At 54.6% G+C, this 119,862-nt stretch overlaps 2 protein-coding genes, 1 non-coding gene and 1 pseudogene across 6 annotated transcripts; 3 read left to right on the top strand and 1 right to left on the bottom strand.

The window, feature by feature from the left end:
- The first annotated feature begins 28,412 nt into the window (after positions 1-28,412).
- ACTB (actin beta) lies at positions 28,413-31,982 on the top strand. Its single transcript, XM_030796883.1, has 6 exons — positions 28,413-28,598; positions 29,458-29,586; positions 29,721-29,960; positions 30,406-30,844; positions 30,942-31,123; positions 31,236-31,982. Exons 2-6 carry the CDS (start codon positions 29,464-29,466, stop codon positions 31,377-31,379), a joined length of 1,128 nt encoding a protein of 375 aa, XP_030652743.1. The 5' UTR covers positions 28,413-28,598; positions 29,458-29,463; the 3' UTR covers positions 31,380-31,982.
- Positions 31,983-45,352: 13,370 nt separating this feature from the next.
- Positions 45,353-119,625, top strand: FBXL18 (F-box and leucine rich repeat protein 18). 3 transcript variants are annotated; one of them, XR_004026488.1, is made up of 6 exons: positions 45,353-45,494; positions 58,673-58,891; positions 61,405-62,948; positions 73,827-74,045; positions 117,895-118,024; positions 118,964-119,625. XR_004026488.1 is itself a non-coding variant. In XM_030796878.1 (5 exons), exons 1-5 carry the CDS (start codon positions 45,477-45,479, stop codon positions 117,911-117,913), a joined length of 2,019 nt encoding a protein of 672 aa, XP_030652738.1. In that variant the 5' UTR covers positions 45,353-45,476; the 3' UTR covers positions 117,914-118,073. The 3 variants fall into 3 exon arrangements, 2 of the variants coding, with proteins under 2 accessions (XP_030652738.1, XP_030652737.1); XM_030796878.1 differs by lacking the exon at positions 118,964-119,625 and having other exon boundaries at positions 117,895-118,073; XM_030796877.1 differs by lacking the exons at positions 117,895-118,024; positions 118,964-119,625 and adding an exon at positions 82,828-84,209.
- On the bottom strand, positions 80,284-80,383 carry LOC115831087. Its single transcript, XR_004026628.1, has one exon. It is a non-coding gene; the product is annotated as a small nucleolar RNA U13 (small nucleolar RNA).
- Positions 84,235-87,194, top strand: LOC115830945 (annotated as a pseudogene). Its single transcript, XR_004026489.1, has one exon. The product of XR_004026489.1 is annotated as an uncharacterized LOC115830945 (transcript).
- Positions 119,626-119,862: the final 237 nt, after the last annotated feature.

Raw genomic sequence — 119,862 nt, 5'->3', positions numbered from 1 at the left:
CCCTGACTGCCCTTCTCAGCTGGTCACCTTGGTCAAGTTGCTTGATCGTGCTGTATTTGGGAGTCTTCTTTTTTTGGAGACGGGGTCTCACTGTGTTGCCCGGGTTGGAAGTGCGGTGGCACAATCACCGCTCACTGTAGCCTTGACCTCCTGGACTCAAGTGATCCTCCTGTTTTAGCCTCCCTAGTGGCTGGGACTACAGATGTGCACCACTATGCTTGGCTAATTTTTAAATTTTTTTGTAGAGATGGGGTCTTGCTACATTACCAAGGCTGGTCTCAAACTCCCAGCTTCAAGCAATCCTCCTGCCTTGACCTCCCAAAGTATTGAGATTACAGGCACACGCCTAGCCTTGGGGTCTTAATTCCCCAATCACGGTCATGGGGGACTTTTCTCAGAGAGCCTGGGTGCAGGGCTCAATACCCACGGGTGTTCAAAAATAACATCAGGAAAAGTAGCTGTTCTCCTTTTACTTTCTCTTTTCTCTTCCTTCCCCTAACCCCACCCCCTCCTGCCCTCCTCCCAGGCCGGCTCTGGCCGCCCACAGCCCTCTGGGGCTCTCTGGGCTAAGATCCCGCAACAGTGCTCCCGCCAGGGCTCCAGGCCTGACCGGCTGGCACCTGCCACCCCAGTGTCCTCACTGCCCAGACAGGCTTCCTGAAGATCCAGCCGCCTGGAATCAGGTCTGGTGACCTGCCTGCCTGTGTCCCGTTGGGTACACTGGCCCTGAGTCTCACCCGGAGTGATCCTGGCTCCGGGGACAAGACAGGACAGGATGGAACAGCACAGGCAGGGCCTGGGATTGGCTGGCCCCATTTGTCAGAAACACAAGCCTTCCCAACCAGGCCAGGTCAGGCCAGGCAAGAGCTGGGTGCAGAGAGCTGTGGGCCGAGGACCTTCCCATCCAGGACCCTCACCCCAGCAAGTCCTCCCTTCCCCCAGGGGAGAAAGGGCAGCCCCTCACCAGACCCCTTTGTTGAGCACCTACTCTATACCTAAGCCTCATACTTGGCACTTTGCATGCATTATCGCATATCATTTTAATTACCCCCAAAGAGATTACTGCCCCATGGTATAGAAGAAGAAACTGAGGGTCAAAGTGGTTGACCACCATGTCCAACTCTGAGCCTTCGTCCTTTCGCTTTCTTCCCTTTTTTCAAAAGTGTGAAATCTTTTTTTTTTTTTGAGACGGAGTTTTGCTGATTGCCCAGGCGGGAGTGCAATGGCCTGTTTTCGGCTCACCACAACCTCTGCCTCCCAGGTTCAAGCAATTCTCCTGCCTCAGCCTCCGAGTAGCTGGGATTACAGGCATGCGCCACCACGCCCGGCTAATTTTGTATTTTTAGTACAGATGAGGTTTCTCCATGTCAGTCAGGCTGGTCTCGAACTCTCGACCTCAGGTGATCCGCTCACCTTGGCCTCCCAAAGTGCTGGGATTACAGGCAGGAGCCACCGCGCCAGGCCGAAATATTTCAAAGATACAGAAAAGTACAGAAGGTACTATAATACAGCCCCGAATCCAGCAATTATTATTTTGCTATGTTTTATTCAGTTGTTTTCTCAAAGAAATATAGGATCTCAGAATCAGTGGATGCCCTCCTCCACTCTCTAGCTCATGCTCTTCTCTCTTCCCCCTCCCATAAATACCTGCTCCTACATCTATAAATAATGCCACCTGTTTGCTGTCACCAGAAAACGTGGGGCTTGTTCTAGAACTTCACATAAGTGGGGCCAGACAGTAGTAACCCGTCTGTGTCTGGGGAACACTGAGGTAGAGCCCCGTCGTCCACCATAGCGCTACTCCCTGCCTTGGCGCAGTGACTGATCCCCTGTTAGTCCCACCCACCCTCCTCCCTGCAGGAACGGATTCTGGGTGGTTTCGGCCTGGGCGTTTTTCACATTTTACAGACTGGACGTCACCGCCTTGCACTTTTCTCCCAAGGAGGCCTCGCTGAGATTTCTCGGAGCAGGCACTTGGGCCTCCATCGCCGGCGTCTTCCGGGAGGCCACTCCCTGCTGGACCCAGGGACCCTCGCCCTGCCCCCCCGAGCCCGGCCGGAGCCCAGCCCCTTCCCCCCCGGCAGCTCAGGGATTAAGGAGCCGCGGGCTCATTCCGGAGGGTGGGGCAGGGCGGGGGCGATCCCCTCCCCCACCCGGCCGATACCCCCTTCCCCTCATGGCTCCGAGGGCGCCCCCTCCGCCGCCCCTTCGGAGAAGCCGCCGGGCATTTCGAAAGTCGCGGCCACACCTCGGACCCCCTCCGGGCCCCGCTCCGAAAACGGGAAGCCCGTGGAGGAAGTCGCTGCGGCTGCCGGCGGGCCGGATGACTAAGTTTGGCAGAGCGACCCGCGCCGTTTGCCTTTTATGGCGGACTCGTGGGCCGCGGACGTGGCCGGCTCAGGGCCCACCCTGCCTCGGAGCCACAGCGGCCACGGGCCGGGGGCGGGAGGGGGCGCGCTCCGCCGAGGGCCCCCCAGACTCCCCCTTGCCCGGCTCCTCACCTCCCTCCGCCCCCTAGGGGGTCAGGCCCGGCCCTGGCCTGCAGCAGGCAGAGGGGAAACTGAGGCCCAGAGAGAGGCGAGACCTGCCCCGGCCCCAGAGCCAGGCGGGTGGAGCCAGATGAGAGCCAAGGCTCGGCTTCCCAGCCTCGCCTGGACCGAGCTGACTCACGCTCCCCAGTGGGGTGGGGCGGGAGGGCGCAGCTGCATTTATGGAGCACCCGGTGTTTGCTTGATGGTGTGCCTTATGTCTAAGTCTCACTGCAGTCTTGTTGGGGCGGGCTTAGGTCCGATCCGTCTCACCTCAAATGCAGGTTCTTCTGAGAGGGGTGTATGCGGCAGGGCGGGGGCTAGGGGTGCGCCGGACCCCGCCCTTGCCCCATTCCTCCTGTCCCCCTGTACTGACCCTGGGCTGGGTGTTGTACTTTGCACAGCCCGTTGTGCAAACCCGGCAGATGCAAACCTCCCATTTAACAGACAGGGAAACTGAGGCTGTGAGTAAAAGTATCGTGTGCCCAGGGTCACGTAAGAGCTAAGTGGCAGCATTGGGGGGGCGGGGTTCTAGTCTACGTGCGGGGGAGGCCCCCCATCCCTGAGGCCCCCAATCCCTACAGGTGTAAAAATACACATGCACCCCACTTGCAGAAGGGTTCGTGTGCGCCTATGAGGAGCTGGCTTGCCACCTGGAGGCACGTGTGGAGTTTCCGGCCGTTCAGTCCCCAACCCCGTGTCCCCAGCCGGGCCAGGCTGCGGGCCTCAGTTTCTTCAATCGCAAAATGGGGACAGAGAGCGCGGGACTCGCGGGGACCGGGGGGGTGCTGTGGGCCCGATCCGGAGTGGGACTGGGGTCATGGTCGTGGTCTAGGGGCCCGGGGTGGGGGTCGCGGCAGGGGGACTGGGCTGCACCCCCTGGCCCGGCGAGGGCTCGCAGTGGGGGAGGGGAACACGGTGGGCGGGGGCGGCCCGTGGACCCAACGCCCCCTCCCCGGGCGCTCCCAAACCTCGCCTTTTATGGAGAGGAACTCGGGCCAAGTGGGCCGGGCCGGCCGAGGGGCGGGGTGGGGGCCGGCGAGGGGCGGGCTGGGGGCCGGCCCGGTCCGCTCTGGACTCGCACCCTGCCTGGCTTATCTCCCGGAGCGCCTCGCGGCTCTGGGACGCGGGAGGCGCCGCGAGCTGCGGCCCACGTGAGGCGCGCGGGCCTGGGAGCGCCCGATAACAACTATCCACTCAGCCCGGGCAGAGGCCGTCCCTGCACCCCTAGCTGAGACTCTAGCCCTGGCCCCGCGGTTCGAAGCCCGACCATGCCAGAAAGCCCGTCTGGGGAATGGGGCGGATCAGCCTCTTCTTGGGCAGCAGAGAGATCTGAGGGATCACCGACTTGGGGCAGATGGGGCCAACACCTCTAATTAGCTCTGAACGAGCACCCTCCCCAGTGCACTTTTGTGTACACACACACACACACACACACACAGCTCTGGGATTCCAGAAGGACCCTTGTCTGGGGCCAGGGACTCCCAGTAGGGAAATCTTGCTCCAAATGCCACCCACTCTGCCCCACCCGGGTTGTCCAGCGTCCACCTAGGGCCCTAGGAGGCCATTGGCTCCATTATACAGATGGGAATTTTGAGGCCAGACACGGCAGGGCTAACCCTGGGATGAGGCAAAGGTTCTGATCTGCTGCTGGGCCGTAAGGACTGATTAGGCAGCTCCAGACACCAGGAATGTTGTTCTAGATATTCCCAAGGAGGGTCCCCATGAGCCGCCTGACAGGCTGTGATTTATTGGTTTTCTTTTCTTTCTTTTTTTTTCTTTTGAAACAGGGTCTCACTCTCTCACCCAGGCTGGAGTGCAGTGGTCTGATCATGGCTCCTCGTAGCCTTCACCTCCCAGGCTCAAATGATCCTCCCACCTCAGCCTCCCTAGTAGCTGGGACCACAGGCGAGTGCCACCACACCCAGCTAATTTTTAGTAGAGAGAGGGTCTCACTTTGTGGCCAAGGCTGGTTTCAAACTCTTGGGCTCAAGTGATCCTCCTACCTTGACCTCCCAAAGTGCTGGGATTATAGGTGTGAGCCACCACATGCATCTGATTTTCAATGTTTTTTTTGGTAGAGATGGGGTCTCGCTATATTGCCTAGGCTGGTCTTAAACTCCTGGGTTCAAGTGATCTTCCCACCTTAGCCTCCTGAGTAGCTGGGACTACAGGCATGTGCTACCACACCCCGCTAATTTTTGTATTTTTTTTGTAGAGATGGGGTCTAACCATGTTGCCCAGGTTGGTCTCAAACTCCTGGGTTCAAGTGACCCTCCTGCCTCACCTTCCCAAAGTGCTGGGATTACAGGCCTGAGCCACCGTGCCTGGCCTCAGGCTGTGACTTCTTACAACCCACCCAGAAATGTCCAGTGTCAGAGTGTCAGGGCTGTGGCTGGGCGTGGCCTCTGGTTCAGCTCCCCCAGGAAGGAATGCACTGTGGCATTTTGACACTCACCTCCCTCTTCTGGGAGCCTCTGGGCCTCCATTTCTGGACGGTAACATATCTGCTCCCTGCCCCAAGGCAGAGGGTGATGGTTCAGTGGGCAGGTGGGGGCAGAGGGGGCCTGCTTGCAAAAGCTCAGAGATAGAGGGCCCGCACCCCACCTGGTGCACCCTTAGGGAAGGATGGCTGTCATGATTAAGCCTAGATAGGCCAGGCGCGGTGGCTCACGCCTGTAATCCCACCACTTTGGGAGGCGGAGGCGGGCAGATCACGAGGTCAGGAGATCAAGACCATCCTGGCTAACATGGTGAAACCCCGTCTCTACTAAAAATACAAAAAAGTAGCTGGGCGAGGTGGCGGGCGCCTGTAGTCCCAGCTACTCCAGAGGCTGAGGCAGGAGTATGGCATGAACCTGAGAGGCAGAGCTTACAGTGAGCCGAGATCGCGCCACTGTACTCCAGCCTGGGCACCAGAGCGAGACTTCACCTCAAAAAAAAAAAAGCCTAGATAATGCCCGGAGTGGCCCCTGGATGACAGGGAGAGGCCGGACTCCAGACCCTGCCTTTTGCCCTTTGTCCTCTGCGCTGGACTCAGGTCCCTGGGTGTGAGCTAAGGCATGGCCAGGAAGCTCAGCCTCCATCCGATCCTTGAACACCGTGCTCCTCCCCTCTGTACCTCCCCTGCCCTCCTTCCCTAGAACCCACAGAGAGGCCAGTGGCTCCTGATTCCTCCCTGGGTGCGTAAGCAGTAATGACAGCTAACGTTTTACTAGCACAGGAGCTGCGGGCAGCGCTGGTCTGATTCCTGGACACCTTGGCATTGTCCTCCCAGGAACTCCATACAGCAGATTTCCACCCCATTTTATTTTATTTTATTTTATTTTATTTTATTTTATTTTATTTTTTGAGACAGAGTCTCATTCTGTCGCCCAGGCTGCAGTCCAGTGGTGTGATCTCGGCTCACTGCAACCTCCGCCTCCTGGGTTCAAGCGATTCTCCTGTCTCAGCCTTCCAAGTAGCTGGGATTACAGGTGTGTGCCACCATGCCCGGCTAATTTTTTTGTATTTTTAGTAGAGACAAGATTTCGCCATGTTGACCAGGCTGGTCTTGAACTCCTGAACTCAAGTGATCCACCCGCCTCGGCCTCCCAAAATGCTGGGATTACAGGCATGAGCCACTGTGCTCGGCCCACCCCATTTTACAGATGAGGAAACGGGGGCCTGTGCCTCTGTTGGGGATTGACAGGGACAGAGCAGTACAGGGTCTGGCTCCTGATGACCTCTGAAGGACATCTGGGCCAGAAGGGACAGGGGGTCTTAGCCAGGGGTTCACCACCTCCCCTCACCCAGGTGAGCAACGCCCTGATGGAAGGTGTGGGAGCTGCACACACCAACCGCAACTACTGGCCCAAGGACCTGCAGCTATAAAATGGTGTGATGACTTTGGGAGGCTGAGGTGGGAGGATTGCTTGGGGCCAGGAGTTCGAGACCAGCCTGGCCAACATAGTGAGACTCCCCCCAGCCATCTCTATAAAAATAGAATAAAATAAAATATAAAATAAACTGGTGAGATGACAGCTGCCCTGCCTACATCTCGGAGTTGCCATGGGGGCAAAATCAAATTAGAAAGCATCAAAAAACGGAAAAAGCAACACAGACACACAGGTTGTTACTAGTATTATTATTATTATTATTATTATTTTTTGAGATGGAGTTTCACTCTTGTTGCCCAGGCTGGAGTGCAATGGCGCCATCTCGGCTCACCATAACCTCTGCCTCCCGGGTTCAAGCGATTCTCCTGCCTCAGCCTCTGGAGTAGCTAGGATTACAGGCATATGCCATCGCCCCTGGCTAATTTTGTATTTTTAGTAGAGATGGGGTTTTGCCATGTTGGCCAGGCTGGTCTTGAACTCCTGACCTCAAGTGATCTGTCCTCCTCGGCCACCCAAAGTGCTGGGATTACAGGCGTGAGCCACTGTACCCAACCCATTATTACAACGTCTTTTTTTTTTTTGAGACGGAGTCTCACTCTACTTACTGGCAGGCTGGAGTGCAGTGGCGCAATCTCAGCTCATTGCAACCTCCACCTCCCGGATTCAAGCAATTCTCCTGCCTCAGCCTCCTGAGTAACTGGGACTACAGGTACGTGCCATCATGCCTGGCTAATTTTTATATTTTTAGTAGAGATGGGGTTTCACCATGTTAGCCAGGATGGTATCTATCTCTTGACCTCGTGATCCACATGCCTTGGCCTCCCAAAGTGCTGGGATTATAGGCATGAGCCACCACGCCCGGCCCATTATTACAACTTCTAACACAAACTTTTACTTGGCCAGAGGCGGAGAGAAATCTGAAATCCAAGGTCACAGGGTCTGTGTTGGACTCCTCTTGGGTCCTTTATAATGTAGAGCCACCTCCTGAAACATCTTTTGCTTCTCTCCTGCTCTCATACCCTCCATGGCTCCCCATTGCCCTTAGGGAACAAAGCCGCAGCTCCTGAGCCCATGCCCAGCCCTGCGGTCCTCCTCTGAGGACACTCCTGCCCCACGCATTCCAGACACCAGCTAATCTCTAGATTCCAAGGCCCTCTCCCACCTCTTAGCTGAGTTCCAGTGCCACATTCTTGCTGTGTGACCTTGCAAGCTCTGTTTTCTTCTCTGGGCCAGGGCTGAGGGGGAGGAAAAGGTCACCTTCCCCCAGCTTTGGGGGAAGGAAGCCCAGAGGTTCCGCGGCTGTTAGCTGGGAGGCCTGATCCAGAGTTCTAGTGCCTACTTTCTGCTAAGTTTTTTGGCAGGTCTCCCAGTGCCCCCAGCGCTGGGAAACTGAGACAAAAATTAGCCGGGCCTAGTGGTGCGCGCCTCTGTGTGGAGCCTAACTCCAGGGAAGCCTGTCTCTTGCCTTCATGGGCTCCAGAACCCAAACTCAGCTCAGGTGTGTAAGCGTGGGCTCTGTCCCTGCTCACCTCGGTCTTCCCATCTGTACAATGGGTCCAGTCCATTGCTTCGAGCACCCAGGGTCCCCTCTGACTTCCTGTCCCACGCTGTGTCTTGGGATGGATCAGGGCAGAGAGAAAGGGGTAGGCAGTGCTAAGAGGGCTCACCCAGGGCCCATGCCACAAGCCTCCTCATCCAACTAGACTTTCTCAATGGAATTCGTCCAAGTAGACTTTCTCACTCCAGATCTCCCCAACACTTTTCTTTTCTTTTTTTTTTGAGACGGAGTCTCGCTCTGTCACCCAGGCTGGAGTGCAGCGGCGCGATCTCGGCTCACTGCAAGCTCTGCCTCCTGGGTTCACGCCATTCTCCTGCCTCAGCCTCCCAAGGAGCTGGGACTACAGGCGCCCGCCGCCACACCCGGTTAATTTTTTGTATTTTTAGTAGAGACAGGGTTTCACCGTGTTAGCCAGGATGGTCTCGATCTCTTGACCTCATGATCCGCCCATCTCAGCCTCCCAAAGTGCTGGGATTACAGGCGTGAGCCACCGCACCCGGCCTTTTTTTTTTTTTCTTTTTTGAGACAGAGTCTTGCTCTGCTGCCCAGGCTGGAGTGCAGTAGTGTGAACTTGGCTCACTGCAACCTCGGCCTCCTGGGTTGCAGCGATTCTCCTGCCTCAGCCTCCCAAATAGCTGGGATTACAGGCGTGAGCCACCATGCCCAGCTATTTCTTTTTTTCTGTTTTTTAGTAGAGATGGGGTTTCACTGTGTTGGCCAGGCTGGTCTTGAACTTCCGACCTCAGGTGATCCTCCTGCCTCGGCCTCTCAAAGTGCTGAGATTACAGGCATGAGCCACCACGCCCAGCCTCTTCACTTACTTTACTGGGTGCTGGCCAGGAAAGAAATGGTGTCCAGTCCAGACCTCCCCACCAAAGTCTCTCCAGACACTTCCCAAAGGGCCCAGGCACATCAGATACTTGGTTTCCCCAACATCCCCTCCTGTCAAGCCCTCCCTAAATTGTCTCCTTGGTGGACTCCTATTCAGACTTCAAGGCCCAGCCCAAAAGACCCTTCCTCAGGAAAGCCTTGCCAGTTCCTCAAGCTGGGTTAATGGCCTCCTCCAGGTCAGCCTCTCACACACATTCAGGATATCAGACAGTCATTGATTCATTCCCCTGGGGGCCTCTGGAGAACAGGCTGCAGTCTGGCGTCTGAGTATTAATATAATCAGAGTCCCAGTGAGTCAGCCCAGAGACCCAGGCACTTCCTGTGACACACCCTCCTCTCTGACATCCTCGAAAGGTGTGAGCCCCAAGCCGGCCCAGCCCTCTCCTCCCTAGCGCTATTCCTCAACAGCTCTGGCAGTCCCGGGACACCCTTCCTGCCAAGGGTGTGCCCACACCCTCCTGGGACACACTCTTGGGACAGGACGCTCACTCACTTGACAGACACATCCATTCTGGATGTTCCTTCTGTCCCTTCGACATAGAACGAGGTCTGCCCTCTCTCCCTCTCTCCTCTCCTTTCCTTTCCTCTCCTTCCCTCTCCTTCTTCCCTCTCTCCCTCCCTTCCTCCTTCTTCCCTTCCTTCCCTCCCTTCTTCCTTCCCTCCCTCCCTTCCCTCCTTCCTTCCTTTATTCCTTCCTTCCTCCCTCCTTCTTTCCTTCCTTTATTCCTTCCCTCCTCCCTCCTTCCCTTCCTTCCTTCCTTCCCTTCCTCCTTCCTTCCTTTCTTCCTATCTGCAAGTAGGAACTGAGTTTATTGAGTCCTAACTATATGCCATGATCCCAAAGTGATCAAAACAGGTATCAAGGCCAGATGTGGTGGCTTGCACCTGTAATCCCAGACTTTGGGAGGCTGAGGCAGGGGGATTGCTTGAGTCCAGGAGTTTGAGACCAGCCGGGGCAACAAGGGAAAGCCCCATCTCTACAAAAAGTACAAGAAATGTGGCTGGGCACAGTGGCTCACGCCTGTAATCCCAGCACTTTGGGAGGCTGAGGTGGATCACAAGGTCAGGAGTTTGAGACCAGCCTGGCTAACATTGTGAAACCCTGTCTCATAGTTGAGACAAAAATTAGCCGGGCCTAGTGGTGCGCGCCTGTAGTCCCAGCTACTCAGGAGGCTGAGGCAGGAGAATTGCCTGAACCTCGGGGGCGGAGGTTACATCGAGCTGAAGATTACACCACTGCACTCCAGCCTGGGCGACAGGGAAAGACTCCATCTCAAAAAAAAAAAAAAAAAGAAAAGAAATTAGCCAGGTGTGGTGTTGTATACTTGTAGTCCTAGCTACTCGGGAGGCTGAGGTGGGAGGATCACTTGAGCCCCAGAGTTTGAGGCTGCAGTGAGCTATGATCGAGCCACTGCACTCCAGCCTGGGCCAAGAGTGAGACCCTGTCTCAAAAAAGAAACAAACAGATGTCATTCCTGCCTGTGGAGCAGTGAGGCAGAGCATAAACCCATCATCACACAGATACACTTAGTTATCCATTGTGAACAGTGTGACAAAAAATACTATAAGAGTCCTGACCCAGTCTAGGGATCAGGGAGGACTTCCTGTAGGAGGTGATGCTGACACTGAGCCCTGAAGGATAAGTAAGAAAGCTAAAAAAGCTCTGTGTGGTGGAACTGGCAAGGCTTTCCAGAGAGGGAGGGGTCTTTTGGGCTGGGCCTTGAAGTCTGAATAGGAGTCCACCAAGGAGACAATTTAGGGAGAGCCTGACAGGAGGATATGTTCGGGGCACAGCAAGTGCAAAGGCCCTGTGGCAGGCAGGAATTTGGTGCTCCAAGGACTAGAGAAGACCAGGCACAGTGGCTCACGCCTGTAATCCCAGCACTTTGGGAGGCCCAGGCTGGAGTATCACTTGAGACCAGCCTGGACAACACAGCAAGATCCCATCTTTACAAAAAATAAAACAGCCAGACAGGCCGGGCGTGGTGGCTCACCCTTGTAATCCCAGCACTTTGGGAGGCCAAGGCGGGTGGATCACGAGGTCAGGAGATCGAGACGGTGAAACCCTGTCTCTACTAAAAATACAAAAAATTAGCCGGGCGTGGTGGCGGGTACCTGTAGTCCCAGCTACTCGGAGAGGCTGAGGCAGGAGAATGGTGTGAACCCGGGAGGCAGAGCTTGCAGTGAGCCAAGATCGTGCTACTGCACTCCAGCCTGGGCAACAGAGCGAGACTCCGTCTCCAAAAAAAAAAAAAAAAAAAAAAACAGCCAGACATAGTGGCATGTACCTGTAGTCTCAGTGACTTGGGATGCTGAGGCAGCGAGATTGCTTGAACCCAGGAGGTCAAGGCTGAGGTCAAACCCAGGAGGTCAGTGAGCTGAGATCATACCACTGTGCTCCAGCCTGGGCAACACAGCCAGAGAGCCAGACTTTGTCTGGATGGATGGATGGATGGATGGATATAGGCTGGGTGTGGTGACTCATGCCTGCAATCTCAGCACTTTGAGAGGCCAAGGCAGGTGGACTGCTTGAGCCCAGGAGTGCCAGACTAGCCTGGGCAACAGACCCCGATCCATCTCTACTAAAAATACAAAAAATTAGCCGGGCATGGTGTCATGAGCCTGTAATCCCAGCTACTTGGGAGGCTGAGGCAGGAGAATCACTTGCACCCAGGAGGCAGAGGTTGCAGTGAGCCGAGATCATGCCACTGCACTGTAGCCCAGGTGACAGAGCGAGATTCTGTTTCAGAAAAAAAAAAACAAAGAGTAGAACATATATTAAGAAGTGCCGCCGGGCGCGGTGGCTCACGCCTGTAATCCCAGCACTTTGGGAGGCCGAGGCGGGCGGATCACAAGGTCAGGAGATCGAGACCATCCTGGCTAACACAGTGAAACCCCGTCTCTACTAAAAAATACAAAAAATTAGCCAGGCGAGGTGGCAGGCGCCTGTAGTCCCAGCTACTCGGGAGGCTGAGGCAGGAGAATGGCGTGAACCCCAGGGGGCGGAGCCTGCAGTGAGCCGAGATGGCGCCACTGCACTCCAGCCTGGGCGACAGCAACTCTGTCTCAAAAAAAAAAAAAAAAAAAAAAAAAAGAAGTGCCAGCCGGGCGCGGTGGCTCACACCTGTAATCCCAGCACTTTGGGAGGCCGAGGGGGGCGGATCACGAGGTCAGGAGATCGAGACCATCCTGGCTAACACGGTGAAACCCCGTCTCTACTAAAAATACAAAAACTTAGCTGGGCGAGGTGGCAGGCGCCTGTAGTCCCAGCTACGCGGGAGGCTGAGTCAGGAGAATGGCGTGAACCCCGGGGGGCGGAGCCTGCAGTGAGCCGAGATCGCGCCACTGCACTCCAGCCTGGGTGAAAGAGCGAGACTCCATCTCAAAAAAAAAAAAAAAAAAAAAAAAAAGAAGTGCCCTTGGGGCCAACAGAAGTTGAGCTTCAATGCAGGCCCAGGGACACCATGATGGCCAGGGACACCCCGACCCACCCCACAGGAGCTCTGTAGCTGGAAGTCCCTTCAGAAGTGCCTGGCATTGGGCAGAGATGGCCAGGGCTCGCAATCCTGTGGCCAGCAGCTGATGGATGTGGGCTCCCTGCCACCACAGTGACCTTGGGCCAGGTGGCTCTGCAGCTTAGGGCCTGGCAGCAAGTCTTGCATGTATTAGGCATGCCAGTGGCACATCACAGCAGCCATTGCACACCCTCAAAACGCCTCTGACCCTGCCCGACCACCAGTTCTCCCTTGCTGGGCCCCACAGTTTGAATATCCAGAGCGCTGGGCGCTATCATGGAGTTCTGTCACCGCATGGGATGGGTCCTCTCCCGGTGCACATTCAGGAGGTTTTCTTCCCCTTTGGGGTGCCCAGGAATGGGCACAGCAGCCTTGGGAGGTGCAGACCTCAGTGATCAGCCCTAAATGCCGGTGCCCCAGGGCAGATGCCATCAGTGGACTTCCTGGGTTGTGACACCTGTTTCTTCAAATCAGAGAAACCCTGGCTCCGGAGAGAAACTGGGAACAGGGGGATCTTGTCCCTTAACGCTTCCCTCCTTCACCTCCCCAAAGTGGCCCAGGATGGAGGGCACGAACCACCCAAAAGGTGTCTCCAGGACCCATGAGCATCACCCCTCTGTCCCTTCTTGGAGCCCTCAACGGAGGCTCCTCCTCTCCTCTAGCCCCCAACCCCAGCAACCCTGTGACAGTGATGAGGTGTCACTGCCTTTATGTCACAGAAATGCGGTGTGCCCAGCCCAAGATTGCTTCCTGGGGCTGCGCCAGACTTGATCTCTTTTTTTTTTTTGAGATGGAGTCTTGCTTTGTTGCCCCAGGCTGGAGTGCAGTGGCTCGATCTCGGTTCACTGCAACCTCCACCTCCCGGGTTCAAGCAATTCTCCTGCCTCAGCTGGGATTACAGGCGCCTGCCACCATGCTTGGCCAATTTTTGTATTTTTAGTAGAGACGGGGTTTCACCATGATGGCCAGGCTCGTCTCGAACTCCTGACCTCGAGATCTGCCCGGCTCGGCCTCCCAAAGTGCTGGGATTACAGGCGTGAACCACCGCACCCGGCCTTGGACTTGATCTCTTTATCCCTCCCTACAGATCTTCAAGGTGGGCAAGGAACTGGGCCAAGAGGCTCAGTCACTGGGCCCAGGCCGCCAAGGCACGCAGGCCGGGCTGTGTCCTCAGCAGGGGAGATGGCAGGTCTGCTCCTCCTGACTTCCCATGCACGCCTACTATAGCCACGGTGCCTGCTGTGTGCTGGAGCCACAATAACCAAGCCAGAGCCCAGCCTCACGGAGTCCCAGTCTGCAGGGTGGGGGCAGCAGGGGCCTTGGGAGCTGGGAGGGGATCAGGGAGGCCCCCAGCCTCTGAAAGCTCTGTGAGGAAGGAGCTGGGTGGGGCCGGTTCTCCCCTGAGTCCCCTGCACGCAGCCCAGCGCTCTGGAGAGCCCAGCACCCGCAGGGAGGATTTGCAGGTTGAATACCTGACATTGGGGGCTGAGATGATGGAGGGCTTCTCCAAGGAGACGGTGGCAGTTGTCCAGCATCCATGGTGACCTGGGAGCAGTGTGGCAGGGAATGGAATGGAAGGTGCAAATTTGCAGAAGCAAGACGGAGCCTGGCCCTGTGTGGGACCTGCAGGGCCCTCAGACTCAGGGAGGGCTGAGGGATGGGGCTGGGCAGGTTGGCAGGCCAAGGAATGCAGCTCAGGTTGCCTTCATTCATTCATTCATTCATTCATTCAGTTAGTTAAGGGGTCTCCCTCTGTTGCCCAGGCTGGAGTGCAGTGGCACAATCATAGCTCACAGCAGCCTTGACCTCCTGGGCTCAAGCAATCCTCCCACCTCAGCCTCCCGAGTATCTGAGACCACAGGCGTGCACCACCACACCCGGCTTTGGTGTCCTGCACCCGCCCTGGACAGACCAGCCTGGCCCAGCAGAAGACTCAAATTGTGGCCGGGCTTGGTGGCTCACGCCTGTAATCCCAGCCCTTTGGGAGGCCGAGGCGGGCAGATCACCTAAGGTCAGGAGTTCAAGAGCAGCCTGGCCAACATGGTGAAACCCCGTCTCTACTAAAAATACAAAAATTAGCTGGGCATGGTGGCAGGCGCCTGTAGTCCCAGCTACTCAGGAGGCTGAGGCAGGAGAATCAGTTGAACCTGGGAGGCGGAGGTTGCAATGAGCTGAGATGGTCCCACTGCATTCCAGCCTGGGCGACAGAGTGACTCTGTATCAAAAAATAAATGGCCAGGCGCGGTGGCTCACGCCTATAATCCCAGCACTTTGGGAGGCCGAGGCGGGTGAATCACGAGGTCAGGAGATCGAGACCATCCTGGCTAATGCAGTGAAACCCCATCGCTATTAAAAAATACAGAAAATTAGCCAAGCATGGTGGCGGGTGCCCGTAGTCCCAGCTACTCGGGAGGCTGAGGCAGGAGAATGGTGTGAACCCATGAGGCAGAGCTTGCAGTGAGCCAGGACCACGCCACTGCACTCCAGCCTGGGTGACAGAGTGAGACTCCGTCTCAAATAATAATAATAATAATTAATAAATAAATAAAAATTTTAAAAATACTCAAATTGTCCTCACTATCCCAGTGGCATGCAAGGTGCAGCCCCCGCACCGGGCCCCCCAGGCCTGGGCTCTAGCTCGCCACATGTGCTGTGTGATTCTGGCTGAGCCTTCACTCATCTCTGAGCCTGGTTTCCCCCTCTTTTTTTTTTTTTTTTTTTTTTTTTTTTTGAGACAGAGTCTCGCTCTGTCGCCCAGGCTGGAGTGCAGTGGCGAAATCTCGGCTCACTGCAAGCTCCGCCTCCTGGGTTCACACCATTCTCCTGCCTCAGCCTCCTGAGTAGCTGGGGCCACAGGCACATGTTATCACACACAGCTAAATTTTAAAATTTTTTCCTGTAGAGATGGGGTCTCACTACGTTGCCCAGGCTGGTCTCAAATTCCTGGCTTCAAGCGAACCTCCCAACTCAGCCTCCCAAAGGATTGGGATTATAGGCATGAGCCGCTGCACCTGACCCACACAGGGCCTTGCTGAGACTTGTGGGCTTGAAGAGGCTGAGTCACTTTCCAACGACATCCAGTGTGTGAGTGGCATGGCTGAACCCTACTTAATATAAAGCCTGAAAGTGGCTCCGAGAAGGAAAGATCTGGGTCCTCAAAAGACTATTCTGGGGGTCTTGCAGCGTGGGAAGGATGCTACGCCCATTTCTGGAGAGCCCCACCGGATCTGGGGCGCTCTTCACTCTGGCTTTTTTTTTTTTTTTGAGACAGAGTTTCGCTCTTGTTGCCCAGGCTGTAGTGCAATGGTGCGATCTTGGCTCACGGAAACCTCCGCCTCCCGGGTTCAAGTAGTTCTCCTGCCTCAGTCTCTGGAGTAGCTGGGATTACAGGCATGTGCCACCAAGCCCGGCTAATTTTTTTGTATTTTTAGTAGAGACGAGGTTTCTCCATGTTGGTCAGGCTGGTCTTGAACTCCCAATCTCGCGTGATCTGCCTGCCTCAGCCTCCCAAAGCGCTGGGATTACAGACGTGAGCCACCGCGCCCGGCTTCGTTCCAGCTTTGCTGAGCTAAGAGGGCCCGACGCTTAGCACCCTGGCCTGTGCACAGTTGTCTCACTGCTAAGTCCCACCTGAGCCTGGACCAGCCCTCCAGCCTTACATGTCCCGGGTCACAGCCTCAGGGACATCTGTGTGCCTTCCTCCACTGTCACCCCCAATGCTACATGTCTGGGTAGCCCAGGTGGCCCCAGGGACAAAGGTATGGAGGTTCCAACATTGGGCCTTGGTCATCCCTGGCCTTGATGGCCCCTGGCTATCAGACAGCCCACGTGACTTTATCATTATTATTATTAGAGACAGTGTCTCTACTGTTGCCCAGGCTGGAGTGCAGTGGTGTGATCTCAGCTCACTGCAACCTCCGCCTCTCCAGTTCAAGCAATTCTCATGCCTCAGCCTCCTGAGTAGCTGGGATTATAGGCATATGCCACGATGCCCTGCTAATTTTTGTAGTTTTAGTAGAGATGGGATTTCGTCATATTGGCCAGGCTGGTCCCGAACTCCTGGCCTTATGTGAACTGCCCGCCTAGGCCTCCTAAAGTGCTAGGATTACAGGCATGAGCCACCATGCCAGATGAGGTGACTTAAGTAGCAAAAATTACCCCCTAGAGGCTGGGCGCGGTGGCTCACGCCCGTAATCCCAGCACTTTGGGAGGCCGAGGCGGGCGGATCACGAGGTCAGGAGATCGAGACCATCCTGGCTAACATGGTGAAACCCCGCCTCTACTAAAAATACAAAAAAAGGTTAGCCGGGCATGGTGGCGGGTGCCTATAGCCCAGCTACTCGGAAGGCTGAGGCAGGAGAATGGCGTGAACCCGGGAGGCGGAGCTTACAGTGAGCCTAGATCGTGCCACTGCACTCCAGCCTGGACAACAGAGCGAGACTCTGCTTCAAAAAAAAAAAAAAATTACCCGCTAGAGACTTGGGAAACGGAGCGGTGGGGCTTCCTCGGGGAGGTCAGGGAGCCCTGCCTGTGCCCTGTCCCCAGCAGAAGCTGAAGTCCCTAGGGAAACCCCAAACCCCTTCTTGCCTGAGCCGCCAAAATTGAGGACTGGGAGGCCTCTGGGACTCTCCCTGCACTGAGGCTGGGTCTGGGGCTTTCCCTGGGTTTGCACAGGACCAGTCTCATGGGATCAGGGCTGGCCAGCTCTGTGCCCCTGTCCCCAGTAGGCAGTGCATGCCAGGGAGGTCCCCTCCTGTCCCCAGCACCTGGCACAGAGCAGCACATGGAGACACCTCAGGAAGCCCAGACAGCTGGGCCTGTCCCCCACGGGCCGGCTCAGGTTCCTGGCGAGCCCAGCAGTGGCAGAGATTTCTGGCTGAGGAGGGCCTGGTGATGCTGCACGGTGGCTGTGATCGGATTTCCCCTTGGGCAGGCAGGCCCCGGGACTGCAGGAGCCCACGCCAGCTCAGGAGCACCAAGTGAGCCCTGCATGCGCCCCCCGGCAGGGCAGCGTGGCCAACTGCAACCACCGAGCCTGGCTCTGCCTCTTCCCACTGGCCACTCTGAACCTCAGTTTACCCATCTGAAACATGGGGCTGGGAACAGCAACCACACAGAGGCTGAACGACTTGGTGGGCCCTTGGAAGCTCGCCATGAACGGTGGCCCTGGGCCAAGACCTGGACAATCATGTTCCAGAACATCCTGGTAATAGCTGAACCGTGTTAACTACAGGGCCAAGTCTCTCACTTTCCCTGGCCTCGGTTTACTCATCTGAGAAATGGGAGAGTCCCACTTGGCCGACAGGGGAGTGGGGAGCTTTCGATGAGGTGACGTGGGCACCACCCTGACACGCACCCGGCACACAGTAGGCCCTTGGGGCCTCTGTCTTCTCTTCTTCTCTCTGGACTGGGGGCAGCCAGGAGGACAGGCTGAGCCCCAAGGCAGGTGAGCCAGTGGCCTCCTGAGTCAGCAGCCGCCCCGCCCGCCTGCACCTCCCAATACCTCCCTTTTCTCCCCTTCTCCACCCCTCCAAGGGGGCCTCACCCTCCCATACCGCCACTGCCCCACCTCCAAGGGACATTTTTTTTTTTATTTTTAAATAAATAAAATGTGTGTGTGTGTGTGTGTGTGTGTGTGTGTGTGTGTGTGTGTGTGTGTGTGTTTGTGGTGAAGTCTTGCTCTGTTGCCCAGGCTGGAGTGCAATGGTGTGATCTCGGCTCACTGCAACCTCCACCTCCTGGGTTCAAGCGATTCTCTTGCCTCAGCCTCCTGAGTAGCTGGGACTACAGGCGCCCACCACCACGCCCGGCTAATTTTTGTATTTTTAGTAGAGACGGGGTTTCACCATGTTAGCCAGGATGGTCTCGACCTCCTGACCTTGTGATCTGCCTGCCTCGGCCTCCAAAAGTGCTGGGATTACAGGCATGAGCCACCGCGCCCGGCCTATTTTATTTATTTATTTATTTAATTTATTTATTTTTTTATTATTATTTTTTTTTGAGATGGAGTCTCGCTCTGTCACCCAGGCTGGAGTGCAGTGGCGCAATCTCGGCTCACTGCAAGCTCCGCCTCCTGGGTTCACGCCATTCTCCTGCCTCAGCCTCTCCGAGTAGCTGGGACTACAGGCGCCCGCCACCATGCCCGGCTAATTTTTTGTATTTTTTAGTAGAGACGGGGTTTCACCGTGGTCTCGATCTCCTGACCTCGTGATCCGTCCGCCTCGGCCTCCCAAAGTGCTGGGATTACAAGCGTGAGCCACCGCGCCGGGCCTTATTTTAAAATTTATTTTTTAGAGAAAGGGTCTCGCTCTGTCTCCCAGGCTGGTGTGCAGAGGTACGATCATGGCTCACTGCAACCTCGAACTCCTGGGCTCAGGCAATCCTCTCTTTTTTTTTTTTTGAGATGGAGTTTTGCTCTTGTTGCCCAGGCTGGAGTGCAATGGCGCGACGTCAGCTCACTGCAACCTCTGCCTCCTGGGTCCAAGCAAGTCTCCCACCTCAGCCTCCCGAATAGCTGGGATTACAGGCATGTGCCGCCACGCCCAGCTAATTTTTGTATTTAGCCACCTACCTGCTTGCTGGGATTACGGGCGTGAGCCACTGTGCTTCGACCTCCGTTCTTAGTTCTTCAGGCACCCCCGAGGGGCTGAAGGATGTGAGCTCCATCCCAGCCCAATCACGTGTCCCCCACATCAGAACCATGGGTGGGAATCTTCACCCCACCTCAGAACAAGGGAGACTGAGGCTGAGAGGTGCCTGGCCTCCCAAGGGGCCTGCTTGCCTGCCTGCCTTCCTTCCTCGTCTCTCTCTCTCTCTCTTTCTTCTTTTTTTGAGACAGAATTTCGCTCTTTGTCGCCCAGGCTGGAGTGCAATGGCGCGATCTCAGCTCACTGCAACCTCCACCTCCCGGGTTCAAGTGATTCTCCTGCCCCAGCTTCCCGAGTAGCTGCGACTATAGGTGCCCGCCACCACGCCCAGCTAATTTTTGTATTTTTAGTAGAGATGGGGTTTCACCATGCTGGCCAGGCTGGTCTCAAACTCCTGACCTCAGGTGATCCTGCCCACCTCGGCCTCCCAAAGCGCTCGCATTACAGGTGTCAGCCACCGCGCCCAGCCTCTCTTTCTCTCTTTCTCTCTTTGTCTCTTTCTTTCTTTTTCTTTGAGACTGAGTTTTGCTCTTCTCGCCCAGGCTGGAGTGCAATGGTGTGATCTCGATCTCAGCTCGCTGCAACCTCCACATCCTGGGTTCAACTGATTCTCCTGCCTCAGCCTCCCGAGTAGCTGGGATTACAGGTGCTTGCCACCACACCCAGCTAAGTTTTTGTATTTTTGGTAGAGATGGGGTTTCCCCATGTTGCCCAGGCTGGTCTTGAACTCCTGACCTCAGGTGATCTGCCCGCCTCGGCCTTCCAAAGTGCTGGGATTATAGGCATGAGCCACTACGCCCAGCTCCAAGGGGCATTTCTGAGGACCCAGGCCAGGCAGGAGAGTGTCAGGGATAAGCCCACCCAGCCAGGAAGGGGGCGAGTCCCTCATACTGACCCTGGGCCTGGACTGCAGACCCCGCCTCACTGGCTCCTCTCAGGGGCCACCTGGGAGCTAGGTAACCCCCTGCCCCTTTTCACAGCTGAGGGCGGGAGGCCCAGGGCAGCAAAGCCACTGCCTGGGACAGTCCTTAGTATGGGAAGGACCCACCCTTGGCCCGTGCAGCACCCCAAGAGGGTGTCAGAGCCGGGGCCTCGGGAACTCTACTTGACCTGAACTTGAATTTGCTACTGACCCCCATCTCTCCTGGCCCAACTTGTCACCCAGCTTCTGAGGCCCCTCTCGGGACAACCAGAAGGGTCCTGAATCCCGAGGGCTACCTTGGCCGCTAGGAGAGTGATTGTGAGTCCCGGGGAGGATGAGGGTGCCCGAAGCCTCCCCCTCTATCCCCCCACAGCCTAGGCCTTCAGGCCCCAAAGGACCCAGTTCCTCTCGGCACGGGTGGTCTCTGTTTCTCATCTGGAGAATGGGGAGAGCTGGCCCTATAGCAGATGGGTCCAGAGAAAGCAAAAAGGGTTGTGTGTGTGTGTGTGTGTGTGTGTGGTGTGTGTGGGGTGTGTGTGTGGGTGTGTGTGTGGGGTGTGTGTGTGGGGTATGTGTGTGGGGTGTGTGTGTGTGGGGTGTGTGTGGGTGTGTGTGGTGTGTGTGGTGGTGTGTGGGTGTGTGTGGTGGTGTGTGGGGTGTGTGGTGTGTGGTGTGTGTGGGGTGTGTGGGTGTGTGGTGTGTGGGGTGTGTGTGTGGGGTGTGTGGTGTGTGTGGTGTGTGTGGGGTGTGTGTGGTGTGTGGTGTGTGTGGTGTGTGTGAGGTGTGTGTGTGTGGTGTGTGTGTGGTGTGTGTGGTGTGTGGTGTGTGTGTGTGTGTAAGGGGGAAGCCCAGGGAACCGCATTTTCTTTTTCTGAATAATTCAATCAAATAAGCAAGTCCAGGAACTACCTTCGAAGGCTGGAAGGGTTTCTCTGGGTATCCTGAGGGCTGGAGACAGAGGGTGGTTTTTAAGGATTTTTTAAAACTCTCCCAAGAAGTGTTAGAGTTCCCACTTCCTCTGGGGCAGGGATCCCCCTTAGTCTGGTGCCTCTGCCAAGGAGCTGGGGAGGCCCAGGGCAAAGCTACTGAAGGCAGCTAGGTGACCACCCCAAGCTAGGTCTGGAGGCCAGGTGTATGTGGGGACCAAGGCTCTGCTGGTCACCTCCTCTGAGGAGCCCTCCCTGACTGCTTTTTTTTTTTTTTTTTTTTTTTGTAGACGGAGTCTTGCCCTGTTGCCCAGGCTGGAGTGCAATGGCGCCATCTCAACTCACTGCAACCTCCGCCTCCCGGGTTCAAGCCATTCTCCTGCCTCAGCCTCCTGAGTAGCTGGGACTACAGGTGCCCGCCACCACGCCCAGCTAATTTTTTATATTTTTAGTAGAGACAGGGTTTCACCGTGTTAGCCAGGATGGTCTCGATCTCCTGACCTCGTGATCCACTCGCCTCAGCCTCCCAAAGTACTGGGATTACAGGCGTGAGCCACCACGCCCGGCCCCCGACTGCTTTTTAAGTAGCACTCTCTGCTGCATGCAGTGGCTCATGACTGTAATTCCAGCACTTTGGGAGGCCGAGGCAGGTGGATTGTTTGAACCCAGGAGTTGGAGGCCAGCCTGGGCAAATGGCAAAACCTTGTCTCTACAAAACATTACCTGGGCATGGTGGTGCACACCTGCAGTACTAGTAAGTCAGGAGGCTGAGGTAGGAGGATCGATGGAGGCCAAAAGGTTGAGCCTGGAGCGAGCCAAGATTGCACCACTGCACTCCAGCCTGGCGACAGAGTGAGACCCTGACTCAAAAAATTAAAAAAAGCACCTTCCTTTTTTTTTTTTTAAATATAGAGACACGGTCTTGCTATGTTGCCCAGGCTGGTCTCGAACTCCTGGACTCAAGTAATCCTCCTACCTTGGCTTTCCAAAGTGTTGGGATTATGGGCGTGAGCCACCACACTCGGCCCAACACCCTCCTTCTTTTTTTTTTTGAGACAGAGTCTCACTCTGTAGCCCAGGCTGGAGTGCAGTGGCACGATCGTGGCTCACTGAAACCTCCGCTTCCCAGGTTCAAGCGATTCTCCTGCCTCAGCCTCCCGAGTAGCTGGGACTACAGGTGCGTGCCACCATACTCGGCTAATTTTTGTACTTTTAGTAGAGGCGGGCTTTCATCATGTTGGCCAGGCTGGTCTTAAACTCCTGATCTCGTGATCTGCCCACCTCGGCCTCCCAAAGTGCTGGGATTACAGGCGTGAGTCACTGCACCCAGCATCCCCCAATACCCTCATTCTTAAGGAAACCTGTTGCTTTTCCTCCTGACACCATTAAACTTGTTCTCTTGATCTCTCTCTCATTTGAGATCTGTCTTGGGAATTGTGCTTGCTTTCTTCAGGGTGCTTTTCTCATTTCTCAAAATAGTGCCAGTTAACTCTGGAAGCATGTCTGGCTGATCAGTGACAGTGTGCTGCATGCAGAAGCGGTATGATCCAGGAGCTGCTCCAGGCGAAAGGCCCTTCAGCTCCTGGCTGTGCCCTTACTGCGTGATCCTGGCTGGGTCACTGCCCCTTTCTGAGCAGGAAACCTTCTGCTGTTAGAGTAGAAGTGGGAGGGAGTCATGGCAGGCTTCCTGGAGAAGGCAGCCTGAAGCTGGCCCTTAAGGCTGAGAAGGTGGCCAGGAGGCAGAGAGACCCCACTCTGTTTCATTTAAAAAAATAAAATAGGCTGGGCACGGTGGCTCATGCCTGTAATCCCAGCACTTTGGGAGGCTGAGGCGGGAGGATCACGAGGTCAGGAGATGGAGACGGAGACCATCCTGGCCAACATGGTGAAACCCCGTCTCTATTAAAATACAAAAAAAATTAGCTGGGCGTGGTGGCACGCCCCTGTAGTCCCAGCTACTCGGGAGGCTGAGGCAGGGGAATCGCTTGAACTCTGGAGGTGGAGGTTGCAGTGAGCCAAGATGGCACCATTGCACTCCAGCCTGGCGACAGAGGGTGAGACACCATCTCAAAATAAACAAATAAATAAATAACGGCCTGGTGTGGTGGCTCACAGCTGTAATCCCATCACCTTGGGAGGCCAAGGCGGACGGATCACCTGAGGTCGGGAGTTTGAGACCAGCCTGGCCAACATGGTGAAACCCCATCTCTACCAAAAATACAAAATTAGCTGGGTGGGGTGGTGGGTGCCTATAATCCCAGCTACTCAGGAGGCTGAGGCAAGAGAATTGCTTGAACCTGGGAAGCAGAGGTTGCAGTGAGCCAAGATGGCGCCATTGCACTCCAGCCTGGGTGACAGAGCAAGACTCTGTCTCAAAAAAGGAAAAAATAAATAAAAATAAAAATAAACCGTCCAGGCACGGTAGCTCACGCCTATAATCCCAGCACTTTGGGAGGCTAAGGTGGGCAGATCACCTGAAGTCAGGAGTTTGAGACCAGCCTGGCCAACATGGTGAAACTCCATCTCTACTAAAAATACACACACACACACACACACACACACACACACACACACAAATTAACTGGGCATGGTGCTGCGAGCCAGTAGTCCCAGCTACTCAGGAGGCTGAGGCAGGAAAATAGCTTGAACCTGGGAGGCAGAGGTTGCAGTGAGCTGAGACTGTGCCACTGCAGTCCAGCCTGGGCGACAGAGCAAGACTCCATCTCAAAACAACAACTAAAAACAACAACAACAACAAAAAACTGAGGCCAGTTGCGGTGGCTCACACCTCTAATCCCAGCACTTTGGGAGGCTGAGGTGAGAGGATCACTTCAGCTCAGCAGTTCGAGACCAGCCTGGGCAACACAGGGAGAGACATCCTGTTACATTGCAGAGAGACCCCACCTCCACAAAATATAAAAATAAAAATGTTAGTCAGATGTAGTGGCGTCCCTGCCGTCCCAGTTACTCAAGAGGCTGAGACAGGAGGATCGCTTGAGCCCAGGAGGTCAAGGCTCCAGTGAGCTGTGATCATGCCACTGCACTCCAGCCTGGGCCACAGAGCTACACCCTGTCTCTAAAATTTTTAGAGACCTTATCTCTAAAAATAAATTAAATAAATAAACCTGGAGCACCTAATTTTTCTTTTTCTTTTACTTTTTTTTTTTTTTTTTTTTGACACAGGTTCTCTGTCACCCAGGCTGGAGTGCAGTGGCATGATCTTGGTTCACCGCAGCCTTGACCTCTCAGGCTCAGGCAATTCTTCCACCTTAGCCTCCCCAGTAGCTGGGACTATAGGCATATGCCACCATGCCCAGCTAATTTTGTCTTTTTTTTTTTTTGTAGAAACAGGGTCTCACTATGCTGCTCAGATTGGTCTTGAACTCCTGGACTCAAGAGATCCCCCTGCCTCAGCCTCCCAAAATGCTGGGATTACAGTGTGAGCCACTGTGCCCGGCTATTTTATTTTTAAATGAATAAAAGCTGGAGCACCCAACTTTTGTTTTGTTTTGTTTTTGAGACGGAGTTTTGCTCGTCACCCAGGCTGGAGTGCAATGGCGCAATCTCGGCTCACTGCAACCTCTGCCTCCTGGGTTCAAGTGATTCTCCTGCCTCAGCCCCCTGAGTAGCTGGGATTACAGGCATGCGCCACTATGCCCAGATAATATTTTGTATTTTTAGTAGAGACAAGGTTTCATCATGTTGGCCAGGCTGATCTTGAATTCTTGACCTCAGGTGATCCACCCGCCTCGGCCTCCCAAAGTGCAGGGATTACAGGCGTGAGCCACCACGCCCAGCCTGGAGCATCTGATTTTTAAATTTAATTTTCCTTTTTTTTTTTTTGAGACAGGGTCTTCCTCTGTCATCCAAGCTGGAATGCAGTGACTTGATCATAGCTGGCTATAGCCTTGACCTTCCACGCTCAAGCAATCCTCCCGCCCCAGCCTCCCAATTAGCTGGGAGTACAGGCACGTGCCACAGCACCCAGCTGATTTTGTAGAGACAGGATCTCCCATGTTGCCCAAGCTTGTCTCCAACTCCTGGGCTCAAGCGATCCTCCCTCCTCGGCCTCCCAAAATGCTGGGATTACAGGTGCAAGCCATCACACCCCAGTGGGAGACACCCCACTTGCTGCCATGCGACCAGAGGCTGATAGTGTCCTCTCTGGGCCTCAGGTGATAAATGCTGAGGAGGGAGGTAGGGCCGAGGAATTCAGACTTTCAAACAGCCTTTGGACTCAGGCCCTGGGGACATTCCAGGGGACACTTTACCAGGGAGGGGCAGTGTGAGGCCAGAGGCGGGGCTGCCACCTCAGGGGCCCTGAGCCTAGAGTCCTTTCCACCGCATTTGGGGACTTGAGCGCTTCCCCAGTCCTGACTCAGTTTCCTAGTCTGTGAATGGGGGTGTGTCTCCTGGAATGTTGCACCCCCTCATTCATTCACTCATTCATTCACTATCTTCTCACTGAGCACCTACTGTGTTCAGGGTCCCCGTCCTCCTGGAGCTAACAAGTCTAGGAGGGAAGCTCTGTCTCAGTTCCTTCCTCTACAAAATGGAGCTTGAGGACGGGCATGGTGGCTCATGCCTGTAATCCCAGGACTTTGGGAGGCTGAGGCGGGAGGATCGCTTGAGCCCCCCGGAGCTGGAGACCAGCCTGGGCAACATGGTGAGAAGCCATACCTCTACAGATAATTTAAAAATTAGCCAGGCATGGAAGTGTGTGCCTATAGTCCCAGCTACTTGTGAGGGCTTTGAGCCCAGGAGGTCGAGGCTGCAGTGAGCTGTGATTGCACTCCAGCCTGGGCATCAGAGCAAGACCTTGCATCAAAAATAATAATAATAATAAAAAGGAGGTTGGATTCCCTCCTGGCAGGGTAGGGAGGGCGCCGCAGTGCCCAGGGCAAAGTGGCTGGGTGGTTGTTTTGCGGGAGGGCCAAGGAGTGGTCCCTGGGTCTGCGCTGTAAGAGTCAGTTGCCTGGAGGCCTTGCAGGGTGGGGGCGTCACCAAAGCAAAGACTTGGAGGGGAAAAAACAAAAGTCCCAGCCAGGCAGGTGGAGTCCCCTTGGCTGAGTTCAACCGAGGGTTCTCCGGGGGCTGCGTGCGTGCCCCAGTGACAGCTCCGAAAACTCCCTTCCAGGGCAAAGTTCCCAAGCACAGAAGAGAACCTGTTCACTTCTCCCCTGCTCGGCCCGCCCCCTGGCCAGCCAGCTCTACTTCCTCTTTTCCTGCTCCGCTGCTTGCTTTCTCTCTTCAGCTCCTCCCTGCCCCTCACCCCAGGCTGCTCGGCCACCTCCAACCTGCCATCTGAGGACACCCAAGCAGTCACTCATTCAACAGCGAAGAGCCCTGGGGTGGCTGTGGTGGGAAGGAGTGGGGGTGATGGAGACCCTGGGAGGGCTGGCAGCCTGGTGGGTGAGGCCCAGTTCTAAATGCCAGCTGCAAGCCTTGGTCTGAGGTAGGGAGGAAGGCGTGGTTACAGAAGCTAAAAGGCTTCCCCAAAGAGGGGCTTTCTGGGATGGGACTTGAAGGGTGCATAGGAGAGCACCAGGAAGTGGCCGCCGCAGACAGAGAGAACCACAAGCCAGGAGGACAGGCCAGGAATGCTGCAGCCTGAGGCGGGGTGGGGCTGGAGCTCCTGTCTCTTGGCCAGCTGAATGGAGGCCCAGTGGCAACACAGGTCCTGCTTGGGGATCAGGTCTGCTCTGCACCCCACCTTGCTGCCTGGAGCCGCCCACCTGACAGCCTCTCATCCCTGCTCTGCAGATCCGGTCCCATCCCCCCCCCACCGCCCCAGCACTCCACCCAGTTCAACGTTCCACGAACCCCCAGAACCAGCCCTCATCAACAGGCAGCAAGAAAGGCCCCCCGCCCATCACCCCACAACGCCAGCCCGGTGAACTGTAGGGTTGGCAGGTCCTGAGGCAGCTGGCAAGATGCCTGCAGCTGAAAGATACAAGGCCAGGGACAGGACAGTCCCATCCCCAGGAGGCAGGGAGTATACAGGCTGGGAAAGTTTGCCCTTGCGTGGAGTGGTGATACAGGAGGCTCAGCAAGTCTACTGGACTGTGAACCTGTGTCTGCCACTGTGTGCTGAGTGGTGGTCATCTTTCCCACCAGGCTGTGGCCTCTGCAACCTTCAAGGGAGGAGCGGTCCCATTGGCTGAGCACAGCCTTGTACCGTGAACTGGAACAAGCCGCCTCCTTCCTGGCCACAGGTTCCACGTCCTTATATGGACTCATCTTTGCCTGTTGCGACACACACTCAATGAACACCTACTACGCGCTGCAAAGCGCCCCGCAGGCCTGAGGTGCCCCCACTTCACCACTCTTCCTATTTTTGTGTAAATATCCAGCTTCTTGTCACCACCTCCAAGGAGGGGGAGGAGGAGGGCATGTTCCTCTAGGCTGAGCCGAATGCCCCTCTGTGGTCCCACGCCACTGATCACTGCACGCCCACCACCTGGGTACATACAGTCTCTGATTCCCAGAGCAGAACGGACCCTGGCCACCCCGGTCTTGTATGCTACTCAGTGGACAGACCCAAGGCAAGAAAGGGTGATAAGGAGAGGGTCTTCCCAGGCTCGCTTTGAGCTCCTAGCACCGCCCCGCCCCCAATCCTCTCTGGCACATGGAGTCTTGGTCCCCAGAGTACCCCCGCGGCCTCCAGATGGTCTGGAAGGGCAGTTCAGCTGTGGCTGCGCACAGCAGACACACAACGGACGGTGGGCCCAGACGCAGGCTGTGTAGACCCAGCCCCCCGCCCCGCAGTGCCTGCAGCTGCCTAGGTCACCCACTAACGCCCCAGGCCTGGTCTTGGCTGGGCGTGACTGTTACCCTCAGAAGCAGGCAGCTCCAGGGGAAAAGTTTCCGTGACCTGTAGAGCCCACCTTCCCAGGGCTGCGGCTGGGTAGGTTTGCAGCCTTCATCACAGGCCACCTCCAGCCACTGGACCGCTGGCGCCTGCCCTGTCCTGGGGAGTGTGGTCCTGCGACTTCTAAGTGGCCGCAAGCCCCCTGACTCCCCCAACACCACACTCTACCTCTCTAGCCCAGGTCTCTCCCTAGTGACACACCCAGCACATTTAGCTAGCTGAGCCCCACAGCCAGAGGTCCTCGGACCCTGCTTTCAGGGCAGTTGCTCTGAAGTCGGCAAGGGGGAGTGACTGCCTGGCCACTCCATGTCCTCCAAGGGCTCCTTCTGCAGGAGCGTACAGCACCCAGGGCCCTGGCACCCGTGCAAATCCTGGCCCACCCCACCTGGGCGCTCAGTGCCCAAGAGACGTCCACACCTAGGATGTCCCGCGGTGGGTGGGGGGCCCGAGAGACGGGCAGGCCGAGGGCAGGCCTGGCCATGCGGGGCCGAACCGGGCACTGCCCAGCGTGGGGCGCGGGGGCCACGGCGCGCGCCCCCAGCCCCAGCACCCCAAGGCGGCCAACGCCAAAACTCTCCCTCCTCCTCTTCCTCAATCTCGCTCTCGCTCTTTTTTTTTTTTCGCAAAAGGAGGGGAGAGGGGGTAAAAAAATGCTGCACTGTGCGGCGAGGCCGGTGAGTGAGCGGCGCGGGGCCAATCAGCGCGCGCCGTTCCGAAAGTTGCCTTTTATGGCTCGAGCGGCCGCAGCGGCGCCCTATAAAACCCGGCGGCGCGACGCGCCACCACCGCCGAGACCGCGTCCGCCCCGCGAGCATAGAGCCTCGCCTTTGCCGCTCCGCCGCCCGTCCACACCCGCCGCCAGGTAAGCCCGGCCAGCAAACCCGGGCAGGCGGCTCCCGGCCCGGCCGCCTAAGGCCGCGGCCCCTTCGCCCGTGCAGAGCCGCCTGGGCCGCAGCGGGGGGTTTATGCGAGGGAACCGGACCGTCGTGGGGGGCGCGGGAGAAGCCCCTGGGCCTCCGGAGATGGGGGACACCCCGCTCCAGTTCGGAGGCGCAGGGCCGCGCTCGGGAGGCGCGCTCCGGAGGTGCCGCTCTCCGGACGGGGGCAGCCGGCGGGATCTTTGTCTGAGCCGGGCTCTTGCCAGTGGGGATCGCAGGGTGGGCGCGGCGGAGCCCTTGCCCGGCCTGGTAGGGGGCTGGGGCGCCATTGCGCGTGCGCTCTGGTACTTGGAGCGGTAACCGTGCGGGCGCGCTGGGAATTGGCGCTAATTGCGCGTGCGCGCTGGGACTCAAGGCGCTAACCGCGCGTGCGTTCTGGGGCCTGGGGTGCCGCGGCCTGGGCTGGGGCGAAGGCGGGCTCGGCCGGAAGGGGTGGGGTCGCCGCGGCTCCTGGGCGCTTGCGCGCACTTCCTGCCCGAGCCGCCGGCCGCCTGAGGGTGTGGCCGCCGCGTGCGCGCGCGCCGACCCGGCGCTGTTTGAACCGGGTGGAGGCGGGGCTGGCGCCCTGTTGGGAGGGGGTGGGGGCCTGGCTTCCTGCCGCGCGCCGAGGGGACGCCTCCGACCAGTGTTTGCCTTTTATGGTAATAACGCGGCCGGCCTGGCTTCCTTTGTCCCCAATCTGGGCGCGCGCCGGCGCCCCCTGGCGGCCGAAGGCCTCGGCGCGCCGGAAGTGGGCATGGCGGGGGCGACCTCGGCTCACAGCGCGCGCGGCTTTTCTCGCAGCTCACCATGGATGATGATATCGCCGCACTCGTCGTCGACAACGGCTCCGGCATGTGCAAGGCCGGCTTCGCGGGCGACGATGCCCCCCGGGCCGTCTTCCCCTCCATCGTGGGGCGCCCCAGGCACCAGGTAGGGGAGCTATCTGGGTGGGGCAGCCCCGGGATCGGGCGGAAGGCAAGGGTGCTTTCTCTTCACAGGAGCCTCCCGGTTTCCTGGGTGGGGGCCGCGCCCGTGCTCAGGGCGCCTTATTCTTTCCTTCCCAGGGCGTGATGGTGGGCATGGGTCAGAAGGATTCCTATGTGGGCGACGAGGCCCAGAGCAAGAGAGGCATCCTCACCCTGAAGTACCCCATCGAGCACGGCATCGTCACCAACTGGGACGACATGGAGAAGATCTGGCACCACACCTTCTACAATGAGCTGCGTGTGGCTCCCGAGGAGCACCCTGTGCTGCTGACCGAGGCCCCCCTGAACCCCAAGGCCAACCGCGAGAAGATGACCCAGGTGAGTGGCCCGCTACCTCTTCTGGTGGCCGCCTCCCTGCTTCCTGGCCTCCCGCAGCTGCGCCCTTTCTCACTGGTTCTTTCTTCTGCCGTTCTCCATAGGACTCTCTTCTCTGACCTGAGTCTCCTTTGGAACTCTACAGGTTCTATTTGCTTTTTCCCAGATGAGCTCTTTTTCTGGTGTTTGCCTCTCTGACTAGGTGTCTAAAACAGACAGTGCTGTGGGTGTAGGTACTAACACTGGCTTGTGTGACAAGCCCATGAGGCTGGTGTAAAGCGGCCTTGGAGTGTGTATTCAGTAGGCGCACAGTAGGTCTGAACAGACTCCCCATCCCAAGACCCCAGCACACTTAGCCGTGTTCTTTGCACTTTCTGCATGCCTCCCGTCTGGCCTCGCTATCCCCAGTGGCTTCCCGAGTGTGACACGCTGCATCTCTGCCTTACAGATCATGTTTGAGACCTTCAACACCCCAGCCATGTACGTGGCTATCCAGGCTGTGCTGTCCCTGTACGCCTCTGGCCGTACCACTGGCATCGTGATGGACTCCGGTGACGGGGTCACCCACACTGTGCCCATCTATGAGGGGTATGCCCTCCCCCATGCCATCCTGCGTCTGGACCTGGCTGGCCGGGACCTGACTGACTACCTCATGAAGATCCTCACCGAGCGCGGCTACAGCTTCACCACCACGGCCGAGCGGGAAATCGTGCGTGACATTAAGGAGAAGCTGTGCTACGTCGCCCTGGACTTCGAGCAGGAGATGGCCACGGCGGCTTCCAGCTCCTCTCTGGAGAAGAGCTACGAGCTGCCCGATGGCCAGGTCATCACCATTGGCAACGAGCGGTTCCGCTGTCCTGAGGCGCTCTTCCAGCCTTCCTTCCTGGGTGAGTGGAGACCGCCTCCTAGCCCTGCCTGACATGAGGGTCACACCCCTCTGGGCTGTGCTGTGGAAGCTAAGTCCGGCCCTCATTTCCCCCTCAGGCATGGAGTCCTGTGGCATCCACGAAACTACCTTCAACTCCATCATGAAGTGTGACGTGGACATCCGCAAAGACCTGTACGCCAACACAGTGCTGTCTGGTGGCACCACCATGTACCCTGGCATTGCCGACAGGATGCAGAAGGAGATCACTGCCCTGGCACCCAGCACGATGAAGATCAAGGTGGGTGTCTGTCCATCCTGAGCTGACCTGGGCAGGTGGGCCGTGGGGCCCTGTGGTGTGTGGGGAGCTGTCACATCCAGGGTCCTCATTGCCTGTCCCCTTCCCTCCTCAGATCATTGCTCCTCCTGAGCGCAAGTACTCCGTGTGGATCGGCGGCTCCATCCTGGCCTCGCTGTCCACCTTCCAGCAGATGTGGATCAGCAAGCAGGAGTATGACGAGTCCGGCCCCTCCATCGTCCACCGCAAATGCTTCTAGGCGGACTGTGACTTAGTTGCGTTACACCCTTTCTTGACAAAACCTAACTTGCGCAGAAAACAAGATGAGATTGGCATGGCTTTATTTGTTTTTTTTGTTTTGTTTTGGTTTTTTTTTTTGGCTTGACTCAGGATTTAAAAACTGGAACGGTGAAGGTGACAGCAGTCGGTTGGAGCGAGCATCCCCCAAAGTTCACAATGTGGCCGAGGACTTTGATTGCACATTGTTTTTTTAATAGTCATTCCAAATATCATGAGATGCATTGTTACAGGAAGTCCCTTGCCATCCTAAAAGCCACCCCACTTCTCTCTTAAGGAGAATGGCCCAGTCCTCTCCTGAGTCCACACAGGGGAGGTGATAGCATTGCTTTCGTGTAAATTATGTAATGCAAAATTTTTTTAATCTTCGCCTTAATACTTTTTTATTTTGTTTTATTTTGAATGATGAGCCTTCGTGCCCCCCCTTCCCCTTTCCCCCTTTTTTGTCCCCCAACTTGAGATGTATGAAGGCTTTTGGTCTCCCTGGGAGTGGGTGGAGGCAGCCAGGGCTTACCTGTACACTGACTTGAGACCAGTTGAATAAAAGTGCACACCTTAAAAATGAGGCCAAGTGTGACTTTGTGGCGTGGCTGGGTTGTGGGCAGCAGAGGGTAAACCCTGCAGAGGAGTGGGGTGGTGGGGTCCAACTTGTCCTTACCCAGAGTGCAGATGTGTCGAGATCCCTCCTGCCTTGACGTTGAGCAGTCTTAGAGGGTGGGGGAGGCTCCGGGGTCAGGTCTCTGTTCCTGCTTATTGGGGAGTTCCTGGCCTGGCCCTTCCACCTGTCCCCAGGTACCCCAGTTTTTCTGGGTTCACTGAGTGCAGATGCTTGAGGTGGGAAGGCACTATTTGGGGGTACGTGGTGGCTCAGGTGCCATGTCTTACTGGGGCTGGTTGGCACCTGCATTTCCTGGGAGTGGGGCGCTCAGGGCCGCTCTGGGCATGGTGTTCCCTTGAGTGAGAGTGTAGTGGGTGTTCCTAGCTGCCACACCTTTGCCTTCACCTGTGGGATCATGGCTGTCAGCCTTGAGGGTCAGCCTGGCCCAGGCTCCCATAGGCTTAGGAGAGGCCACGACTCGCCTGTTCACCCAGACAGGGGGACCTGGAATCAAAGTCAAGTTGGGGTGGGGGGTCCATGGGGCCCTATCTGGCCTGCAGACAGCTCTGGTTAGCTATGGGCTGAGGTCTGACTTATGCCTTGGGACTGGAGACCAGGCGCCATCCCGTGGCCCAGTTTCTTTGTGACCCATGCTGCAGAGAGAGATGCCCAGGCTCCTGGACCGCAGGGCCTGTCTGGCACTGCAGGGCAGCTTTTTATTTTTGAGACGGGGTCTTTTGTTGCCCAGGCTGGGGTGCAATGGCACAACCATGGCTCACTGCAGCCTCAACTTTCTGGGCTCAAGCAATTCTGCCTCAGCCTCCCAAGTAGCTGAAACTACACAGGCATGCCCCAGCATGCCCAGCTAGTTGCAGGTCAGATTCTCATTGTTCTGCAGGGCCCTGAGTTAAATACTCTTGCAAGAAGAAACCAAGCCTGGCCTCCCTTCCCTCTGCTAAAAGCTGTGATTGACACCAGCAGAGAATGAAGGAAGAAAAGAGGGTGAGGATCCCTTCCAGGGATGCCATTTACCCAGAACACCACCTGGTGCATAGCAGTTGTTCTGGAAATGATCCGGTCCTCCCAGGAGGCCTGGACTCTCACCTGTGCACAGTGGCTGCTGGCAGAGAGGAAGGTGGTACACTTCCTCCTGGGTTATCTTGGAGGTCCCCTGAAGGGCTCTCTGGGGTGGTTCTAGCTCTTTTGGTCTGATTTCTGCAGTGGTGAGCCCTGGGCCACCTTGGGCCACTTAATCATTCAACACTCATTCATTGAGTGACCACTATATGGTGGAGGAGGCTACTGAGATGACCTGGACAAGGACCCTGCCCTGGAGGAGTTGTCACTCTGGAAATGAGGACTTAATTCATTTGCTCATTCATTCATTCATTCATCCATCCATCCAATCACTATTTGTGCCAGGTACTGCGGGTGTAGAGGAGAACCAACCAGATGTGTTCCCTGTCCTCACCAGGCATCCAGTTTAATGGGGAAGACGTCACACGCACGAAGGCAAACAAATGAGTGTCCAGTGACATGCTGTGATCATGGGAAGAGAGAGCAGAGACTTTGATGAACACGAGCATCAGGTGATGTTCATTATGCCGATTGTGGTGGTAGTCTCGTGGGTGTAGACATATTTCAAACCTTATCTAATTGGGCCTGCTGTGGTGACGCATGTCTGTAATCCCAGCACTTTGGGAAGCTGAGGTGGGAGGATCACTTGAGCCCAGGAGCTCAAGGCTGCAGTGAGCTACGATCGCACCACTGCACTCCAGCCTGGGTGACAGAACAAGACCCTGACTCTAAAAACTAAAATAGGCCAGGCAGGCGTGGTGGCTCGCGCCTGTAATCACAGCACTTTGGGAGGCTGAGGCAGGTGGGTCATTTGAGCCCAAATGCAGCCTAGGCAGCATAGTGAGATCCTGTCTCAATTTTTTCCTTTTTTTTTTTTTTGAGATGGAGTCTTGTTCTGTCACCCAGGCTGGAGTGTAGTGGCGTGATCTTGGCTCACTGCAACCTTTGCCTCCTGGATTCAAGCGATTCTCCTGCCTCAGTCTCCTGAGTAGCTGAGATTACAGGCATGTGTCACCACGCCTGGTTAGTTTTTGTATTTTTCGCAGATACAGGGTTTTGCCATGTTAGCCATGCTGGTCTTAAACTCCTGACCTCAGGTGATCCACCCGCCTTGGCCTCCCAAAATGCTGGGATTACAGGCGTGAGCCACCACGCCCGGCGGTTGTGTGCTCCTTATGAGCATCTAATGCCTAATGATCTGTCACTGTCTCCCATCACCCCCAGATGCAACTATGTAGTTGCAAGGAAAGAAGTTCAGGGCTCTCATTGATCCTGTATCATGAGGAGTTATAGAACTATTTTATCATATAGTACAATGTAATAATAGAGATAGTGTACGCAATAAGTGTAAGGTGCTTGAATCATCCCAAAACCATCCCCCCGCCCCCATTCATGGAAAAATTATCTTCCACAAAACTGGTCCCTGGTGTCAAAAAGACGGGACTCCTGACATTGGTGATGCACAGCTGGGACAGCTTCACCCATGGGTTGACCAGCAACTTCAGCAGCTCCTGCTTCTTGCCAAGGAAGTCCCAGCCTTAATCTTGAGCGTGGCTGCACAAGCCTCTGCTGCTGCCACCTACTCCAAGAGAGAAGAAGAGGGCCAGAAATACAGATTTTAAAAAGCAAAGGGAGACCAGCCTGACCAACATGGTGAAACCTTGTCTCTACTAAAAACACAAGAATTAGCCAGGCAGGGTGGCGTGCACCTGTAATCCCAGCTACTCAGGAGGCTGAGGCAGAAGAATCACTTGAATCTAGGAGGCAGAGGTTGCAGTGAGCCAAGATTGCGCCACTGCACTCCAGCCTGGGAGACAGAGTGAGACTCTTTACCCCCCAAAAAAAGCAAAGGAGCCAGGTGCAGTGTCTCACGCCTGTCATCCTAGCACTTTGGGAGACCGAGGCAGTCGGATCACATGAGGTCAGGAGTTCGAGACCAGCCTGGCCATCATGGTGAAACCCCATCTCTACTGAAAATACAAAAAATTATCTGGGCATGGTGATGCGCACCTGTAATCCCAGCTACTCAGGAGGCTGAGGCGGGAGAATTGGTTGAACTTGGGAGGTGGAGGTTGCAGTGAGCTGAGATCACGCCGCTGCACTCTAGCCTGGGCAACAGAGTGAGACTCCATTTCAAAAAAAAAAAGCAAAGGATCATTGAAAATGGGCAGACATGGGGATAGGGAGAGAGGAGCTGTCACTCTTTTTCTGTTGTTGTTTTATTTTTTATAGAGATGGGGTCTTGCTATATTGCCCAGGCTGGTCTTGAACTCCTGGCCTGAAGTGATCCACTCGTCTTGGCTCCCCAAAGTGCTGGGTTTGCAGGCATGAGCCATCACGTCCAGCCTATTTCATTTTTTACAATCAGAGTGTCACTCTGTCACCCAGCCTGGAGTGCAGCACTGTGATCATAGTTTACTGTAACCTCCAACTCCTGGACTCACACAATCTTCCCGCCTCGACCTCCCATGTAGCTGGGACTACAGGTGTGGACCACCATGCCTGGCTAATTGGGCTGTCACTCTTGAGTAGGCTTTCCCAGAAGGCTTCCTGGAGGAAGAATGCTTGAGCTGGCTCCGGAGGCCAGAGGAGTACCCTGGGGAGGTGGTATGGCGTGTGTGTCTCAGAGGCATGGATTGACTGGGGACAGAGGCCCAAAGAGGAGACACAACTTCCAAGACAGAACGGAGCATTGGTTGATTGTCACACACGTTGTCTATGTGGCTTTGGGAAGTCACATCACTGCCCATGTCCCCACTTGAGAAATGGGCATATCAGTAACAACTGGAGGGGTGACTGTAGCGGGTGCACTCCATCAGTACTTTTATTTTATTTATTTATTTATTTTTTTAGATGGAGTATCGGTCTGTCACCCAGGCAGGAGTGCAGTGGCGCGATCTCAGCTCACTGCAAGCTCCGCCTCCCGAGTTCACGCCATTCTCCTGCCTCAGCCTCTCCGAGTAGCTGGGACTACAGGCGCCCGCCACCACGCCCGGCTAATTTTTTTGTATTTTAGTAGAGACGGGGTTTCACCGTGGTCTCAATCTCCTGACCTCGTGATCTGCCCGCCTCGGCCTCCCAAAGTGCTGGGATTACAAGCGTGAGCCACCGCGCCTGGCTTAGTACTTTTATTTTATTTTATTCTTCTTGTTATTTTTTTGAGACAGAGTCTCGCTCTGTCACCCAGGCTGGAGTGCAGTGATGCGATCTCGGTTCACTGCAACCTCTGCCTCTCGGGTTTAAGCAATTCTCCTGTCTCATCCTCCGTTGTAGCTGGGACTACAGGCACGTGCCACCATGCCCGGCTAATTTTTGTGTTTTTAGTAGACACAGGGTTTTGCTATATTGTACAGGCTGGTCTCGAACTCCTGACCTCAGGTGATCCGCCCGCCTTGGCCTCCCGAAGTGCTGGGATTACAGGCATGAGGCCCTTTTATTTTATTTATTTATTTTTTTAGATGGAGTTTCACTCTTGTCACCCAGGCTAGAGTGCAATGGCGTGTTCTTGGCTCACTGCAACCTCTGCCTCTTGGGTTCAACCGATTCTCCTGTCTCAGCCTCTTGAGTAGCTAAGATTACAGGCACACGCCACCACACCAGGCTAATTTTTTTTGTATTTTTAGTAGAGATGGGGTTTCACCATGTTGGCCAGTCTGATCTCAAACTACTAACCTCAGGTGATTCACCTGCCTTGGCCTCCCAAAGTTCTGGGATTACAGGTGTGAGCCACTACGCCCGGCTATTTTATTTTTATTTTTAGAGATGTGATCTCGTTCTGATGCCCAGGCTTAGTGCAGTGGTGTGATCGTCGCTCACTGCAGCCTCAAACTCCTGACATCAAGTGATCCTTCTATCTGTTGGTCTCCTAGAGGGCTGGGATTACCAGCATGAGCCACTGCACCTGGCCAAGACTTTCCTTTTTTTTTTTTTGAGACAGAGTCTTGCTTTGTCGCCCAGGCTGGAGTGCAGTGGGGTGGTTTCGGCTCACTGCAGCCTCTGCCTCCCGGGTTCATGCCATTCTCCTGCCTCAGCCTCCTGAGTAGCTGGGACTACAGGCACCTGCCACCACGCTCGGCTAATTTTTTGTATTTTTAATAGATACGGGGTTTCACCATGTTAGCCAGGATGGTCTCGATCTCCTGACCTCGTGATCTGGCCGCCTCGGCCTCCCAAAGTGTTGGGATTACAGGCGTGAGCCACCGTGCCCGGCCTAGAGATGGAGTTTCACCATGTTGGCCAGGCTGGTCTTGAACTCCTGACCTCAGATGATCTGCCCACCTCGGCCTCCCAAAGTGCTGGGATTACAGGCGTGAGCCGCCGTGCCCGGCCTCACCTGGCTAATTTTTTTTTTTTTTTTTTTTGAGACAGAGTCTCGCTGTCGCCCAGGCTGGAGTGCAGTGGCGCGATCTCAGCTCACTGCAAGCTCCGCCTCCCGGGTTCACGCCATTCTCCTGCCTCAGCTTCCCGAGTAGCTGGGACTGCAGGTGCCTGCCACCGCGCCCAGCTAATTTTTTATATTTTTAGTAGAGACGGGCTTTCACGGTGGTCTCGATCTCCTGACCTCGTGATCCACCCGCCTCGGCCTCCCAAAGTGCTGGGATTACAGGCATGAGCCACCGCGCCCAGCCCTAATTTTTAAAAATCTTTTGTAGAGATGGAGGTCTCGCTATATTGCCTGGGCTGATCTTAAACTCCTGGCCTCAAGCAGTCCCTCTTGCCTCCACCTTCCAAAGTACTGGGATTACAGGTATAAGCCACCTGTAATTAAATGCAAATATTTAATTAATCAAATATGACTAATTACTTAAATATTTAATTAATTAAAAGTGCATATTTAATTACCCACGATGATGGTACACTTGATCTTAGCCAAAACTCTGAGTAGTGATAACTATCCACAGTGATAAATGCCATCTAGAAATATTCCGAGGGACAATGGCAGAGGATGCGACGGAATCATGACATGGTCTAGGGAAGGGTAGGGCTTCTGCAGAAGGGATGTGAGGAAGATGAAGAGAAATTAGCTGTAGTTGGGGTGAGGGCCACTCACCAAGGCGAGTACCTCATGCAACGGCCCTGAGGCTATTAGGTATGAGTGGGAGGATCCCTAGGAGTGAGAAGGCCAGATATGCAGTTCAAGCCTGGCCCGGTGGCTCACACCTGTAATCCTAGCACTTTGGGAGGCTGAGACAGGTGGATTACTTGAGGTCAGGAGTTCAAGAGCATCTTGGCCAAATGGCGAAACCCCGTCCCTACTACAAATACAAAAATTAGCTGGGCGTGGTGACACGTGCCTATAATCCCAGCTAGTCGGGAGGCTGAGGCAGGAGAATCACTTGAACCCGGGAGGTGAAGGTTTTAGTGAGCTAAAATCACGCCATTGTACTCTAGCCTGGGTGACAGAGTTAGACTCCGTCTTGAAAAAAAAAAAAAATTAGCTGGGCGTGGTAGCACATGCCTATAATCCCAGTTACTATGGAGGCAAGGCTGGAGAATTGCTTGAACCTGGAAGGTAGAGGTTGCAGTGAGTGCAGTTCCAAGAAAATTAATAGACTTTGTTTTTTAGAGCAGTTTTAGGTTCCCAACAAAACTGAATGGTGAGTGCAGAAAGTTCCCAGGTACTTGCTGTCCCCACAGGAGTGCTACATGTTAACAGCTGATGAAACTACGTTGACACAGTATCACCCAGAGTCCACAGTTTACACTAGAATTCATTCTTTTTTTTTGAGACAGAGTCTCGCCCTGTCACCCAGGCTGGAGTGCAATGTCACCATCTTGGCTCACTGCAACCTCCGCCCGCTGGGTTCAAGCAATTCTCCTGCCTCAGCTTGCTGAGTAGCTGGGATTATAGGGGTGTGCCACCACGCCCGGCTAATTTTTGTATTTTTAGTACAGACGGGGTTTCACCATGTTGACCAGGCTGGTCTCGAACTCTTGACCTCATGATCCACCTGCCTCGGCCTCCCAGAGTGCTGGGATTACAGGCGTGAGCCACAGCGTCCAGCCTAGAATTCATTCTTGAGTTTAGAGACTAGCTTGGGCAACATAGGGGGACTCTTTCTCTATTTAAGAAAGAGAGAAAGAAAAAGAAAGAAAAGGAAAGAAAGATAGATGATGGCGACCAGGCGTGGTGGCTCACACCTGTAATCCCAGCACTTTGGGAGGCCGAAGCGGGTGGATCACCTGAGGTCAGGAGTTGGGGACCAGCCTGGCCAACATGGCGAAACCCCGTCTCTACCAAAAATACAAAAAAATGAGCCGGGTATGGTGGCAGGTGCCTGTAATCCCAGCTACTTGGGAGGCTGAGGCAGGAGAATCACTTGAACCTAGGAGGCAAAGGTTGCAGTGAGCTAAGATCATGCCATTGCACTCCAGCTTGGGAGACAAGAATGAAACTCCACCTCAAAAAAAAAAAGAAAAAAAGAAAGATAGATGGTAGCATGTGCAACCATCCTGGCTAACTTTTGTCGTAATGGGGTTTCGCCACGTGGCCCAGGCTGGTCTCAAACTCCTGGACTCAAGGAATCTTCCCACCTCTGCCTCCCAAAGTGCTGGGATTACAGCCACTGCGCCTGGCTTCGGACCCCACTGTGGATGAATTGAAAAGGAGTGGAGAGTGGGGCGGTCACAGACCACTACCATAGCCTGCCTCATTTCCAGGTCCTGTGCCAGGGTCTCAGTGAACTCACAGGGTCTAGTGCTCTGTCCTGGCCTTAGAGTCCCACTGCCCATCACAGTCAGCCAGGCGCTCCAGGGGGCTCTCACACCATGAGCTGTGGGGACACTGTGAGGAACTGTCACCCAGATCCGGCCTCTCCAATCCCAGAAAGGCCTGTGTGAGAATGAGAGCAGCCAGGTGCTGGCACTGACTCTGTCCCTGGGGTCTTTGCACCCAACACTCACTGGTTTCCATCTCTCTTTTTTTTTTTTCAAAATGGAGTCTCTCTCTGTCACCCAGGCTGGAGTGCAGTGGCGCAATCTTGGCTCACTGCAACCTCTGCCTCCTGGGTTCAAGCGATTCTTATGCCTCAGCCTCCCGAGTAGCTGGGATTACAGGTGCCTGCCATCACACCTGGCTAGTTTTTGTATTTTTAGTAGAGACTAAAGTGCTGAGATTACAGGTGTGAGCCACTGCAACCGGCTTCATTGGTTTTCATGTTGAATGTTCCTGAGACTTGGGGACACCCATGCAATGTGGGACTCCTTCCTTACTAGAATTCATAATAGTATTAGTGGTTATAGTTTATGTTGATTGAATCACTCCTCTGCGCTGGACACTTACATGCATTATCTCATTCAATTCATCATTTATGCCGGGCGTGGTGGCTCACGCTTGTAATCCCAGCACTTTGGGAGGCCGAGGCGGGTGGATCATGAGGTCAGGAGATCGAGACCACAGTGAAACCCCGTCTCTACTAAAAATACAAAAAATTAGCTGGGCGTGGTGGCGGGCGCCTGTAGTCCCAGCTACTCAGAGAGGCTGAGGCAGGAGAATGGCATGAACCCAGGAGGCGGAGCTTGCAGTGAGCCCAGATCGCGCCACTGCACTCCAGCCTGGGTGAAAGCGCGAGACTCCGTCTCAAAAAAAAAAAAAAAAAAAAAAAAAAAAATCATCATTTATTTGGCAAACATTGATCAAGGGCCTGCTACTGCCAAGCACTGTTCTAGTGGAGGGCAGAAAATAAACAGGTCAGGCTGGGCACAGTGGTTCATGCCTGTAATCCCAGCACTTTGGGAGGTGGGAGGATCGCTTCAGCCCAGGAGTTTGAGATCAGCCTGGGCAACACAGTGAGACCCTGTCAGTACAAAAAATAAAATTAGCTGGACATTGTGGTACATGCCTGTGGTCCCAGGTCCCCCTTGGGAGGCTGAAGTGGGAGGACTCCTTGAGTCCAGGAGTTGAGGCTGCAGAGAGCCGTGATTGTGCCATTGCACTCCAGCCTGGATAACAGAGCAAGATCCTGTCTAGGAAAGAAAAAAAAAGGGAGGGGAAGGGGAAGGGGAAGGGGAGTGAAAGGGGAAGGGAAGGACTGCTGCAATGAAAAACATATCTTGTGGCCAGGAGCGGTGGCTCACGCCTGTAATCCCAGCACTCTGGGAGGCCGAGGTGGGCGGATCACCTGAGGTCGGGAGTTCGAGACCAGCCTCAACATGGAGAAACTCCGTCTCTACTAAAAATACAAAATTAGCCAGGCGCGTGGTGTTGCATGCCTGTAATCCCAGCTACTCGGGAGGCTGAGGCAGGAGGATTGCTTGAACCTGCGAGGCAGAAGTTGTGGTGAGCCAAGATCGTGCCATTGCACTCTAGCCTGGGCAACGAGAGTGAAACTCCATCTCAAAAAAGAAAATAGAAAAAGAAAAAGAAAAATGCATCCTGTGACAGATTATAGGGAAAAAGGAGGAATGGGTCAGAGAGGCTGGGAAAGAGAATTCCAGGGAAGACGTGCTAGGAGGATGCAACATTTGAGTTATGGCCAGAACCAGCAAGACCAGGGGAAAGTATTCTCCCCAGAGAAGGGACCCTCGCAGTGTGTAAGTGAGACCTTGAGTGTTTCACACATCATGGACCAGAGTGGCTGGGCGGAGGAGAAAGGAGGAGGACAGGCAGGTGGCAGGAGGCCGGGAGGAGAGAAACTTCAGGGTTCTGTGAAACTCTCCCAGATGCTTGCCTGGGCCAGAATTAGGCCCCAACAGCAAACAACAGGAACGATCATTAACACTTTTTTTTTTTTTTTTTTTTTTTGAGGTGGAGTTTCACTCTTATTGCCCAGGCTGGAGTGCAGTGGCTTGATCTTGGCTCATTGCAACTTCTGCCTCCCAGGTTCAAGAGATTCTCCTGTCTCAGCCTCCCGAGTAGCTGGGATTACAGGCGCCCGCCACCATGCCCGGCTAATTTTTGTGTATTTAGTAGTGACGAGGTTTTGAATGTTGGCCAGGCTGGTCTTGAACTCCTGACCTCAGGTGATCTGCCCTCCTTGGCCTCCCAAAGTTCTGGGATTACAGATGTTAGCCACTGCACCCACCCCAACACTCATTTTTGTGATACCTAAAGTTGTACTTTATTGTGGATGAAACCATGAACTCTTTGGGGGCAAGGACTGTCCCTCTGTCCTCTGATCCCCAACCACCCCTGTGATCCACAATTGGAGCTCACCAGAGACCTCTTCATACTAATAAGTGGATCAACCCTATGAAGTGGGAGGGAAAGAGGCCTGGGGATTATGAGATGAAACTCGATGTGCTAGGGTAAACAGTGTCCCCCAAATATTCATGTCCACCTGGAACCTCAGAATATGGCCTTATTTATTTATTTTTTGAGATGGAGTCTCGCTTGTCCCCGAGACTGGAGTGCAGTGGCGCGATCTCGGCTCACTGCAAGCTCTGCTTCCCGGGTTCATGCCATTCTCCTGCCTCAGCCTCCCAAGTAGCTGGGACTACAGGTGCCTGCCACCACGCCCAGCTAATTTTTTGTATTTTTAGTAGAGACGGGGTTTCACCATGTTAGCCAGGATAGTCTTCATCTCCTGACCTCGTGATCTGCCCGCCTTGGCTTCTGAAAGTGCTGGGATTACAGGCGTGAGCCACCGTGCCCGGCCTAGAATATGACCTTATTTGTAATGGGGTCTTTGCAGATGTAATTAGTTAAGGTGAAATCATGTTGGATTGTAATTAGTTAAGGTGAAATCATGCTGGATTAAGATGAGCCCTTAAATCCAACATGACTGGTGTCCTTAGAAGAAGAGGAGAGGACACATAGAGAGACAGTGGGGAGACGGCCACCTGAAGACGGAGGAAGACATTGGAGTAATGAGCTGCAGGACGAGGGACTCCAAGGATTGCAGGGAACCACCCAAGCTAAGAAAAATGTCGGCATGGTGGTTCACACCTGTAATCCCAGCACTTTGGGAGGCTGAGGCAGGAGGATCACTTGAGCCCAGGAGTTCAAGACCAGCCTGGGTAACACAACCAGACCCTGTCTCTATTAAAAAATATATAAAATTGGCCAGGCGCGGTGGCTCATGCCTGTAATCCCAGCACTTTGGGAGGCCGAGGCGGGCAGATCACGAGGTCAGGAGATTGAGACCATCCCGGCTAACATGGTGAAACCCCGTCTCTACTAAAAATACAAAAAATTAGCCGGGCGCGGTGGCGGGCGCCTGTAGTCCCAGCTACTCAGGAGGCTGAGGCAGGAGAATGGCATGAACCTGGGAGGCGGAGCTTGCAGTGAGCTGAGATCACGCCACTGCACTCCAGCCTGGGCGACAGAGCGAGACTCTGTCTCAAAAAAAAAAAAAAAAAAAAAAAAAAAAAAATATATATATATATATATATATATATATATATAATTAAAAGGAAAAAGCAAGGGAGGATCCTCTAGAGCCTTTGAAGGGAGCATGATCCGCTATCATCTTTATTTACAATTTCTGGCCTCTGGAACTGTGAGAGAAGACATTTCTGCTGTTTACACTACCCCATTTGTGATACTTTGTTAGGCCAGCCCTAGAAAATGCATACACTTGCTTAGGGTCACCCAGAATTAGTTCCAGTATTCAAACCCAGTTCTGTTTTCTTTCTTTCTTCTTTTTTTTTAAATGATTTTAAGATTTTATTTTATTTTTTTGAAATGGAGTCTTGCTCTGTTGCCCAAGCTGGAGGTACCATCTTGGCTCACTGCAACCTCCACCTCCTAGGTTCTAGCAATCCTACAGGTGCACACCACCATGCCTGGCTAATTTTTGTATTTTTTTTTTAGTAGAGACGGAGTTTCATGTTGTTGGTCAGGCTGGTCTCGAACTCTTGACCTCAGGTGATTCACCCACCTCGGCCTCCCAAAGTGCTGGGATTACAGGCATGAGCCACCGCTCCTGGCCTTTTTTTTTTCTTTCTTCGTCTTATTTTTTTGTAGAAAGAAGTCTTGCTGTTTTGCCCAGGCTGGTCTCAAACTCCTGGGCTCAAGCGATCCTCCTGCCTCAACCTCCCAAAGTGCTGGGATTACAGGCGTGAGCCACTGTGCTTGGCCTCAAACCCAGTTCTTCTGATTCCAGAGAATGAACTTTCCCCAGTGATTTTTATTAGTAAAGTATTTTTATGTATTTATTTGTTGAGGAGACAAGAGTCTTGCTCTGCCATCCAGGCTGGAGTGCAGTGGCACAATCTCAGCTCACTGCAGCCTGGAACTCCTGGGCTCAAGCGATCCTCCCGCCTCAGTCTCCAGGAAATGTTTATTTTTTGTAGAGGGCGTGGGGGTTCTTGCTGTGTTGCCCAGGCTGGTCTGGAACGACTGGCCTCAAGGGATCCTCCCGCTTGGGCCTCCTGAAGTGCTGGAATTACAGGCGTGAGCCATCCTGTAGGCTCTAAGTATATATGTATGTATGTATATATTTATTTATTTTGAGACACAGTCTCACTCTGTTGCTCAATCTGGAGTGCAGTGGCCAGATTTCAGCTACTGCAACCTCCGTCTCCCGGGTTCAAGCAATTCTCCTGCCTCAGCCTCCCGAATAGCTGGGACTACAGGCGTGCGCCACCACGCCCAGCTAATTTTTGTATTTTTAGTAGAGACGGGGTTTTACCATGTTGGCCGGGCTAGTCTCAAACTCCTGACCTCAGGCGATCCGCCCGCCTTGGCCTCCCAAAGTCTGGGGTTACCGGCATGAGCCACCAAGCCCGGCCGGGTCTAATTATTTTAAAACGCAAACGCTTAAGTGTGAGGGCGCATACATTCATATTTACTTAACAAACATGTATTCAGTCAGTGTCTATCACATTCCAGGGATAGTTTCAGGTATTGGGAAATCCTGTCCCTGCTTACAGTTTATTAGAGGAGGATCAAAAAAAAAAAAAAAAAAAAGATACAGTCGGTCAGATGGTGCAAAAATCTATAGAGAAACACACAGGATGAGAGGCAAGTTTCAGGGCGTGTGTGAAGGTAGAGAGGAGGCGACGCTATTCCATGAGGGGTGCGGTGCTCAGGACCTGTGGCTTTTGCACACGAAAGACAGTGGGAAGGGAAAATGCAAAATCCTGGCGCGGGGAACGTGCTAGGCCGGCATCGGGAGGCCGGGTGGCTGGAAAGCAGCGTGCAGACGGCAGAGGGGCCTAAGAACGAGCTCAGAGAAGAGGCAGAGGTCCTTGGAGCCCTTCTTGGCTCCCTTGTGCTCCAGCAGCTCCCCGGGCGGAGCCACATCCAACATGGCGGCCGCCTGGGGCCCGCCTGCGGTCGAACGGAAGTGCGTTCGGCGGGCGCCGGAAGTGACGAAAGCTCGCTTCTTACCGGGGTCTCGGTTGAGCCGTGGACGCGCCGGCTTCGAGCATCCCTAGCCGGGCAGGTGGGAGGCCCCGGGGTTGCGGCTCCCGCGGCCGCGGCTCGGACCCGCCAGCGACATGGCCAGCTCCGGAGAGGTACTGTCCGCGACTGTCTCCGCTCTGCTTCTGCCTCGGCGGCCTCGGTCCCCCTGGGTTCTTCCATCCCGACCCGGGTTCCCTTGCATCCTTTCTATCCCTACCCCTACCCCGCCCCGTCCTTCCCATCCCGACCCTGGCCTTGCCCCTGCTCCCGTCCTTCCCGCATCCTGTCCCCAAGACTCCTACCCTGCCTCGGAAGGCATAAGCTGTCTCCCTTTTCGCTCGTCCATTCCTGATCACCAGAGTTGCCCCCGTCTCTCCATCCCCTGAGAGTCCAGGCTCCTCCGATACCCCTTTCTCAGTGCCCTGGTTCTTTGGCTGGGACCCTGCAGCCCTGGGACATTCCCCCTCCGTGCCCACGTCCCACTCCATCTTCTATCTCTGGATGCTCAGCTTCAGCCCCAGCCCATTTCTCCCTGGAGCCTGCTTGCTGAATGACGTGGGGGGGTGGGTGATGGAGGAAAAGCCATTTCACCTGAGGGACTTACGACGTACCCTGGAATTCTTTCCCAACACTCCACAAATCTGGGTCCGATGGAGAAGCCCGCCGCGTCCCTGTAATGTGGTGCAAAGTATTGTCTCTGCAGACAGGAGTGCAGCGGGGACTCTAGACTCTGACTAGTGGCTTCCCGTTGATGCTTCCTGCCTATCTGTATGGGCACCCGGGTTGGTATCTGTCACCTTTCAGGTCTCAGATCGTTGGGTGCACTTCGCAGATTTAGGAGCTTGCCTGCGTTCTAGGGAGCAAGAGTGAGAGGCTCAAGTGTCTTCCTCAGAGTGATGGGGCAGGAGTCTCTGGAGATGGCTGGGGGTCGCTGTGCCCACCGCCCCTCTACATTTGAAGTGAATTTGGCCTATAAATGATCCCAGTGGCTTCTTGATTGACAAGGAACGGTGTGTGGCTCAACTGCAGATTGATAAGATTGAAATGAAGATTCCAGTTAGCTGTGTGTGCTTGGGGTCAGGGAAAAGGGGGGGTCCTGGTACCCTGGTCTTACAGAATTCCAGCTCAAAGACCCCTCTGTTCCTTGTTTGTTTGTTTGTTCTTTGTTTTTGAGACAGTCTCGCTCTGTCGCCCAGGCTGGAGTGCAGCGGTGTGATCTGAAACCTCCGCCTCCCCGGCTCAAGCGATTCCCCTGTCTCAGCCTTCCAAGTATCTGGGATTACAGGTGTGCATCACCTAACCTGGCTAATTTTTTTTTTTTTTTTTTTTTTTTTTTTTTTGAGACGGAGTCTCGCTCTGTCGCCCAGGCTGGAGTGCAGTGGCGCAATCTCGGCTCACTGCAAGCTCCGCCTCCCAGGTTCACGCCATTCTCCTGCCTCAGCCTCTCCGAATAGCTGAGACTACAGGCGCCCGCCACCGCGCCCGGCTAATTTTTTGTATTTTTAGTAGAGACGGGGTTTCACCGTGGTCTCGATCTCCTGACCTCGTGATCCGCCCGCCTCGGCCTCCCAAAGTGCTGGGATTACAAGCGTGAGCCACCGCGCCCGGCAACCTGGCTAATTTTTGTATTTTTAGTAGAGACGGGGTTTCGCCACGTTGGCCAGGCTGGTCTCAAACTCCTGACCTCAGGTGATCCACCCACCTGGGCCTCCCAAAGTGTTGGGATTACGGGCGTGAGCCACAGCACCCAGCTGGCCTCTGCTTTTTTTTTTTTTTTTTTTTTTTTTTAAATAGCACTTCACATGGTTCAGTGCCTCTTTTTCTTTTTCTTTTTTTTTTTTTTGAGACGGAGTCTCGCTCTGTTGCCCAGGCTGGAGTGCAGTGGCGTGATCTCGGCTCATTGCAAGCTCCACCTTCTGGGTTCACACCATTCTTCTGCCTCAGCCTCCCGAGTAGCTGGAACTACAGGCGCCCGCCACCACGCCCAGCTAATTTTTTGTATTTTTTTACTAGAGACGGGGTTTCACCATGCTAGCCAGGATGGTCTCAATCTCTTGACCTTGTGATCCACCCGCCTCGGCCTCCCAAAGTGCTGGGATTACAGGCGTGAGCCACCGTGTCCGGCCTTAGTGCCTCTTTTCTTGAGTATTAAAAATGATCCCGGCAGGGCATGGTGGCTCTTGCCTGTAATCCCAGCACTTTGGGAGGCCAAGGTGGGCAGATTGCTTGAGCCCAGGAATTCGAGACCAGCCTGGGGAACATGGAAACCCTGTCTCTACAAAAATTAGCTGGGTGTGGTGGCTCACGCCTGTAATCCCAGCACTTTGGGAGGCCGAGCGGGCAGATCACAAGGTCAGGAGTTCGAGACCAGCCTGGCCAACATGGTGAAACCCCCATCTCTACCAAAAATACAAAAAAATTAGCCAGGCGTGGTGGCACGCGCCTGCAGTCCCAGCTATCCGAGAGGCTGAGGCAGGAGAATCCCTTGAATCCGGGCAGCGGAAGTTGCAGTAAGCTGAGATCACGCCACTGCACTCCAGCCTTGGTGGCAGAGTGAGACCCTGTATCAAAACAAAACAAAAGAAAAAAACAAAAATTAGCCAGGTACGGTGGTGTGCACCTGTAGTCCCAGCTACTGGGGAGGCTGAGGTGGGAGGATTGCTTGAGCCTGGGAGGTGGAGGTTGTACTGAGCCGAGATCATAGCACTGCACTGCATCCTGGGCAACAGAGTAAAACCGTGTTCTCCCTAAAAATAAAAAGCCATAAAAACCCCCACAAAAACTCCCTGGCTGGGTGTGGTGGCTCTTGCCTATAATCCCAGTGCTTTGGGAGGCCGAGATAGGAAGATTGCTTGAAGCCAGGAGTTCGAGACCAGCCTGGGCAACATAACAAGATCCCATTTCTACAAAAATTACAAAATTAGCCTGGTGTGGGGGCATGTGGCTGTAGTCCCATCTATTCGGGAGGCTGAGGCAGGAGGATCACTTGAGCCCAGGAGGCCATGGCTGCAATGAGCTATGATTGTGCTACTGCACTCTCGCTTGGGAGACGGAGTGCAACCCTGTCTCAAAAAAAAGTAAATAAAAAATGCTCCCTGTTCAGAAGGCATTCCTGGAGTGGTTGGGAAATCATTAGTTTGTCTGATGAAGCTGGAAGGGGAGACCTGGTCAGCTGTGGGAGGCAGTGAGTTAAGTGTGCCTGGAGAGTACTGGGAGGGCTTCCCTGAGGAAGGAGCTTTTGAGCTGAAGTTTGAGAGTGTAGCAGTTTCCCTTGCTTGATGGCATGTCTGGTCAAGGGGACTGCTTGTGCATAGGCTGAGTAGCAGCAGTGCTGTGTCTTAAGGGACAGCCTAGAAAATGCCAAGCAGATAAGCAAAGTCCTAAGAAGAAGGACATTGGAGAAACAGTAAAGACTTTTACATCGTTTATCCCTTTAGATCACGCCTGTGATTGAAGACTTTTCAAATTTCTTGCTATATTGCTTAGGCTGGTTTCCAATTCCTGGGCTCAAGCTGTCCTCCCACCTTGTCCTTCCAAAGTGCTGGGGTTATAGGTGTGAGACACCATACCTGGTCAGTTTTTTGTTGTTGTTGTTGAGACAGGGTCTTGTTCTGTCACCCAGGCTGGAGTGCAGTGGCACGATTTTGGCTCATTGCAGCCTCTACCTCCTGGATTCAAGAGATTCTCCTGCCTCAGCCTCCCAAGTAGCTGGATGACAGGTGCCTGCCACCACGCCTGCCTAATTTTTGTATTTTTGTAGAGACGGGGTTTCACCATATTGGCCAGGCTGGTCTGGAACTCCAGGACTCAGGCGAGGCCCTCCTCCACCTCCCAAAGCTCTGGGATTACAAGCATGAGCCAATACGCCAGTCTGTTTTTGTTACTTTTCTGAGACAGGCACTCATTCTGTCATCCAGGCTGGAGTGGAGAGGCACAACCATGGCTCACTACAGCCTTGAACTCCTAGGCTCAAGAGATCCTTCTGCCGTGGGCTCCCAAAGTGCTGGGATTACAAGCGTGAGCCGCTGTGCCTGGCCCCTAAACACTTTTTTTTTTTTTTGAGATGGAGTCTCGCTCTGTTGCCCAGGCTGGAGTGCAGTGGGGCAATCCCAGCTCACTGCAGCCTCCGCCTCCTGGGTTCAAGTGATTCTCTGGCCTCAGCCTCTTGAGTAGCTGGGATTACAGGCGCCCGCCACCACATCTGGCTAATTTTTCTATTTTTAGTAGAGACGGGGTTTCACCATGTTAGTCAGGCTGGTCTCAAACTCCTGATCTCGTGATCTGCCCGTCTAGGCCTCCTAAAGCGCTGGGATTATAGGCGTGAGCCACTACGCCCGGACTTTTTTTTTTTTTTTTTTTTTTTTGAGATGGAGTTTTTTTTTTTTTTTTTTTTTTTTTGAGAAGGAGTCTCGCTCTTTCACCCAGGCTTGAGTGCAGTGGCGCGATCTCGGCTCACTGCAGGCTCCGCCCCCCGGGGTTCACGCCATTCTCCTGCCTCAGCCTCCCGCGTAGCTGGGACTACAGGCGCCCGCTACCTCACCCGGCTAATTTTTTGTATTTTTAGTAGAGACGGGGTTTTACCGTGTTAGCCAGGATGGTTGAGATGGAGTTTCACTCTTGTCGCCCAGGCTAGAGTGCAGTGGCATGATCTTGGCTCACTGCAACCTCTGCCTCCCGGGTTCAAGAGATTCTCCTGCCTCAGCCTCCCGAGTAGCTGGGATTACAGGCACCTGCCACCATGCCTGGCTAATTTTTGTATTTTTAGTAGAGATGAGGTTTCACCATGTTGGCCGGGCTGGTCTCGAACTCCTGACCTCAGGTGATCCACCTGCCCCTGGCTTCCCAAAGTGCTGGAATTACAGGTTTGAGCCACCACGCCCAGCCAACACTATTTTATAATGTAAAACTTAACCCATTTGTAGAACAATGGCATAATGAACTTCTTTCTTTCTTCTTCTTTTTTTTTTTTTTTTTTTAAGATGGAGTCTCACTCTGTCACCAGGCTGGAAGGCTGGAGTGCAGTGGTGCGATCTTGGCTCACTGCAACCTCCGCCTCCTGGGTTCAAGCGATTCTCCTGCCTCAGCCTCCCGAGTAGGTGGGATTACAGGCGCGCACTTCCATGCCCGGCTAATTTTTGTATTTTTAGTAGAGACGGGGTTTCACCATATTGGCCAGGATGGTTTTGCTCTCTTGATCTTGAAATCTGCCCACCTTGGCCTCCCAAAGTGCTGAGATTACTGGGGTGAGCCACCGCGCCCCGCCAATGAACTTGTTTCTACACACTCATTGTCTAGTTTCAGTAGTTGTCAACATATGACCCATCTGGGTTCATCTCTGTCTCCCCCTCTCCCCCAACTCTTCTCCACCTCTCCTGTCCCCGTGGATTAGTTAAAGCACATCCCAGACATCTTACCAGTTGATTTGTGAATCCTGTGATTTCACTGGGTGCCTGAGTCATAAATAGGTTAGGGCCCATTCTTTATTTATTATTATTATTATTTTATTTATTTATTTATTTATTTATTTATTTATTTTTTTGAGACGGAGTCCCACTCTGTCACCCAGGCTGGAGTGCAGTGGTGTGATCTCGGCTCACTGCAAGCTCCGCCTCCCGGGATCACGCCATTCTCCTGTCTCAGCCTCCGGAGTAGCGGGGACTGCAGGCGTCTGCCACCACGCCCAGCTAATTTTTTTTGTATTTTTAGTAGAGACGGGGTTTCACCGTGTTAGCCAGGATGGTCTCAATCTCCTGACCTCATGATCCACCCACCTCGGTCTCCCAAAATGGGATTACAGACATGAGACACTGCGCCCGGCCTTTTATTATTATTTTTTTAAGACGGAGTTTCACTCTTGTCGTCCAGGCTGGAGTGCAATGGCACGATCTCGGCTCACCACAACCTCTGTCTCCCAGGTTCAAGCGATTCTCCTGCCTCAGCCTCCCAAGTAGCTGAGACTACAGGGATGCACCACCATGCCTGGCTAATTTTTGTATTTTTAGTAGAGACGGGGTTTCACCATCTTGGCCAGGCTGGTCTTGAACTCCTGACCTCGTGACCCACCCGCCTCGGCCTCCCAAAGTGCTGAGATTACAGGCATGAGCCACTGTGCCCGGCCCATTCTTTATTTTTATTTCTCTTTTTTTTTTTTTTTTTTGAGACGGAGTCTCGCTCTGTCGCCCAAGCTGGAGTGCAGTGGCGCAGTCTCGGCTCACTGTAAGCTCCGCCTCCTGGGTTCATGCCATTCTCCTGCCTCAGCCTCTCCAAGTAGCTGGGACTACAGGCGCCCGCCACCACGCCCGGCTAATTTTTTGTATTTTTAGTAGAGACGGGGTTTCATTGTGGTCTCGATCTCCTGACCTCGTGATCCGCCCGCCTCAGCCTCCTAAAGTGCTGGGATTATAAGCATGAGCCACCGCGCCCGGCCTTCTCTTTTTCTTTTAAAAATTTTTTTAGAGATGGGGTGTGACTATGTTGCTCAGGCTGGTCTCAAACTCCTGACCTCAAGTGATCCTCCCACCTTGGCCTCCCAAATTGCTGGGATTACAGGTGTGAGCCCCTGCGCACAGCCCAGGTTAGGGTTCTAGGTAGGAGATGTTTTTTGGCAGGTAATAAGATTTCAGATCCTTTTTTTTTTGAGACGGAGTCTTGCTCTGTCGCCCAGGCTGGAGTGCAGTGGCGCGATCTCGGCTCACTGCAAGCTCCGCCTCCCAGGTTCAAGCGATTCTCCTGCCTCAGCCTCCCAAGTAGCTGGGACTACAGGTGCCTGCCACCACATCTGGCTAATTTTTTTTTTTTTTGAGACAGAGTTTCACTCTTGTTGAGTGCCTGGAGTGCCATGGCACGATCTCGGCTCACTGCAGCCTCCGCTTCCCAGGTTCAAGCGATTCTCCTGCCTCAGCCTCCTAAGTAGCCAGGATTACAGGCATGCGCCGCTATGTCCGCATTTGTATTTTTGTAAAAAAATACAATTTTTTTGTGTGTTTTTAGTAGAGACGGGGTTTCTGCATGTTGGTCAGGCCAGTCTTGAACTACCAACTTCAGGTGATCCGCCCACCTTGGCCTCCCAAAGTGCTGAGATTACAGGCATGAGCCACCGCGCCCGGCCCTTGGCTAATTTTTTTGTATTTTTAGTAGAGACAGGATTTCACCTGTTAGCCAGGATGGTCTCGATCTCCTGATCTTGTGACCCACCTGCCTTGGCCTCCCAGAGTGTTGGGATTACAGGCGTGAGCCACCGCGCCTGGCCAAGATTTCAGATCTTAATTTTGCTTAACTTTTGAAAAAAACTAGGCTGAGCACAGATCACTTGAGCTCAGGAGTTTGAGACCAGCCTGGGCAACATGGCAAAACTCCGTCTCTACAAAAAAAGGGTTTTGAAAAAACTGTGAAATGTTACATATTCTGAAAAGTACATAAAACACAGAGTTTAGCGAATAACTAAACTCTTTAAACCACTTTCAATTTGTCATTATAGCCGGTGGTTCCTAGAGTGCCTGGTAAGTACATTCCAGGGCCTGCCACTCACACCAGAATTGGAATTTCAGGAGACCCCAGGAATGAGGTGCCTGGTCGGGACCTCTGGAAGCCTCAGCTGCCCTTTCCTGCTGGTGGAGGGAAGAGAGGTTCTGGGCTTAGGAGCCCAGGCCCTGTGGCAGGCGTTACTTGGCCTTTGACCTCCGGCCAGTTACCTAGATTTTTTTTTTTTTTTTTTTGGAGACAGGATCTCACTCTGTTGCCCAGGCTGGAGTGCAGTGGCGCGATCACAGCTCACTGCAGCCACCACTTCCCAGGTTCAGATGATCCTCCCACCTCTGCCTCCTGAATAGCTGGGACTGACTATAGGCGCGTGCCACCATGCCAGGCTAATTTTTGTATTTTTAGTGGAAACGGGGTTTCACCATGTTGGTCAGGCTGGTCTCGAACTCCTGACCTCGTGATCTGCCTGCTTTGGCCTCCCAAAGTGCTGGGATTACAGGCGTGAGCCACCGTGCCCGGCTCAACTAATTTTTTGTATTTTTTTGTAGAGACGAGGTTTTGCCACATATGCCCAGGCTGCAACTTGGATTTTTTTTTCTTTTTTCTTTTTCTTTTTTTTTTTTTTGAGACAGAGTCTTACTCTTTTACCCAGGCTGGAGTGCAGTGGTGCGATCTTGGCTCACTGTAACCTCTACCTCCTGGGTTCAAGCAATTCTCCTTGCCTCAGCCTCCCGAGTAGATGGGATTACACGCGCCTGCCACCACGCCCAGCTAATTTTTGTATTTTTAGTCGAGATGGGGTTTCACCATGTTGGCCAGGCTGGTCTCAAACTCCTGACCTCAACTGATCTGCCCGCCTCAGCCTCCCAAAGTGCTAGAATTACACGCATGAGCCACCACGCCCTTCCTGCACCCTGGTTTTTGTTTCCTCTCCAGAGCTTGCCACCTTTTTTGGTGCAAGGTGCCTTAACTTCTTAACAAAGTTGTCTCCGGAAGCCTAAGTTCCAGGGAAATGACTCAACTTGCCCGCCCAGCAGCTGCCTCCTAGGGTCCTCTGGCCGGAGATGGAGAGTTGGGGTGGGGGCCCATTTGAGCTGCTTCCTAGGCCAGCTTCTCCTCTTGTCTGAGTATCACCCCTCAAATGCCTGCCCCAGCAGTTTGGGTGCTGGCCCCACAATTGCATCAGGGGTCTGGCCTGAGATGAAACTTCTCCTTTTTTTTTTTTTTTTTTTGAGATGGAGTCTCACTCTGTCACCCAGGCTGGAGTGCAGTGGCACAATCTCAGCTCACTGCAAACTCCGCCTCCCAGGTTCAAGCGATTCTTCTGCCTCAGCCCCCTGAGTTGCTGGATAGTTGCTATGGACAGTAGCCCACCACCACGCCTGGCTAATTTTTGTATTTTTAGTAGACATGAGGTTTCACCATATTGGCCAGGCTGGTCTTGAACTCCTGACCTCGTGATCCGTCCGCTTCGGCCTCCCAAAGTGCTGGGATTACAGGTGGGAACCACCACGCCTGGCCGAAACTTCTCTTTTACTTGGGGCACGGCACGTGGAAAAAATGATGTTGTGGAATTTGCTGGGGCTGGATGGAGAGAGCTAGAACTGAATTCCTGGCATGCTGTCTCTCCCTCTCTTTTTAGAAAAAATTCTTGCGATTTCTATGCGGTTTTAAGAAAAATTCAGCCGGGCGCAGTGGCTCACGCTTGTAATCCCAGCACTTTGGGAGGCCAAGGCGGGCGGATCACGAGGTCAGGAGATCGAGACCACGGTGAAACCCTGTCTCTACTAAAAATACAAAAAATTAGCCAGGCGTGGTGGTGGGCGCCTGTAGTCCCAGCTACTCGGGAGGCTGAGGCAGGAGAATGGCGTGAACCTGGGAGGCGGAGCTTGCAGTGAGCCGAGATCGCACCACTGCACTCCAGCCTGGGTGAGAGAGCGAGACTCTTGTCTCAAAAAAAAAAAAAAAAAAAAAAAAAATTCAGTATGGTCGTGTAACTGTGGAATCTATATGATGCTGGAGTTTTTTTTTTTTTTTTTTTTTTTTTGAGACAGAGTCTCGCTCTGTCACCCAGGCTGGAGTGCAGTGGTGCGATCTCGGCTTACTGCAACCTCCGCCTTCCGGGTTCAAGCAATTCTCATGTCTCAGCCTCCCAAGTAGCTGGGATTACAGGCGCCGGCCACCACACCCGGCTAATTTTTGTATTTTTAGTAGAGATGGGGTTTCACCATGTTGCCTAGGCCTGTCTCAAACTCCTGACCTCAGGTGATCCACCCATCTCAGCCTCCGAAAGTGCTGGTTTTACAGGGGTGAGCACAGCATTACAGCGCCTGGCCCAATGCTGGAGTTTTTAATAGTGTTCTGCCCTAAGTTCTCACTCTTACCATGTGAGCTCTGTGATGGCATTCTTTCATAAACCTGCAAATCGGGAATTGGGAGGGGTACAGTTCATTCCTTGATAAGGATTGTCTCTGATTCTGATATTGTCCCTGGTTCTGATAAAGATTGTCCCTGGTTCTGATAAAGATTGTCTCTGGTTCTGATAAAGATTGTCTCTGATTCTGATAAAGATTGTCTCTGGTTCTGATAAAGGTTGTCCCTGATTTGGGAGTCTGTCTTTTGGGGATGGGCCCCACAAGTCTGGGGTGGGTTCCAGGAATCTGATTTTTATTTATTTATCTTTTTTTTTTTTTTTTTTTTTTTTTTTTTTTGAGACGAGTCTCGCTCTGTCGCCAGGCTGGAGTGCAGTGGCGCAGTCTCGCTCACTGCAAGCTCCGCCTCCCGGTCCGCCATTCTCCTGCCTCAGCCTCTCCGAGTAGCTGGGACTACAGCGCCCACCACCACGCCCGCTAATTTTTTGTATTTTTAGTAAGACGGGTTTCACCGTGTCTCGATCTCCTACCTCGTGATCCCCCCTCGCCTCCCAAGTGCTGGATTACAAGCGTACCACCGCCCGCTCTTTTCTTTTTTTTTGAGACAAGGTCTCTCTTTGTCATCCAGGCTGGAGTGCATGGCAAGATCCTGGCTCACTGCAGCCTCAACCTCCTGAGCTGAAGCGATCCTCCCACCTCAGCCTCTTGAGTAGCTGGGACAACAGGCGCATGTCACTGTGTCCCACTAATTTTTTTTTTTTTTTTTAGACCAAGTCTCGCTGTGTTGCCCAGGCTGGATGCAATGGCGCAATCTTGGCTCACCGCAACCTCTGCCTCCTGGGTTCAAGTAATTCTGCTCAGCCTCCTAAGTAGCGGGGATTACAGGTGCCCGCCACCAGGCCCAGATAATTTTTGTATTTTTTTCTTTCTATTTTTTTTTTTTTGAGTTGGAGTCTCGCTCTGTCACCAGGCTGGAGTGCAGTGGCGTGATCTCAGCTCACTGCAACCTCCACCTCCCGGTTTCAAGTGATTCTTCTGCCTTGGCCTCCTGAGTAGCTGGGACTACAGGCATATGCCACCACGCCCGACTAATTTTTGTATTTTTAGTAGAGATGGGGTTTCACCATGTTGGCCAGGCTAGTCTCGAGAACTGACCTCGTGATCTGCCCGCCTTAGCCTCCCAAAATGCTGGGATTACAGGTGTGAGCCACTGTGCCCGGCCTGTCTTGCTAATTTTTTTTTGAGACAGAGCCTTGCTCTGTCACCCAGGCTGGAGTGCAGTGGTGTGATCTTGGCTCCATGCAATCTCTACCTTCAGGCTTCAAGCCATTCTCCTGCCTCAGCCTCCTGAGTAGCTGGGACTACAAGTGCCTGCCACCATGTCCTGCTGATTTTTGTTTTTTTAGTAGAGATGGGGTTTCGCCATGTTGGCCAGGATGGTCTCGATCTCTTGACCTTGTGATTTCCCCACCTTGGCCTCCCAAACTGCTGGGATTACAGGTGTGGGTCACCGCGCCCTGCCTTGTTCTGCTAATTATTAAAATATTAGGAGGGAAGGTAGAAGTAAATGTCGAACCTCTGACCCTCATGAGCCTCATGGGTCCTTACAGGCCATGTCCTTTGGTTTCCGTGTGGCTTTCTCTTTTGGAGGATGGAGGATACTTCTTTGTTCCCAGGGAAGAAACGTGGGACAGATTCCAGTACACCTGTCTAGGTCCTGGCGAGGGCTTAGCAGGATGGGAAGCCTGTCTAGAGAGGGTGAATGGACTCTCACAGTCAGAGTTCCCAGGAAACCTCCGACACGTGTGTGCGGTGTGCAGACAGGCTCTTCCTCCACGGCCTTCACGGTTGCCATGGCAGCAGCCTGGCTTTGCAAAACTCAGAGCTTCCATCCAGGCAAATATGTACAGGAAGCAGGAGCAGGCTGGAGCCAGAGGGTCGTGTAGACACAGTCCCTGGAAAGATGATGCAGTAGAGATGATTCCGGGCACTCTCTCCTCGGCGTGGTCTTTACAGAGAGCAGCTGCTCTGAGAGGCTCCCCTTGGTAAAGCCTTCTGCCTTCCTTTGTCCTCGATTTTGGGACTTCATGTCTCATTAGGTCCAGCTCTTCTCCCTCTTCATCGTATAAACCAAAAAAGCATCAGGCATTTTGACTCAGGCCCACATTAGGGAAGAACACCTTGTAATTTGCCAGATATGAACTACAGCAATGCAAGAGGAAGTGTGCATGGCCAGGTACAGGGCTCATGCCTGAAAGACCAGCGTTTTGGAGGGCAGATCATTCGAGGTCAGGAGTTCAAGACCAGGCTGACCAACAGGGCGAAACCCCGTCTTTACTAAAAACAAAAATTAGCTGGGCATGGTGGTGCATGCCTTTAATCCCAGGTACTCAGGAGGCTGAGGCACGAAAATCTCTTGAACCTGCGAGGTGGAGGTTGCAGTGAACCAAGATCGCACCATTGCACTCCAGCCTGGGCCACAGAGTGAGACTCTCCAAAAAAAAAAAAGCCGGGCATGGTGGCTCACACCTGTAATCCCAACACTTTGGGAGACTGAGGTGGATGAATCACTTGAGGTCAGGAGTTCGCGACCTGGTTGGCCAACATGATGAAACCCCGTCTCTACTAAAAATACAAAAATTAGCTGAGCATGGTGGCAGTCGCCTGTAATCCCATGTACTTGGGAGGCTGAGGCAGGAGAATTGCTTCAACCCAGGAGGTGGAGGTTGCAGTGAACCGAGATTGCGCCACTGCACTCCACCCTGGTGACAAAGCAAGACCTGGTCTAAAAAAAAGAAAAAAAAAAAATAAGGGGCCGGGCATGGTGGCTCACACTTGCAATCCCAGCACTTTAGGAGTCTGGAGCCCAGGAGTTCAAGACCAGCTGGGGCAGCATAGCCAGATCTTGTCTCTATTATAACAAAACACCCTTTGGGAGGCCAAGGCAGGAGGATCACTTGTCCAGGAGTTTGAAATCAGCCTGAGCAACACAGGGAAACCCCATCTCTACAAAAAAACAAAAAAATTAGCGGGACAAAGTGGCATGCACCTGTTGTCCCAGGGGCATGCCACTTGGGAGGCTGAGGCAGGAGAGTCGCTTGAGCCTGGGAGGCGGAGGTTGCAGTGAGCCGAGATCACACCATTGCACTCCACCCTGGACAACAAGAGTGAAACTTCCGTCTTGCAAAAAAAGAAATAAATAAACACATAATGGTCTTTTTTTCTAATCTTTCATTTTTGAAGAGAGACCCTGGCTTACAGCTCTATAATGGGGTTTTGAAGGATTTCATGAATTGTTTGTTATGCATTTGAGATTTTTAGTAAAAGCACCTTCTTTCCCATGGATAAGGGCTTCTCTTTGCTTCTCTCCCTAGCTGCAGGCTAGGCTGACAGCCATCCTTGGGGATCCTATGGGAATTTGGTGTCCCCCTTATTTTCAGGACATATCCAATGATGATGATGACATGCACCCTGCAGCAGCTGGGATGGCGGATGGGGTCCACCTCCTGGGGTTCTCTGATGAGATCCTCCTTCATATCCTGAGTCACGTCCCCAGCACAGATCTGATTCTGAATGTCCGGCGTACCTGTCGGAAGCTCGCAGCCCTGTGCCTTGACAAGAGCCTCATCCACACCGTGTTGCTGCAAAAGGACTATCAGGTGAGCAGGCGTGGGGGCAGGAGATGGGAAACAAGCTAGATCTCAGTCTTTGAGGACTGGGTACAGCCCTGCAGTGGAACCCTGTGTGATGATGGAAAGGCGGCTGGAACTCCAAGTCTTGACTGGTGCTGTCTGCAGGATGCATTGAGGGAGAGAAGCAAGGGGCAGAAAAACGTGGGTGGTGTGCTGCCTGGGGAAGAGGGCACAGATGTATGTGGACGTAGTTCTGGGAGGGAACCTAGGGCCTTGGGAGTGGGGGAGAGGGGTTGGAGACTTGCTTTCTGGTGGATCCCTAGGAGTGGAATTGCTGGGTCACAGGAGAGGTTTGTTGTAAAGTTAAATATGTAGTTCTCCAGTGGTGCAGTAGGAGGGCGCCATTTTGCACCCCCCCAGCAGGGTATGGGAATTCTAATTGCTCTGCAGCCTTGTCAACACTTGGTACTGTCAGTTTTTAAGTTTTAGCCATTCTTTTTTTTTAGTCATTCTTTTTTTTTTTTTTTTGAGACGGAGTCTCACTGTGTTGCCCCGGCTGGAGTGCAGTGGTGCAATCTCGGCTTATCGCAAGCTCCGCCTCCTGGGTTCACGCCATTCTCCTGCCTCAGCCTCCTGAGTAGCTGGGACTACAAGTGCCCACCACCATGCCCGGCTAATTTTTTTTTTTTTTTTTGGAGACAGAGTCTCACTGTTGCCGAGGCTGGAGTGCAGTGGCACCGTGTCGGCTCACTGCAACCTCTGTCTCCTGGGTTCATGCAATTCTCCTGCCTCAGTCTCCCAAGTAGCAGGAATTACAGGCGTCCACCACCACACTGGGCTAGTTTTGTTTTTTTTTTTTTTTTGAGACAGAGTCTTGCTCTGTCATCCAGGCTGGAGTGCAGTGGCGCAATCTTGGCTCACTGCAAACTCCGCCTCCCAGGTTCACGCCATTCTCCTGCCTCAGCTTCCCGAGTAGCTGGGACTACAGGCGCCCACCACCATGCCCGGCTAATTTGGCTAATTTTTTTTTTTTTTTTTTTGAGACGGAGTCTTGCTCTGTCACCCAGGCTGGAGTGCAGTGGCGCGATCTCGGCTCCCTGCAAGCTCTGCCTCCCGGGTTCACGCCATTCTCCTGCCTCAGCCTCCCAAGTAGCTGGGACTACAGGCGGCTGCCACCACGCCCGGCTAATTTTTTGTATTTTTTAGTAGAGACAGGGTTTCACCCTGTTAGCCAGGATGGTCTCGATCTCCTGACCTCATGATCTGCCTCCGCCTGCCTTGGCCTCCCAAAGTACTGGGATTACAGGTGTGAGCCACCATGCCCGGCCTTGCCTGGCTAATTTTTGCATTTTTAGTAGAGACAGGGTTTCACCGTGTTAGCCAGGATGGTCTCATCTCTTGACCTCGTGGTCCACCCGCCTCGGCCTCCCAAAGTGCCGCGATTACAGGCATGCGCTGAAGCGCCCGGCCTTCCTTCCTCTTTGTGGCTGGATCACATTTCCCCGTGTGGACAGTTGGCATTTGGTTTGTCCATCCACCTGTTGATGGACACTGGGGCTGTTTGTACCTGTGGCTTCTTGTGAATCTGCTGCAGTGAACAGGCACAGGGTAGGGAGGCTGAGTCTCAGCTTTCAGTTCTTTTGGGTCTGTCCCTAGGAGTGAAATTGCTGGGTCATGTGGTATCCCTGTGTTTAGCTTTTTGAGGAACCACCACCAAACCATTTTTTTTTTCTTTTTTGAGACGGAGTCTTGTTCTTTCACCAGGCTGGAGTGCAATGGTGCCATCTTGGCTCACTGCAACCTCCACCTCCCGGGTTCAAGCGATTCTCCTGCCTCCTCCCCAGTAGCTTGGCTTACAGGCACATGCCACCACATCCAGCTAATTTTTGTATTTTTAGTAGAGATGAGGTTTCACCATGTTGGCCAGGATGGTCTTGATCTCCTGACCTCAGGTGATCCGCCCTCCTCGGCCTTCCAAAGGGCTGGGATTACAGGCGTGAGCCACTGTGCCCGGCCCTTTTTTTCTTTTTGAGACAGAGTCTCTTTCTGTTGCCCAGGCTGGAGTGTAGTGGCAAGATCTTGGCTCATTGCAACCTCCACCTCCCAGGTTCAAGCTATTCTCCTGCCTTCGCCTCTGGAGTAGCTGGGATTAAAGGCACGCGCCACCATGCCTGACTAGTTTTTGTATTTTCAGTTGAGATGGGGCTTCACCACGTTGGCCAGGATGAACTCGAACTCCTGACCTCAGGTGATCCATCTGCCTTGGCTTCCCAAAGTGCTGGGATGACAGGCATGAGCCACCGTGCCCGCCTACCAAACCGTTTTCTACTGTGGCTGCACCCCTCTACCAGTCCCACTTAGCTGGGGACTCTTGACTCTTGGCTCCAGGTCAGTGTGCGGGCAGGTAGGCAGGGAGAAGTGGGGAGCTTCCCTCCCGGTGGAGCAGCTGCTGCAAGGGAGAGTGCGTGCACTGAGGGTTGGAGACCCGTAGGTGCCTTCAGCCCTTTCCTTCCTCTCCCCGCCCTGCCTCTGTCCCGCAGGCGAGCGAGGACAAAGTGAGGCAGCTGGTGAAGGAGATCGGCCGGGAGATCCAGCAGCTGAGCATGGCTGGCTGCTACTGGCTGCCTGGCTCCACCGTGGAACACGTGGCCCGCTGCCGCAGTCTGGTGAAGGTGAACCTCTCGGGCTGCCACCTCACCTCCCTGCGCCTCTCCAAGATGCTCTCGGCCCTGCAGCACCTGCGCTCGCTGGCCATCGACGTGAGCCCCGGCTTCGACGCCAGCCAGCTGAGCAGCGAGTGCAAGGCCACACTGAGCCGCGTGCGGGAGCTCAAGCAGACGCTGTTCACGCCCTCCTACGGTGTGGTGCCCTGCTGCACCAGCCTGGAGAAGCTGCTGCTCTACTTCGAGATTCTAGACCGCACGCGCGAGGGCGCCATCCTTTCGGGCCAGCTTATGGTGGGCCAGAGCAACGTGCCGCACTACCAGAACCTGCGGGTCTTCTATGCGCGCCTGGCCCCCGGCTACATCAACCAGGAGGTGGTGCGGCTCTACTTGGCCGTGCTTAGCGACCGCACTCCTCAGAACCTCCACGCCTTCCTCATCTCCGTCCCCGGCAGCTTCGCGGAGAGCGGCGCCACCAAGAACCTCCTGGACTCCATGGCGCGCAACGTCGCGCTGGATGCCCTGCAGCTGCCCAAGTCCTGGCTGAACGGCTCTTCCCTCCTGCAGCACATGAAATTCAACAACCCGTTCTACTTCAGTTTCAGCCGCTGCACCCTGTCAGGCGGCCATCTGATCCAGCAGGTCATCAACGGCGGAAAGGACCTGCGGAGCCTGGCCAGCTTGAACCTCAGCGGCTGCGTCCACTGCCTGTCCCCAGACTCGCTGCTCCGCAAGGCGGAGGACGACATTGATAGCAGCATCCTGGAGACGCTGGTGGCGTCCTGCTGCAACCTGCGCCACCTGAACCTCTCGGCTGCCCACCACCACAGCTCGGAGGGCCTGGGCCGCCACCTCTGCCAGCTCCTGGCCCGGCTGCATCACCTGCGCTCCCTCTCCCTGCCTGTCTGCTCTGTCGCCGACTCCGCGCCGCGCGCGGACCGCGCGCCGGCCCAGCCGGCCATGCACGCAGTACCACGCGGCTTTGGCAAGAAAGTGCGTGTGGGCGTGCAGTCCTGTCCCAGCCCCTTCTCGGGCCAGGCGGGCCCCCAGCCCTCCTCCGTGTTCTGGTCTCTTCTGAAGAACCTGCCCTTCCTGGAACACCTCGAGCTGATCGGGTCCAACTTCTCCTCCGCCATGCCGCGCAACGAGCCCGCCATCCGCAACTCGCTCCCACCCTGCAGCCGCGCGCAGAGCGTCGGGGACTCAGAGGTGGCCGCCATCGGCCAGCTGGCCTTCCTGCGGCACCTGACGCTCGCACAGCTGCCCAGCGTCCTTACGGGCTCCGGGCTGGTCAGTATCGGCCTGCAGTGCCAGCAGTTGCGGTCCCTGTCGCTGGCCAACCTGGGCATGATGGGGAAGGTGGTGTACATGCCCGCGCTCTCAGACATGTTGAAGCACTGCAAGCGGCTGAGGGACCTCAGGTGAGGGGGCCGCGGGGACCTCCCGGGCCTCTGCTGGAGGCTGGCGGAGGGAAGTGGGGCGTTCGCGTGGAGCTCGGAGGCAGCCCTGCCGCAGGCCTGCCCTCCAGGAGCGCAGAGGCTGGGGCGGGGCCTCGCAGCGTGCCACGTCGGTCTCAGGGGGCTCTGGGGAGACCGGCATCTAGAGGAGCCGGGGGTGCAGGAGGCGGATGTCTGAGCTTAGTGTCCTTATTCCTGATAGTGTTTGAGTGATTGCCTGGCCCTACTGTGAGTCATCCTGTGTAATCGTGTCACGAGCCCGCCAGGTGCATCATTGTTGCCACTCAGCAGAGCTAGTAGGTGGGGGAGTCAGGATTTGAACCCAGGCCTCTCTGACCTGACTTTGCAATGCAATTCCTTTTTCTAAAACATTTAAATTTTATTTATTTATTTATTTTTGAGACAGGGTCTCTCTCTGTCATCCAAGCTGGAGTGCAGTGCCGCCATCATAGCTCACTGCAGCCTCAACCTCTTGGGCTCAATTAATCCTTCTGCCTCAGCCTCCCAAGTAGCTGGGACTACAGGCATATACCATCACACCTGGCTATATATATATATATATATATTTTTTTTTTTTTTTTTTTTTTTTTTTTTTGAGACGGAGTCTCGCTCTGTCGCCCAGGCTGGAGTGCAGTGGCGCGATCTTGGCTCACTGCAAGCTCCGCCTCCCAGGTTCACGCCATTCTCCTGCCTCAGCCTCTCCGAGTAGCTGGGACTACAGGCGCCCACCACCACGCCCGGCTAATTTTTTTTGTATTTTTAGTAGAGACGGGGTTTCACCGTGGTCTCAACCTCCTGACCTTGTGATCCGCCCGCCTCGGCCTCCCAAAGTGCTGGGATTACAAGCGTGAGCCACCGCGCCCGGCCTATATTTTTAAAATTTTGTAGAGACAAGGTCTCACTATGTTGCCCAGACTAGTTTTGAGCTCCTGGGCTCAAGTGATCCTCCACCTCAGCCTCCCAAAGTGCTGGTGCTGGGATTACAGGTGTGAGCCACTGCACTTGGCTTCCATCTTTGCTTTTTTATTTATTTATTTATTTTTTGGAGACAGAGTTTCATTCTACACACCCAGGCTGGAGTGCAGTGGTGCGATCTCAGTTCACTGCAACCCCTGCCCCCTGGGTTCAAGCGGTTCTCCCACCTCAGCCTCCCGAGCAGCTGGGACTACAGGTGTGCACCAGCACACCTGGCTAATTTTTTTGTATTTTTAGTAGAGATGGGGTTTCGCCATGTTGGCCAGGCTGGTCTCGAACTCCTGACCTCAGGTGATCCACCTGCCTCGGCCTCCCAAAGTTCTCGGTTTACAGGCATAAGTCACCACGCCTGGCAAGGCAGATGCTTTGTGGGTCAGTAAGCACCATGTGAAGAAACCCCAGAGACTTGGAAATATGTCAGAGAGCAGTCAGTTCAGAGGGTCCAGGGCACAATGGGAGGTGGGAGGGAGTAGGGAAGACGGGGCAGACAAGGAAGGAGGGCAACAGTGCCGAGGGGTTTCACCAGGGAGAGGGAGCAGCCTCCCTGGGCATCCCACATGGACTGCAGGGGACCGGATGGAGGAGACAGGAGAGGTCAGCTCAGGACGGGGACCACAGACTCCTGGGAGGTGATGGTCCTTGGGACTAGGAGCAGGACCTGTCCCAGAGTGGGGAGGAGGTGGAACCGCAGGCCTGGGAGAGCTCCACCCCAGACAGTGTCAGGGGCCCATGGCCTTTCCAGAGCCAAGCACAACATGAATTTATGCTGAATTATGCTGTGGAGTGAATGGTGTTCTTGTCAGTTCCTAGTATTTAAGGAATAAGAATTCGTTAACTTGAGATGAATTTGAAAATCTTGGCTGATAAATCTGATCTTGAAAAATTACCCAAAATGGGGTCGGGCATGGTGGCTCACTCCTGTAATCCCAGCAGTTTGGGAGGCCAAGGTGGGCGGATCACCTAAGGTCAGGAGTTGGAAACCAGCCTGGCCAACATGGTAAAACCCTGTTTCTACCAAAAACATACAGAAATTAGCGGGGCGTGGCGGCAGGCACCTGTAATTCCAGCTACTCAGGAGGCTGAGGCAGGAGAATTGCTCTTTACCCGGGAGGCAGAGGTTGCAGTGAGCCAGATCGCACCACTGCACTCCAGCCTGGGTGACAGAGTGAGACTCTCAAAAAGAAAAGAAAAGAAAAGAAAAATTACCCAAAATGGGCTGGGCGCAGTGGCTCACGCCTGTAATCCCAGCACTTTGGGAGGCCGGGGTGGGTGGATCATAAGGTCAGGAGATCGAGACCATCCTGGCCAACACCATGAAACCCCGTCTCTACTAAAAAAAATACAAAAAATTAGCCAGGCGTGGTGGTGGGTGCCTGTAGTCCCAGCTACTCGGGAGGCTGAGGCAGGAGAATGGCGTGAACCCGGGAGGTGGAGCTTGCAGTGAGCCGAGATCGCGCCACTGCACTCCAACCTGGGGAACAGAGCGAGACTCTGTCAAAAAAAAAAAAAAAAAAAAAAAAAAAAAAAAAAAAAAGGCCGGGCGCGGTGGCTCACGCTTGTAATCCCAGCACTTTGGGAGGCCGAGGCGGACGGATCACGAGGTCAGGAGATCGAGACCACGGTGAAACCCCATCTCTACTAAAAATACAAAAAAAAAATTAGCCGGGCGTGGTGGCGGGCGCCTGTAGTCCCAGCTACTCGGAGAGGCTGAGGCAGGAGAATGGCCTGAACCCGGGAGGCGGAGCTTGCAGTGAGCTGAGATTGCACCACTGCACTCCACCCTGGGCGACAGAGCGAGACTCTGTCTCAAAAAAAAAAAAAAAAAAAAAAAAAAAAAAAAAAAAAGAAAAGAAAATTACCCAAAAGGGGCCAGGCGCGGTGGCTCACACCTGTAATCCCAGCACTTTGGGAGGCTGAGGCGGGCGGATCACGAAGTCAGGAGATTGAGACCATCCCGGCCAATACGGTGAAACCCCATCTCTACTAAAAAAAATACAAAAAATTAGCCGGGCTTGGTGGCGGGTGCCTGTAGTCCCAGCTGCTCGGGAGGCTGAGGCAGGAGAATGGCGTGAACCCGGGAGGCGGAGCTTGCAGTGAGCCGAGATTGCGCCACTGCACTCCAGCCTGGGTCACAGAGCAAGACTCTGTCTCAAAAAAGAAAAGAAAAAAATTACCCAAAAGGTAGTGAAGGCCTTGAGCCTCAGTACTACGAGGGACTGGGTGGGGGAGAAAGTGGAGGCAGGGCTTAGATGAGTGAGCTGGTGTCTCTGTGAGTCCTTAGCTAGTGGGGTGGGTTGCGGGTACATGAAGTCATGCTCCAGCCTAAGGGGCACGTGGGCACGTGTCATTGTCCCCAGAATAGTTAGCATTTACTTTGTGCCTTTGCTGAGAGCCATGCACTGAGCCCATCTTCTCTGCCATAATCTGCTGAGGTTGCAGTCTTGATCATTCCCATTTCCCAGATGAGGCTGTGGGAGCTCAGGGGGAGCTGAGTCTCTCGCAAACACCAGTGCTTGACCTTGGCCCTGGAGCCATGCAGAGTAGAGATAAGGGCGCCCCTTGTAAATCTCCACTCTCCCGAAGAAGGCATGGCAGGAAGTGGCCGGGTCTGCTCAGGAGCAGCAGAGCTGGAGGCTCACACCCTGGAGCCCTCCGGGGCCATACAGCCAGCTTGTCACCGCCCTCCTTCTCAGCCTCCTCCCACTGGAGACCTGTTAGTCTTGGGCTGAGAAGCCTAGGATCAAACCCAGGACTTTCAAATGGCAGAGCAGATTGCTAGAAGCCTCTGTATTTCCTGTCTGGTGGAGTCACCAGGCCTTGGCCGCTTTGATTCTCAGCTCTAGCCACTGCGGGGCTCCATGCTTGGGGAGCGCGGTGGTTATTCATGCTCTGACCCAGGCATCCTGGAGATGGTTGCTTTGAGAACCAGATGGGTGACTTTTCAGAATCCCCCTGCTTTAGAAATTTGACTTGGCCGGGCGCGGTGGCTCACGCCTGTCATCCCAGCACTTTGGGAGGCCGAGGCGGGTGGATCACGAGGTCAGGAGATCGAGACCATCCTGGGTAACACGGTGAAACCCCGTCTCTACTAAAAATACAAAAAATTAGCCGGGCGAGGTGGCGGGTGCCTGTAGTCCCAGCTACGCGGGAGGCTAAGGCAGGAGAATGGCGTGAACCCCAGGGGGCGGAGCCTGCAGTGAGCCGAGATCATGCCACTGCACTCCAGCCTGGGCGACAGCGAGACTCCGTCTCAAAAAAAAAAAAAAAATTGACTCAAAAGCATGTAAAATTTGGGCTTTCCCCACTTTTTTTTTTTTTTTTAATGGTCTCATTCTGCCTCCCAGGCTAGAGTGCAGTGGCATGATCACAGCTCACTGAACCTCGACCTCGTCTGGCTCAGGTGATCCTCCCATCTCAGCCTCCTGAGTAGCTGGGACTACAGGCACACGAGACCGTGCCTGGCTAGTTTTTTTTTTTTTTTTTGGAGACAGAGTCTCACTCTGTCGCCCAGGCTTGGGTACAATGGCACGATCTCAGCTCACTGAAACCTCTGCCTCCTGGGTTCAAGCGATTCTCCTGTCTCAGCCTCCAGAGTAGCTGGGATTACAGGCGCCCACCACCATACTCGGCTAATTTTTTTTTTGTATTTTTAGCAGAGATGGGGTTTCACCATGTTGGCCAGGCTGGTCTCAAACCCCTGACCTCAGGTGATCTGCCCACCTCGGCCTCCCAAAGTGCTGGGATTAGAGGCATAAGCCACTGCGTCCGGCCACCCGGCTAGTTTTTTGTATTTTTTGTAGAGATGAGGTCTTGCTATGTTGCCTGGGCTGGTCTTGAACTCCTGGGCTCAAGTGATTGATCCTCCTGCCTGGGCCACCCAAAGGGCTGGGATCACAGGTGTGAGCCACTGTGCCTGGTCCAGAGGGTCTCTTAAGTGTTGGCCTCCTAGTCGATGGGCCTAAGCCAAGCCCTGAGTCCAGGCTGAGGTCTGGCCTGGGAGAGTTGCTTTGGCGTCCTCAGCTCATAGGTGGCCTTTAGCTGTGGAAACAGGTGAGCCCACGGATTGGGCTGGGGCACACGTGACAAGGATTGACCAGGAAGAGGAAGAAGAATGTGGAAGGGAGACTGAGCAGAGGCTGTCAGCAAGGGAGTCACTGGCCGGAGGGAGGGGGTGTTCCAGAAGCAAGAGGCAGAGGTGACGGCAGCCGCCGTGGGTGGAGGGGACCTTTGGGCTCATGTGACCTCTGCCAGGTGCTCTTCATGGGTGTACAGGTCTTGACCACTTTGATATTCTCAACAACCTCTGACAACAACCTCTGAGTGTCGACACAGTTATACCCACTTAATGGATGAAGAAAGTAAGGCCCAGAGAGTGCATGAACTCGCCCAGGTCACATGGCTGCTTGTCTCTGGCCTCCCGGGGTGAGGGTGATTTCATGGTCCCCGATGGCTTCCGGAGCCTGGGACGGAATCTCCGTGGCCAAGGGCCTTCCTCAGGAGCAGGGCCACGGAGAAAGTGTGGAGAGGCCTGCGGACCCCAAGTTCAGTGGGTTTTGTGGGCCAGGCTGAGAGCCTGACCCTGTTCATAATGCCATCTCTGTGCACACATTCCAGCCTGTGCCCAGCAGCCCCTGAGAACCACGTCTGCTCTGAGCTGGGTACTGCCTGTTCAGAACAAACGCTGGTTCCCAGACACTGCCAGCTGGCCCCGTTCCTCTGGATTCCTGCCTTCTGCGGCAGGGGAGCCCAGGGACGCTGCACTGGAAGGAGCAGGTGGCACTCGCTTGCCCGTGGGCGGGAGCTGTGCAGAGGAAACGGCGCTGGGACCCCTGGAGGCTGGCACAATGCTCCGAGGCCGCATCCTGGGGCAGCCGGAGTCTCTTTGGTGGCAGAGCTTGGAATCTCAGGCCAGCCTGCTGCTGCCACTGGCAGCCCCCACACCGTGACCCCCAGCTTTGTGCCTGCTGGGGCTCGTGGCAGGGAGGGGGTGGTGCAGGAAGGAGTCGCTCTGGCTGGGGCTTGGACACACCTCAGTAGTAAGGGGATTACAAATTGGACAGAAAAGCCACCTTCTTTCCCCAGACCAGCTAAGCCCTGCTTGCGGTGGAGGGCCGGGGAGCGTGTCACCCTGAGTCACCCAGGCTGCTGTGAGCGGGACCAGGGCAGCATCTGGGCAGAAGCGGGCCATCCTTTTCAGAGCCAGGCCCTGGAGCCACCCCAGGGACACCTCGGAGGCCTGGGTGCTGCTGTCACGTCCCGTGCGGTGGGTGGCCAGCTGGGAGCCCCCGCACTGTGAGCTCAGCACCTTTCATGCCCACAGAGTCACCGGGAGAACCAGGTGTCCCCTCAGGGAGCAGCATGGGGAGGCTGCATCTTCACTCAAAGGTGAGGCCTGGCGCAGTGGGAGCCTTTTCTTCGTCCCCATCCTCCCTGCTGACGCTGCCGGTCACTCGAGTCAGGTCAGCTCTGCCACCATCCTGGATGCCATGCCCTAGGTGGCATGCCGTGGGAGCCTGGGAAGCTTTAGACGTGCCATGCCCCCTGCCTGACCAGTCACTCCCGTGGGCCTGCCACTTCCTGAACACCTGTGACAGGTGACTTCCTCCGGGGCGGAAGAATGTGGATGTGGTTATCTAGTGGAAAAAAGTTTTTTTTCCACGCTCTGCTGACTTGGTTTTTAACCCCAGAGGCTCGGGGCGGTCTGGGGCGGGTAGCACGGACCCGCATCGCCACCTAGTGACAACACGACGGCAGCCGTCCTTGCCCAACGCCCCGTTTCCATCTCCTGCTGTCTGGAGCCTCCTGCTTTTGCTTTGGAGAGAAATCCAGAGGTGACTTTGCAGCTCAGCAGATGTGTCGCCTGCACCATCGTTTTTACCCCTCCCCATTTCCTATCTTCAGGTCTGCAAAGGGATGTTTACTTTAGGATTTTTTTAGGGAGAGGTGGTATATAAAATATATTTTATTTTATTTTATTTATTTTTTTATTTTTTTGAGACGAAGTCTCGCTCTGTCGCCCGGGCTGGAGTGCAGTGGTGCAATCTCGGCTCACTGCAAGCTCCGCTTCCCAGGTTCACGCCATTCTCCTGCCTCAGCCTCTCCGAGTAGCTGGGACTACAGGCGCCCGCCACCACGCCCGGCTTATTTTTTTGTATTTCTAGTAGAGACGGGGTTTCACTGTGGTCTCGATCTCCTGACCTCGTGATCCACCCGCCTCGGCCTCCCAAAGTGCTGGGATTACAAGCGTGAGCCACCGTGCCCGGCCTAAAATATATTTTAATGAAAACACTTTATTACTATCTCTAAATAAAAACAATTTGAATAGCTTAACAAAACAAATGTAGAAAAATAAAGACAATTTGGACGTTTTATGTTATTATTTATTTAATTTTATTTATTTATTTTTTGCGTGAGACAGAGTCTCGCTCTGTCACCCAGGCTGGAGTTGTCACCCAGGCTGGAGTGCAATGGCGCAATCTCAGCTTACCGCAACCTCTGCCTCCCGGGTTCAAGCAATTCTCCTGCCTTAGCTTCCCCAGTAGCTGGGATAACGGGCGTGTCCCACCACGCCCAGCTAATTTTTTTTTTTTTTTTTTTTTTGAGACGGTGTTTCACTCTTTTTGCCCAGGCTGGAGTACAATGGTGCCATCTTGGCTCCCCGCAACCTCCGCCTCCCAGGTTGAAGCGATTTTCCTACCTCAGCCTCCTGAGTAGCTGGGATTACAGGTGTGTGCCACTACGACTGGCTAATTTTGTATTTTTAGTAGAGATGGGGTTTTCCCATGTTGGTCAGGCTGGTCTCAAACTCCTGACCTCAGGTGATCTGCCCTTCTTGGCCTCCGAAAGTGTTGGGATTACAGGCGTGAGCCACTGCGCCTGGCCCACCTGGCTAATTTTTGTATTTTTAGTAGAGACGGGGTTTTGCCATGTTGGCCAGTCTCGAACTCCTGACGTTAGGTGTTCTGCCTGCCTCAGCCTCCCAAAGTGCTGGGATTATAGGCCTGAGCCACTGCACCTGGCTGAGAATTTCTACTTAAATCAATTAAAATAAAATTAACTGCCAGACATGGTGGCTCAAGCCTATAATCCTAGCACTTTGGGAGGCTGAGGCAGGAGGGTTGCTTGAGCTCAGGAGTTTGAGACCAGCCTGGGCAACATAGTGAGACCCCCAACTCCACACATACACAGACACACACACACACACACACACACACACACACACACAAGTAAATAACCAGTCTCATGAGCCACACTTCCTTTATTTAAAAAAAATTTTTTGGACGGGCGCGGTGGCCCATGCCGAAAAAGGAGATCGAGACCATCCTGGCTAACATGGTGAAACCCCGTCTCTACTAAAAATACAAAAAAAATTAGCCAAGCATGCTGGCGGGTGCCTGTAGTCCCAACTACTCGGGAGGCTGAGGCAGGAGAATGGTGTGAACCCGGGAGGCGGAGCTTGCAGTGAGCCGAGATTGCGCCACTGCACTCCAGCCTGGGCAGCCGAGTGAGACTGTCACTCTGTCATCCAGCTTGGAGTGCAGTGTTACGATCCTAGCTCACTGAAGCCTCGACGTCCTGGGCTCAAGTAATCCTCCCACCTCAGCTTCCCAAGTAGCTGGGAGTACAGGTGCGCATCACCATGGCTGGATAATTTTTTTTTTTTTTTTTTTTTTGAGACAGAGTCTCGCTCTTGCCCAGGCTGGAGTGCAGTGGTGCGATCTTGGCTCACTGCAAGCTCTGCCTCCCAGGTTCACACCATTCTCCTGCCTCAGCCTCCCGAGTAGCTGGTTCTACAGGCACCCGCTACCATGCCTGGCTAATTTTTTTGTATTTTTGAGACAGAGTCTCACTCCGTCACTGAGGCTGGAGTGCAGTGGCACTGTGTCTGCTCACTGCAACCTCTATCTCCTGGGTTCAAGCAATTCTCCTGCCTCAGCCTCCCGAGTAGCTGGGATTACAGGCGTCCACCACCACGCCCGGCTAGTTTTTATATTTTTAGTAGAGACAGGTTTCACCATGTTGGCCAGGATGGTCTTGAACTCCTGACCTCAGGTGATCTGCCCGCCTCGGCCTCCCAAAGTGCTGGGATTACAGGCGTGAGCTACCGCGCCCGGCCGCTTGGATAATTTTTGTACTTTTTGTAGAGCTGGGCTCTCACTATGTTGCCCAGGCTGTTCTCAAACTCTTGGGCTCAAGTGATCCTCCTGCTTTGGCCTCCTGAAGGGCTGGGATTACAGGTGTGAGCCACCATGCCCGTCCCTGCCTTCGTCTTTTTGTGTCACTTACCAGGGAAGGATCTCCGTGCCTATGGCGCCTTCTGCTGTGGCTGTCCTCAGCATCTGTACTAGGATCCTGGGGCTGCCAGGACAATTGATCACAAACTGAGTGGCTTAATGCAACAGGCATTTATTGTCTCACGATTCTGGAGCCCAGAGGCCCAAAATCAGGCTGTGGGCAGGGGTGGTTCCTTCTGAGGATGGTGAGGAGGAACTCGGGCGCCTGCTGGCCATGCCTGGCGCTCCTTGGCTGGTGGACACGTGGCCCCAGTCTCTGCCTCTGTTGTGACCTGGCTGCCTTCTGTCTGTGTCTGGATATCTCTGTGCCTTCACCTGGCCTTATAAGGAACCAGTCATTAGATTTAGAGCCCCCCTCAGGCAGGATGCATCCTCCTCTTAACTCCCTTGCATCCACAACGAACCTGCATCCAAATAAGGCCACACCCTCAGGTCCCAAGCTGAGGACTCCTGCATAGTGTGTGTGTTGGGGGGCGTCGCAGCTCAGCCCACACTAGCCTCTCCCCATTCGCCTCACCCATCCCTCCAGCGGCTCCTCCCTCCACCCCGGGAGCTCCTGGCAGCCCCTGAAGTCACTCCCCTCCAGCCTCTCTGCTCCCTCTCAATTCTTATCTCAGGGGCCCCTGCACCCCACGACCTGCCACAGTCCAGGTCTTGCCCAGTCCCACAGCCTGGTTCTCCAAGGGCCCCTGGACCTGTCCTCAGCAGCGCTGCATCCCCACATCTGGCACTGCACCTCGAGACGTGGCCTGTCCTTCTGCTTTCTGTCTGCATGGACAGACTCCCCAGGAAGGATCTAGAATGTCGTCCCGTACTTCCCTTCCCAAGTCCTCCCCTTCCCCTTGGGTTCTCCAGTCTTGGTCTCTGTCACCGTAGCCTTGGTGTGGACTTGTGGGGCCTCTTCCTTGCCCTGTGGCCCGGCCCTGCCCTGGCTGCCAACCTCTTAGCTTGGCCCCACTCCCCTTGGCCTCCCCCTTTGGCTCTGCAGCCGTCCAGCGCTGTCCTCCCATCTGTCGGGCTGGAGTGGCCTCCACCCGGCTGAAGTTCCTGCCTACCCCACCCTCCGCCTCCCAGATTCCCGCCTTCTCCCTCCCCGCCACCAACCTCTCAGATTACCGCCCTCTCTCATGGTGTTCAGTCCCCATCTGCCTCCCTGTCCAGCTGAGCTTCCCAAGGGCAGGGGCCATGTGCGGGGTCCTCTTTGCATCCACTGCCCAGCACACCAGCGTTTGAGGAATGTAGGGTGCCTGGGGGTCAGTGGAGTGTACCAGGCAGGCTGCGGACACAGATGCTGATGGCCTCGGCTGGTGACTCGAAGCCGGGCTCTGTAGACACTGGCTGGCTGCTTGCATAAGGACCACCGGGTCCCCTCCAAATCAGATCTCCAAGGGGGACCCTGGGAGCCTGAGTCGGCACCCAGTACTCCAAGGGATAATGGTATTGGGGGGGGGGCGAGAACAGCTGGGCTGGGCCCCAGGCCAGGAAGCTTCCACTGGCAGCACCTCCAGACGCCCAGCTGGCCTGGCCTGCCAGCCCCTCCCACGGACCTCACAGCTGCCCTTTCTCCCCGCAGGCTGGAGCAGCCCTACTTCAGCGCCAATGCTCAGTTCTTCCAGGCGCTGAGCCAGTGCCCCTCGCTGCAGCGCCTGTGCCTGGTCTCTCGCAGCGGCACCCTCCAGCCCGATGCCGTGCTGGCCTTCATGGCTCGCTGCCTGCACGTTGTCATGTGCCACCTGTTCACCGGGGAGTCCCTTGCCACCTGCAAGAGCCTGCAGCAGTCGCTTCTCCGCAGGTGAGTGATGTGGGTTGCGTACAGCTTCAGGGGTCGCAGACATCACCAACATCCCGTGACCTGGTCCCCAGCCTTCACTGAGTGCTTACCAGTGATTTCTTGGAATTGACGAGCACCAGGCAGTGACAGGGTGAAAGCAAGGGGTTTGGTCTCCTATGGCCCAGCCTCTGCTCCTTGAGCACTCCCTAGCCACATGGTAAATTTTCTAGATAGTTCAAGCTCTCCTCTCCCACAAGTACAAAAGTCTTCTTATTATTATTATTACTTTGAAGACGGAGTCTCACTGTGTTGCCCAGGCTGGAGTGTAGTGGCGAAATCTCGGCTCACTGCAACCTTTGCCTTCCGGGTTCAAGCGATTCTCCTGCCTCGGCTTCCTGAGTAGCTGGGATTACAGGTGTGTGCCACCAGCATGTATTTTGTATTTTAGTAAAGATAGGGTTTCACCATGTTGGTCAGGCTGGTCTTGAACTCCCGACCTCAGGTGATCCGCCTGACTCGGCCTCCTAAAGTGCTGGGATTACAGGCATGAGCTACCACACCCAGCCTGCAACCATCTTTTAACTCTGGATTTTTCACATCTCTGCACATTGTTTAGATCTAGAAGCAGTGGTTACTTGGACAGTTGTGGGTAAAGGTGGTAAATTTAACAGAGAACCCTTCCTTCTCCCTCTCCTCGCCATCTGCTGTCAGGCCCTTTCTGGAAGGCCCACGTACTCTGGCCCCTCTTCCCTTAGCTAGCTAGCATCTCCGCTTCCCCTCATGACAGGGCATCCTGGAGTTTGATGCTCTGCTGCTGCACAGGAACTCAGGTGAGCACCTAGAATTGAACACAAATTAGGAGGAGGCGATTCCTGGAGAAAGCTGGAGCTTCGTAGGCGATGTGGGGAGTGACGCATTTAAAGACCTCTCAGGAGGACGGGCTGACTGCTGGAGTGAGCAGGGCTCCTGAGAGAGGCGTGTGCCCGGCCAAGGGGGCAGCAGGACATGAACGCCCTGAGTGTTCATGTACCTGCAGATGGGGAGAGGTGACAGGAAGGAGGCCCCAGCTGTTCACAGAGTTGCGAGAGGAGCCATCAGCCAGGAGGTCTCGAGCCACTGGGCCCCGACAACCCTGCTTGCCAGACTCCGGGGTAGTCTGTGTTCTTGCAGTCTGCCGCTGGCTGTCTCAGGAATCATCCCGGTTGGGGTTCCCCCTCTCTGGTTTTAAAAACAACTTGTGTTTATAGTATTTTTTAAAAATTTAGACTATGCATCAATCTTTTTTTTTTTTTTTTTTTTTTTTTGAGACAGTCTCACTCTGTCGTCCAGGCTGGAGTGCAGTGGTGGGATCTCAGTTCACTGCAACCTCTGCTTTCTGGGTTCAAGCGATTCTCCTGCCTCAGTCTCTTGAGCAGCTGGGATTACAAGTGTGCACTACTATACCTGGCTAATTTCTGTATTTTTCTTTTTTTCTTTTTTGAGAAGGAGTCTCTCTCTGTCACCTAGGCTGGAATGCAGTGGCACAATCTCGGCTCACTGCAAGCTCTGCCTCCCAGGTTCACGATATTCTCCTGCCTCAACTTCCCAAGTAGCTGGAACTACAGGCACCCGCCACCACACCCGGCTAATTTTTTGTATTTATTTATTTTTTTTAGTAGAGACGGGGTTTCACTGTGTTGGCCAGGATGGTCTCGATCTCCTGACTTCGTGATCCACCCGCCTCGGCCTCCCAAAGTGCTGGGATTACAGGCGTGAGCCACCACGCCTGGCCAACATCAACCAATTTTTAAGTGAAGGTTTCCCAACAGTGAATGCTGCCAACTTTCCCTGGAGAATGAACTGGAGATAGGGTTCTCATATTGTTTTGTAATCTGATTTTTAAAAATGTTACACTACACCGCGGAGTCCTCTCGTGTCAGTAAATAAAGCCCTAAGTGATTATTCTCAGTGCTGGCCTGATGGCTCTCATCTGGGTGTCGTGGTCAGCCCTGGTTCATGGCTGTTTTAGAAAACACGGTCACTGTGTCCTCGACTTTGCTTTGGATCTTGACTTCGCCTGCGGTGGAACCAGGGGGGCAGCCTGGGTGGCGGCCGGAATGTTCCAGCTCAGCCCCTTGGCTCTGCTTCCCCACATCTTAGCATCCTTGTGCTGTGAGCTGGATGTGACGCCTGCATCTTAGCATCCTTGTGCTGTGAGCTGGTTGTGACGCCTGTTGATGTGCCCCATTTTAGGAGGGCAGAGTGGGTCACAGGCTCCAAAGGGCTTAGTCGAGTGGGCTTGGGGACAGGCGGTAGCTGTTGGGGGAAGGGGCGCACTGTGCTCTGTGAGGCTGTGGTAACGAGAGGCCAAAGCTGGGTTTTCTCAGGTGTGGCGGATGCAGGCGGCTCCGCCCTAGCTCTGCCCTGTCAGATGTGGGAAGAGCCTCGGGCCTTCGCCCCCAGTACGCTTGCAGCTGGGCTCCACTCACAGGCCCTCCAGGCAGTGGGAGGCTGCGACTGTGCACCCAGAGCCGCCACCTCCTGCGTGGGTGTTGTGTTGAAGGGACTTGGGAGTGGGCATTGCCTCTCTTCTGTTGCCTGTGAGTCTAGGGCCTTCAGACCCAGCCCATGCAGGACGGTCTCAGCTCCGCAGGGCTGGGGTCGCTTTTCCTGCGGCGATGGGGGCCGGCTCTGGGAGTTGTCTGTTTCCTTGCTGCAGCGGAGAACGTCCACGATCCCCAAGCAGTTCAGGACGGCTGTGCTCATGACAGGGCAGCCCCCGCCCCACCCTCGAAGGCCTCCTGCTCTGATGAGCCTGCTCTTCCTTCTGGTCCTCAGAATCCTCTCTGCATGGCACTGCAGGCGGGTTGGTTGGACGTGGCACCGGATGCCAGCCCCTGCTCTGAGCTGCTCTCTCCTCCATTCACCTACTGCTGCCTGTGGCCGGCTCCATGTTGCCCCTTGCAGGCCGGGAGCTTCCCCTCTGGTCTCCTGGGGTGACCTGCATCTGCGTGGTTTTTAGGCAAGTCTGATGATCTAAGGTGGATGCAGTAAGCTCTTTACGTTCCCTGGTTGGACGGTGCGTTTTTTGAAGGCTGGTGCTCCATAGCTCTTCTTTGGTGTTCTTTTTTTTTTTTTTTTTTTTTGAGACGGAGTCTCGCTCTGTCCCCCAGGCTGGAGTGCAGTGGCGCAATCTCGGCTCACTGCAAGCTCCGCCTCCCGGGTTCACGCCATTCTCCTGCCTCAGCCTCTCCGAGTAGCTGGGACTACAGGTGCCCGCCACCACGCCCGGCTAATTTTTTTTTTGTATTTTTAGTAGAGACGGGGTTTCACCATGGTCTCGATCTCCTGACCTCGTGATCCGCCCGCCTCGGCCTCCCAAAGTGCTGGGATTACAAGCGTGAGCCACCGCGCCCAGCCTTCTTTGGTGTTCTTGTGTTCTCAGGCACAAGCTGAGTCCAGTGCTGAGCTCGCAGGTGGCCCCAGAGGGCGCTGGTTACACGCAGGTGCCTACGAGAGCCCGTGATCACCCGTGCTTGCTGCGTGGTGTTGGAGAGCAGCCTCAGGACTTCCTGGACTTCCTAGGCAGAAGCCGTGCCCATCCCTCGGTGCCAGTCCCTCTGTGACCCCGCTCCCCGCCCCTGTGTCCCGCACCTGGTGCAGCGCCCAGGCCTGTAGTGGGACCCATGGTGCACTTGCTGCCAACCGAATGGGATGAGGGTGTTGAGGCATCCGTGTTCGCAGTGCGCCTCCTGTGTGTGCCTCTCCAGGGCGCCTGCCTGGGGCCCCATGGTGCCTCTGTCTGCTCCAGGCATTGTGTCTTGCCTCTTGTTCAAGCCTCACAGAAGCCCTGTGAGGTCAGTGCTATCAGCCCCAGTTTACAGATGGAGAAGCAGTCTCCGAGGGGTGCCCTGAGCAATGAGGCGGGGAGTGAGTGCTGGAGGGATGGGAGTTCACGCCTAGAAGAGGAGAGGGGCCGTGTCGGGGGCTGTGCAGGGCCTTCCGGGGCCGAGGGGACCTCCGTGGGGACCTCCAGGCTCCGTGCTGGGCAGGCTCTGTCAGGATCTTCTGCAGATGACAGGGTCACAGCATTGCAGGGACCTCTGTGCTCACATAGGCTGGATTCCCCCAGGGCTGCTGAAAGCCTTTTTCTCCCCACCCTGCTGGCAGTCACATACCTCCCCAAAGCCAGGTGGGAGAGGCCCCGTCCACAGACGCCTGTGCCACAGCTTCCTCGTGGCCTCGGTGCCTGTGCCTGGCTCCACGCCGGCCCCAATCACGGCAGTGTGGCCCGAGCCGCAGGTCCCAGCTGACCTGCAGACAGGGTCTGACCGGCCTTCCCCGGGCTTTCCAGCCCAGGGCCCCTGTGGGCCTAGGGGGTCAGTGTCAGCCTTGCAGCTCTGGCCTTTGCAGCTGCGCCCAGGGCCCAGCAGGTGGCGCTGGGGCTCCCGGGAACCGGCCGCAGGCCCCGCCGCCTGCTCTGCACCCTGGGCGTGGAAGGAGGAGGAGGAGCAGCGATGTTGTTGCTTTTCCTGACGCTTTTCTCTTTCTCATCTTTTTTTCCTGTCTGGAGGACTATGGAGCCAGAGGGAGGACCTGGCCCCGGGCTGTTGAGCGGCTCACTTGTCCCCGCCTCTCCCCGGGGGGCCTGGGGTCTCAACCGTCTCTCTGTGTCGCAGCCTGCAGGGCCGGCCAGTGTCGTGGCAGCCGACCTGTCGCTGGTGACCTGTTGCTGGTGACCGCGCTGCCTCTTTTGATGGCTAGCACCCTCCTGTCCCTGGCAGACTCACCTTCACACACGGCTGGGTATCGGCCGCCGTCTCTTCTTTTTCTTTCTTTTTCTTTTTTTAGAGACAGGGTCTCTCTCTGTTGCCCAGGCTGGAGTGCAATGGTGCAATCACAGCTCACTGCAGCCTTGACCTCTCAGACTCAAGTGATCCTCCTGCTTCAGCCTCCTCAGTACCTGGGACTACAGGTGCACGCCACCACTCCCGGCTAATTTTTTAATTTTTTTGTAGAGATGGAGTCTCCCTATGTTGCCCAGGCTGGTCTTTTTTTTTTTTTTTTTTTTGACACAGAGTTTCGCTCTTGTTTCCCAGACTGGAGTGCAGTGGCACAATCTTGGCTCACTGCAACCTCCGCCTCCCGGATTCAATTGATTCTCCTGCCTCAGCCTCTGGAGTAGCTGGGATTACGGCATGAACCACCACAACCAGCTAATTTTTTTTTTTTTTTTTTTTTTGAGATGGAGTTTTGCTCTTGTTGCCCCGGCTGGAGTGCAATGGTGCCATCTTGGCTCACTGCAACCTCTGCCTCCCAGGTTCAAGCGATTCTCCTGCCTCAGCCTCCCAAGTAGCTGGGATTACAGGCATGCGCCACCACGCCCAGCTAAATTTTTATTTATTTTATTTTTATTTTTTTGAGACAGAGTCTCGTTCTGTTGGCCAGGCTGGAGTGCAGTGGCATAATCTCTGCTCACTGCAACCTCCGATTCCCAGGCTCAAGCAATTCTCCTGCCTCAGCCTCCTGAGTAGCTGGGATTACAGGCATGTGCCACCACGCCCGGCTAATTTTTTTAATTTTTTTTAGTAGAGATGGGGTTTCACCATGTTGACCAGGCTGGTCTCGAACTCCTGACCTCAGCTAATCCACCCACCTTGGCCTCCCAAAGTGCTGGGATTACAGGCGTGAGCCACCGTGCGCCCGGCTAAGTTTGTATTTTTAGTAGAGATGGGGTTTCTCCATGTTGGTCAGGCTGGTCTCGAACTCCCGACCTCAGGTGATCTGCACGCCTCGGCCTCCCAAAGTACTGGGATTATAGGTGTGAGCCACCATGCCCGGCCCCCAGGGTGGTCTTAACTCCTGGACTCAAGTGATCCTCCCGCCTCAGCCTCCCAGAGTGTTGGGATTACAGGCGTGAGCCACTGTGCCTGGCCTCCCTTTTTTTTTTTTTTTTTTTTTTTTTTTTGCACATCTGATGGGTAATGTGTCTGCAGCATCTTAACAAGGTTTGAGGCCCGGTGCGGTGGCTCACGCTTGTAATCCCAGCACTTTGGGAGGCCGAGGCGGGCGGATCACGAGGTCAGCAGATCGAGACCACGGTGAAACCCCGTCTCTACTAAAAATACAAAAAATTAGCCGGGCGTGGTGGCGGGCGCCTGTAGTCCCAGCTACTCGGAGAGGCTGAGGCAGGAGAATGGCGTGAATCCGGGAGGCGGAGCTTGCAGTGAGCCGAGATCGCGCCACTGCACTCCAGCCTGGGTGACAGAGCGAGACTCCGTCTCAAAAAAAAAAAAAAAAAAAAAACAAGGTTTGAGGGAGGCACATCTCGCCGATGAGTGTGAACACCCAGTCATCACATTGAGGAACTATAGGAGGATCTTAACTTTTCTCAAACTCAGTCTTTTTGAGCCTCATTATGTACGTAGCAGACTATGAAGCCACATGGGAGTGCCCTCTGGCCGCCAAGAAGGGCTGGCCTTTCTGTCCCAATCCACAGAGACTCCCCCTCTGCCCCAGGTGTCCCCTCCACACACTACTCCAGGGTGGCACCTCCTCATATCACCCAGGGACCTCCAAAGCAGGCTGCTCCTTCCTGGCCACAGAGACAGCTGCAGCCTGTGACCCCCCCAGGGTGTGTGGAAGAGCAGGCCCCCCTGCCTCATTCCTTGCTGGTGAGAAACGAATCCTGGCTGGGTGCCATGGCTCACACCTGTCATCGCAGTGCTTTGGGAGGCCAAGGAGGGAGGATTGTTTGAGCCCAGGAGTTTGAGACCAGGCTGGGCAACATGGTGAGATCCTGTCACTACAGAAAATAAAAAATAAAAATAATGGCCGGGCATGGTGGCTCACACCTGTAATCCCAGCACTTTGGGAGGCTGAGGCGGGTGGATCACTTGAGGTCAGGAGTTCGAGACCACCCTGGGCAACATGGTGACACCCTGTCTCTACTAAAAATACAAAAATTAGCCAGGCATGGTGGCGGGCACCTGTAATCCCGGCTACTCAGGAGGCTGAGACAGGAAAATCGCTTCAGCCTGGGAGGCGGAGGTTGCATTGAGCCATGATCATGCAATTGCACTCCAACCTGGGTGACAGAGTGAGATTCCGTCTCAAAAAAAAAAAAAAAATTAGCTGAGCAGTGTGGTGGTGTGTGCCTGTGGTCCCAGCTACTGGCTACAGTGAGCTGTGATTGTGCCACTGCACTCCAGTCTGCGAGACAGAGCAAGACCCTGTCTCAAAAAAAAAAAAAAAAAAAAGAAAAAAAAATCACCTTCCATGTCCCAACAGCAGCTCTTTATTTATTTATTTATTTTTTGAGACAGTCTCGCTCTGTCGCCCAGGCTGGAGTGCCGTGGCGCGATCTCTGCTCAATGCAAGCTCCGCCTCCCGGGTTCACGCCATTCTCCTGCCTCAGCCTCTTGAGTAGCTGGGACTACAGGCACCCGTCACCACCCCCGGCTAATTTTTGTATTTTTAGTAGAGACGGGGTTTCCCCATGTTGGCCAGGCTGGTCTCTAACTTCTGACCTCAGGTGATCCATCTGCCTCTGCCTCCCAAAGTGCTAGGGTTACAGGCATGAGTCACCGCGCCCGTCCTGGATGTTTTTGTCTTGTTCTCTGGGGCACTGCTATGTTTTTCCTTCTGCCTGGAGCTCCTGGGCTGGCACTTGGGTCTTCTTTGCACTTTCTTTTCTTTTTTTTTTTTTTAAAGACAGGGTCTTAGTGTGTTACCCAGGCTGGAGTACAGTGGCGTGATCATAGCTCACTGCTGCCTCTACCTCCTGGCCTCAAGTGATCTTTCTGCCTCAGCCTCCTGAGTAGCGGAGGTGACAGGGTGACAGGCATGCACCACCATGCCTGACTAATTTTTTTTTATTTTTTATAGAGACAAAGTCTCCCTGTGTTGCCCAGGCTGTTCTGGGACTCCTGGCCTCAAACAGTCCTCCCACCTCAACCTCCCAGGTGCTGGGATTACAGGGGCAAGCCACAGTACCCGGCTTGCATTGCATTTTGGCCGAGTAGGGCCAGTAGGACTGTGCTGGTGGCCGGCTCTGACTGTGGAGGGGTCCCTGCTCTGCTTCATGGCCGGCTGGGAGACCGTGGCTGGTTGTAGGGTCGTGGGGAAGGCAAAATGAGGTCATGTCTGTCGAGCTCAGCGCAGCGCCTGGCACTTGGTAGGCACCCCGTGGCAATTGTGCATGAGTTTTCATGCACAGCGTGGCGGGGGCTGGTTGCCTGGAGGTGGGGGCATTGGGAGGGTTGCCCACCTGCCATTTGTCATGCGGTCAAACGTGTGCTTTTCCTGAGTGGCCGCCTTGGTATCTGATCCTCCCAGTGACTGCTGCTGCCTCACTGACTTCGGAGTTGCACCCCCTTGAGGTGGCCCACGTGTGGCTGTGGGGTGTGGGCACCTGTCCCTTCTCTCTGTCCTGGCCGTGGGGCTTCCGTGAGCCAGGGGCCTTGGATCTGCCACTCCTGCAGTGGGGTCCCTCTGCTGCCCTGGGGCCCAGCAGTGCATCTGCAGAGCAGGGTTGGCCTCTGGGGCCTCTGATACTTGTGGCTGGCATGGAGCGGGTGCCACCTGAGCCTGGATAGAAGCGTGTGGCCTGTTCCTGGCTGCCGTGCTCCTCCCCAGCTCTGGCTACCACGTACAGGGCCCTCGAGGCACATAGAGGGTGACTCTCGCAGGCCTGGTCTGTCTGGGAGCCCCAGGTGAGCCCGGGACGGGGAGGCAGGTGTGAGTGCCTCCTGGGCTCCCCCAGCATTCTCTGTCCCCTCCGTGGCCACCCATGTAATCCGCTGACCGCCTGTCTCTGGTTCAGCTTCCAGGCCGAGCGGCCCGCGTTAAATGTCGTCATCTTCCCTCTGCTCCACGAGGGCCTGACCGACGTCATCCGGGACGTCCCCCTGGCGCACCTGGATGAGATCACCTTGTTTAAGAGCAGAGTGGCCGAGGAGCCGCCGAACCTGTGGTGGTGAGAGGCGGAGCTGCCGCCCATCGGTCTCAGTCACCTCGAGACGCTGCAGGAGCCTGGGACACCAGGGACCCTTGGTTTGTCACAAGAGGAAGGGGGCCTCTCTCCTGGCCAGCCACGCCCCACCTGGCTCCTGGGGCTCCCGGCGTCTCCACGGCTCTCTCATGGGAACTGTTGCTCTGTGAAGTTTGGGTGGGTCCAGGGGATGCGTTCTGGGTGACATGAGGGGGCTCGGGGGACGGTCGATGTGGGGGGCTGGCTGAACCAGGCTGACCCTTGGGGCCTGGTTGGGGGATTTGTGCACTGAGCCTCAATCCCTGGGGACCCTGTCCACAGGCCTGGAGGGCCGGAACCCCCTGCCACTTCCGACCGGGAAGCGTGTCCCTTGGCTGTTGTGTTTGTGGTCACCTGCCACCGGGGCCCCGTCGATGGGCGGCCACATGCTGTCCCCCTGAAGTCCAGTCGGCCAGGCTGGTCACCGTGTGTCTGAGTGTCCCCTTGCATGGTCGAGTGTGACATGAGGAAGGGCCTGCCAGTTTAGTGGCTGCGGACTTGGGACTCTCCGTCCCATTAGGACACACTTGAGCCCTCTCATGTCTCTAGGGCTTTTCTAGCCAGATAATGCCTGTGGCCCCAGAGAGGTCCCCTGAGGTTGGGACTGCTGGTTGGAGCCTCTCCTGTGACTTTTCAGCCCAACGAGCAGGGCCCATTTCTCACCAGAGAGGCCTCCTCCCCCTCCCACCCACCCCATGGCCTTCAGCTTCCCTGGGAAGGTCCATGTGCGTTCCTGGGGGAATCAGTACACATTTGGCTTTGTTAGAATAGCGTGAAACATTAAAACCCAGAAAAGATTCTTAAGGCTGGAGTAGCAATCACATGACCCCATTTCAAATGACTTCATTTAAGACTTTAAAAATACTCAGCTGGGCGCGGTGGCTTACGCCTGTAATCCCAGCACTTTGGGAGGCTGAGGTGGGTGGATCATGAGGTCAGGAGTTCAAGACCAGCCTGGCCAACATGGTGAAACCCCATCTCTACTAAAAATACAAAAATTAGCCGGGCATGGTGGCAGGCACCTGTAATCCTAGCTACTTGGGATCCCGGCTGAGGCAGGAGAGTCGTTTGAACCTGGGAGGCGGAGGTTGCAGTGAGCTGAGATCACACCATTGCACTCCAGCCTGGGCGACAGGGTGAGACTCTGCCTCAAAAAAAAAAAAAAAAAAAAAAAAAAAAAAAAATATATATATATATATATATATATTTTCAACACATTTTGGGAGGATCACTTGAGCCCAGGAGTTTGAGATCAGCCTGGGCAACACAGGGATACCCCATCTCTTAAATGGAAAGAGAAAAAAACAAAGCTATTCCAAAAATGAGGACACCCCCCTGGCGTCCGAGTCCTCACCCCGTGTGCCACACTGGCCGCCTCTGCCATCCTCCACCTCCAGGCGCTCCTAGAGCTGTCCCTGGGCCTGTGGCTTCCAAAGGGGGCTGTAGTTGGGTCCCGCTCGCCTAGACCGCCGCCCTGGCCGCTCTTGGTGAAGGGCTTCTTGTCCAGCCCGCCTTCCTCCTCCTGGGTTTCCGTGTGACAGGTGCCCCGTCCTATGGGGTGGTGTCTCACATTTGCTTTGCTGTTAAAAAATGGGGTATACCATCCCCGGGCCTCCAATCACCAGCCCTGCCCCTGAATGGGGATGGTTCTCAGCAGCTCCTTGCTCTGGGGGCCAAGCTCCTTGTCCAGGAGGCCTTTGGAGAACTGGGGTCAGAGCTGTGGGGAGGTACAGCCCTCCTGTGCAGGCTGCCTCCCAGCTCTCCACCTGGCAGTCTTGACCCCACCCTGGTGCCTCTGCTCACTGGCACAGGTGGATCTGGGGTTCGAGGTCTCCTCCCACTTCACCCTGACATTCTTGTATGTATGGGGTCAACGCCTCCTCTCTGAAGCCCACGGGTCCTCTCCCAGCCCCAGGCTGCACCCAGTGCAGAACCTTTGCCTCCTGGCCGGAGGGACCCTTCTGCAGGCTGATTCTAGCAGTGCCCGATGGTGGGACCCACACCAGACAAGCCTTCGCCTCCCAGAGGCCTCCTGGCCCTCCTGTCACGGCCTCTGAGAGCCACATCCCTAGGCCCCGTCTCCTGGTCTGCAGGCTGCAGGACCAGCTGCTCACGGCCCCCGGGGGCAAGGGCTGTAGATGAGGGTCTCAAAGGTGGTGGGAGCACCCCTGCCCTACAGTTCCTGGGCATTTCTTTAGAGCTTTAAAATGGCACCTGGAGACCACCAGGCGCGGTGACTGACCACTTCTTGCTCTCAGACCGAGGTGTGGCAGGCAGGGGATGCAGCCCAGGAGGGAGGCAGGTGGCCTGGGAGGCTCCCGGACCCTCAGGGGGCCTGTGTCTTTGGGCACTGCAGCTCCGCGCCCCACTCCTTTCCTCCAGAACATTCCCCACTCAGGCCAGAGAATTGTGTCTGCTCTAGGAATGCATCCTAGCGTGTGTACAATCGCGCCTGGGTGTCCTGTTCTCATGAGCAAGCGGTTTTAACCAGCAGCATAATTTATACTCATAGGACTGGGGGAAGGGCCGTTCCCGAGGCTGGGGTGCAGTGCCTTGGAAAGCACCCCCGAAACAGTAGACCTTGTATTTTTAGTGTCCCTTGCAACCATCCTTTGACTTAGAGCAAGAATTTCCGCTGCTGCTACCCCCAAGATGGGCTTCACCAGATGTTAATAACGTGCTTATTTTCTCTAAGTGCTATTTTGGCACCAGTGTTAGTTGCAATTTATATTCTGCAGCATTTGATGCTGGGAAAAGAACCCACCCTAATGGTCCCCAATTGGCAGAGCTCGGCTGTTAAGCAGCGGACCATATGCTGCCTGCCGGAGGAGCGTGGTCAGCACTTGTCCCCGTGCCTGCGTGCGTGTGTCTGCGTGCACGTGTGCCTGCGGTTACCTGTGCCCTGTGTGTGCACATGTGCTTGCATGCGTGTGCCTGCGTGTACATGTGCCTGCGTGTACCTGTGCCCTGTCTGTGCACGTGTGCCTGTGTGTACCTGTGCCCTGTGTGTGCATGCGTGTGTGAGTCACGTCTTCCGTGTGTGTGTGTGAGGGAGAGACTGAGGGGTTGGAGGGAGGGTGGAGGGGAAAGGGTATGTATCCCTTTGTTCTTTAAAAGGGAGAGCCCCGACCTCTCTGGCTGCCCCCTCCTGCCTGTGCCCCCAGCTCACCCCAGACCTAGCTGCTATTTATTCTCCTGACCCCCTCCCAGCCCTGCGGCCCTATGGCCCTGTTGCCTGTGACCCTGCAGCCCCGTGTCCCGCAGCCTCTGCCCCGCTGTCTGCTCCCCGTCACCAGGCAACACTGGGCCCCACCAGGCTTCCGAAGGTGGCCCAGAGCAGGCATTTGAGCCTGATGACCCAGAGCAAAGCTGCCTTTCTGGCCTTGAGTACTCCTTTCTGCTGTGGGAGGCTTTTCTTGTTTTCAACGGCCCGTCCAGCCCAGGGGGGCTGGGTGAGGGCCGCTTCCTTCTGCAGCAGAGGGGGCGGGCTCTATCCCTGCCATCTGCTGCCCCCAGAGCCCCTGCCAGGACACGGGCCTGAGCGGTTTCTTCTTCAAGAGGCCCTCCCGGGACCTGCGTGTGCACAGGGCGGGAAGACTCTCGCTGCTTTGGCCCAGGGCTGCAGCCAGGACGGGCTGAGCTACTCTGGCGCTAAAAACACACAAGGGGTGCCTGCCAGCTCAGCAGCACCCTTCTTCAACCACACCCTGTGCCTGGACCCAGAGCCGCAGGCTTTTGGACCCAGGGGACCGGGGCTGGGCCCAGGCTTGGGCCTGGAGGGCTTATGGAGGGGCCAGACCTAGAGCAGTAGGGCTGCAACAGCTGAGGGCTGGGCCCCTGCCGGCCAATGAAGCTCCAGACCAGTGACCTGCCCTTGGCGGTGCCAGCAATGCTCCTGCAGGGATGGAGGGTGCTGGAGGCCTGGATGCGGGGACCTTGATCCCCCAGCAGGCAGCACTGTGGCAGCCTGCCACCTCCTCTTCCCCTGTTATCTGCTCCGTTTAGGATCTGAAAATTACAGAGCTTTTTTTTTTTTTTTTTTGAGAGGGAGTCTTGCTTTGTCCCCCAGGCTGGAGTGCAATGGCACAATCTCGGCTCACTCACTACAACCTCCGCCTCACAGGTTCAAGCGATTCTCCCGCCTCAGCCTCACGAGTAGCTGGGATTATAGGCACCTGCCATCATGACCGGCTAATTTTTGTACTTTTGTAGAGATGGGGTTGCACCATGTTGGTCAGGCTGGTCTTCAACTCCTGACCTCAAGTGATTCTCCTGCCTTGGCCTCCCAAAGTGCTAGGATAACAGGCGTGAGCCACTGTGCCTGGCCCATTACAGAGCTCTTATAAGAAAATGTGAAATTCATGGCCAAGGTGTGGTGATGAAGTGTGGGGCCACTAAACCAGAGGCAGAGGAGACGTTGGCCACCTCCTGTGGACATGGGCAGAGCGCTGCTGCCAGTTCCTGGTAGCCTTGACCACGACGCTGGGGGGTCTTTGTGATGGTCATGGGTCTCATTTGCACTTGGGGGTGTGGGATTCAAGTTAGAAGTTTCTAGATCTGGCCGGGCGCAGTGGCTCACGCCTGTAATCCCAGCACTTTGGGAGGCTGAGGTGGGTGGATCATGAGGTCAGGAGATCGAGACCATCCTGGCTAACACGGTGAAACCCCATCTCTACTAAAAATACAAAAAAGTAGCCGGGCGTGGTGGCGGGCACCTGTGGTCCCACCTACTTTGGAGGCTGAGGCAGGAGAATGGCATGAACCTGGGAGGCGGAGCTTGCGGTGAGCCGAGATCGCGCCACTGCACTCCAGCCTGGGTGACAGAGCGAGACTCCGTCTCAAAAAAAAAAAAAAAAAAGAAGAAGTTTCTAGATCTACTGGGCATGATGAACACAAACCCCACAGACACTGAGGAACCCAGTGGTGGCAGTGACTCGGGCTGACTGTCATCGGGGCTCCTCTGCTCTCTAAAGTTCCTTCGAGAAACATGGGAGGGGCCGGGCGTGGTGGCTCATGCCTGTCATCCCAGCACTTTGGGAGGCTGGGGCAGGAGGATCGCTTGAGCCCAGGAGTTCGAGACCAGCCTGGGCAACATAGTGAGGCTCTATCTCTACATAAAATTTTTTAAAAAAGTTAGCTGGGCATTGTACATGTGCCTGTGGTCCCAGCTACTCAGGAGGCTGAGGCAGGAGGATTGCTTTAGCCCAGGAGTTGGATGTTGCAGTGAGCCAAGATCGCACCATTGCCCTCCACCCTGGGCCACGGAGCAATACCCTGTCTCAGAAAACAAACAAACAAACAAAAAGCAGAAATGCTGAAGGGGTCGGTTTACGGGAAAACCGCAGGTCAGAACACCTGGCTACTCCCACCCCAGATCAGTGGACCTGGGAATGAGGGTTGGTCCTGGGAGCCTTTTCTCCAAGCTGTTGCCACCAGACCCGCCATGGGAACCCTGGCCACAGAAGCCTCCCGGGGAGTGAGCCAGAGCCTGGACCGCCGTGTTGTTGATATGTCTGGGGCAGAGGGTGGGGTGTGTGCAAGGGTGTGTGTGTGTGTGTGCCCGGGGGTGTTCATGGGCAAGCATGTGCGTGCCTGTGTGTGTGCGTGCCTGTGTGTGTGCGTGCCCCTCCCCTGCAGCCGTCGGTGGTATCTCCCTCCAGCCCCTTCGCCACCCTCTTGAGCATTGTCCATCCATGTGAGACTGTCCAGAGACAGCAGAGCTCCATGTGGTTTTAAGGGGAGACCTTTCCCTGGCCCCGGGGGTCTCGCCGTATCTCATGACCAGGTGCTAAATGACCCGACATGCATCACCTGCCTTTTGATGACCAACCTCCCTGTCCCCATCCCGCTGACTTGCCCCTGTGGCGTCTCATGGTGATGCCTGCTCCTGACTTTGGTGTTCACTGTAGCAAACTACATTCTGGATGGGAATTTTCATGTACATGTGTGGCATGTGGAAAATTTCAAATAAAATGGACTTGATTTAGAAAGCCAGGCGGCTGTGTGATCCTTCCAGCAGGGACACTTCGACCTCTTGCCTACAACCCCTTCCTTGGGCCCGAGGCTGGTGGCTTTGTTCACTTCAGATGGTGGGGGGCGGGTGCTGTGCCTGGAGAGGCGGGTTGTCTGAAACAGAGGTGTGTGGATGGAGACACAAGACCCAAAGCGGGGGGCAGACACTCCCCAGGGGGCATCAGGAAGTGACAGCTGAGACAGCCTTGGGCTGGGGAGGCCAAAGGTGAAAGAGGAGGCTACGTAGGTCAGGATGGGCCTGGCAGGGAGCAGTGCAGGTACACTGGCACGGTTGTGCAGGCTGCACACTGCAAAAGCCTCCCTGTGGTCTGGTGGCAGCTCAGACAGCAAAAGTGGAGGCTGGCTGAAGGCAGGCAGGGCCGAGTCAGCTTAGGCGTTCCCTCAGGGCAGTGGAAACAGCCTCAGCATTGTTCATTTTATTTTATTATTATTTTTTGAGATAGGGTCTCGCTCTGTCGCCCAGGCTGGAGGGCAGTAGTGTGATCTCAGCTCACTGCAACTTCCGCCTCCTGGGTTCAAGCAATTCTCCTGCCTCAGCCTCCCGAGTAGCTGGGATTACAGGCACCCACCACCAAGCCCAGCTAATTTTTAAAATATTTTCAGTAGAGACGGGGTTTCACCATGTTGACCAGGCTGGTCTCGAACTCCTGACCTCAAGTGATCCACCCGCCTCGGCCTCCCAAAGTGCTGGGATGACAGGCGTGAGCCACCAGGCCCGGCCCATCTTAACCATTTTAAAGTGCATAATTTGCCAGCAGAGGGTTTTTTTGAAGAAAAATAAAAAGTAAAATAAAGCGTATAGTTCAGGCTGGGGGCGGTGGCTCAGGCTTGTAATCTCAGCACTTTGGGAGATTGAGGCGGAAACATCACTTGTGCCCAGGAGTTTGAGAGCAGCCTGGGCAACGTAGTCAGACCTCGTCTCTACAAAAAGTACAAATATTAGCCGGGCATGGCGGCGCACGCCTGTCAGTGGTCCCAGCTACTTAGGGGGAGGCTGAGGCAGAAGGATCGCTTGAACCTGGGAGGTCAGTGTTGCAGTGAGCCATGATTGCACCACTGCACTCCAGCCTGGGTGACACAGCGAGACCCTGTCTCAGAAAAAAAAAAAAAATGAACTGCACAGTTCAGTGGCATTAAGCACATCACAGTGTTGTGCAGCCATCACCACCATCTGCTTCTAGAACTTTCTTATCTTCCCCAACTGAAACTCTGTCCCCATTAAACATTCACTCCCCAGTCCCCTCCCTCAGCCCCAGGCACCCACCATTCTACTTCCCGTCTCTATGAGTTTGACTCCTCTGGGTGCCCCATAGAAGTGGAATCTGGGCCGGGCAAAGTGGCTCACGCCTGTAATTCCAGCAGTTGGAGAGGCCAAGGCTGGTGGATCACTTGAGGTCAGGAGTTTTAGACCAGCCTGAACATGGTGAAACCCCATCTCTACAAAAAGTACAAAAATTAGCTGGGTATGGTGTGGCGTGCACCTGTAGTCCCAGCTTCTTAGGAGGCTGAGAGAGGAGAATCACTTGAACCTGGGAGGTGAAGGCTGCAGTGAGCCAAGGCCGCACCGTTACCCTCCAGCAGCCTGGGCAACAGAGCGAGACTCCACCTAAAAAAAGAGTGGAATCTGCAGTGCATGTGCCTTTTTTTTTTTTTTTTTTTTTTTGAGATGGAGTCCCATTGTGTCGCCCAGGCTGGAGTGCAGTGGCACAATCTCGGCTCACTGCAACCTCTGCCTCCGAGTTCAAGCAATTCTCCTGCCTCAGCCTCCTGAGTAGCTGGGGTAAGAGGCATGTACCACCATGCCCAGCTGTTTTTTGTATTTTTAGTAGAGACAGTTTCACCATGTTGGCCAGGCTGGTCTCGAACTCCTGACCTCAGGTGATCCACCCACCTCGGCCTCCCAAAGTGTTGGGATTACAGGCGTGAGCCACTGCACCCGGCATGTGTGCACTTGAGGCTGGTGTATTTGCAGTGTCAGTTTGGGGCAGAGACCTCCTTTACCTGTCCTGGACTCTGGGAAGAGGCTCGGCCCGAGTGTGGCAGGAGGTGGGGGGAGGCACCAGGGTCTGGATGGGGACAGGGCTGCCTGCTGAGGGTAGTCTCCAGGGCTGCTGCAGAACGGAGTGGCCAGGGTGGGGCCCCTCACAAGAGCCAGGGGCTCAGCAATGCCTCCTTCTGGCTTGGTCCTTGAGGTGATGGTGTTTCTCTGGCAGAAATGGCGACATAGGGCCGGGAGCCTCCCATCCTGCCCAACGTTGTCTGAGCCGTCGCCTGCAGCTTGACATGTACACACCGTCCCCTGGTGATGTCTTGTGTCTGGCTGGGGGGAAATCAGGGGTCAGTGCCGGGGAATTGGGCAGTGGGTGGGAGCTGATCCTCTGTGTCGCTGACGCCAATGGCTGCAGCAGGGGAGAGAGGATGGGAATGCATCCAGCGAGGAAACCCAGGAGCCCTTCCTTCAGAGGAACACATGAGACTGTCATTACAGCGACAGGGAAGTGGGGAGAGGAGGTGCCAAGGCTGAGCAATAGCCAGAAACATTCCATCTTGTACATAACAAGGCATTCCCAAGTTCAGGGGCCAGAACGGCCACTGTGAGGTGCTCGTGGCTTCTCCAGGGCAGGTGTTTGCATAGGGGATGGCACTACGAGTTGTCTGTTCCACGGTATCTGGAGCCTCCGCCACAGTGATTCAGCAGTTGGGGACTGAAGTCTCCTGGAAGCATCTTCACTCACAGGTCTGGTGGTCAATGCTGGTGTTGACCTGGACCTCAGTGGGGCCCGTGGCCGGAACACCTCCATGTGGCCTCGTATGGCCTCTCCATGAGACCCCTCCATGTGGCCTTGTCATGTGGCCTCTCTATGTGGCCTCTCCATGTGGTCTCTCTACCTAGGCTAGTTGGGCTTCCTCACAGCATGGCAGCTGGGTCCCAAGAGCAAGCGTCTCCAGAAAACCAGAAGGACGGGCCCTGCCTTTGGCTGTCACATGGCATCACTTCCACACCCTGTTGACCAAGGCAGTCGCAGAAGCTGCCACATTCAAGAGACAGGGCACAGACCCCCCCACTTGCCAAGATGAGTGATGAGCTGTCATTGCAGAAGACCTCTTGGGGTGGGAGGTCATGTTGTGGCCATTTTTAGAAAGTGCGTCATAGTGCACTGGGCCTGTTGGTGTTGGCCTTGGCCTTGCCAAGGGGCATGCTGGGGGTGTGGTGGGGGCAGCGGCTTTAGCCCAGGTCTGGGGGAACTTGTGTTTTCCCACACGCCTCCTGAGCTGATGCTTCTGCTTCGTTTTTTTTTTTTTTTTTTTCTTTGAGACAGAGTCTCACTCTGTCACCCAGGCTGGAGTGCAGTGGCGCAATCTCGGCTCACTGCAAGCTCCGCCTCCCGGGTTCACGCCATTCTCCTGCCTCAGCCTCTCCGAGTAGCTGGGACTACAGGTGCCCGCCACCACGCCCGGCTAATTTTTTGTATTTTTAGTAGAGACGGGGTTTCACCGTGGTCTCGATCTCCTGACCTCGTGATCCGCCTGCCTCGGCCTCCCAAAGTGCTGGGATTACAAGCGTGAGCCACCGCGCCCGGCTCTGCTTCGTTTTTGTTTTGAGACAGGGTCTCGCTCTGTCACCCAGGCTGGAGTGCAGTGGCGTCATCCTACTTGACTGCAGCGTCGACCTCCTGGGCTTGAGTGATCTTCTTGCCCCAGCCTCCCGAGGAGGTGGGACTGTAGGTGCACCCCACCACACCACACAGGGTCTTACTGTGTTGCCCAGGCTGGTCTCAAACTCCTGGGCTCAAGAAATCCTCCCACCTCAGCCTCCCAAAATGCTGCAATTACAGATGTGAGCCACCGCGCCTGGCCATGATGCCCCTGTTTTGTGGGGGGCACTGTGCCAGGGAGGCCAGAACATGCGAAGAGCCCTGAAAAGGTCAGGAGTCTGTACCTGGAGTGGACTGAGCGTGTGACGCCCCCTGGCCTTTGTCCATGTGGCGAGCCTTTAAAATAAAAATGAAAATGGTCTCAGCTGGGCGCGGTGGCTTACGCCTGTAATCCCACCACTTTGGGAGGCCGAGGCGGGCGGATCATGAGGTCAGGAGATTGAGACCATCCTGGCTAACACGGTGAAACCCGTCTCTACTAAAAATACAAAAACTTAGCCGGGCGTGGTGGCAGGTGCCTGTAGTCCCAGCTACTTGTGAGGCTGAGGCAGGAGAATGGTGTGAAGCCGGGAGGCGGAGCTTTCAGTGAGCTGAGATCGCACCACTGCACTCCAGCCTGGGCGTCAGAGCGAGACTCCGTCTCAAAAAAAAAAAATAAATGAATAAATAAAAGTCAAAATGGCCTCAAGTCAAGCCATTCTTTGTGGCAGAGATGGAAAAGCCCAGGCCTGTGTGTTCCGAGGGTTTGCACTGGAAGCCTCGGGAGTCGTGGCTGGAGGAGGGCGGAACAGCCAGCTCCAGAGGCTTTGGCTGCCCCCAGGAGCCCTGCACAGTGGTTGGTTTATTGCGGGCGTTGAACTTGCAGGATAGTGGAGATGGTGTGACGGAATCCTAGCTTCAGAGCCATGGTTTGCCATGATCTTTGCTTTGCAGATGAAGTGGGGGCGCCTGGGGGTCAGATGCCTGCTTAAGGCCACGCAGCTAGTGGTGGTTAGCGTGTCGCACGGTCACAGAGCCCGGGCGAGATGCTGCACGCTGGGCCTCTGCTCTGCACGGATGAGGGAGGGGAGGCCCTGCTCAGACACCATTGGCAAGGACACAGGGACGCCTCTGTGTGGCTGGAGCAGCCTGGGAACCCGGCGAGCCTTTCTCAGCCACCGCCATCTCCAGGCCTTGGGTGAAGGAGGAGAGCTCGCAGCCGGCCGCGCTGGGAGAGCAAAGGATGTCACTTGTGTCCCTTCACAGGTGCCGGGGGCCACTCTGCTGTGTTCCAAGCTCAGGGAGTGGATTCTCCCCTCCCCGCCCCCGGGAAGGGGAGGAGCAGCCTCTGGGTGGGGGGTTGGAGAAGCCTCTGTGGAAGGGGCCTGGGGGGTCTCCCCTTCCTCTTGTGTGATGTGTCTTGTGTCTGCCTGCCCTGTGGAAGGCTGGCTGTGGTGACGCTCAGGAGCCGGGAATGGTGACTTGCTGGCCAGGCCCTTCCTGCGGTTTCTCTGGGCAGCTCAGAACTGCGGGTTTCCCAGGGTTCCTGGCTCTTGGGTTTTGTGGCAGCTCAGGCTCCCGTGGGCACGGCTGTCTTGGGGACTCTTATGTGGAGGGTCCAGGAGCCGGGGCTGCTGCCCGGGCCTGCGCTGGGTACCCGCCTTGGGGGCAGGGTGGATGGGTGATGTGTGAGGGGCAGGGAGGGGCACGCCTTGGTCACGGGGCCCCTGAGGGTGGCGCTGTGCCCGCTGCCTTGATGCCAGACCCCTGCTCTGCCTCTGGGGATCGGCCTCTGTGCCAGGCCCCCTGGGCCAGCATGCAGCCAAGCCTCCCAGAGCCTGGGGAAGGTGATGGCTGGCAGGGGAGGTGCCCCAGCGTCACTGCCCGAGGCTGATCTCTAGCCCCTGCTGGGTCAGTCCCTCACCCATGCCCACACAGACGGCACACTCACATGCATGTGCACTCACTCCAACGGCCGCACGCCCACGCCCGTTCATACCTGTACACTTCAGACACTCTGACAATCACATGCCACATCCCACACTCTGACATTCACACACGGACATTTACTCACACACTCCACAGTCACACACACCACACCCACACACATGCCCTCACACACATTCACACCTGCACACTCACACTCAGGCTCACAAACGCTCTCCCATGTCACACCCGTATCACACACACACAATTCCACCAGTGCTCACACTTCCATACGTCCACAAACACCACCTGAGTCCACACCTCCACAAACACCGCCTGAGTCCACACCTCCACCCCAGCCACACAGACACACCTCTGCTCACCCCATATGCACGCCACTTACACAGACACCCCACGCTTTCCAGGGCACGCTGCCACGCTCACATCCACACTTGGAGCTTCCTATATACACACCCTTGCACACTTGCACTCACACCCACACCACACACGTTCTCATCTCCACACAGCACCTGTGTGGATTCGCACGTACACCCCACTCACTCACCCACACAGATAGCTCACACATTCCCACTCACGTGCACAAGTACAGATGTGCTCATTTACACACACATGCCCATGTTCACTCATGTAGCACACACATGCTCATGTAACTCACATTCTTTTTAAAAAATTTTTTTCGAGACAGAGTCTTGCCCTGTTGCCCAGGCTGGAGTGCAGTGGCACGATCTCGGCTCACTGCAACCTCCGCTTCCGGAGTTCAAGTGATTCTCCTGCCTCAGCCTCCCAAGTAGCTGGGACTACAGGTGCACGCCACCATGCCTGGCTAATTTTTGTATTTTTAGTAGAGACGGGGTTTCACCATGTTGGCCAGGATGGTCTCAAACTCCTGACCTCAGGTGATCTGCCCACCTTGGCCTCCCATAGTGCTGGGATTACAGGCGTGAGCCACAGAGTCCACCCATAACTCATTCTTGCACACATTCTTCATACATAGTCACTCAGACATGTCCACACAGATGCAGACACACATACAACCCCCACTGCTCACACACAGTCTCCTATGTCTTATCACACCTGCACACCACACACTCTCACTAAATTCACACACACGCCGGGCGCGGTGGCTCAAGCCTGTAATCCCAGCACTTTGGGAGGCCGAGGCGGGCGGATCACGAGGTCAGGAGATCGAGACCATCCTGGCTAACATGGTGAAACCCCGTCTCTACTAAAAATACAAAAAGTTAGCCGGGTGTGTTGGCGGGCGCCTGTAGTCCCAGCTACTTGGGAGGCTGAGGCAGGAGAATGGCATGAACCTGGGAGGTGGAGCTTGCAGTGAGCCGAGATCGCGCCACTGCACTCCAGCCTGGGGGACAGAGCAAGACTCCGTCTCAAAAAAAAAAAAAAAAAAAAATAAATAAATAAATAAATTCACACACACATTCACACACCAAAACAAAGGGACTGGATTAATTTTATACACCTAGCAGTGAACACAACCAGTTTGATTAAAGGTGAACTTAGGCCCTGACACGGTGGCTCATGCCTGTAATCCCAGCACTTTGGGAGGCTGAGATGGGAGGATCAGTTGAGGCCAGGAATTTGAGATCAGCCTGGGCAACATAGTGAGACCCTTGTCTCGACAAAAACTAAAAAGTTAGCTCATCATGGTGGTGCACATCTGTAGTCTCAGCTACTTGGGAGGCTGAGATGGGAGGATCGCTTGAGCCCAGGATTTTTTGTCTGCAGTGAGCCGAGATCACCACTGCACTCCAGCCTGGGCAAGAGAGTAAGACACTGTCTCAATAACTAACTAACTAAATAAATATAAAAAGAGGTAAACTTAGTTCTATTATGTTCCTTTTTTAGAAAATGTGAAAATTTCAGAAAAGTAGAACAGAGGGAAAAGATAGTTCACACCCACGTTCTCACCCGCCTGGCAGTGCATCCATTAATATTTCAGTAAACGTCTTTCCAGTCTTTGTTCTAGGCTCTTAAAAAATGTCTGAGGTGGCTGGGCGCGGTGGCTCACGCCTGTAATCCCAGCACTTTGGGAGGCCCAAGGCGGGCAGATCACGAGGTCAGGAAATCGAAGCCATCCTGGCTAACATAGTGAAATCCTGCCTCTACTAAAAATACAAAAACAGGCCGGGCGCGGTGGCTCACGCCTGTAATCCCAGCACTTTGGAGGCCGAGGCGGGCGGATCACGAGGTCAGGAGATCGAGACCACGGTGAAACCCGTCTCTACTAAAAATACAAAAAATTAGCCGGGCGCGGTGGCGGGCGCCTGTAGTCCCAGCTACTCAGAGAGGCTGAGCAGGAGAATGGCGTGAACCGGGAGGTGGAGCTTGCAGTGAGCCGAGATTGCGCCACTGCACTCCAGCCTGGTGACAGAGCGAGACTCTGTCTCAAAAAAAAAAAAAAAAAAAAAAAAAATACAAAAACAGGGCTGGGCGCGGTGGCTCACGCCTGTAATGCCAGCACTTTTGGAGGCTGAGGCGGGCGGATCACGAGGTCGGGAGATCGAGACCATCCTGGCTAACATGGTGAAACCCCGTCTCTCCTAAAAATACAAAAAAATTAGCCGGGCGTGGTGGCGGGCACCTGTAGTCCCAGCTACTCGGGAGACTGAGGCAGGAGAATCGCTTGAACCCAGGAGGCGGAGTTTGCAGTGAGCCGAGATCGTGCCACTGCACTCCAGCCTGGGCAACAGAGCGAGATTCTGTCTCCAAAAAAAAAAAAAAAAAAAGTTCGAGGCTGCAATAATTGGATTTCAGGTCCTGCTTTTCTGCTCACACACAGAGTGCGGCCTCTTGAGTTCCTCCATCATTTTAACGATGGGGCTTTGCTGTCACAAGCTCTTTCTGCTATCAGACAATTAGGTTGTCTCCAATGAGTCAGTCTCCTAAGGAAAGCAGCTTCCATCTCCTTAGGCTGGTGTTTCTCTATCTTTAGGATTGTTTCTTTAGAAGAGACTCTCCTTAGTGAAATGGCTGGAGCGGAGGATTGATATTTTTCTGATGGGAGGAGCTTTGAGGACCCTAGAGGCGGAGGTGTGCATCAGATGTGGCCTTAGTGTCTTTCCCTGGTGTGATCTGGCCTTCAAAACGGGAAGGACAGCTCTCAGCTGCTGCCCAAAAAGGTATTTTTATTTGCAAAGTTCCCTGATTTCTTCTTTTTTTTGGAGACGGAGTCTCACTCTGCCTCCCAGGCTGGGGTGCAGTGGCGTGATCTCGGCTCACTGCAACCTCTGCCTCCCAGGTTCAAGTGATTCTCCTGCCTCAGCCTCCCGAGTCACTGGGATTACAGGTGCCCGCCACCACACCTGGCTAATTTTTTTATTTTTATTTTTATTTATTATTTATTATTATTATTTTTTGAGACAGAGTCTCACTCTGTCACCCAGGCTGTAATGCAGTGGTGCAATCTTGGCTCACTGCAAGCTCCGCCTCCCGGGTTCACGCCATTCTCCTGCCTCAGCCTCCCGAGTAGCTGGGACTACAGGCGCCCGCCACCACGCCCGGCTAATTTTTTGTATTTTTAGTAGAGATGGGGTTTCACTGTGTTAGCCAGGAAGGTCTCGATCTCCTGACCTCGTGATCCGCCTGCCTCGGCCTCCGAAAGTGCTGGGATTACAGGCGTGAGCCACCACGCCCAGCCAATTTTTAAATTTTTAATCGAGACAGGGTTTCGCCATGATGGCCAGGCTGGTCTCGAACTCCTGACGTCAGGTGATCCGCCCTCCTCGGCCTCCCAAAGTGCTGGGATTACAGGAGTGAGCCACTGCCTGTACATTTAAATTGATGTAAATTCTGTTGCGCATTCGTTCCCCACAAGCCCCCTGAGTTTGCTTTTGTGTCCAGAGATGGGGCGACCTCCAGCTGGCTGCCTCCAGGATTGAGGATCAGGGTCATAGCTGCAACCTTTGTCACCCCCAGGAGTCCCGGGCTCTTGCCTCCCTCCTGCCTCCTGCACAGGCCTTGGCTGGGTTGTGGCACGGCAGTGCTGTGACCGGCTGTGGAGGCAGAATAATGACCCCCAGAGATGTCCATGCCCCAGTCCCCAGATCCCATGACTGTGGGTTCTGTGGTAGAGGGGAACGGAAGTTGCCGATCAGCCGACCTTGAGATGTGGAGAGGCTGTGGGATTATCCTGGTGGCCCAGTCAAATCACCAGGGCCCTGGAGGCAGGAGAGGAAGAGCCGAGGGCTGGCGGGGGAGAAACACGGGCAGTTGCTGGAGGGAGGGCTGGAGAGGCCGCACTCTGTGTGTGAGGTCCTCCCTCCAGCCAAGGAGTGCAGGCAGATTCTAGAAGCTGGCAAAGGCCAGGAAAGGGTACCTTCCCCCAGCACCTCCAGGAGGAGCACGGCCTGCACTTGACCTGAGCCCAGGGAGACCTGTCTCGGACTTCTGACCTCCAAGACTATAAGAGATTTAACCTGCGTTTCTTTAAGGCACCGTGTGGTAATTAACACCGTTTCTTCCAGATGGAACGGTTTCTGGTGACCTTTTTTTTTCTTCTTTTTTTTTTTTTTTAAAATTCTCTGATGTCTTTTCCCAGACTTGTTTTTTAAAAATAGATTCAGGAGGGCCAGGTGCGGTAGCTCACGCCTATAATCCCAGCATTTTGGGAGGCCGAGGCGGGCAGATGGCCTGAGGTTAGGAGTTCGAGACCAGCTTGCCCAACATGGCGAAACCTTGTCTCTACTAAAAACACAAAAATTAGCTGGGCATAGTGGCTGGAGCCTGTAATCCCAGCTGCTCGGGAGGCTGAGGCAGGAGAATCGCTTGAACCTGGGAGGAGGCAAGGTTACAGTGAGCTGAGATTGTGCCACTGCACTCCAGACTGGGCGACAGACTAAGACTCCATTTGAAAAAAAAAAAAAAATTAGGAGGTACCTGTGTAGCTTTTGTACATGGGTGTGTTGTATAATCTGGGGTTTGGGCTTCCAGTGAACTCATCACCCCAATAGTGAACATGGTACCCAATAGGTAGTTTTTCCACCATTGCTCCCCTCCCTCCCTCTCTCCCCCTTTTTCCAGATTTTATTTTTATTTTGTTTGATTTTTTTGAGACACAGTCTTGCTCTTTCGCCCGGGCTGGAGTGCAGTGGTGTGAGGTGGGGGGAGTGTTTGAGTCCAGGAGTTTAAAGCTGCTGTGAGCTATGATCGAGCCACTGCACTCCAACCTGGGCAACACAGTAAGACTCTGTCTCAATCAATAAATCAATCAATCAGTCCACTTTGGGAGGCTGAGGTGGGTGGATCACTTGAGTTCAAGCGTTCCAGAAGAGCCTGGCCAACATGGTGAAACCCTGTCTCGACTAAACTTACAAAAATTAGCTGTGTGTGGTGGTGCGTGCCTGTAGTCCCAGTTACTCAGGAGGCTGGGGCAGGAGAATTGCTCAAACCAGGGAGGCGGAGGTTGCAGTGAGCTGAAATCATGCCACTGCACTCCAGCCTGGGCGACAGAGCACGACCGTCTCAAAAAAAAAAAATCAATAAAATCATACCTATCATAGATCTGGTAAAACAAAAAATAGTTCACAGTCTATTGATCCCAGAGAGAAGTTGGAGAAACTAGATACGATATGATCTTTTATGTGGATTGTAAGAAAGTTGTTTATTTTATTAGTATTATTTTTTGAGGTGGAGCTTCGTTCTGTCGCGCAGGCTGGAGTGCAATGGCACAGTCTCGGCTCACTGCAACCTCCATCTCCTGGGTTCAAGTGATTCTCTTGCCTCAGCCTCCTGAGTAGCTGAGATTACAGGTGCGCACTACCACAACCGGCTAATTTTTGTATTTTTAGTAAGACAGGGTTTCACCATGTTGTCCAGGCTGGTCTCAAACTCCTAACCCTCTGGTGATTTGCCCACCTTGGCCTCCCAAAGTGCTGGGATTATAGGCGTGAGCCACCACGCCCTGCCACTGGTAGTTTTTTTTTTTTAATATCCAAACAAATGTGAATATGTGTTCCATGCTCCCACCCACTTTTTTTTTTTTAATGAACCATCTTAGTTTTTTTTTTTGTTTGTTTGTTTTTTGGGTTTTTTTTGTTTTTTTTGAGATAAGAGTTTTGCTCTGTGGCCCAGGCTGGAGTTCAGTGGTGTCATCTCAGGTCACTGCAACATTCGCCTCCTGGGTTCAAGCAATTCTTCTGCCCCAGCCTCCCAAGTAGCTAGGACCACAGGCACCTGCCACCATGCCCAGCTAATTTTTGTATTCTTATTTTATTTTATTTTATTTTCGAGATGGAGTCTTGCTGTGTCGTCCGGGCTGGAGTCCAGTGGCATGATCTTGGCTCTCTGCAACCTCTGCCTTCCGGGTTCAAGCAATTCTCTCTGCCTCACCTCCCGAATAGCTGGGATTACAAGTGTGCGCCACCATGCCTGGCTAATTTTTGTATTTTTAGTAGAGACAGGGTTTTGTCATGTTGACCAGGCTGGTCTTGAACTCCTAACCTCAGGTGATCCGCCTGCCTCGGCCGCCCAAAGTGCTGGGATTACAGGTGTGAGCCACCATGCCCAGTTAATATTTGTATTTTTAGTAGAGACAGGGTTTCACCGTGTTGGCCAGGCTGTTCTTGAACTCCTGACCTCGTGATCCGCCCACCTTGGCCTCCCAAAGTGCTCTGATTACAGGCCTGAGCCACCGCGCCCGGCCAGTCATTTAAAAATATATAGTTCAGGCCAGGCACGGTGGCTCACACCTTAATCCCAGCACGTTGAGAGGCTGAGGCAGGTGGATCATGAGGTCAGTAGTTCGAGACCAGACTGACCAACATGGTGAAAGCCTGTCTCTACTAAAAATATGAAAATTAGCCGGGTGTGGTGGCGGGCGCCTGTAATCCCAGCTACTCAGGAAGCTGAGGCAGGAGAATCACTTGAACCTGGGAGGTGGAGGTTGCAGTGAGCCGAGACTGCACTACTGCACTCAAGCCTGGGCGACAGAGTGAGACTCTGTCTCAAAAAAAAAAAAAAAAAAAAAAAAAAAAAAAAAAAAAAAATATATATATATATATAGTTCAGGGGCATAAAGCACATTTATATTGTTGTGCAATCATCACCACCATCCATTCCAAAACTTTTTTTTTTTTCTGTTTTGAGACTGGGTCTCTCCCTGTCACCTAGGAGGGAGTGCCGTGGCACAATCGTGGTTCACTACAGCCTCGACCGCCTGGGCTCAAGCAATCCTCCTGCTTCAGCCTCCCAAGTAGCTGGGACTACAAGCACGCACCACCACACCCATCTAATTTTAAATATTTTGTGGAGATGAGGTCTTGCTGTGTTGCCAGGGCTGATGTGGAGCTCCTGGCCTCAAGTGATCCTCATGCCTTGGCCTCCCAAGGCTCTGGAATTATAGGCCTGAGCCACCGCCGTCATGGACAAATTCTTAGGTGGGCGTGTTTTCAGTTCTCTTGGATGTATACTAGAAGTCAAATTGCTAAGTCATACGGCAACATTTTCAGGAAATGCCAACCTGTTCTCCTCAGCAGCTGCACCATTTTACATTCCCACCAGCAATATTTGAGGGTTCCAATATTTTCATGTCCTTGCCAACACTTGCTGTTTTCTGCCTGTTTGATTACAGGCATCCTAGTAGGTGTGAGGTGGCATCTCATGATACTTCTGATTTGCATTTCCCTGATGGTTAATAAGGTTGGGCTTCTTTGCATGTGCTTACTGGTCATTTGTGCATATATATATATATATATATATATATATATATATATATAGTTTTTTTTTTTTCTTTTGAGACCAAGTCTTGCTCTGTCGCCCAGGCTGGAGTGCAGTGGCGCGATCTCGGCTCATTGCAAGCTCTGCCTCCTGGGTTCACACCATTCTCCTGCCTCAGCCTCCCGAGTAGCTGGGACTACAGGTGCCCACCACCACACCTGGCTAATTTTTTGTATTTTTAGTAGAGATGGGGTTTCACCACGTTAGCCAGGATGGTGTTGATCTCCTGACCTCGTGATCCGCCCGCCTCGGCCTCCCAAAGTGCTGGGATTACAGGTGTGAGCCACCGCGCCCGGCAAAATTATTTTCATATTGCTATTAAGATGTCATTTGCAGCTGAGTCCTCAGTGAGAGAGTGGAGATTCCTGAGAGCAAGCATTTGAGAACTGCAGGTGAAAACATCATCTCTCAACCTCGTTTGGCCACAATCCATGGCGAGCTGGGTACTGCCTGCAACGCCTGACCCAGCCCGGGGCCTCCCTCTGCCATGGCTTGTGACATAGTGACTGATTCTGTTTTATGTAAAAAGGAAATCCCTGCCAACAGGAGATGAATTCATCTCCCAATGTACCAGTGGGTACCCACAGTGGGCAGGTGATGCCTGGCTTCCTGTCCCGGCCTCGGGCAAGTGAATACTTTCGTTTTTTCTCTGTAAAATGAGATAATGATGGATGGGCCCACCTCACGGCATCCTATGAGGATTTTATTTCTTTTCTTTTATCTTTTTTGGAGACGGAGTCTCACTCTGTTGCCCAGACTGGAGTGCAGCGGCGCGATCTTTGCTCACTACAGCCTCCACCTCCTGGATTAAGCCATTCTCCCACCTCAGCCTCCTGAGTAGCTGGGATTACAGGTGTGTGCTACCATGCCGGCTAATTTTAGTAGACGGGGCTTCACTGTGTTGGCCAGGCTAGTCTCGAACTCGACCTCCGGTGATTCAGCCCCTCAAAGTGCTGGGATTACAGGAGTGAACCACTGTGCCCAGCTGATTTTGTTTCTTTTTTTTTCTTTCTTTTGAGACAGAGTCTTGCACTGTCTCCCAGACTGGAGTGCAGTGGCATGATCTCGGCTCACTGCAACCTCTGCCTCCCAGACTCAAGCTATTCTCCTGCCTCAGCCTCTCGAGTAGCTGGGACTACAGGCGCCCGCCACCATGCCTGGCTAATTTTTGTATTTTTAGTAGGGACGGGGTTTTACCATATTGGCCAGGCTGGTTTTGAACTCCTGACCTCAGGTGATCTGCCCGCCTCGGCCTCCCAAAGTGCTGGGATTACAGGCATGAGCCACTGCGCCTGGCCAATTTTGTTTCTTTTAGAGACAGAGTTTCGCTCTATTGTCCAGGCCAGAGTGTAGTGGCACGATCACAACTCACTGCAGCCTTGACCTCCTGGGTGTAAGCAATCCTCCCACTTCAGCCTCCTGAGTAGCTTGGACTACAGGCACTCACCACCACACCTGGTAATTTAAATTTGTTTGTAGGGATGGCGTTTTGTAATTAGGTTGGTGCAAAAGTAAAGGTGGTTCTTGCCATTACTTTTATGGAAAAAAATCACAATTACTTTTGCATCAACCAAATATGTTGCCCAGGCTGGTCGGGAACTCCTGGGCTCAAGCGGTCCTCTGGCCTCAGCCTGCCAAAGTGCTGGGATTACAGGTATAAGCCACTGTGCCTGACTAGAAGGAAGAAAATACAGTCGATTAAGGAAGTGCCCAGTGCAGTACCCAGCACATAGTAGGTGCTCAATAAATGTGAACTCCTGCCCTTGTTATTCCCTGACCTGTCCCTGAGCTGCTGAGCTGGGCTCAGGTCCAGCTGTGTTTGCAGCCACCTGCCACCCCGAGAGAGCAGGACTGGAGCCCTTCCGGGGAGGGTTGGGCGCCAGGAGAAAGGCTGGCGGGGACCTAATGCAGAAGGCGATTTATGGTGCAAACACAGCACTTGTGCGTGGAAGGAAAAGATTTTCTTTGAACAAACGAGACTCTCAGCCCTGTTTCCCTGTAGCACGATTACTTCAGAACTGTGCAGCTTCCACAAAACAAAAAAATATGGTGACGGATGAAGGGAGGTGAGAATGCCCTTGCAGCCGGTTGGAACAAATGTTTCGGGGCTGCAGAGGGGTGGCAGTTTGCCGATAGCGAGGCTGGGCTTGGGATGGAGACCTGGGTGCACGTCCCAAGCCTCTGCCATCAGATTAGGGCTGAGGCCGGGCATGGTGGCTCACACCTGTAATCTCAGGGCTTTGGGAGGCTGAGATGGGCAGATTGCTTGGGGTCAGAAGTTCAAGACCAGCCTGGCCAACATGGTGAAACCCCGTCTCTACTAAAAATACAAAAATTAGCCGGTGTCGTGGCACGCGCCGGTAACCGCAGCTGCTCAGGAGGCTGAGGCATGAGAATCACTTGAACCTAGGAGGCAGAGCTTGCGGTGGGCGGAGATCGTGCCATTGCACTCCAGCCTGGGTGACAGAGTGAGAACCTGTCTCAAAAAACAAAAAAACAAAGTTATGAATTGAGGCATTATTTGAGGGAGGGGAAGGAAGGAGCGTAGGAATGACAGACTCATGGTATCCCTGTGTCTTCAACTATTGGCCTTTGTATTTGCAGAGTGTTTCATGATTCTATTAAATTTTACAATGTCTAACAATTAATAGTAGCCCAATTTCACTATGTGTCAGGCACTGTCTTTTTTGTTTGTTTGTTTTTTTGGAGACCGAGTCTCACTCACTCTGTCACCCAGGCTGAAGCGCGATCTTGGCTCACTGCAACCTCCACCTCCCAGGTTCAAGTGATTCTCCTGCCTCAGCCTCCCAAGTAGGTGATATTACGGGCATGCACCACCACACTTGGCTTATTTTTTGTAGAGACGGGGTCTCACTATGTTGCCTAGGCTGGTCTTGAACTCCTGGCCTCAAGCAATCCTTCCGCCTCAGCCTCCCAAAGTGTTGGGATTACAGGCACGAGCCACTGTGCGTGGCCAAAAGACTGTGTGTCTCATCAGGCGACTGTTATGCCCTTGTGCCATTTATTTATTTATTTATTTAGAGACAGAGTCTCACTCTGCTGCCCAGGCTGGAGCACGACGGCATGATCTCAGCTCACTGCAGCCTCTGCCTCCCGGGCTCAAGTGATTCTCCTGCCTCAGCCTCCCGAGTAGCTGGGATTACAGGTGCACGCCACCATGCCCAGCTAATTTTTGTATTTTTTTTTTTTTTGAGAAGGAGTCTCACTCTGTTGCCCAGGCTGGAGTGCAATGGCGTGATCTCTGCTCACTGCAAGCTCTGCCTCCCGGGTTCACGCCATTCTCCTGCCTCAGCCTCCTGACTAGCAGGGACTACAGGCGCCCGCCACCACGCCTGGCTAATTTTTTGTATTTTTAGTAGAGACGGGGTTTCACCATGTTAGCCAGGATGGTCTTGATCTTCTGACCTCGTGATCTGCCCGCCTTGGCCTCCCAGTGTGCTGGGATTACACGTGTGAGCCACCGTGCCTGGCCAGTATTTTTTGTCTTTTTAATAGAGATGGAGTTTCACCATGTTGGTCAGGCTGATCTCAAACTCCTGACCTCAGGTGATCCACCCGCCTTGGCCTCCCAAAGTGCTGGGCTTGCAGGCATGAGCCACCACGCCTGGCTCCCTTGTGCTATTTATTGATTACTTACTGTACTGGAGCTGAGCCAAGGCCAGAGCCCTATGGTCCATCTCTGCAGACCTGTGTCTGGTAAAATCCTACCCCCGGCCTGAGTTCTGGAGTAGGTCACACGTTTGTTTTCTTTTCTTCTCTTTCTGTTTTTTTCTTTCTTGAGACAGTGTCTTGCTCCATCATCGACTGGAGTGCAATGGCATGATCGTGTCTCACTGTAGCCTCGACTTCCTGGCCTCAGGCAGTCCTCCACCCTCAGCCTCCTCAGTAGCTGTGACTATAGGTACATACCACCATGCCCAGTTAATTTTTTGTAGAGATGGGCTGGGGGTGGAGGGGTCTTACTATGTTGCGCAGGCTGGTCTCAAACTCCTGGGCTCAACCAATCCTCCCAACTTGGCTTCCCAAAGTGCTGGAATTATAGCTGTCAGCCACCACATCCAGCCCATACTTGCTTTCAAAATGCCCTGCCAACCCAGCAGCCAGCGTTGGCCCTGCTAACCTAGCAGCCAGCGTTGGCATTTCTGTTCTGTGAAGACATTGTTTGCCTCCGGGTTCAAGTGATTCTCGTGCCTCAGCCTCCCAAGTAGCTGGGACTATAGGCATGTGCCACCACGCCCAGCAAGTTTTTTTTTTTTTGGGACAGAGTCTCACTCTGTTGCCCAGGCTGGAGTGCAGTGGCGAATCTTGGCTCACTGCAACCTCTGCCTCCCGAGTTAAGTGATTCTCCTGCCTCAGCCTCCTGAGTAGCTGGGATTACAGGTGGATGCCACAATGCCTGGCTAATTTTTGTATTTTTAGTAGAGACGGGGTTTCACCATGTAGGTCAGGCTGGTCTCGAACTCCTGACCTCGTGATCCGCCCGCCGCAGCCTCCCAAAGTGCTGGGATTACAGGCATCAGCCACCGCACCTGGCCAATTTTTGTATTTTTAGTAGAGACAGGGTTTCACCATGTTGGCCAGGCTGGTCTCGAACTCCTGACCTCAAGCGATCCACTCGCCTTGGCCTCCCAAAATGCTGGGATTACAGGCGTGAGCCACTGTGGGTGGCCAGAAACTTCTCTATACAGAGCAAGGCCTTGGCGGGTGGTTTTATTGGGGGACAGTGTGGACCCCCGTCTCCCTGCCCGTTCGCTGCTGTGTTGCCCAGAAACAACTGACTGTCCCTTATCAGCTCTGAGACAAACTTCAGCCAAATCCTGAAACGGTCCCACCTGCTTTTCAGTTTGTGGTTTAAGGTTTTGGGGTTGTTTTTTTTTTTTTAGGAAGTGAAATGAACAACTCTCCTCTGGAAGAGAAAGATAAGACTTGAATCCGCCGGAGCAATGTCTGCTGGAAAGAAATATTTTTTCACTTGTGGGCAGTTCTCCAGCTGGGCTGTGTGAGTGAGGAAGCTGGCAGCGCTCTCTCTGACAGAATTGAATGGAGGCTGCGTCGTGGCAGGGGTTCCTTTCCCCGGCGAGGCAGGCTGTGGGCCCAGGCCAGCCAGGCGCAGTGATAGGGATGGCCTTCTGCCACAACGTGGCCTGGAGATCTGGTGAACTGGGAGGCCTGGACCCATTCCCCAGGCCAGCCACCTCCTCCCTCCAAAACACCCACTCCCGGCTGATGGGGGCCACTTGGGGCACCACAGGCCTTTGCTATCTAAAAGCTGCATTTCCCAGGCCTTCCGTTGCTTTTTAAAATACAGCTTGACCCTCCATGACACTGCAGAGTCATTCTCTAGCTTGCTGCCATCTGGAGACTGCTGTGTATGGCTTCCGAGGTGGCCTTAATGCTCCATTGAGTTTCAGTGGGAACTCACTCCCACCGCCTGTTGCAGGATGTGTTTGGTAGCAAATAATAAAAAACCTAGCTCGAAACAGCTTCACAATGAAGGGAATTTGGTGTAATGGAAAATATACAGTGGTAGGGTAGGCTTCAGGTCAGGATTGATCCAGCAGCTTATGTCTCTAAGGACTCACTTTAGGATGGCTACCAGCCAACTGGGCTGTGGGATTCCTTGTTTATGCCTACTACTGAACCAATTGCTCTGATCAGGGGAATGAGAACACCTTGATTTGCTTAGAGTAGTCACCCATTCTGTGGCACCCACACCACACAGCTGCCACAGAATGGGGCAGATCGAATTTTGTGGTGCTCACAGAGTCCCCCCAATCCCTTTGTAAAATGTAGTATAGTGACTCCTGTGGAACTGACCTGAGCTGAGCTCATCTGAGCTGTCCTCTGACCATCACCCACAAGTCTGTGTGTTCTTAGAGGGGACAGCCCTAGGCCAGGTGCAGTGGCTCATGTCTGTAATCCCAGCACTTTGGGACGCCAAGGCAGGTGGATCACTTGAGGACAGGAGTTTGAGACCAGCCTGGCCAACATGGTGAATTTCCATCTCTACTAAAAATACAAAAATGAGCTAGGCGTGGTGGCATGAACCTGTAGTCCCAGCTACTTGGGAGGCTGAGGTGGGAGAATCACTTGAACCAGGCAGATGGAGGTTGCAGTGAGCCGAGATTGCACCACTGTACTCCAACCTGGATGACAGAGCAAGACTCTGTCTCAAACAAACAAAAAAAGGGGACTGCCCTGTTCTGTTCTGAGTCTCAGCACCCAGGGCCGTCCCTTCTCACCTCCCAACCTCCTTCCTCTGTCCTCTGCTCCCGGCCATGCTGGCCTTCTTTCGATGCCTTTTTTTTTTCTTTCCGTACCTTCAGTGCTCTGCCCTTGGCCTGCCCCAGGGCTTTTGCCCAAGCTGTTCCCTCTGCCTGGAGCCCCCCCACCTTGCTGAGTCTACTGCTTCTGCTCATTCTTCAGGATTCAGAGAATCTGCCCCCAGGCTTGGCCTCCCTGCTCTCAGGGCCCCTTGGGCCTCGCCTGCCCCCACTTCCCAGGGTTTGTAATTGACCACGTGAGATGAGGGGTTTGTGTGCGAGTGCATCATGATAAGTTTGAGATCCCCCTTGGTTTGTCCTCCCACGGATTCGAGCTGCCCCCAAGCTCACTGCTTTGGGAAGGGGTGAAGTGGAAACTGAAGGATGGCTGGCTTTGCCTCCTGAGAGCCCGGGGCGGGCTGACGGGTGCAGAGGGAGCAGTGTCCCAAGAGAGTAGATGCCGTGGACCTAAGGGACCAGGGATGGGAGCAGACAGCGGGTTCCTGGGCAGAGCTGAGCCTCGGGGAGGACAGCAGTGGGGACTGGTCTGCTTTGAGGTCCCATGATGACGTTAGGTGGGAGCAGGAGTTGCCAGTTTCAGTGGGGTGACCGGGCCAGTGCAGAACGGAGGTTGGGTTGTTCAGGAAGCAGATGCTGAGAAGGACTGCGGAGGGCAAAGGGGTTCTTGGGGGCTTGAGGGAGGAGTGACACTGGGGAGGGAGCACAGAGGGAACGAAATGCGGCAGGGAGCTGTTAGACTGAGATGCTGGAGCCAGCACAGCCCATGAGAGAGTCCTGCATGGGGCAGAGATGGCCAGGTGTCACCCGCTCGTTGGCTGGGGCCTCGTGGAGAAGAGTGTGACCTTGCTGGAGGACCAAACTCTCTCCTGGCGCCATGGAAGTGGTGTGTGTGTGTGTTTGTGTGTGTGTGTGTAGTGGGGGTTGCGGGGAGGCACCATCTAGGGACATTCAGAAAGTTCTGCTTCCCACTTCCCTGAATTCACAGCGTGGGTTTGAGGCCCACCCTGCGGGGATATGGATGGTCAGCAATCTCTGAGGATCTTCTCAGGACGGACTTGGTGCCACGGGAATGCAAACCCATAATAGGAGCCCATTCACACCGAGGGGATAGCACTGTCCTGTGGGGAACCAGGGAGGACAGGAGGGGCTGGGCTTGCGGAATTGCTTCTGACGCCAGTAAAGCCAGTGGCCAGCAAGGAGACTAAGGCAGTGCTCCCACGAGAGTGCTCCCTGATGCTACTCCCCAAATATGCTCCCCAAGAGTACTCCCTAGAGTACTTCCCTGAGGGTGCTCCCCAAGTATGTGCCCTGAGAATGTTCAAGCGTGTGCCCTGAGTGCTCCTTGAGAGTGCTCCCCAAGCATATGCCCGAGAGTACTCCCTGAAAGTGCTCCCGATACTGCTCTCCAGATATGTACCCCCCTAGAGTGCTCCCCAGATATGCCCCCAAAGAGTACTCCTTGGAGTGCTCCCCCCGGGAGTGCTCCCCAGATAGTCTTCCTGAGAGTGCTCTCAAGATAATCCGCAAGAGGACAGGAAGCCAGCCTCGAGTTTGCTGACGAGGCTAACCTCACAGCAAACTCCTAAAGTGATGGCGTGGAAGGTGGCCCTCAGACTGCCGGTGTGACTGGGATCACTCTTAAGAGCATCGCCCTCCAGGCTCTGGTTTCCCCGACCACAGGGGCGAGGGCAGCATTGATAAGCAAACTCTACCCTTTAGGATTCGAGAGACAGAAAATCCCAAACAACAGCGGCTTAGCCAAGCAACGCGTCCTCTCTCACCGGCAGCTCGGGTGGCCATCTGCGCTGATGGGCAGTGGGGGAGGCGTCTTATGCCCTGGGGGCGCCTCCTCCTCCGCGAGTCCCCACTCTGCAACCTGGGTGCTCATAGGGCCCTGCAGGCTGGAGGGTGGCCCTGTCCTCGGCCCCCAGGCTCTGTTGCTCCCTTGCTGTGTGCCCTGGGGCAACTTCCTGAACCTCTCTGAGCCTCACTCAGGGCCCCGTCTGTAAAATGAGGTTCTTTCTTTTCACTCATTGAGGAACTCATTTCTTTCCTCCTGCTTCTCAGAAATCAGTCTGGATGGGTAACAACACATCAAACTGATACTAATCCAGTGGACTCTGGAGTGGATGCACAAGATCATTCACTTACGTGAGAAAAAAAAAATAACACTTTCTTTTTAAGTTATTCTTTTCTGGCCGGGCGCAGTGGCTCAAGCCTGTAATCCCAGCACTTTGGGAGGCCAAGGTGGGCGGATCACGAGGTCAGGTGATCGAGACCATCCTGGCTAACACGGTGAAACCCCGTCTCTACTAAAAATACAAAAAATTAGCCGGGCGTGGTGGCGGGCGCCTGTAGTCCCAGCTACTCGGGAGGCTGAGGCAGGAGAATGGCGTGAACCCGGGAGGCGGAGCTTGCAGTGAGCCGAGATCGTGCCACTGCACTCCAGTCTGGGGGACAGAGAAAGACTCCGTCTCAAAAAAAAAAAAAAAGTTATTCTTTTCTGTAAAATAAGAATAAAACAGCTGAGGCAGGAGGATCACTTGTGGCCAGGAGGAGTTCAAGACCAGCCAGGGCAACATAGTGAGACCCCATCTCTACAATAATCAGAAATTTTTAAAAAGTAGCTAGATGTGGCCGGGCACTGTGGCTCACGCCAGTAATCCCAGCACTTTGGGAGGCCGAGGCAGGCAGATCACAAGGTCAGGAGTTCGAGACCAGCCTGGCTAACACGGTGAAACCCCGTCTTTAATAGTAATACAAAAATTAGCCAGGCGTGGTGGCGGGTGCCTGTAATCCCAGCTACTCAGGAGGCTGAGGCAGGAGAATCGCTTGAACCTGGAAGGCAGAGGTTGCAGTGAGCCGAGATTGTGCCACTGCACTCCAGACTGGGCGAAAGAGCGAAACTCCGTCTCAAAAAAAAAAAAATTAGTGGTGCGTGCCTGCAGTCCCAGCTACTTGGGAGGCTGAAGCAGAAGGATCGCTTGAGCCCAGGAAGTGGAGGCTGCAGTGCATTATGATTGTGCCACTGTTCTCCAGCCTGGGTGACAAAGCAAGACTCTGAAATGAACCAAACAAACAAAAACTTGGTAGGCCAGTAGCAGTGGCTCATGCCTGTAATCCCAGCACTCTGGGAGGCTGAGGCAGGAGGATCACTTGAGCTCGAGTTCGAGACTAGCCTGGGCAACACAGCAAGACCCTCTCTCTAAAAAAACAAACAAACACAAACAAACTTTGCTAACACTGAATGTACAGATTTGCCTGACTTGTGCTGGTGGGGGTCTGGAGCAATTGCATTTATCTGAGGCCCTGGCTATACAGCTCTGTGCAAGCTGCCCCTTTCCTGAGGCTTCAGTTTCCCCCTCCTCCTTTGGGAGGAGACACAGAACAGTTCATGAGGTGCTTGGAACAGTGCTCAGAAGGGAGCCTCCGAAAGTCGTAGCTGTCCCTGCGCCAGGGAGAGGTGGATCCTCCCAGGGGAGGAGGGCCGGCCCGAGGTGCTCTGTTCACCCTTTGACTTTGTGCTTGGAACACTCGGAGGTGGCGTGCGGTTGAATAAGTGGATCTATAGATTAACAAAACTAATCCTAATGAGATGGGTGTACGGCTTAAGAAGATTCTTGCTAAAAAAAACCAAAAAACAAAAAACCCTCCCCCCACGCAAACCCACAAAATCTATCTCAGAGAGGAATGGTGCAAGCCTCTTGCTCCTTGGAACCCGAGGAGACAGTGGGGGTGACAGTGACGTCATTACAGTGCCGGCCTGTTGCTATTGGCTGGATGGCCAAGAAGTACCACCCAGTGACCCCCAGCAAGAAGAGGCTCAAATCCATGACATCATCCAGAAGATCCTTTCAAAAAGGGATTTGTCCCCAGTGCCCTTCACAGTCACTGCTGGGAGGAAAAGAGGGGGTTGGAGATGTTTCTTGGCTGGGCACGGTGTAATCCCAGCACTTAGGGAGCCCAAGGCTGGAGGATCACTGGAGGCCAGGAGTTGAAGACCAGCCTGGGCAACACAGCAAGACTCTGTCTCTTTATAAAAGAAATTTTTAAAAATGAGAGAGAGAGAGATGGAGAAGCAGAGACAGACAAATAGGCAGAGACAGAGAGAGAGGCAGATGGAGACAGAGATAGCAAGGCAGAGACAGAGATCGAGACAGACTGAGACAGAGATAGAGAGACAAACAAGACACAGATGGAACTGACAGATTAACCGGAGCGGGGAGAGGAGGCGAGAGGGCTGGGAAGCTGAGGCTGGCAGGCAAGACCTGGAGGCTGACCAGGCCCGGGGCCTCCCCGGGCTGATGCGTGGCCACTATTTCCAAGGCGCGGCCAGACTGGCCCAAGCTCCTCTGATGTTCCGGCCTCTCTGGGCAGAGCGGGGCAGGGCAGGGCACTCAGTGTGCCCTCTGCATGGGGAGAGGGTGGGTCTGCACCTTGGAGGGGAGGAGAGGGAGGCAGGTTGCAGCCCTCTTTCCCCCATGGGGTCAGCTGAGGTTTGGGGATTTACGGGACTTTCCAGGTGCGGGTGCAGCAGCTGCCACCAAGCTGCGGGGTGTGGGGCCAGGGACAGGCATGGACCAGGCCCCCAGGAGCGGCTGGGTTCTGAGCCATCCCCAGCATGTGGTGGGCATCAGAGGAAGGGCTGGTCACCCCCTTGGCCCCTGCAGTGTGGCCAGGCATTGCCAAGCCGTGGGGTCAAGTGTGCCCACCCGCTCCAGTGCAGATGGGGAGACTGAGGCCCTGAGAGGTGGTGGCCAGCCCAGGACCACAGGCCACCCTGGGGCAGGCGGGAGGACCAACGCTTTGTCTTCTGAGCTCGCCCCCTCCACACAGCCTCCCTCCAGGCGGTTCAACGTCCATGACCAGCCCCTGTTACTCGAGGAGCCACTTGGGGGTCTCCAGGGAGGTCCCTTAAGCCCTCTCCTTCTGTGCACTGCGTCCCTGGCCGTGCCGCGCTGGGTACGTGGGCTCAGGTCATGCCCCAGGACTGCCTCTGGGCAAAGCGGTGGCCCAGCCGCTCCCTGCAGACCCTGGGAGGAGGGGAGAGTGGGGACAGGGAGGACCCTCCTGGGGTGGGACTGGGGCCTGGAGTGGGAGGGTCAAGAGGATCAGGGCAGCAGACACCTCCCAGGTTGGCCCTGGGCTCAGCCCTGGACACACGGGGATCCCGAAATCATGGCAGCACCACGGAGGGGCCCTGGCTGGGATGGGACAGTCCCCAGGCCATGACAGTGTGAGGAACACAGAGCAGGGTTTGGGGAGGCCACAGCCGGCGGAATGTTCTGAAAGGCTTGGCTGAATCAGTGTTAGCAAGACCGAGTAAGGTGGGAAGAGCATTCTGGGGAGGGAGCTGCAGGTGCAGAGCCCCCGGGTGGGAACTGCAGGGCCGTTTATGGGGCTGGCGGTGCAGTGTGGTGGGACCTGCGCTTCTCCCTGAGGCACAGCGAGGGCAGGACAGGTGCGTGTGTGTCTGCAAAAGCCTGCCGAGTCTGTGGGGGCCACAGAGGAGCTGGGGACGGGGCTGGGCTGTGACAGCGCCAAGGTGACAGGTGACAGTGTCCGGGTGACAAGAGATGGGCTCCGTTCAGGACATAGCCAAGGACTTGGGGTGAAGTGGACACAGGCCAGGGGGACTGAGCAGGGGGACTGAGCAGAGGGACCCAGAGGAGCTAGAGGGGGACGGCGGGAGGTGGGGCTCCTCTGAGCTGAGGCCTGGGGCCCCACACAGTGGGGGCGGAGTCGTTGTGTCTGAGATGGGAACCTTGAAGGCCTGTGGGGAGGTGATGTCTCAGCTGGAGTCACTGACTGGGGGCTGGGTGAGAACTCCGAGCTCTCGGAGCCATTGGACAGGGGAGGGGGAGAGAGTAGGAGCGGGAGAGAGTAGGAGGGGACCTAAGCCGGGCACAGGAGCCTCCTGGGGCTGAGAGTTCCCATGAGAAAAGAAGATGGTGGGTCGGGCAGGGGTGCCCCGCCCCCAGTGCCTCCACACCCCCCACCCTCCAGCCTGGGTGACCCCACCCATCCCAGCCTTGCTGGGGGCTGAGAGGCCCAGCCTGGGTTGCTATGGTGATGGGATGCGTGGCCAGCAGGTGTCACCAGAGCCTGCAGAATCTGGAAGGAGCAGGCGCGGACGGGTCGGGGCGCCTGTGGGACCCTCTCCTGGGGCCCCCTCCAGCCAGACCAGGCCCAGAGAGGTGCCCTCAGAGCCACCTAGGCCAGGAGCCAGAGACACAGCCCCGCCATTGGGGACACAGCCCAGGACAGCAAGGAGCCCTGGGTGGGATCACAGGAGGGGAATGTTGGCTCACGGGGGAACCCTGCGAGGAGTTTGCAGTCGGCAGGCCTGTGAGAAGTGGTTCCACCATGGTGGGATGCTGGGCCTCATTTTCCCCATCTGTAAAATCGTGCCCAGGCCTTGCCCAGAGCAGGGAACCAGTAAGACTTAGAAGTGGCCAGGTGCAGTGGCTCACACCTATAAACCCAACCTTTTATTTTATTTTATTTTTTTGAGACGGAGTCTTGCTCTGTCGCCCAGGCTAGAGTGCAGTGGTGCAATCTTGGCTCACTGCAACCTCCGCCTCCCGGGTTCATGCAATTCTCCTACCTCAGCCTCCCGAGTAGCTGGGATTACAGGCACGCACTGCCACGCCTGGCTATTTTTTGTATTTTTAGTAGAGACGGGGTTTCACCATGTTGGCCAGGCTGGCCCCAAACTCCTGACCTCAAGTGATCTGCCTGCCTTGGCCTCCCAAAGTGCTGGGATTACAGGCATGAGCCACTGTGCCTCGCCTAAACCCAGCTTTTTGGGAGGCCAAGGTGGGAGGATTGCTTGAGGCCAGGAGTTCAGGACTAGCCTGTGCAACATAGCCAGACTCTATCTCTAGAAAAAATTTAAAAATTAGCTGGGGATGGTGGTGCATATCTGCAGTTCCAGATACCTGGGAGGCTGAGGCAAAAGGGTTGCTTGAGGCCAGGAGTTCAAGACCAGCCTGGGCAACATAGCCAGACTCTATCTCTAGAAAAAATTTAAAAATTAGTGAGGTGCGGTGATGCACGCTTTCGATCCCAGCTACTTGAGAGGCTGAGGCAGGAGGATTGCTTGAGTCTAGGAGTTTGAGGCTGCAGTGAGCTGTGATCGTGCCACTGCACTCCAGCCTGGGTGACAGAGCAAGACCCTCTCTCTAAAAAAAATAAGAAACTTCAAAGTATCTCTGGATCAGAAGCCACTTTGACCCAGGAAGCAAGGCGCATGCACATGCACACGCCTTTGCACACGCATGTCCACGGCGTGTACAGAGGCACAAGTCTGAATTTCACTGCATTTCACTTCTTTTTTTTTTTTTTTTTTTTTTGAGGCGGAGTCTCGCTCTGTCGCCCAGGCTGGAGTGCAGTGGCGCAATCTCAGCTCACTGCAAGCTCTGCCTCCCGGGTTCACGCCATTCTCCTGCCTCAGCCTCTCCGAGTAGCTGGGACTACAGGCGCCCGCCACCACGCCCGGCTAATTTTTTTGTATTTTTAGTAGAGACGGGGTTTCACCGTGGTCTCGATCTCCTGACCTCGTGATCCGCCCGCCTCGGCCTCCGCATTTCACTTCTTGGTTTGAATCTCCTGACAGGGCCTCTGAGGTCAGAGCCCCGGGCCTAGAACACGAATTCCACTCCCTAGAACCATCTACTGAGGCCCCAGGGAGGAAGCTAGGGCCAGACAGGTCCTGGCTTTAAAAAGAAAAAAAACTATATATATATATATATATATATATATATATATATATACACACACACACACACACGTATATATATATATATATATATATATATATGTATGTATATATATGTACTTTTTTTGTTTGTTTGTTTTTGGCAGAGACAGAGGTCTCACCATGTTGGTCTTGAACTCCTGGCCTCAAGTGATCCTCCCGCCTCTGTCTCTCTAAGTGCTGGGATCACAGGCGTGAGCCACTGTGTGCAGTCCTGGCTTTATCGCTCCTGCTGTGCACCCCTCTGTGAGCCTCAGAGTCGTCCCTGGCCTTGACATCTCCCTCCACTAGGCCAGGAGACCAAGGCCTGGTGACTGATGAATGCGGAAACTAGGTGGGGCCTCTGGGAATGATGGAGGGCACGGTGGCTGGCGAGCAATTCCACCCTGGAATTAGGTGAATCTGCGGGCTCCCTCTAGCCCACTCTCCCTCCCCTCCCCAGCCTTCCCTCCTCTCCTGCCAGGAATGCTGGCAATGCTAGGGATATGCCGAGGCCTGCTCTTCTCCTAAATGAAGTCTCTGCTGCCGGCATTAGCTTATTTTCTGCAGAAAGCAAATTAAAGGGGCTGCTGAGGAAGGTATTTGGATCCTTGGGGCCGCTCCCAGAGTCCTTGCACCTGTCCAGGGGTGGATCTGGCCTGGGGGGCCACCATAGTCTCAGGGGCCCAGTCCCAGGCCCCTTCCTGGAATTCCCCTTCCCAACCCCTGCTCCTGCACGTCCCAAAGCCTCCCCGGCCAGAGTGGGGAGGGGGGACTTGCCTGCTTCGTGCCTGGGGCCCTAGCATCAGAACGGCCAGTTGCCTGTCCCTCTGCGGGCTGTTTTGGCCTCTCAAGGTCACAGACCGTGTCTTTAAGTCTCACTATATTTTTTTCTGATTATAAAAGCAATCGATTTCACCATAGAAATGTCAGGAAATAAGGCTGGGGGTGGTGGCTCATGCCTGTAATCCCCAAGATTTGGGAGGCTGAGGAGGATCACTTGAAGCCAGGAGTTCAAGATCAGCCTGGGCAACAGAGTGAGACCCCATCTGTACAAAAAATACAAAAATTGGCCAAGCGTGGTGGTGCGTGCCTGTCGTCCCAGCTACTTTGGAGGCTGAGGCAGGATCACTTGAGCCCAGTAGTTGGAGGCTGTGGTGAGCTATGATGGCGCACTGCACTCCAGCCAGAACAAGAAGGAGACCCTGCCTGTAAAAAGAAAAAGGAAAAAAAAAAATAGGCAGTGCCTGCATCTACCCCCTGCCTCTCTTCGGTGCATTTTTCTCCCTTTGTCTTGGGAGTCTGAGGCTCTGGCCCACCCCTCCCCACCTTCAGTGTGTTTCCTTCCATGGGGCGAGGTACAAAGAGGGACTGTCGGAGGGAGGGCTGGGGTCAGGGCTGGGCACAGGGCGGGATGAGGTGGGTGAGGGTACCCATGAGCTTCTTGCCAGGTCTCCTGTCCCAACAGCAACTCCCCCAGCCGCTGAGGAGCCCCCTGCAGAGCTGGGGTTGAAGGGGCAGCTTGTCCCCCCACCTTCAGCAATGGCAACCTGCAGCAACTGGAACAAGGCCCCACCGTAAAGCTCTGTGTGTCCCAGGTAAGGCTGAGAGAGAGAGAAAAGACCTGACCGCTTTCATCTGTTTCCTGGCAGGAATGGGATTCTTTTTTTTTTTTTTTTTTTTTTGAGACGGAGTCTCGCTCTGTCGCCCAGGCTGGCGTGCAGGGGTGCGATCTTGGCTCACGGCAAGCTTCACCTCCCGGGTTCACGCCATTCTCCCGCCTCAGCCTCCGGAGTAGCTGGGACTACAGGCACCCGCCACCACGCCCGGCTAATTTTTTGTATTTTTAGTAGAGACGGAGTGTCACTATGGTCTCGATCTCCTGACCTCGTCATCCACCTGCCTCAGCCTCCCAAAGTGCTGGGATTATAAGCGTGAGCCACTGTGCCCGGCCAAGGGATGGGGTTCTAAGGCAGGTTTCCTGGAACCCTGCAGCTCTCTTTGTTTAGCTGGGGAAGTGGCTTGTAGACCAGGTCAAGGGACAGAAAACACTAATTCGTCCATCCATTAGCCTATCTATCTATCTATCTATCTATCTATCTATCTATCTATCCATCCATCCATCCATTCACCCATTCACCCATCCACCCACTCTTCCGTTCACCTACCCACCCACCCACCCATCCGTCCATCCATCTATCCACCCATCCGCCTATCCATTGACTCATCTATCCACTTCTCCATCCATCCATCCATCTATCCACCCATCCACCTATCCATTCACTCATCTATCCACTTCTCCATCCATCCATCTATCCACCCATCCACCTATCCATTCACTCATCTATCCACTTCTCCATCCATCCATCTATCCATCCACACACTCATGCATCCATCCATCCATCCACTCACCCATCTACTCATTCACCCACCCATCCACCTACCCACCCACCCACCCATCTACTCATCCATCCATCCACCCAATGTAGTAGTGTGCATCACATTTTCAGAGTCCATTTTCTCCCTGTCAATTACAGGGAAATCAGAAGAGAGAGACAATGCCAGAAAACAAAACAAAACAAAACCCTCCACAAACCATGAAAACATCCCCTCTCCCCAGCGCTCCACCCTGGCCTCAGCATTGCTTTCCAGAGATTTCTTGGGTGAGAAGAATGAAATTCAGTTCAAAGAAGTGTTTATGGAAAACAGTGTCCAGTGTCCAGTGCTGGTGGGGCAGTGAGGTCCTCTCCTGGGAGGCGCGTCGGCCTGTCGGGGGGACGGCTCTGAGAGTCCCCTCCAGTGTCCCCCATGGGGTTGGGCACTGCAGGGAGCACTGCAGGTCGAGGGAGCAATGCTCAAGGTCAGTGCCCAGCAAGCTGAGGTGGGAGGCTCTGGGTATCTGAGAGCAGCCAGACCTCCTAGGGAGGTGGGCAGGTGCCACAGCCTGGGTTGCGTCCAATGACAGGAGTTTGCTCTTGCACAGTGCTGGAGGCCAGCAGTCCGAACTCAAGGTGTGGGCAGGGCTGGCTCCTTCTGGAGGCCGTCGGGGAGGCTCTGTTCCAGGCCTCCCTGCAGCTTCCCGAGGCTCCAGAAATCCTAGGTGTTCCTGGGCCTGTAGCTGCATCACTCCCATCTCTGTCTCCGTCGTCACATGGCCTTCTCTGTGCCTGTGTCCCCTCCTTTTATTTTTTCTTTCTCTTTTTTGAGATGGAGTTTCTCTGTGTCACCTAGGCTGGAGTGCAGTGGAACGATCTCAGCTCACTGCAACCTCCGCCTCCTGGGTTCAAGTGATTCTTCAGCCTCAGCCTCCTGAGTAGCTGGGACTACAGGCGCCCGCCACCACGCCTGGCTAATTTTTTGTGTTTTTAGTAGAGACGGGGTTTCACCGTGTTAGGATGGTCTCGATCTCCTGAACTCATGATCCGCCCGCCTCGGC

The sequence above is a fragment of the Nomascus leucogenys genome, chromosome 17 (assembly GCF_006542625.1).
Source record: "Nomascus leucogenys isolate Asia chromosome 17, Asia_NLE_v1, whole genome shotgun sequence".
Taxonomy (NCBI): Eukaryota; Metazoa; Chordata; class Mammalia; order Primates; family Hylobatidae; genus Nomascus; species Nomascus leucogenys.
Note: the sequence above shows the minus strand (reverse complement) of the source record. Positions and strands in the feature narration are given on the sequence as shown.

Coding starts and splice junctions, on each gene's coding strand:
- FBXL18 (XM_030796877.1), top strand. Junction 58,892..61,404: donor TGCTGCAAAAGGACTATCAG/GTGAGCAGGCGT, acceptor TCTGTCCCGCAG/GCGAGCGAGGACAAAGTGAG. Junction 62,949..73,826: donor AAGCGGCTGAGGGACCTCAG/GTGAGGGGGCCG, acceptor TTCTCCCCGCAG/GCTGGAGCAGCCCTACTTCA.
- ACTB (XM_030796883.1), top strand. CDS start 29,464: ATGGATGATGATATCGCCGCACTCGTCGTCGACAACGGCTCCGGCATG. Junction 29,961..30,405: donor ACCGCGAGAAGATGACCCAG/GTGAGTGGCCCG, acceptor TCTGCCTTACAG/ATCATGTTTGAGACCTTCAA. Junction 30,845..30,941: donor CTTCCAGCCTTCCTTCCTGG/GTGAGTGGAGAC, acceptor TTTCCCCCTCAG/GCATGGAGTCCTGTGGCATC.